At 36.5% G+C, this 113,190-nt stretch overlaps 1 protein-coding gene across 2 annotated transcripts; it reads right to left on the bottom strand.

The window, feature by feature from the left end:
* Positions 1 to 20,694: 20,694 nt before the first annotated feature.
* LOC140155178 (islet cell autoantigen 1-like) lies at positions 20,695 to 112,063 on the bottom strand. 2 transcript variants are annotated; one of them, XM_072177907.1, is made up of 12 exons: positions 112,012 to 112,063; positions 107,778 to 107,890; positions 99,296 to 99,488; positions 97,761 to 97,833; positions 96,352 to 96,475; positions 94,063 to 94,261; positions 64,798 to 65,022; positions 62,885 to 62,992; positions 39,698 to 39,825; positions 39,179 to 39,390; positions 28,423 to 28,686; positions 20,695 to 27,905 (listed from the first exon to the last, which is right to left on the bottom strand). In XM_072177907.1, exons 1-12 carry the CDS (start codon positions 112,054 to 112,056, stop codon positions 27,583 to 27,585), a joined length of 2,007 nt encoding a protein of 668 aa, XP_072034008.1. In that variant the 5' UTR covers positions 112,057 to 112,063; the 3' UTR covers positions 20,695 to 27,582. The 2 variants fall into 2 exon arrangements, with proteins under 2 accessions (XP_072034008.1, XP_072034009.1); XM_072177908.1 differs by lacking the exon at positions 62,885 to 62,992.
* Between the last annotated feature and the right edge of the window lie 1,127 nt (positions 112,064 to 113,190).

A 113,190-nucleotide genomic window follows, 5' to 3' on the forward strand; every position in this document is an offset into this window, starting at 1 on the left:
TCAAGCTAACTCAATTTTTCCACGAGAGCATTTTAGGCACCACCAGGGTTCGAACTCGCAACCTCTCGCACCATAGTCGAACGCCTTATCGATTGAGCTTAGTTAGGTCTGAATCAATTTAAAAGTACTTTAAATTTTTTCGTGGACATGCCTATTAAAAGGAATAACTTATTTATAAAGTATGAGTACCACTTCATTTTACTTTCAATTTTACTTTCAATTACAAGTAAGCCAAAAAATTAAGGTACCAGTTACGTTCACCCCCTGTATATCCTAAACAAAGGCAGAATAGCTGCATCTTTTAGCTCGAATTTAAGACCTCATTTGTTGACATTGTTCAAGAAATAAAACACAACGATCCAAAAACCCAAGGAAGATGCAAATTTAAAAGTTGCAGTTTGCCACATTGCATGCCCTATTGATTTGTACACAAAGCGTTCGCGAACAAGATAACTAGCGCTGTGCTTTCATTGATTCGCACGAAAAACTAGCCTTGATTAGAACACAAAAGTGCAACTTTTTATTTCATATCTTCATCCGGTTTCTTTAATTTCTCAACCAATATCAACAAATAAGGTCTTAAATTAGAGCTAAAGAGTACAGGCATCGGCTGGTTGTTTTAATTTTGACAAATTTGCCTTTATTTAGGATACAGGGGTGAACACAACTGCTACCTTAATTCTTTTGCTTACTGTATACTCTACCAAGAAATATCCGTTGCTTGGGTTATCATGGTAATAAGCATATTTTTAATAGAATTCGATTTAATAGGGCCTAGAATGGAAGTCCCGTTCTCGGGTTGAGTACAAGAAGTTTTGAAGGTTTTTTTTATAGATTTGAGGACGCTAGAGGGCGTTTTTCAAAATGGCCGCCAAAATCCCTTAAAATCACCATATCTTGGTCAGAGAAGCACCCGGCAGCACGATTCTGATGTCTATACCCATGTTTTCAGGATCAAGGAATCCAATAAAGTCATTTACAACAGCCAAGGACGTATCATTCCAAGATGGCTGCCAAAATGTGGACCCAGATAGTGCCAAATGTTGAGCCTTTACTATTAAATATTTGATACACGTCTTTTATCAAATGACACCAACAGGTGTTTAGACATATTTTTATGAATGTTTTTTGCCAATTTCTTTTTTTTTTAAATCGGTTTATGTTCTTGTTTCAAATAAGCAAATTAAAAACAGGGAAAATATGACACAACATCCAATGGGGGAGTAACACAAAACAAATAAACAAAGTTAAAAAAAACCAACGTTTCGAAAAGACAAAACTTTTCTTTTTCACGGGATAAAATAAGAGACCTGCTCTTAATATAGTGGGAGTTACTCTCCCCATTGGATGTTGTGTCATATTTTCCTGTTTTTTATTTTATCCATTACTAGCTTGACACTAATTGTACATGCAAATTTATGACGTCACCACTTGAATATGAAAATTTACGACGTCACTACATCAATATGCAAATTCATGACGTCATCTCATGAACATGAAACTATATGACGTCACTATATGATTATGTAAATTAATTAAGTCATCTTATGAAAATGCAAATTAATGACGCCATCTCATGAATATCCAAATTTATGACGTCATCTTATGAATATGCAAATTTATGACGTAAATCTCATGAATAAGCAAATTTATGACGTCCATCTCATGAATATGCAAATTACGTCATCTCATGAATATGCAAAGTAATAACGTCATTTCATGAATATGCAACTAAATGACCCCACTATATGAATATGCAAATTGATGACGTCATCTTATGAATATGGTAATTGATAACGTCATCTTTTGAATATGCAAATTATAACCAAATTTATGACGTCACTTTATGAATATGCAAATTGATGACGTTTCTTATGAATATGTAAATTTATAACGTCATCTCATGCATATGTAAATTGTGACGTCATCTCATGAATATGCAAATTTATGACTTGTGTCACTATCCTTCTGTACGGGTGCGAGTCATGGGTAATCACCAAGGACATGGAAAACAAGATCAATGCCTTTGCAACATCCTGCTATAGAGTCATGTTAAACATCAAGCGTGTGGATCGGATCCCAAATGAAACCATCTACAATCTGACCAACACCACTCCACTGGTTGCCAGAGTCAAGATTCATCAACTCAAATTTCTCGGCCATATACTGCGTCTTGAAGATGACGAGCCTGTGAAAGAATATGCCCTTTATATTCCACCACATGGGAAGAGGAAACCGGGACGGCCGCGGACACTGTACTTACAGTATGTACAGCACCTCCTGGGAGATACTGAAGGGATGCTGCAGCCAAACAAAATTGTTTCGCTTGCCCAAGATCGCAACAGTTGGAGAAAGCTTGTAGTCGCCTGCTCCGCAGCCGACTGATGATGATGATGATGATGAGGTGTTTCATTAGACAACAAAGCTGATGGGTACCATTCGTTTTGATACACCCTTTAAGGGTATTGACGAAGTAGCTATCTAATGCTGATATCGGTTTTGCAATGATAAAGTAGCTATCTTCTGCTGATAAAGGTTTTGAGGAAGTAGCTATCTTCTGCTGATATCACTTTTCTGCGCTTCATACGCACTGTCTATAAGATACTCAGTGGACTCAATGTCTGCTGTGATTGACAGAGTGTTTTATTACTCAGGGCTAACTGCACTTGTGGGCGCACAACACTATGTATTAGTATGGAGGCTAAATACATTACATCTCCCTTTCTTTGGAGATGACTGTTTTGCTTTATCAAAAGTGTCATTGTTCTCTGTCCAAATGTAACAGTCAACAAATAAGTGAAAAGTCACTAAAACTTCATAAAGTTAATCATCAACAGGTCAAGGCATTTCTTGAACTTTTGGAGTCATTTTGGATAAACTAAACTGAACAAGCACAAATTATGCTTTTCCTAATTTAATAAAATGGCAAACAAACTGATCCTTGCTGTTAACGACTTCTGCATGTTTTCTTTTAACTGCGAGAAACATTGCTCAGAACTCTCGGACATTCATATCCGGAACCGCACTAGTTCTGGCTGTAATAGTGCCATAATAATATGAACTGGTAAAGATAATGATAAATCTACAAAGTCTTTTGGAGTGTCCATACATGAAACTTTCAAGTGGCACTAGAAACAATTTGGCACATTTTGAAAACAAACCGGCTATTTTCAAATTCGCTTTCAGAATCATTTCAATCACATTATCAGCCGGGTGTGCTGTTACGTGCGTATTATTTTCTCAAACATGTTGCTATGTAATAGGAAATTGGGTAGACTTCCAACTTCCAATATTGATTCAGTTGCAAGCAGAGTACAGTCATGCTTGACTCTAAAGTTTAAGATGGAAATCATTTTCCTCTATCCTCTAAGCTTTGGATAGTTTTTGCTCATCATTTTTGGTTAATTTTTTTTTTTTTTTTTGATAAGATTTTTGATTCACTGATTTTTTTGCACAAACTTTGAAAACTAACAAACTCTAACAAACAACAAACACTGAACTTTCAAAAGTGTTTCAAAACTTTGAAAACTGTAAAACATTGTGGCTAAATGACAAACAACCTATTTTTGCCTATGCTAGGTTTGTCACTTACAAATCAAGCACTTTTGGTGGCTTGACATGACGACCACTTTTAGAGATATAAACATTGGTCTTGGCAGGGTTGGATTGTCCATTGTTCTGTTCATAGTTCTTTGCAGGTTTGACGCTGTACTTCTTCTCTTGTTGACGTTTTGGGCTTGGCTGCTGTCTTGCGCTCTTCTCAGGACTTTGTCTTGGTGTTGCTGGTTGCATTGAAGCGTGTTGTTTCTGCTGTTGACAAGGTGGGCGTTGTTCTGATGTTGCTGACTCTGCACTAGATGAACTTGCAGATTTCTTGGGGACTTTCACTGCCGATGGCTGTGGCAATGAAGCTGGTGGGGTAGCAAAACTGGCTTTATTTGCTAAGTGTGTTGAAAGTCTGAGATCGCGTCGGTTTCTGCGGTACTTGCGACCTTGGCATTCCACTACATACGACCTTGGTGACGTATGGTGCTTAAGTATAGTGGCTGGACGCCATTGGTTTGTTCCTGGCAGAGGCGACATACGAACAGGATCTCCAGGCTTCAGAACGGGAAGATCTTTTCCAGCTTTCTGGTTGTAGTACTTGGTTTGATTGTCTTTTTCTTTCTTGAAGTGTCTTTTAATTTCTTGTTGGTCATGTAGCTTTGGCTTCAGAAGACTTCTAGCTGCGGGGAGTTTGTTTCTGGGCCTACGACCAAACATCAGCTGTGCAGGGGACAGATTACAGCTCTTCAGCGGAGTAGTGCGATAATCTAAAAGCGCTAGCTGTTTATCTCTGCACTTTTTCCATAGGCGTTTGACTGTTTGTACCGCTCTCTCCGCTTCACCATTCGACTGTGGAAAATGAGGTGACGAGGTTGAATGGATTATCTGATAGTTGCTGCAGAACTGCCTGAACTCTTCTGAGGAGTATTGTGGACCGTTGTCAGTTCGTAGCGTTTCGGGAATACCATGTTGGCAGAACTGGGACTTTAGGACTGCAATGGTAGAACTGCTGCTCATGTCTTCAAGCTTGTCAACAGTGATATAGCGTGAATAATAATCAACTATCAACAGGTACTGGCTTCCTTTCCAGTCAAAGATGTCTGAAGCAACTTCAGTCCAAGGAAGATCAGGATGTGGAGTAGGATTCAGGGTCTCGCTGTGTTGCTTGTTCTGGAAAGTTTGGCAGATGTCACAGTCTTGAACTAAGTCCTCAATTTGCTGACTCATCCCGGGCCAAAATAAGACTTCTCTGGCGCGTTCTTTGCACTTGACAATTCCAAGATGAGATTCGTGGACTTGTTGCAGCATGGTAGGTCTCAGAGTTGGTGGCACGACAATTCTCATGCCCTTGTACACGATACCGTCGGATACCGATAACTCATCACGATGATTCCAGTATTCTCTGATGGAATGCGGTGTTTCAGATCTTGTATCTGGCCAACCTTTCAGTATCATACTGTGCAAGTCATTCAGCTCATTAGCTGTTCGCTGTTGAAGATCTTGGTAGCGAGTTGGGGTGACTGAGATGAACTGCATCATGTTGACCATTATAGGCTTTGTGACAGGTTCTGTATCTGATAAATTGGCTCTACTCAAAGTATCTCCAAGCGGAATGTCAGTTCCTGGTTTGTATTGGACATTCAGGTCATAAGGCTGGAGTCTGAGAAGCATTGTCTGAAGTCTCATTGGTGCTGCTAACAAGGGTTTCTTAAAGATGCTCTGGAGTGGCTTGTGATCGCTTTCCCCATTCACCGCTCTGCCGAAGATCGAGTGATGGAACTTCTTGCAACTGTGAACGATGGCAAGCATCTCCTTCTCTATTTGAGCATACCGTTGCTCTGTAGCAGTCATTGATCTGGATGTGTAGGCAATTGGTTGTCCTTCCTGGAGTAGAACTCCACCAACACCATAGCTACTGGCGTCACACTGGATTGTGAGTTCTTGCTCTGGGTTGTAGTACTTGAGAACTGGTTGGCGTGTGCAAAGTTCTTTGAGTTTGTCAAAGCTTTCTTGCTGAGGCTTTCCCCAGCAGAACAGTGTGTCTTTGTGGATCAGCTCTCGAAGCGGCGCATCTACCTCACTCAGGTTTGGAATGAATTTGGCAAGGTACTGAATGAATCCCAAGAAGCGTCGCACTCCTTCTTTGTCACACGGTGCAGGCATTTCAGCTACAGCTTTCAGCTTGTCTGGGTCTGCTTCCAGTCCACGAGCTGTTACCAGGTGGCCTACATACTTCACAGAGTCTTGTCTGATCTGGCATTTGTCGAAGTTGAGTTTGAGATTATACTCGGTGGCTCTGGTGATGACTTTCTTCATTATTTTGTCATGTTCTTTGATGTTTGCTCCTGCTATCAGGATATCATCCATTATGGCTCTTGCACCAGTGATGCCTTCCAACATATTGTCCATAATCTGCTGAAAAACTTCCGGCGCACACTTAATGCCAAATGGTAAGCGCAGCCATCGATACCTTCCTATCGGCGTGTTGAAGGTGGTGAGTAAGCTTGATTCATAGTCAATTGGAATCTGAAGAAATCCTGACTTGGCATCCAAAGTCGAGAAGACTTGTGCCTCTGATGGCAACGAAGCGACAACATCTTCTACGGTTGGTATATAGTAATGTTCCCTTCGCACCGCTTTGTTTAGATCCTTGGGATCTAAGCAAATTCGTACCTTGTCATCCTTTACCACTGTCACTGGTTGAGTTGACCCAGTCTGTGGGCTCGTGAACTCTTATAATGTGATGGGCCTGCTCCATTTCTTGGAGTTTCTTCTTGACACGTTCATGCAGTGCTTGCGGCAGCCTTCTGGGTGGATGGACTACAGGCGTGGTGGCAGGGTTTATCTTTATTGTGTAAGTACCTGGTAGAGTACCGGTCAGTGTTGTTAGGTGTGGATAATCTTCTTGGAGGGTGTGTACTCGTACTACAAGTCCAAGTTTTTGACACATTTCTCCTGACAACAGTGGTGGTTTATCTGACGTGGCTTCCACAACATAGAGCTTGGCATTGCATTCTATGTCTTTGTAGCTTAGCTGAACACTTATGGTTCCTTTAACATTCAATCGTTGACCGGAATAGCCTTCCAGCTTATGATTTGTTCTCTTCATACTTGGCTTTGGGTTTAGAGTCTGGTAGATGTTGTATGGGATAGTGCACTTTTTGGCTCCAGTGTCAAGCTGCATATTAACTGGATCACCATTGACATTGATATCTTCGTACCATTCATCATCACTTGCAGTGTTACTACCTCCACTTGCAACTCTATAGACTGAATGCAAGTACATATCATCTTCTTCATCATACTGGTCATTGTCCTCATACTCATTTTCTTCATCTATTTCATCATCATACTCATCTTCGTGCTCATCTTCTACTTGATGCATGTTTGATTTATTTTTCTTTCGGCACATAGAGGCGAAGTGATTTGGTTTATTACAAAAGTCACATTGCTTTCCTTTAGCAGGACAAGATTCATGCTTTCGGTGTGTGTTGTAGCCGCATTTGTTGCATTTCCGGTTTCTGGCTTCCGGGTTTCTGGCTTCTGGGTTTCGTCTACTTGTCGTTGATCGGCGATCGCTTGTCGCTGGTCGGTTATCACGATTACGGTAACTTGGTCGCTGGGCGCTTCTACGTCCTCTTGAAATGGCGTTGACACTTGCGTCTTCTCCGTGATTGATAACTCGCATGCTTTCTTGTGACGTCTCATGATTGCGTCCAATTGTTATTGCCATGTCGAGTGTTAACTCATCACCTTTGTCCAAGCAGTATTCTCTGACCTTGTCGTGGTGCGACCTAAGGACTATTGCGTCTCGTACCATTCTATCGGGATCAGCGTAAGCGCAATCTCTCACGAGCAACTTTAGATCAGTGACGAAATTGTCGAACTTTTCAGTTTGCGTCTGTTTCTTATTGTTGAATTTGACGGTAGCTCTAATGTTATTTGTCTGTGGCTCAACATGCGCTCCAAATTTATTTTGGACGCCTTGCAAGGTTTCGTTTTCGGCAGGATTTCCGCCTTCGGCTGGTGCCCAAGTTAGGCTGGAATATACTTCACGACCTTTGTCTCCCATCCATGTCATCATGTAATTGACTTTGACTTTCTCGGTTTTGCCAGCGAGGGGACCATCGAAAACAAACTGGCAGTGTTGCTTAAAACGTTTCCACTCTTTGACCTGGTCTAAGGCATTCCAGTTCATGCGGGTTTTTTCTACTGCCTCCATGACTTTCTAGTGTCTATAGGTTTAGTTTAACAGTTTAAATTTCGGTAAATGGCTTCACAATTGCTGTATTGTTGACAGTTGTAGCTTCTGTGCTTGTACATGTCATGGTTTCCAAATTCGGCAGGCTCAATTTTCTGGCTACTGCGGGCGAACTTTTGGCACCTTCTTTACAGTCTTATAGTACCACTTACGCACTGCAACTTGCTTCTATAGTGTCTATAGTCATTCTTTTCTTGATTGGTGTGCTTTATCTTCTTCAATCTTCAGTGGGAGTCGATAAAATCCCGTATTCTAGACACCATATAAGATACTCAGTGGTCTCAATGTCTGCTGTGATTGACAGAGTGTTTTATTACTCAGGGCTAACTGCACTTGTGGGCGCACAACACTATGTATTAGTATGGAGGCTAAATACATTACACTGGCCCTATAGCAAAATTCATCTTCATTTTGGGATAAGATCGGAACAAAATATGTTCAAGTTCAATTTTTCCGCCGCTACTGTCGATCTTATTTATCATGGCATGCTTACAGTAAACCAAAATTTGGCCACTTGAGTGCGTATGCCTCCCTCACGGTGAGTTTGGTAAGACCCGGTCAATATTTATATGGGTCCTTTTCATATCTCAAAATACCAAGAAGGTATGACACGTCGAAATAGACAGAATTAAGAATGTATTAAAATTATTTTTCCCACCAGGGGTGACATTCATCATAAGACCCGAGTCAATATTCCTATTTTGGATCCTTTTCAAATCTCACTGGTATCATAGTCTATACCAACTACATACATCCATATGTTATTTGCTTAGAATACAATGAGATAAATGAATATTCACAAAAAGTCAAAACTGATGTGTACGAAAAGACGATGTAACCGAAGTTCAAGCGATTTTTTACCATTTTTCATAGTAGGCGAGCAGAGGTAGGCAAGCAACGTCAAGAAAGTCGACTTATAATGGCCAATAAATGAGGTTGATGCAATAGGTTTAGCATTCAAAAGTCAAGTACCAATTTGGTCTGAATTGGAACTTACATCAATTACACCGTATGCAGTAATATATTTAATATAAATTACGCCGGATACATTTTATATCCATTAAGTCCTTCATTTATCTTCTGAAGCATTTGTAAAGTATGTTTGAAATTATTTGGGTAAAAATCTATGAATCCGAGAAAGAAAACATATATTTCACAATTGAAAAGATAAAAGGCATAATATCATTTAGAGGAGAATATTAATTAATATGTATGTCACTATCTGATTCCAAACAGTACTGGTGGTACTATGGTATAGGCCTACCTAATGGTATTTAATCCTATGACTTGAAAGAACAATACCACGAAAGCAAAAAGTCAAACTAGAAAACTAGAAAATTTCTTGTGAATGGCAAATTTGTCTTCCAATTCGAACCTTTTGCATGTTTTGTGAGAAACGAGTTGTCGCTAAGGCTAAGAAGTTACTTTTAAACTCTCTCAACTTCAAACGTAATCCACATTAAATTGCAATATCCTAATTTGAATCTATAGCTTACCCAAGGCATACGTAAATAATGTCCTTTATATATGCAATAATGCAACTGACCTTTACATAATCATTATTGGCATGAAATTTAAGTTCATTATGAAGATTGTTTTCCATGATATTTAGATACCAAACATTTAAAACTTAGGATGCAAACGGGATATCAGCAATCTAGTCATGGGCAATTAGGCATCATAACTTGAGCTATAGTGACGCAACGCAGCCATAATTAAAGAAATCTTTCCTGGTTCCCTCCCGTCTCTTCTCTCCATACAGCGCAAATAATAGCAATAAGTGGTTTTATGTGCATTCGTGATTTCAACATTCTAAGAACTTTTTTCAGTAATATAATCGCCGACAAACCCTTATTTCCACAATTTCACCGCTCTATAATACTATATGCCACTGTATTGCGATTAGCCTATTATCTGTTGACAGACTGAGGCAGAAAATACAAATTGGAGAATTTTTTATGTGTACATACGTAGTCCAAGATTGTGGATCTCTGCATATAATACACAAAAGGTGTCCGATTCTTCAAATGTACGTGACTAAATAATAAATAATAATGTACATGACTAAAATGTCAATAATAATGTACGCGACTAAAATGTCAATAATACCAAAAGCGCTTCGTTCAACAGAGTAAATAGGCCAATAGTATTAGCTCATATATCATAAAAAGGTTAACATTTCTCATAACAAGCTGATTTTTTCAGGATAGGTCCAGGAATATGTACAGAATCAAATTCCAAAAGTCCCTGAGAATCCCCCTTGTGCTTCCTTCAAAATCCAAGATGGCGTCCAAAATGGCCGCCATTTTCAGTTTTTATCATAATTTTGCCCCCAGACATGTTAAAATCACAAACAAAGCATCTAAATATATGTTTTGAGGTAAAAGGAATGTTTTAAAAACATTTGCAAGAGGTTTCAATGATCCTAAGTAGCCAAATTCCAATATGGCGGCCAAAATGGCTGCCATTTTAGTAAGTAAAATTAGTTTTCAACCAGACTTGTTCAATATATATACAAAATATCTCACATAGGTTTGAGGTGCAATGGATATATTCAAAATGTACTCGAAGGATTTCAATACCTAGATATAAAGCCAAAATACAAGATGGCGTCCAAAACGACCGCCTAAGAAGTGTTTAAGATGTGTTAATTGGCATTGGAGAAAGTTCGAAACTCATGATTTGTAAGCAGACTTATAATGCACAGCATCCAAATTCACTACCATTATTACCATCATTATTTTACAATATTGATTCAGTGCTTTTACCATGTGTACAATACAATAGTTACCATTATTTTCTATTTGCCTCCAAACTAGCTGAGCTCATGCCAAGATGACTTAAGCCTATGTTCACATCGGTATCCATGTGATGTAATGCAATCAAATGGTATACCTTAAACTTAATCAACTTGCACTGTGTCTTCTGCATTAATGTTCTGCAATGTTGGTTCGGTCTCCTCCTCATTGTCCCCAACTAGTACAGGTGCTGTGTTGCTGCAAGACTGACCACAGCATTTGCTGCACATCAATGTACAGAAGAGTCTCACGTTTCTTGCAGCTGCATGTCATGTTGTTGCATCTTGTTTGCATCCACATGATACCATGTTGAGCAATTAATGTGTCTGGTGCAACAGCAAGTTCTGTTTCTACTTGAACAAGAATTCCATCTTGTGATCTGAGCTGATCTCCATCCTCAGTCAGTTGGACTTATGTTGTTCCACATCCATTCTTGAACCGTGAGGAAAGTGCGGAATGAGTGCTGTTTTGCAGCAGCACAAGTTGGAGGTAAACTCGCAAGCTCAAATGAAGAGCTAAGGGAACTGCGACCAATTACCTGTTTGTATACAGTGTGGCGGTATTCATTCAATGAACCATTGCTAACCCCATACATCTTCAGGATGAAGCTCTCCCCTGCTCTCTGTACCTCATCATGCATGCTGCTGGCATTTGTAAAGGTATCTAACAAGTCATGTTTCTTGTTCAGGGTTTGCGCTTTCCTCGACGATAAATGGCTGAGACTGTGTCACAGCCTGTAATAGCGTGAAGAGACATCAAAGCAGGTGAAAGCAGAATTGGGAAGCTGTGGGTGCAATACATCAGACAGGTGGCCCTTATTCGGCATTTCATTAGAGCTCAAAGAACAGGGAATTGGAAGCTACAACTCTACTGCATAAGAGAGATGATGCCTCACTTTTACGCTGCAGGGCATCTCCACTATGCCAAATCTGCAAAGTTGTATTTACAACAGATGGAGTCTTTGGGGGAAAAACATGCCCGCAGATGAGTACCAACTGTTCACAGACAAGGGATATTTCACCATCCGACGTCTAGATTTTTTTTGGGGTGGAAACTTCTCTGACCAAACCATTGAGCAGTTTTTGTTGTGGACTTTGAAGACATCAGGGGGAATGACACATGGTCGCGGCATCACAGACAGTACATTAACCAAGTGGATCCACGCACTTTCTCGATGTGCCCCAGATTGTGATGCTTTAGAGCAGTTCACAGGTGTTCATACGGGAACATAAGGGATCGTAAAGTTTTTGTTGGTTGGTTGAAGGCACATCCCCCTTTGCTGGGTATGGACCGGATCGTCTGGTATCTGTGTCAACTGGAACTGTAGCAGATTCATCCGCTAACTGTGATAGAGCGGTGGAAGTTGGCACGAAGTCAGCAATAGAAATAACGGGTATGAAGTTTACAAACATTGCCTTACGCTGAAATGACAAGGTTACTATGATTGGAGCAAAGGACAAGATGGTGCGAGTTAGGGGTTAACAAGTAGAAGTGAATCCGACTCTATTATTTAATAGAATCACATCACAATCTTTACGTACGAACTAGGTCCTCAGCCACCTTCTCTCTTTGAAGATGACCTTATGCGTAAACCGCCGAAGAGTTCCCTGGGCCTTCCATTGAAATCGTTCACTGAGCATTCCAAGCTGCCAGAGAATTGTCTCTTTGTAGTAGATGGTGGTTACCTACTTCGACATGCCATTTGGCCACATCCCTCCACCTATGCAGGCATATGTCAGAATTACACATCACACATGCTAAAGCATTATGGAGCACACCCGATTGTTGTATTTGATGGATATGGCACTTTTCTCACGGTTCAAGAATGGATGGGGAACCACCTAAGTCCAACTGACTGGGGATGGAAATCACAAGATGCAATTCTTGTTTCAGTAGAAACAGAACTCGCTGTTGCACCAGACACATTAATTGCTCAACATGATATCATGTGGATGCAAACAAGATGGCTGCAACAACATGACATGCAGCTGCAAGAAACTTGAGACTCTTCTGTACATTGATGTGCAGCAAATGATGTGGTCAGCAACACAGCACCTGTACTAGTTGGGGACAATGGGGAGGAGACCGAACCAGCATTGAAGAACATTAATGCCGAAAACACAGTGCAAGTTGATCAAGTTTAAGGTGTACCATTTGATTGCATTACATCACGGGGATACCGATGTGAACATAGGCTTAAGCCATCTTGGCATGAGCTCAGCTCTTTTGGAGGCAAATAGAAAATAATGGTAACTATTGTATTGTACACATGATAAAAGCACTGAATCAATATTGTAAAATAATGATGGTAATAATGGTAGTGAATTTGGATGATGTGCATTATAAGTCTGCTTACAAATCATGAGTTTTGAACTTTCTCCAATGCCAATTAACACATCTTAAACACATGTCTGGTTGAAAACTAATTTTACTTACTAAAAAGGTGGCCATTTTGTCCACCATATTGGAATTTGGCTACTTAGGATCATTGAAACCTCATGCAAATGTTTTTAAAACATTCCTTGTACCTCAAAATGTATATTTAGATGCTTTGTTTGTGATTTTAACATGTCTGGGGGCAAAGTTATGATAAAAACTGAAAATGGCGGCCATTTTGGACGCCATCTTGGATTTTGAAGGCTTAGGATTATTGAAACCTCTTGCAAATGTTTTTAAAACATTTCTTGTACCTCAAAACATATATTTAGATGCTTTGTTTGTGATTTTAACATGTCTGGGGGCAAAGTTATGATAAAAACTGAAAATGGCGGCCATTTTGGACGCCATCTTGGATTTTGAAGGAAGCACAAGGGGAATTTTCGGGGACTTTTGGAATTTGATTCTACACATGTTCCTGGACCTATCCTGAAAAAATCAGCTTGTTATGAGAAATGTTAGGGTTATAGCTAATACTAAAAATAAAACAAGTAAGATGTTCACTATGTGCGTAACATTGATATCATATCATGGAGTGAATTTTGGCGCTATTTCCGGAAAAATAGCGCATCTCATAAATACGATATGTTACGAGGCATCAAATTCAATAGGTCAGGAGACAAAGTTAATTTCCAAAGGTATTATAACAAAAGTTGAATCCTATGATCCGTGAATTTAACAGTACTAAAACTATGCCAGAGGTTGTAAACATTCTGTCGGGGAAAAAATGTAACGAAAAGTCAATCAGCAATAAGGAAAAAGCGGGCAACTTTTATTTTGTATTCGTTGTAGATTTATAGGCTATTTGAAAGTGCGAACATATACCAGACCTATGTTTCACAAGGAATATAAGTTGGCTTTTTAATAAAAAAATAATAATAAAAAGATGTAGCTATGAAAAACAATATTTAAAAGGATGTAAAGATATAAAAAGAAATAGTCGTGTTTTTTTCTCTGAAATTGTACAATGTAATCAGAAGGTTACGCAGCGTGAGCTTACGGTAACCGATGTACGGCATTGCGAGAGTACCCAGAAAGCGGAAAAACGACATTACTGGCAAACTTGTTGAAGCACATCCGGACGAACACGTGTGATGAAATTTTAATGATCCGGCGATGAAATCAGCGCCAAAAAAGGCAAATAGCAAAATGCAATTATATTATTACTGTTGTCATTATTTAGAAGTGTTTTTTGTCCGCCTAAAATTGAAAACTTCTCATATTTCAAATAGTATAAAATAAAAACATAGTAAAGAAAGAATAGTTTCCCATATCAACGGTGTTTGTTACGGCCTGGTTGACAGTGCAAAAACGGTCAAAGCCCTTTGGACCCGGTGGCCTTTGACCATTTTGATGATATGTGAAAGTATGGAAACATAAGAGACCTGTGTAAAATAAGATACCTCCGCTGCTCTTTTAATTAAAAAAAAATATAAAATTTCACGACAACACAACAGAGGTACATAGCGTGAGTTTATGTAATGGTAGTTGCACCGAATTATATAGTAGTACCTGGTGCACAAAAGGCAAAAAACAGCAATGTTGGCAAACTTACTAAACCAGATCTGGACGAAGACGTTTGATGAAATGTTAAGTTCCGACGATAACATTTGTAAAACTTTTAATTCCTATATTCTAGCATGTTTTTAGAAGTGCATTTGATTAGCCCAACCCCAAGTAAACCTTTACTTTTGTGGCGTTGTATTAGTTGGATGTTTTTAAAGACATGAGCGTATTGAAATAAGCCAAACCATTGTCAAACAAGGAAACTTAGCTGCTCATTAGTCATATAATAATTTATACAAAATAATTTAATCCGCAATTCTATATAAGCATAATATAGTTATAAATAAACTTTCAAAACTTTCTAAAACGAATAATTCGTTATTTATTTCATCTAGCATTTTTGCTCTTACAAGGCGTCAAAGTTTATGATAACCCAACAGAGCTCCACAGCGTGAGTTTGCGGTACAAGACGTGTTCCCAGGAAACAGAAAAATAGCAATAGTAATAAACTGACTTAAACATATTTGGACGAACAATTTCTATTTCTACTGTTATTTGGTTTGGAAGTGGTTTTATTTTTTATTTAAAAATGTATTAATATATCCACGTACATTCGTTAACACATTTCATAAGCATAATAAGTGACTAAAAGAATTTTCAACACATCAGGTACAAATTAAAACCTATGTATGTAATCAAATTTCGTTGTAGTACGAAATATAATTAAGGTATGTTTAACATCTTTATACCGAAATACTTTTGTATTTGTATACAAGAACTTTTGAAAAATTATGAATTATGGACAATCCTGATGAATTTATTTACGAGTATCCAACGAACGCTCAAATTACATCTACATTTTATAGACGTTTGGGTTTCAATAATTTAATACTTATGATTTCAGATTCATATTGTAACGTCACTGGTCACACATTTTCCGAATGATAAATAGAATTATAGTAATTGTGGCACCTCAAGTTATTCAATAATTGATCTTATATGGTCCGCTGAGAGTTCTTACAAGCAATGCATACAGCTGCTACCGTTTAATTTCATCGGAAAGGTTGGATTTTTGAGTTCAGATGTGTCACACGATCTCAAATATAAATATCTAACCAACGGGACACAATATTTTATGTTTGTACATCAATTGAACATGTTGAATGACCTCTGATTAGCTCTGATTGTGTTGGGTACAAAAACCGGTAGCTGTAAAAGACAGAAAACATAAATGACAGAAAAGAAAAGTTTGGAGTTATGAATTAGAGAGTAGTTATTGATAGTAATGAATGCACTAAATGAGTGAGAATGAGTCGAAATGAATCCATACACTTTATGTGGTCCTCTATATTATGTAACACTGTCACAAAAGTCTGGACTGTGCCCGATGTTGGTTGACCATTATTGGCACCCGATGGTGGTCGCATCCACCAAGTTTGATGGCAATCCAAACTCCAAACTTTTCTGTTTTTTCTGTCATTTCTGTCATTTCTGTTTTCTGTCTTTTACAGCTACCGGTACAAAAACTTACACTCCACAGCTTTAATGACAAACTGTTGAGCTATGATTGCTTATAAACTGTAAGAAATATGTTAAATTTCTATTTACTAAGCATTTTGTAATATGTTTTAAGCCCTATTTGCATGAAATTGTTGTATCGGTCATCGCACCGAGTACCAGCACGAGAATCTCACAAGAGTCATTATATTTTCCTCTGTTTCACTTTTTGGGATAATTAATGTCATTTGTAACAACTGCTTTTTCATTTAAGACATTTTTGCAGAATAATGTTGTTTCCCTTGAATGAAGTCCTTTAAGTTCAAAGACCCCCATTTCCACCCAAGTTTAATGGCAAGTCTCATATTTTACCACAGGCAGACCAAGATTATTCGTGCCTTAAAATTATACGGTACATATTGATCATGTATACTTTTGCTGTTAAACACGTACCTTCACTGTTATTTAAAAGGCCCGCCTTTTTGCGTGATTCGGCAATGTCGGTACGGTAGTCAATTGATTTTATGCTAATGCTGTTACGTAATCAAGTATGTGGTATTATTGTGGTTTAAAAGACAACGGTACAGTCTTTATGTGAAATTCAAAATATTCAAAATAAGGGGTCAAAGGTCACCTTTTATAACATACTGACCGACCCTCCTATATCATTTTATCGCAGTGGCATGGCACAGGGTACATACCAAACAGATCAGATAACCGGTATCAATAGTTCTTTTTGACTGACACACCACATTGCAAACAATAGGCCTACATAAACCAAGACATCGCATGGGATGTCAGCATAGTAAATATCACGGTAAGACTGAATGCAACAAATGCTATCACTTTCGAATTCCATACATACACATTCAGACTAATGCTGGTTTATTTACCTTTATGGTAAACACGTAACTAATACATTGTTTGTTATCTATGAATATTTCTTATTACTTTCATCACTGATAGTCGAGGCACAGAAGTGTTCTTAAACAAGTTGCTTTTAATGTTTGTTTAGTCGACAAAACACGGTCAAATAAGATCCGTGCATTCTGCTGTTTGCTGTTACAATTGAATTTCGTAAAAGAAATATAACTCCAAAGTATGAGTACCACTTCATTATACTTTCCCTGTACTCTACCCAAGAAATAGCCGTTGCTTCTCCATCTAGGGTTATCATGGTTAAGCAATTTGTAATAATTGAATTAGATTATCATAGTGGGATGATAATCTGCGGCATACGTTTGCTGGGATTAAATTACCAAAACATTGCCATTCAAATTCATGTCGATTACTTTCGTTGCGCGGTACTTCGAACATAATAACTCTGGTAATTACAGAAACTGGCCTCAAAAATAGTTTAAGACAAGAAGCGCCTCCTAGAGGCTGTTTCCGTCATATTTCTAATCCCAATTTTTGCTGAAATTATACACTGGGTCATATAGGATATAAGTAGCAACAAAATTCATTACGTTTTCAACACCCATGGCATCCAAATCACACAATCGTGGCTTTTTGACCATTTTAGGCAGTTTGGCGGCCATTTTGAAAAGCGCCCTCTATCTGGAGTTTCCTACCATTTGACGAGGTTGTATACTTTTTAAATGATTCCCCATGCCACAAATTACAAGAAACTACTTTCAAATTTTATTCCCCGTGATTTTGCCACGGACTCACTATTTTCACCCCTGCTAAATAATGGCCGATAAATGAGGTTGGTGCGATGCAAGGTTTAGCATTCAAAAGTCAAGTACCAATCTGGTCTGAATTGGAACTTATATTAATTACACCGTATGCAGTAATATTTTAATATAAATTGCGCCGGATATTGCCCTAAATACATTTTATATCCATTAAGTCCTTCATTTATCTTCTGAAGCATTTGTAAAGTATGTTTCAAAGTATTTGGGTAAACATTAATCCGAGAAAGATAACTTAAATTATATTAATGACAAAAGGCATAATATCATTATTCTGATACTATCGCTATATTTGAAAGCTGTAGATATTTCCTGGACAGATAATGCAGCCGAAAAATGGCAGCAATGATGTGGGTTTTTTTTTGGGGGGGGGTCAACTTGAAAGGAGGAGTCCAACCTTTTGTGAGAAACTAATTGTCACCAAAATCTGCTTAGAAGTTACTTTTAAAGCTCTCTCAACTTCAAACAACTTCTGCAATATCCTAATTTGAATCTGTAGCTTACCCAAGGCATACGTAAATAATGTCCTGTATGATATGCAATAATGCAACTGACCTTTATATAATCATTATTGGCATGACATTTAAGTTCATTATGAAGATTGTATACTATGATATTTAGATACGAAACATTTAAAACTTCGGATGCAAAAGGGATATCAGCAATCTAGTCATGGGCAATTAGGCATCCTAACTTGAGTTATCGTGACGCAACGCAGCCATGATTAAAGAAATCTCTTTCTTTTCCTCCCTCCCACTTCTTCTCTCCAAACAACACATAAGTTATAACTAGTTTTTTTAATTTTAAGGTACATTTCGTGATTTCAACATTCTTTGATCTTTCTTTTTTTCAGTATGGATCTATATATCGAGACAAACCCTTATTTTCAGAATTCCAGTTGTTTCTGATTTTGCGTTTGCATAACACCGCTCTATATAAACTGAGCTCAAAAAGAACCTTATAATTTTTCACAAGGTCATATCTTGAAATCCTGTCAATCAAATTCTACTAAAATTACACACAGGTTTACTTCAATGCTCTACTCTTAACACATGTCAGTAACCAAACAGTTATCCAACTGACACAACAGCAAAATGCACTGACATGGAACAGCTTCCTGGACCACATTCACAGCCCAGCCCTATTTCATGAAAAAAGTGTATGAAAAACAGAAAGCAGCACCGTTTTATCATCAGAGCAAGAATCTTGTGTGCACTGCATTCTCACAGATTTTTTGTGCTGGGTGCCAAATGTTGGGCTGTGAAAGTGGAGGAAGTCCAGGAAGCTGTCTCATGACAGTGCATTTTGCTGTTGTGTCAGTTGGACCTTGGTTACTGACATGTGTTTTGAGTAGAGTATTAAAGTAATCCTTTGTGTAATTTTGGTTCATTTTGATTGACAGTATTTTAAGATATGTCCTTGTAAAAAATTATAAGTTTCTTTTTGAGCTCAGTTTATATTAAGGCCACTGTGTTGTGGTTACTAATTAGCCTATTGTCTGTCACAGCTCAACATTTGACAAATTGGAGAAATTCTCTGGCAAACGACCGAATCTGCAAGAAATGTTATGTGTCTATACAGGTTTCTGATGGTATACATTGGAGGTAAGTGGGGATGAGGTTGTGGAACACGAAATGCATTTGTAAATTGATTTAAAATTGACAATCAAAATAAACCCTTTTATACCATATATTCCTAAAATGGCTAAATGGAGTTTTAGCCATGTGAGGGGGAAACCGAGTTGAAAAGTACTGAATGTGTACATGTAGGTGAATGTGTAATGTATAATAACTTAATTATGCGAAACATTGATGTAAAATATCCGATGTAATTCGAATTTCGTGATGTCAGAAACCAGATGTAAGGAATTCATGCCGTTGTTTGGGATAGCAGGATTACATCAGTATTATTTTTTTTATTTTTTGTCCGATTTTTCATTTCATAGGACTGATTACATTCTTTTTTCGACTGATTTCACAGAATGTCGCGGTGTAATACATATTATTGGCAATTTGTAAGTTGACTTACAATAATTATTACAGACTTGGTAGTCGTCGTTAATTACAGTTGATTGTGGTTCTCTAAAATATTATACCCTGAGCCAAAAAAGAAACTTTTTTCACAAGGTCATTATCTTAAAATCCTATGCATCAAAATGAACCAAAATTACACACAGGTTTACTTCAATACTCTAAACACAAGTCAGTAACTAAGCAGTTGTCCAACTGACACAACAGCAAAATGCACTGACATTGAACAGCTTCCTGGACCACATTCCCAGCCCAATAAGTGGCACCCAGCACATGAAATCTGTGAGTAAGTAGAATAGTGTAGAACTAGACCTGTTTCTTGAAGAAAGGATATTATATGCATTCTCACAGATTTCTTGTGCCGGGTGCCAATTATTGGGCTGTGAATGTTGTCCAGAAAGCTGTTCAATGTCAGTGCATTTTGCTGTTGTAACAGTTGCAAAACTGCTTGGTTGAAAATCAAGAAAATTAAAATTTGACAGGGTAGTTTAGAAATGCCACACATTTTCAATATTTTTACACTTTTTTGTGAACGTAACCCCTGGGACGTAACCAGACCTAGTTAACAAGTGTAGCACAACCCCCAGAAATTTACTTCGGGAGTTTTTAAGTGAGTCTAGATATCCCATCATCGATGGTAAAAAGTGTTTCTCTTTCGCTCACAAATATGCGTCGTCCTGCAATTTTCTTGAAAACATATCTGAACCTAAATCTGAAATTTGGAGATATTTCTACCCTTGTTTTCGCCACGGTTTATGTGCCGAATTGAACAGTGTACAAAACGTATTAGCATGTCACTGCTTTTTTTTTTTTTGCATACCTATGTCGTAAAATTCTTGCTGTTTTCTTTTTAACATTGACAACAAACTTAACTTTCTCCTTATTTTCCAATACAGCAAAAGAAACACAAATGACAACATTAATTTCTTTTATCTTATTTTAATAGAATCTGGAATGTAGCGGGCAGGAGTGACTAAATAACATAATACATTGGTAGATTTCAAAATTATTAACCACATAGTCTGCAACAAACACTGTCAATAACCATATATCACCATTCACTATCACTTCATTGTAATTTAAATACTTAAATTGATCCATTTCAAAACGTATCTAGTTCAAAAGGATTTCAAGTAAAGCTAGAATCTGGGACAAGGTATAAAGAAACAAAATTGCGCTGATTTACAAAACCCCTTCGGAAAAACAAATGTGGAATACATTTTTTATCCTCCAAAAGCATAGACACAAATGTTTTATTTACAAAGTAGTGAGACAAGATTCTAAAGCTAGGGACAACTAAATGCTTGAAAACATTAAGCACACACTTCCTGACAAAGTGAGTTGCACTTTAGAAGGACAGTACACTGCCAAGAAAATATTGAAGGTTTAGTTCCACAAGGTAATATCTGCAATTGCTGCCCTATTGACAATTACCAATTTCTGCATTATATATTGTGTATATATAACACATGGCAGCTATTGCAGAAGGTGCCTTCTGCACTAAACCTTTGAAATATTGTAGGGAAATAACATTGACAAAGCTGGTAAAAGTGCAACCATTCATGCAGGAAAATGCGACTGAAGTGCATTTCTAAATAGGTACAAATGACAATACATGTAGCACTAGAAGGACTAAAGTGGGTTTGTAGAATATGCCATTACCAAGGTGTAAAAACAGAAGTAGAATAAAGAATACCAGCTTTGAAATCAGTGATAAATCTTCCTGAGCCAGGAAAAATGGTGATATCAAGATTATTGTTGTTGTAGCAGACCAAGTGTTTAATTCTTAGAATATCCAGTTACACACATAATTTAGCTAGAATACAAGACCACTACCATGCATATCTCAGGGAATAGTACTCAAATATGCATAAAAAACATAATAAATCAATGCTATATCAATTACTTGGGAACAAATAAATTAGAATCTCTTATCATGACAATATAATATCTTTCAACACCTGTGTTTTTTTAAGTAAAAACATCAAAGTTCATTGTATACAAATTAATTCATCATCCTGCTATTATTATTATGTACATTAAAATACACTGATGCACAAATCCCCAGCATACAAACACCTGTTGTTAGAAACATGAACTATATATTCAAGATCATTTGCTACATGTATAAGTCATGTCTTCAACCAACCAGCAGGGTCTTCCATACTCTAACACCCACACTGCAATACTATGACAATTAAATTATCTACTTTCTTGAAACTCAAAAATCAATTAACAAAAGTGAAGTAACAAGTTTCACTTGACAAGTAAAACTGTTATGTTTATCAGCTGTAACATGTCAGTTACAATGCAACCACCCTATGGGCTATTCCAATTGAAATCCACACTACCCCTGTGGAAGATTTTGGAAATAACTTCCACAGAGGGAGTATGTTTTTCAAATGTAATTGGTCAGTGTTAATCATTTTGAAACCAATACTCCCCCTGTATTATGGCTTTACCTATATCTTCCACAACTGGAGTTACCCACGTAAATTCTATTCAAAATTTATACTCCCCCTGTGGAAGACTTGTGCTAAATCTTCCACAGGGGTAGTGTGGATTTTAAACGAATAGCCCAATGAATACCCATAGTAGGTATCCTTGTTTCCTACTAAAGGCGAGTTCAACTTCCATATCCATACAATTTGTGTTTAGGGATGAAATCAAAACTCGACCGGCGGTTGACCACCGGTTCCGTCCAGTTCCTATTGTTCTAAACAATCAGAACCGGGCGGAACCGCCATACAACCGCCGGTCGAGTTTTGATTTCACCCTTAGCCGACTGTAGAAGACAGTGACTAGCACACATGAAGGTTTATGAAAAGATAGCTGACTAAACGCTGGCCCTTGTACATCTAACAATACTTTAAATTTCAGTCCCTTTTGATAAACACTCATGAAACATCCTTACAAAGCATAAGCATACAAATACTGTAAAATAAGTTAAAACGTAGCAGTACTGTCTTTTTTGTAATACCCTTTTGACTACAGACTAAGCAAGTTATGAATACAAAGCCAGACACACTTCAGTATGCTTGTAATGATAATGCAGTAATTGCTTTGACAATTTAAAATGGAGCTCGTCACCCATAGTACTTACACCTTTGCTTTAAGAGAAAAAAATACATGTTAAATGGTTGAAATATTCAGTGCTCGTTTGAGAATGATAATTTGCAAATTGCACACACATGGAAAGTTTTCCTCAAACTACAAATCCATTCCAATTAAATAAGGAATAAATAGGCCATCATGACAAATGGATTAATTTGTATGTATGGACCCATTTTAACTAAACTTCCATTTTCCCATTTTAACTCAACTTCCATTTTGCAGCAAGCATATTGACATGATCCCGGACATGATGTGCTGAATGATAACCACTAGGCAATTACTATCATTTGCTTTTGTAAAGCATAACCTAAATAATTTTGTCCTGATGACACAAGAGTACTTTCCTAATTGTTTACATTTGTAACACCTATAATAATTACATATTGCATACAACCCCAGATGCTGGCAAAAGTTCCCTTTTTATTTTTTGTATGCCAGCATAATACCCAGCAATACTCAATCCCCCCTGGCATACAGGGTGTATCAAAATGATTGGTACCCATCAATATCCGCTGAGTATCGACAAGACCGCCACATCAAAACGCAGCATAACATCCACCTGATTTGTAGATTTATGTAATAAAAGGTCATAAAACTATCAATTGTAGTCATTTCAAGAGGATTTAATGTTGAATTTGGAAGAAACATGCGATTCATTAGATGACAAAGATGATGGGTACCAATCATTTTGATACACCCTGTATGATATTACACATTAGACCGGAGCAACATTTTTTTTGTACACCCTGTAACTCTTTCCTTTTATCGGTATATATAAGCTTCAAATGACCATTCTATCTATATGACTAAAAATTGGCTATTAATGTCATAAATGACTTTTGAATCGGCAAGTCTATCAATTCTCTAGGCAACTGAAAATTTGAAATAAAATAAGGGCTTTTTTTTTGAATTACTAAATAAATAATGCTATTAAGCACAAATTAATCAAATGGCACCAATTAATCCATTGTTATCCACAGCAGGTGTCAAAATAGTATTTTTTCCCAATTTCGTTGAAAACCAGTCTGATAAATGATTGAATACACCAAAACCATTTCACCCGCCACTGGCAGTGCAAAACGGTTCTGCTTTAATTGCTGACCTAATAACACAGCAAAACTGAACATGAAATTGCCAATACACTAATGGATTATTATCATCACATACTTGGTGTATGATGAAGCAACATTAAAGAAACAAACCACCTGTTTTGACTACCATATCTCTCTAATTAAAAGTACGAGTTGTTTTCTATAGCTACACAGTGCCTGTGATCTTTCGGATCAAATAAATTAGGCAATGGGGTTACGCATCCTTTTATCTGGCGCCTACTTTAATTGTAACACTTTGGGGTTAACTATTCACACTCTCTTTTCTCTTGGATCATGTTAGATTTAGGACTTAGTACCACATAAACCATTTGACTACTTATCCAGGGCTGAATTTAAATAATGCAGTTCTACACTACACTACACCACCAACAATAGGCTAATCTATTTGAAATCCATACACCCCCCTATGGAAGTCATGACCTTAATCGACCACACAGGGGGTGTAGATTTCAAATGGAATCACCCATTCAGGTAACCCCCATTTAAAATTCATAGTCCCTGTGGGGAAGATTAAGGTCATGTCTTCTATCTATGGAATACAACTGGAAAAGCCCACTAATGCTCCAGATTTACTAAACATCCACAAGTAAGCCATAGTGCTAATATTGTACCATCTGCTTTTTGGGGCTTTTGAATGATTTGGGATGTAACTTCTGTTTTCAGATATGTCAAAGCCCCTGAAGCTTATTAATATGAAGATATCCAAGCTATTTATATTTAATGATTCTTGATGTAAATTTGAATAAGGCTTCTGTTAAGGGATCTAAAATGAGCGTTTATTGCGTTTCGATAGTATTTTTCATACCCCAGCCCTTAAGTTGTTAGTCTACCCTAAAATCAGCATCTGGGTTAGACACATTGTATTTTGTAAATTGCTTTAGAAACTCAGCATATATTGCTGCTCATATTTCAACAGTCATGGAATTTGTTCTCTTTATATTTTACATTTTGATCCACTTTCGTTATTTTCATTGATTTATTTACTTCCATTGATGCAGTATCATTTTTAGATGAATGAATGTGTCGGATGTTGAGATAAATGAAAATATAGTCTTGTATTATTATTACATTCTTCTGGCTGAGGGTACCATTATACTCAAGGATACAGCGAGCCTCGTATATCTATTGCCAAAAAACAGTAGCGTACCCAGGACCTTTTCAGAGGGGGAAGGCAAAAGGGGAAAAGCAATTTTCAAGGAGGAAATATTTGATGAAGTGTGTCAAAACAAATCATGGCAGCCAGTATCACACAGAGCAAGAGTTCTTCAGCAGCCCCCCCCCCTTTGCTACACCACTGTTCCAAAATTGTGTGATTTAAAAAGAAAATACTGACTGTTTGTCAAAATATGTTAAAAGCACTAGGATACATCACATGGTCACTCACAGTGAATAGAAAGTATCACGCTTCATTGCTAATATTGTAAATAAGGTATCCCTATAGACCAATCAACAGTACACATTTGAACAATTAACCCTCAGGGCAGAGAAGATAACTTACACTTCCCAGAATCCTTTGCAACATGATGCAGCACCTCATTACATCAAATGACACTCCAACTAATTTGTATTATACACGCAGGCTCTCTTTGTTTTCATGTTGGGAATAGACTGGCTAAACATAGGTCCATCCATAGTCAAGAAATAAACATATTTTGCGATATCTGAATGTGCTCTATTCATTGAGGTACTTTTTGTCACTATCAGCCCATTTTGCACTAGATAGCAAATCAGTACTAGAAAATTGAAATGGAAGAAATGCATTGTGGGAAGTGTAAGATATCTTCTCTGCCCTCAGGGTAATAGAATATAGGTTAATGGGTTAAAGACTCCTGGTGAAATTGGCAGCTTGGGCATGATTACATCCATTTAAAGTTAATTAATTTATGTGTTGCACACACACACCATTTTTGCACAATGCAGTCAAAAATTAAACTTTCTGGTGAAATTGGCAGTTTGGTTGGTGCACAGTGCAGTCTAAAAGTATACTCCTGGTGAAATTGGCAGTTTGGGCATGGATTACATCCATTTTAAAGTTAATTAATTATGTGTTGCACACACACACAACTTTTTGCACAATGCAGTCTGCAAGTTTCCTTTACTACATATGCTGTAAGTTGTGTATACCTGCCTTACATATTATAAATTCAAATCCTTGATTTGAATAAATAATTCTTTTTTTGACATTTAAAATCATATTTAAGATATATAAATAGGTCAGAAAATAAAAAAGAAAACTAAGAGCAAATTCTATGTACAAAATAAGATAAGAAACGGAATCTTGCTAAACTGAACGTACTTTGCAACATACATACACCCCACACACACGCCCCTACACACAAATAGTATTGTATTGAATGCATTGGAATATTTGAATGGTCCTTTCATTACTGTTTCCCAGTGAGACATTAAAATACATACATTTTGTTTTGTAACCTTGCTATTTGAAAAGTCTTGTTTGAAGGACACATGCTTCACAAATAAATAGCTTTCTCTCTGAACAGCTTTTAACTGTTTCTTCCAAACTCTATGTGACTTTATCAAAACCCATTAAAGACAATAGTGTCCCATTTCCATTTTTCTATGGTTACCTGTTAGCTAAACTGATGGTTCTGTAATGTCCAAGTTAACCCCTTGGGCACTACCTGCCGATCAAAAAAGAGATCCAACAAGGCTTACATGTCGTACACTGGAACAAAGAAACAGTCAAACATTACAAACTAGCGCCCAAGATCAAATTTAAGATGCTTTTGCAGTTTTGCAGTTAGGCATCCTGAGTGTTATGTTTCCATTGTAATTTCAAAAAATGTTAAAACATGCTAGTGTACAATGCATGGTTCTTCTTTCCCACGTTTACATTATTGATATATTAAGAATTTTGGTTAAGCATCATGAATTTGATCTCATGTGCTAGTTTGTAATGTTTGAGTGTTCCTATGTTCCAGTGTGCAATGCAGAAGCCTCTACCTTTGTTTGTTTTTAAATATCAATTATACAGATCTCAACAAAAATTGTCAAACAAAATAATAAAAGTAAGGAACGAAGATCACAATGTTTTCTTGGAAATAAACCCTTTTTGAACCCTGAACTACATCTAGTGTTTGCTTTACTAAATTCCACTTTCATCTTACAGCTAATCCATGAGTTACTATTTCTGGAATTTCAAGATATTATAAGGAAGAAATAACTCTTACATTGCTTTCCAATGTACAGAATAGTTGCCAGTAAATTGTATAGAGGTTCTTTTTACATTGATTTTACCCACTGTCACCACTTTTGAGCAGTGATACTTTCAAATCTGGAGAGACTGTCCATATTTTTACAAAAAATGTTGTCTGCTGTCCTTAACTGATATGAAGTGAAGAATAAATAAATAAATATATATAGCTAAAGATATTGGCTAAGTTTAAACAGGAAATAGCCACCACTTTTGAGTAAATAATTACTCACCTAACTGTCCAAGTAAGCTATTATATCAACTGCTGGAAATATGCCCAGCAAAAGAGTTTGGATTGGGTAAACTTGAGCTGTATAAAAAACCTAATGTATGCTTGCTTACGATCATTTGTATAAAGTCCAGTGCAGTCTTTAGCAGTTACGCTGTTCATTCTCTTGCCCAGCAGCCTCTTCCTTGCCAACTGCATCTGGATTGGCAAGAGGGTCCAAATCTGCAAATAGATTGAACCAAGCAGACATGTCCGATTTGCCACCTTTCTTAAAGGCCTGTGATTTACTAGAGTCTTGTTTATTATTGGTAGCCTGTGATGAGGCAGCAGCATCACTGGCTCCTCCTCCTACTTCTAATCCTCCTGCTACTCCTCCGATATCAGATGCTGCTGCTTGTTGCTCAGGTAACGATATATGAGCTGGTCCTAGGAGATTGGATGAGGCTGCCGATGGGTTGGATGGACCTAAAAGTCAGACAAGATACAAAACAGTATCAATCAAATGTAAAAACTAATTGGCACAACATGTGTAAGATACCGATATCATCGATTCTAGACGGCTCTTTCAATGTATACATACTGGTATCCCAAGAGGTCCTGATAAAGTATTGCTAACCAAGGCATCTGATAACACAATAAAGTGTACAATGGACACATAATTGATTAAAGGCATTTACAAATATTTGTGAGAATAAAATTTGGAAAAATAATCAAATAACTGACAAAATGAGTATCTTAAAGAGATGTATTTGACTTAAAAACAATAGCATTTTTAAGCATCTGCTGGCTCAGAGTTGTAATTGAAGCATAATTCAAGGAGTTAAAATCAAAGAATGCTTTAAAGAGTTATTATCAAAGTGTACACAATCATGTGTTGCTAAGATTAAATTACCTGCACTAAAACTATTAACTGACAATGAAAACAACAACCAAAAACGATTCAAACAAAATATAATATCAAATGAGCACAACTTTTTCATACCTGCTCCTGATATCAAATTCATATCACCCATCATGTTTTCAAGATCTAGGAGATCTGATGGCAGGAATCTGGCTGGCGCCTGGCCTTCACCCTCTTCACTTCTGTTAAGGATCTCATCCCCAAAGTCAAAGTATGAAGATCTATATTGTCCTATCGCTGAATCTTCGCCAGGTGCTGTTGATGGAGTGTTCAAGATTGCATTAAGGAGTTCCATCTCATCCCTCTGTTCTTGGGTGGGTGGCAAGTCTTCCGTCATAAGGTCAACTGCACAAAAAGAGATTCACACAAATTATGCAAATTAGGTATAATTATGCCATGATCTAAATCAAATAGCACTTTGTGTGTGTATGTACTATTAGGTACAAATTTATCAACCGTACGTGGAAAATCATTGAAAGGCTGTGAGTGAAGCACTGCATAATTGAATATTTTAAAACTCATACAGATCTATAATCTTAAAATCCAATTTAAAGGTATTTGCTTGCTTTGAAATGATTTTTACCAAGATTAAAAGGAGTATTGGAGCACCAAAATGCAGCTTCTCACCAATCCTACATACCAAATTTTAGTTGATTGGTGAAAATAGCAGCTGAAGTTAAAGCCATAATGTATGGTGTCGGTCACATTTTAATTTTGTTATTCTTTGCAAACAATTATTACATAAAATTAGTGACAACTGTCAGAGGTTTTCTGATCATTTTAAGCCCAAATAATGAGGTAAAATGAAAGGTATTCACTTTGCCACTAAACTGTGGAGCTCTATGGGGGAATTGGCGAATAAAACCGGGGATTCCCAGTTTTCATCAATAACTCTTTAAATTTGACTGTGATTAAAGCACTTCAGGCTTAGTCTTTCACAAAGTTTTAAGTTTAACATTGGGTATTACAATAATGCAAAAAGTACAAATTCCAAAAAATAGAGGGTGTCCTTGTCAGTTATCACACAGATAATGTCTGAATATGACATGTCAAAATTGCTCTGGTGACCTGACAAACAACAAATTTGACAGATTCCTGCGCGCCTTGCTGGCCGCTTCGAGGCTGTGCGCGTGATCAAGGAACTAGAACTAGTTCTAGTTGGGACATGTATAAACATTCCAAAAAATTAACCAATTTCATATTATACGATCATGCATTATGGCTTTCAGTGAGTCAATCTTTACACTGTTGTTGCCCATATTATTTAAATAATTCTGAAAAATGAAAATGAAATGCTTTTCATAAAACGTCTACTTTTATCTTGATTGTATTATTATTGTACACACATAATAAGCATTACACAAGAACACATTTGCATTCTCAAAACCATCTGTAAAGGTAAAAATATTTTTTAAACATTTATGTTCATGGGTAACCAACCCAATACAAATACAAGAAATCAATTTGCAATGGCAAATATGATCCCTACCAAATATTATACTCCGTTTTTAATCATCAGGATGTCACATATCTCAGAGCTTTTCAGACACCCCTCCCATAAATACTTTACACATAATCCGCTATTTATTGGTATTATTGAAAGGTCAGACTTAGGTGAGGCCTCATAGATTTGCAGAGATATTTGTTTGGTATAAGGAGGTTATACCAAATGACATTATCTGTTTAGAAATATTAGCAAAATACAGTAACTTTTTAAGCTGTTCTCAAACAAAATAACTGCTGTCCATCTTAACTCTCTTCACGCGGGTGTCGACTGCAGACAACATGGTTAAAAATTCGAACATTTCATAAATGTAAATTTTCATGACCATATTTGGAATCAGCATGAAAAATGCATTAAAATGAGTACAAACAAGCCTAGTATTGGTTCAGTAGTTCTTAAGATAGCTCTTGATATTTTGAGAAAATATTTCAAAACTTCAACTTTTTCCTTTGAAGCGCATGGCTAGCACGCAGAGCATTAAAATTAGATACCTCCAGGCTCCAACTTCTAATTAGATAATACACAGACACATTACTCCAAAAAGTCAATAACATAAAACAGTGGAGGGGCAAAACATCCAGTAATATGTTCATCATTAGCAAAAATCTTCATACTTTGTTTCTTATACAGCTTGCAATGTTTTAAAGTATCTCATAAGTTTTCCTAACAAACCAAACATGCTCCACACTACACTGATACTAATTGGAGGCTAAAAGTCTCAGCTTAGATGAACATCAGCAGTGTTCAATGTAACTTGATCTTCTTGTAATATTAATTCTACTATACATTGTAAATCAGTGGCAGCCAATACAACTGGCTTCTCCGTCCATTTATTTATAGTCTTTTCAATCTAGTTCTACTAGTACTTCTTATAAGCGTACTTATTTGTGTACCTATAATTTCACTAATTGCTAGTGATGAAGACTTTGATACATTGCGATACAACTATCATACCAATACTGAATTTGAGTGTTCTTAAGTGATGCTTCATAGTAACAGCCCTGTTGACAGCTTCTTGATATATAATTTTAAAACAGTATGGAGCCTATAAAATAGCTAAGTGCGTCTTAATGACTCCATTGAGGATTCCCAACATTGCTCTCGCAGTTCTGTACATCTTAAAGTATTTATGCTTTTCCCAGGATCTCTAGAACCACAACACCTATTGAGTTGCAGTGGCGTAGCATCAGCATCAGCACCCGTTTACCTTATGAATAAGTACCATGTGTTGCATTTCTTACTACTGTTGTGAATTTTGACAAAAGAAATCCCAAAACTTATCAAAACTTGGCAGTCAAGTTAGCTCAATCGATAAGGCGTTCGACTATTGTGCAAGAGGTTGCGGGTTCGAACCCTGGTGGTGCCTAGTATGCTCTCATGGAAAAAATTGAGTTAGCTTAAAATTCGACTGGACAAGGAACTTACTGCTAATTTGTCTCGTTGTAACCTGTACGAAACTCGGGGAGCTGATCCTGGTTGCGAAGGTTATTTGTGGAATGTCTAGGGTGTGCGCTCTTGAAGCAGCAAAGTCCCTGAATTGTTGTTTAATGGTTTATGGAATAATGTGGGGCTGTAGTGGTCAGCGACAACCTGTAAAGTGTGCTGAGGCTTGTGGATCAACGTCTAGGCGTTGTGCCTGTGCGTAGCGCACTATAAATCACTGCGCTTTTTTTTATCAACAGTCAAAGTCAGCAACAACGTAAATGAAAAATGTTTCAGCATAGAGCAGACAACCATTTATTACTTGGATCTCAAGTAATGTGAAATTGTAAATTTACAATTTGGTAGTCATTTTACTTGATCACATCACCAACAGGTGCTTAGACCAAGTATCAAAAACACTACCAACAGAAACCCTGAACATTTCTTTGAATAACTGGATATACCACCAAAGCACATGCACTGCAGTTCACTTTCATAAACATGTGATTCTATGATTCACTCAGTCACTTCCGAGATGGGTTGGAAGCAGTTGAGCCGATACCTAAAAGCCACTTATGCCAATCCTGTTAGTCCTCCACATCAATTTCACTACTTACGCTTGGTAAACTCCTCTACATAGCCTATTTTCCACTGCCACCACACAGCCAGCTGTATCATCATGGCAACTAAATATTGTCCAAATCTTATTTTTACCTTATACACATTGTTCATTTACCTTAGTTTTTACTGAATTAATAGAGCCAAACAAAAGTTATTAGGACAAAAAAGCTTTGTGCAGGCTACAAAAACTATTTAAGATTATCCAGGCCACATGCATATATATTAGCTGCACTTCAAGTAACAAAATTATAACTTCCAGTCTTCAAATTGAGAATTTGAAAGGGCAGCCAATCCAAGGCCATTTGAAAAGGGCACCTACAATCTCTGAAAAAACTTGTTTGAACATTTGCTCTAATTTGCATGTTCTTCTTATTACACTGTGCATACTATTTAAGTCAGAAACTAAGAATTGTGATAGTGTTGCCTCAATGATGTTCCTCTTCCACATATCCCCCCCCCCTCTCTCTCTCTCTTTTTCCCCAACAATCATTTTTTTCTGAGCTGAGATTGTGAGGCAATTACATGCTTTTGAATGACTTGAGAACAGACAGAAATGTTAAGGACGCCAAGGCATCACTATAGGGCACCGAAGACGTTATCTTCGGATATTTTGAGACCTGCTAATTTCTCAAATATTTTTAGACCTGATAATTTTTTAGACCTGCTAATTTCTCAAATATTTCCCTCTAGATACAGTATGGTACACAAAAGAGCCACATATGCAGAACAGGCTTATATCAAGCTTGAATGAAATGTTTAGTGGGTTTCACATAATGATACATGGTTAACCTTTTTACCTTTTTCCAAAATTGAAGAAAATTAATTTCAGATTGTCAAAATTTACAGTTCACTACTACTGCTACACATTTGTATACATTATAACTTTGCTACTTAAGCTACATAATATCACAAAATTAAAACATCAAAGGTTTTGCTAGTTGTGTTTTGAAAAGATTTGATGTAGTCTGCCATAAACACTGCTGTATTATTTTGCCCTGTGTGGAACAGCAGAGGGCATCCTGAATGTAAACATGTAACATCGTAGGTCAACTCAACTTACTTTACCAAATTATTGCTTTGGGTAGTTACCAAGGTCACTTCACTTCAATGGGGTTATTTATTATGTACCATGTTTTGAAAGTCAATCAAAATGGACATTTCTCATGGAAAACGATGTTGTTATTCTCAATACCAGAAGAAATAAACATCTCAAAAAAAGGAACTAACCCCCCTTCAATAATAGCTATTATTAAAAAACGGGCTATTGGATTACAAATCTGTAAAATGAGTTGGAAGCAGAATTTATTTGTGCGCATTTTGACACCTCATTTGATACAATAGCCCAGAAAACAATAAAACACCAGTCAATTTAATGTAGTGAGGTCCAGATTTGATTTCAAATCTTGGGTTACATTGATTTAAATGTATGTGTGACGTCAATATTTAGACAATTGCTACAAATGAGGTGTCAAAATGCGCAGAAATAAATTCTGCTTCCAACGCATTTTACAGATTTGTAATACAATCACCCGTTTTGAATAATAACCATTCTTTAAGGGGGTTAGTTACTTTTTTTTAGATGTTTATAACCAATGGAACAACATTGACACTCAATGTTCAGATGGTTCTCCTAGATGATTTAATAACCAATTGTACCCAACTGCATTTTGAAACCATGCTACAAGGGAGTGCTTAATTGGGATTCCAGGTAAAAACCACATGTGTCTGCTCACGGTCAAAAATTTTTTATTGCATGAGATGAAAGGGCTTTGGTAGTAGGTTATAAAAAGTCACATCAAAAATTCCTCCGGAGCTTGTTGCCATAGCAACGGCAGATTTTATGATTTTAGTGGTTTTTGCTTATTTTGGGGTGAAAATAAGAGAAAATATACACTTTTCTGAATTGCTCTTGACTTAAAATTTGAGGACACATCAATAAAGCACCCTTATCACCATAAAGTACCATCTTTGCACTTTTCCCAGGTGCAAAAAATATTTCAATAATATTTCCCCATGTGCAATTTTAGGGATGGGCAACATTGACAATTTAGCACTTTTGAAAAAATTACATTTTTACCCTATCTTTGAAGTCAAAAAACTAATTTTGCTTGAGCACTCAGAATTATTTTCTCTTTGGTGGTACTTGAGCAGACATTGCCCCTTCTAAATCTGGTGAAAAAACTCTGGGGCTATTTGTCCTGTAAAGCCAGTGTTGCCAGAAAGTTTGCCAATTTTCAAAAAATGCATTTTTCGAAATAATGCATTTTCTACATATTTACTCATATAACTTTTTATACGGCCAACTTAATTGAAATATTGACCCTTTGCGTACAAGATTTGACACACAACTGCTTCTGGAAGCAACACTGAAAGGCTGCAGAAGAGTAGTAATAAGAAAAAACCGGTATTGCCAGAAAATCTGACTTTTTAAATCTATATTTCCAATAAGCGCATACTACAGGCTCTAGGGGGAGTTTGTGTACATGACACTTTCAGAAATTTACCTTGCATTTTCATGTTATATATGCAAAGACCTTCAAAAAAAGTTTGGGTAAGAAGATCAGATCAAGTGCAATTAAAGATGGCGTCCAAAATGGCCGCCAAATAGGGTTTCCATTAAAACACACTATAGCAACATGCAAATGATCCAATGATGAAAAAATATCGATGCAATTGATGTTTCTAATCAACGAAATAAATATGTGCCCATTTTGTTTCATTCGGATTTTAAAATTCAAAATGGCGTCCAAAATGGCCGCCAGAATAGCATATTTCCATTGAAATACACTAGAGCAACATGAACTTGATACAATAATAAAGTATCTTGAATAGAATTAATTTGTATAACTAAAAGAAATAAATATGCACACAATTTGTTTCATTTGAATCTCTGCAATTCAAGATGGAATCCAAAATGGCCGCCAAATTAAGATATTTCCAGTTAACTGTCCTAGTAATAATTAAATACAAATAGAATTCATATTTCCGATTCGTGAGCCAAATGGAATAAGCAGTGTGATGCCATGATTACTTATTTGGAGAGTACAAAGCTGTAGCATAGTAGTTGTAGTCTAGTCAACGTTCCTATTATAGCTGTAGCCTAAAGTTATCTTAATATAGCTATGCGGCCCAGTTAACTTTTCTCAACATAGCTGTAGCCTATTCAACTTTCGTAACGTAGCTGGTATGTAGCAGAGTCAATTTTCCTAACTTCTGAGTGCTAGTACCTAAAATCTGTTTGCAAGGATCGATTCTGGCTAATAAAGCAATCCCACTTCATCGGGGCCTGAGATTGGAATTCCAGTTTCCTTTCTCACGAAGTAAGGGCTAAGAGTAAAATTGTACAATTGTGTTTGGGAGTGGCCTTCTCTCTTTTCTCTTTTTCCTAGCTATTTTCTTCCATTTCTTGCTTTGTTTATCAAAGCTATCTAGGCCAGCATGCATATATTAGCCTACACTGGCTATCCAGGCTTGTGCATTTGTATGAGCTTGGAACGGTCCATGGTTTTCCATGGATTAGCATGTGTTCCCCACGGACCAATCTGGGTAAACAAACAAACAAACTTCCCACGATGTTTCGCTTGATGAGATAAAGTGCCCCCCTACCGGGGTCGGTATGCTCCACTGGAATTTGGAGATGGTGGGTCTTTGGGAGCTGACGGCGAACCGGTAAAAGGGGGCCTTTCGGACCTGCAAACGGTTAGAATCAAGGGTCTTTCTTAACTTTCTGGTTGCAAATCGTCTGGAATAACCTACAATGCTGGCCATAAGTGTTGGGACGGTTTGATAGGGTAATGTAAATAAGCCCTCCACTCCCCCGATCAATGTTGAATTCGACTTTTTTGGTCACACGAGCCTTGTGGCACCCAACATTGATTTGTGGGGTAGGGGGAGGGTTGGGGTGTTAGGAAAGTGTTTAGGCTTGACACCAAAGAAACCTCCACTTTATCACGTTAATAATAACGGAAATAAGGTCATACTATAGTGTACGTTTTTCATAAGTGTCCCAACACATTTTGGCCATGGTTGTAGATAATGTAAGGAATGACCAATTTAGGGTCTTTTACAGCTGAAATTATCAAAATCAGGAGTCTTTCAGAACTCTACTTTCGTAAAATGCATGTGTTTTTCGGAGCTGCGCGGTCCACACCATAGACCCTAGATATGAGTTTATAGGGTCTATGTCCAAATCTAGGGTTTTTTGGGTAACTGGTGATAACACTAAGCACCAGCAATGGTACAAGTACCAGCAATGGTAAAAGAATGCGAGAGTCGGTGAAATACATATTGACCATGTTACCAAGAGACAATTAAACTGTTCTAGGCGGATGTCGGATAACTGGGTTTAATTTGTAACACCTATGTTGTTCTAGTGAGATGCTTTTTGGTCTTGAGTCTTAGGATTCCGTTTTGATATTATTTCTAGAATGAATTTCATAGTATACTTCTTATGACATTGATTAGTCACATGATAAATGTGTCTTCATCAACCAGCTTCTTGGTAACATGCATGGTCATGGCTTTATTAGTAGTACATAATCCATCCTTGCAAAACGATTGTAAGTACTACTAGTACTAATATGTTAGGAAAGTGGACTCGGCTACAGTTACGTTACAAAAGTTTAACAGGCTACAGCTATGTTGAAAAAAGTTAACTAGGCTATAGCTATAAAGTTAACTAGGGAAAGGCTATATAGGAACTTTGACTAGACTATACAGCTATGCTACGGAACTTGACTAGGCTACACCTCTGCACTCTCCATACTTTTCACTGACTGAAAAGACAAAAGAAAAAGTCAAATTAAATGTAAAAAAAAAAACTAGTTCTAAATGGCTTCAAATGGTTTTGATGGCTTTGTTATTTCAAAAGAAGTAACAAAATCAGTGATAGGTGACTGGTTGCTAGCTGTTCAAATGGATATATAAGGGTATTTGGGAGACAAATTGAAAGGGAAAATTAAGGGGTCTTTGGGTGACAGCAGTTTTTCATACTATCTGGCAACACCAAGCCCAAGTTTCAAAACCTGTATGAGATCGTGCTAGCATATGTAGATAAAATAACGGTAACAGTTAAAATAATTAAATACATTTATTTATGTAAAATGCACTTATTGGAAATATAGATTTAAAATGTCAGCTTTTCTGGCAATACCGGTTTTTGCAGAATACGACTCTTCTGCAGCCTTTAAGTGTTGCTTCCGGATGCAGTTGTGTGTCAAATCTTGTATGCAAAGGGTAAATATTCCAATTAAGTTGGTCGTGTAAAAAGTTATATGAGTAAATATGTAGAAAATGCATTATTTTGAAAATGCAGTTTAAAAATTGGGAAACTTTCTGGCAACACTGGAATTTGAGAGATACCAATGAAACAAATTGTGTGCATATTTATTTCCTTTGGTTATAAAAATTAATTCCACTGAGAATACTTTATTATTATATCAACTTCATGTTGCTCTAGTGTATTTCAATGGAAATAGGCTATTCCGCTGACCATTTTGGGCGCCATTTTGAATTTTAAAAATCCGAATGAAACAAAATGGGCATATATGTATTTCCGTTGATTAGAAACATATTGTATCAATATTTTTTCATCATTAGATCATTTGTATGTTGCTATAGTGTGTTTTAATGGAAAATCCCAATTTGGCGGCCATTTTGGACGCCATTTTTGATTGCACTTGATCTGATTTTCTTACTCAAAATTGTTAAAGGTCTTTGCATAATTTATATAACATGAAAATGCTCATGTAAAAGAGTCATGTACACGAACTCCTCCCTAGAGCCTGTAGTAAATGCGCTTATTGGAAATATCTATAGATTTAAAAAGTCGGATTTTCTGGCAATACCGGTTTTTGCAGGACACGACTCTTCTGCAGCCTCTAAGCAGCCGGAAGCAGTTGTGTGTCAAATCTTGTACACAAAGGGTCAATATTTCAATTAAGTTGGTCGTATAAAAAGTTATATGAGAAAATATGTAGAAAATGCATTATTTCGAAAAATGCATTTTTTTTAAAGTTGGCAAACTTTCTGGCAACACTGGCTTTACAGGACAAATAGCCCCAGAGTTTTTTTACCAGATTTCGAAGGGGCAATGTCTGCTTAAGTACCACCAAAGAGAAAATAATTCTGGGTGCTCAAGCAAAATTAGTTTTTTGACTTCAAAGATAGGGTAAAAATGTCATTTTTTCAAAAGTGCTAAAATGTCAATGTTGCCCATCCCTAAAATTGCACATGGGAAAATATTATTGAAATTTTTTTTACACCTGTGAAAAGTGCAAAGATGGTACTTTATGGTGATAAGGTTGCTTTTTAATTTGACCTCAAATTTTAAGTCAAGAGCAATTCAGAAAAGTGTATATTTTCTCTTATTTTCACCCAAAAATAAGCAAAAACCGCTAAAATCATAAAATCTGCCGTTGCTATGGCAACAAGCTCCGGAGGAATTTTTGATGTGACTTTTGTAACCTACTACCAAAGCCCCTTCGCCTCATGCAATAAAAAAATTTTGACCGTGAGCAGGCACATGTGGTTTTTACCTGGAATCCCAATTAAACACTTTAAAAAGACAATTACGGTATGGAAGCTAATAGGCCCTTTTCGCAATTCCAGATCAAAGGGTGTTGTGGGAAATGCTTGCAGATAAACACTGAAGACTCGCCACAGTATTTCAATGAGGGTGAAATTCGCACTTCGTAAGAAACACTTCTTATGTGTGTTTTGCATCTTTTTGGATCTTGATGTCTTCTGAGAACTTGCATAAGACTTGAATACCTTTCACTTTCAGGTGCAGTTCATCACATGCATCGTCAATGGAGGAGATCTCTCAAAAAGACCCAGATGTTGATTCTGTGCATGCGCAGTTCTGAAATTTCCAAAACTGTTTATAAGGTTCAATTGTAATGCACTTTTCATGTACAACTTACATTTCGTTATAACAGCTAAAACTTCCATTACGTTTTGTTACCTGGAGAGATTTGATCATGTCTCACCTCCTTTTTCAACCAAATCGATGGTAATAACTCTTGTAGTGAGGGATCAACATTTAACCACAAATTGCCTCAGGCAAAACTCACTTCCTGGGAACCAAAAACCACACAAGGTCATTTTTATGTAACTTATTGACCCATTTGTGTTATACATGTATACTGCCTCAAGCTATAATGACATCCTTGTGTTCTGGTCGACTCATTGACAGATACGAACCTCAGGAGGGAATTCAATTTTTGATCAATTCTCTCCAGGTATTGAAACGTAATGTGACATCTTTAAATTGCTGATATTACTACTCACCAGCCTGACCATTGCTCTGTTGCCCTAAAGTTTCTCCTCTATGTTCCATCAAATTAATAAATGCATTCTGTCTATCCTCGTCTTCATCTGCATTGCCATTACCCTGTGGTTCTTGGCCTTCTCCTGGTAGGTCCTGATTTAACACTGCTCCAAACATCTTCTCAAATTCATCGGGTTCCCTTGAACTGCCATCTTCACCAAATGATATTAATCTGTGGCAATAGAAAAGATGGTCAAAATGTTTGAGTGTGAATTTCACAAAATGACACTTATTTCAGGAAATGTATCATACATGTAGTTTATAAATTGGATATTCTGCATTTTCATACATCTGCATAAATTGGTGGTGAAAAAAGAATTATCAACTTATATACTTCTATATATTAAGTATTGAAGTAATCCTGTGTGCAATTTTGGTTCATTTTGATGGACAGGATTTTAAGATATGACCTTGTGAAAAATTATAAGTTTCTTTTTTGGCTTAGTGTAGTTTCTGTGAATATAAAAATTGAATGTTACCTTTGCCTAGCTGCTGTTTCGTCGTCATCATCCTGAATGTTTTCCCCGTCTGGACCTGTTAGCTGGGAGCCATCTTTACCCTTCTGACCCGTCTGGTCAGCAAGTTTCTTACTTGTTGCTCTTAAGTCCTAAAGGAAGAATAATAGATGAGAAAAGGACAGAACACACTTGTCAATTCTAGCAATGCTATGTTCATTTTGATTACTGATAGTGCATTGATGGTTTATGCCCAAATCTTACCACATTTATATACACTACTCAAAATATTTTAAGGATCAGAATCTGATAATCCTGCTTTTCAATATTTCTTGCCTGTTCTCATGTTGCCAACCTAAAGCGTTTTTTAGTGAAATGGGACTTAAGTACTTGTAATACAAGTGTTCGGCTGCCTGAACATTTCTGAATGAAACAACATTCAGCAGATTTTACAACGTTAATCCTGTTTTTGAAAAAGAAATAAAAACTAACAAATAAATCTGATCCTTCAAATTTTTTGAGTAGTTTATATGAATATATTATACTAGTGATGTCTTAGGCACAAGAAAAATATCCTTCTGCAAGATGCAGTCCAAAGAACATGACAGATGTACAATGGCAGAGCACCAGCAACCAGATTACATAAAGTTTTTCTTCAAGTCCACACATTCTTGAAGCTAATGAGTTAACACACACATGACTTTCAGTTCACACAAGCACCTGGCTTATATTTCTCTGTGCTCTGATGCTTTCACTTTTGCCATGTTTTGTGCTTTGTACAGGCTGTTTCACACTAATTGGTACCCATCAGTATTCCTCCAAAGTACGCAACATTGGATCTTCTTGAAATTACCAGAATATTAGTGGGTTTTTTTTTACTTTCTAAGAACTAGAAACTGTGTACGTGTTCGCCGACAAACGAGGACACACACAAGATTTTTCACCCTAAACTGTGGACCTACTTCCAACCGAGGACTGTCCTCGGTCTCAAACTGCTGCAAAAGACCTCAAATGCATGCTAGATGCTTTAAACGCTATTTGCCTGAAACTGAGGACCACACGTGTAAAAACTACCGTCCGCAGGGGTGATGGCTAAAATTCCGTTTCAGTATTATACACACAAAAATCCGCCATTTTAGTCCACGGTTAGGCGATGAAAACATCATACACACATCCTCGGTTAGATAGCAAAACACAATGTCCACGTTTGGAGGCAAACACAGACAGGGGTGTGTACCAATCATTTCTTGATATGGCCTGTAAACACAATCCTGATGAATCTCTTCAATGGCCTGTAAACACCCTGTATGGTTGACAAAATGGGCTACATTCTATTGGGCTTGAAATAACTTCTCTCTATGAAGTATGTTTACCAGTATGAAATGAGATTACTGATCTGTTCATGAGCTAGGAGTGTTATTAGGCAGGTAATATGTCTTCTTTAATTTATACAAATATCCACAATAGAGGAAATATAGGTATCAATTAAACCAGAACATAACTATTCAATAGCAAAAAAGCAAACATAACTATTCAATAGTAAAAAAGCAAATGTATCATGCAAATACCCACTACCTTTAATGCATAATAAAGTTTATTGTATCTATATACAATAAACAGATTTACCTCCTGTGGAATAGACTAGTCCAAAACCAGTGCCTGGACAAATCCAATTGATTGATTTATTGATTGGTTGCCTAGGAATGGCATTATCCAAGGGCCAGTGATGTTTAGGATCTATTGTTTGCGGTGGCCAATGGGAAGCGGTCAATGACATTCTTGCCCCGCCTAGTTTTCCTGGATAAGGCCATAAGGATATCTGTCTTGAAAGGAGTAAGATGTTTCTGGAATTTGGTAATGAAAAAATTTTTGGTCACTTAGAAATTTTCTGAGTTTTACTGTCGGCTGATATCGAGTACTTTACTTGATTTGAAGTTTGACTGTAGTGAGAATTCGTCTGAAGTATTATTACGGGAAAGAAGAGAATGGTTCGTCAAGAAGAAGCGATGGAAGCATGATCACAAAATATGTCGGCAACTAGTGTCTAGAAACACCGATGACATTAATGGCGGCTGTCATGAGAGACACCAAAACACCACATTGGTAATACCATGGAGGTAAGACAGGATGTAAGCTTCAGGTGTTACAATGACTGAGTGTAGAAAGCTATAGCACACGGAAAAGTGAAAGGAAGGGTAGATACTCAACTCAAGATGGAAATATATGTCAGCGAAATACGACCCTGGTGTATTGTGCCATATCATTGGTAGGCCTATAATATACTCTGAAGGGTGCAGAATTTTGAACCATTACAGGAATGCAAGGCATCGCTCATCAGTCAAAAAGCTGCAGCAGTCAAGGTGGTTATAAATTTAATACTGGATGCTGAATCTTTCGGCAGAAATGGAGTATATGGAAGTGTAAATGAAAACCTGGTCGAGCATCCATAGCAGCAAAAATCACAGCAACGAGTGGGATTTGTCACAGTCTGATGGCGAAATCTGCGTATTGGGAAAAGAGTATTGCAATTTGGGATGGCCAGCCGAGTAAAAACCGGCGGAACATCTGATTACGTACGTGGATACTTACTAGGACATGGACAACAATACAGGGTGAGCAAGTTTTAAGTAAGCTTACATTACAATAAAAAATAAACATCAACTAGAATTTTGAAACTTCACTACTTGCGGAATAAACTAGGTTCTACGATTGATCAAATTTCGAATTCATGAATGATTAATTAGTTGCAATCATGTGATCATAACATCTCCTTTTACCATGTTTAACGTTTGCAGGAGATATAAATTTATCACAAATGAAAAAAAATAAATAAATAAATACATTAATTACATGTAATTAGTATCATGAATAATTCAGATGGTTAGAATGGGAGAATTGTTCGGGTAATTAAACAATTTGGCTAGGGCGGGGCTTTGGAGAAATGGGCTTGGCAAATTGGGAAAGGATGGTGTCACTGCAGCTGTGATATTTGTGTATCACAATTTGTGAATATTTAATTAGTTGCAATCATGTGATCATGACATTGTTGTTTTTTGAAGAAAAAAATGAGATAACAAAATAAAATATTGGGCAAATTGTTATGTTAATTCATAATGTCAGGTAGGGATAGTTTGTGAGGCAGTCAAGTATTGGACATGGTATGTGCATGAGGTCACTCGGACCATATTAAGTAAGATTTTATATTGTTTGGTAATTTTAGCGGGGTTAACAGCTTCAGTTAATGGGGTGCCTTGGAGCCTGGGTTTTACAGAACTGGGCAAGGCAAAATGTAAAGGGGTGCCACCACCACGGTGATGATGTTTACCAAAAATTTGCGAATTTGTATGTAATTAGATGCAATCATGTGATCTACGGGACGCATGTGATCATGTTAACATCTTTTCAAGGGGAAATTTTATATTTTTACAAATCAACTCAAAATAAGCAAACATCGAAACAAGATAACGAGGGCAAGGTCAATGTGAGGTCATTTGGGGTCAAATGCCATAGTGTCGTTGGTTCATGAAGTTTGATGGAGGTGACCACAGAAATGGGACAAAAAATGTCAAAGTCAATTTCGAGTCATCCAGGTTCATCAAATTAGGTTGGGCGACCATCTTAAGGAGGAAACAAAATTTTCAAGGTCAATTCGGGGTCATTCAGGGCAAACCTCATGGATTGTGGGTTGCGTATCCAAAAGTGGGATCGTAATTAGGAAGTTATTGGTATCGGTCATCTAACTCTGGATTTCAAAAAAGATTGGAAACGGTGCGAGACTGGTTATAATTTACAAGATGTTTTTCAAGGGTAACTTTTTAGGTTGGGGTTTTCATCACTCCTCGTTATGTTTTTACGTTCAGTCAGGGTGAGGTGTAGTTTTTGCCACTTTCTTTGTTTCAATATTTATGGTTAATTTCAAGGTCTTATGGGTCCGTCCGGGCCTGGCAATCAAGGATGGATCGTTGGATAGAAAAGAAAAAAAAAGAAAAAAAGAACCCCCCCCCAAAAGAAAAAACAAAACAAAACAAAACAAACAACAACAAGAAAAAAAAAAACAAAAACAAAAACCAGAACAAAAAAAAAAAAAAAAAAAAAAAAAAAAAAAGTGGAAGTTTATAAGGTAAGAGTGGGATTTTCATGGATTTTTGGGGAATTGGAGGAGCAACCAAGTCAAAATTTCTCAGGGTCATATCTGGTTATCAGGTCACTCAAGTCAAATAGTGATCATGTTCAGATTGGTATGCAACTCAGTGTAATGGGATTCAACAGAGTCTAACATAAAGGGATACATATCATAGGTTTGTGGAGCTTGGTCAAAAGAGGTAGCATGAGAAGTTATAGATGTTTGAACTTTTAGCTTTCCTCAAGGTCATTTCGAGACCAGCATGTAAGCCAAGGAAATTGGGAAGTGATCGAGATAGGCGTGATTGGGAAAATATAAGTAATTGCAAGGATAGTCATTTGGGGGATTATTGGGAGATCATTCGCCCGGATCATTCGATGTTAGAAAATTCATGAGGCTTGGGTATGATCAGCATTGGATGGTAGCAAAAATTAATAAGATCAATTCCGGCACAAAATTCGGGAAGTCAGAAGCACACGTTGTATCGTCATCAAGTACCGTAATAAATAGATAGAAATAACATTCCTAATTTACGTGTGGTCAACTAAAGCAGCAACAACATTCCTGTTTATCTGGGGTGTATAAGGATTTTGTTTTATCAGTGATTTCTACAAGTCGTGAATGTGTAAATAGTAATGAAATAGGAATTTTGCGGAGTGATAGGCTTTGCTGTACTGTCGAGTTGCTTCCCTTTTTCTGTTTTCTTTTTCTGATTCATTTCAGGTTGAATAGACACATTGATGCTGGTAGTGATAAACGAAGGCCGGGCAGGTCCTGGACTACTAACACGTGGACTACTAGACGTGAGCGGTATAAATAATGAACACGCCTGGCGATTAAAAACTTGGGATAGAAAGATATATAATATGTTTGGAGCATTATTTCGACAATTTCTCCCACGTCAAACGAAATGATAGCAGAGAACTTATGGCATGCAGGTGGAGACAAAGTGGGATGCATGAATTAAATTTATATCATATATGATGACTCCAACCATTGGATTTTCACGAATCTGTTTTTAAATTGCATTTAAGGTTGAATCAACATGTTGATGCTGGCAGTTAGCAACTGGAGCCCTGGTGGGTTCGGGAACCTGTTGGACTAATAAGTCGTGGGTGATATAAACAATGAACATGTTTGGCGATTAAAAATATTGAATATAGACAGGGATAGAAGGAGCCTATATAATATATCTAATGATATATTCGCCCAGTACATTGTATATTCAAAGCAAGCCTATGGCAGGACAAGACAAAGTGGGTTGCACGCACTTTTATTTGTATGTGGTCAATATGGGTTAATTAACATTATGGTTTAATTGCCAATAATTTGTCTGACAACATCGTTCCTTGGGAACAAATGGTAGATATGTATGCAAGATGGGTCGGATTGACAACCAGAGCAAAGCCAGGTGGTGCCATATTGGTGTTGTAATTATCGAGTTAGGCACCGCAGGTAGCCTAACTTGCTATGTTTCTTGCCGTTTCTTTTCTTTTATTATATGACTATTATGCATGAATGCTCTACACAACGGTCACAGGGTTTTGGGGACATGAGTTAATTTACTTTTACCAAAGTTGCTTTAAATCCTGGGCAGTATTATATTTGTCCAGCTAAATTGTAGTCAGTCTGCTCACTTCAGAATTTTAGAATTAGTGGATAAAAATATATCCATTTGGAGCGAATTGGCGGTAAAGGCTTGTTACATCATTAGAAATGGGTTGTGTGGGGCTCTGATACATGGTCAAAGTGACAGTGGTCAATTCAGGTCGGTTTGCACTTCAGAGCAGACTAACCAATGCCGGGAACCAATTTAAACAGTTCAAATAAAAACATCAACTTGAGGAAAAGCTTTTGTGTCGGCTTTCAAGTTGCCTTCTATAAGGGTGTCGGTGGTCCAGGGCAGGGAACCGGGTGTCGCTTCCTAGTAGGAAGAATTCAATCACCAGGGTGCCATGGGGTAGTAAGCCAGGGGTCATCCTACGCTCTCAATTTTTCTCTTAAAAATAAATAATGATAATAAATAGAGGAGTTTTCGAGTTTTCGTAGCCCGCGGCTACCAGGATTGTTTTCTTTAGGCTCAAAGCCTTAACAATGTGAACAATTTGGTATACAAGAGTAAGTCTGAAATGCACAAGTATAGTACGGGGGAAGGGGGTCAGACACGTTCTTGGTCAGATGTAAATGACAAAACATTGGGGCTTAAGGTTGAGATAAATTATCTCAAATACTAGTATCCTTGTGTTGTGTCAATGACCCCCGCCCCCAATCAAGGGTGTGCATTATTTTTCTGTAAGGGCCTTTACAGACGTTAATAGGCCTGGGGTTTACAGGTGATCAAAGGAAAAGGGTGGTTCATATTAAGTCTCTTACTCAAAATTGGAAGGTAAAAACAAAACAAAAAAAGGGGGGGGGGGGTGGGCAAGTTTCTGTGCCATAAACTTGTTTGGCGGTAAAAAAGGGACATGGCCACAAAAATTTCATCTTAAAGCCAATTTAATTGAAAATAATTTGATCACCATAGGTAATTGCATAAGTGTTTACAAATAGTAATAATTTGTTACTAATATATTTGAGAAATAGTGCATGAGAAGTTGAACGAAATTATGTCAAATATCCAGATTACTTTCCTGAATGTTCCCGGCTTCAGGAAAGTAGGATTAATGTTATGCACTTTTCTAAGGTATTTATATTAAAGGATTGACTCAATAAATGTATGTAAATTTCTCTTGAGAAATTTTCTCTTGAGAAGTTAGGCTACGTTTGATGTATTGGAACGGACCCTTTTGGTCCGTATTTATTGGATAAGCTGAAGTTAAATCCAATTCTGGATTACAAATAAATGGAGATACTCCTGACGGATATGCCTAGCAAAACTTTTGAGTAAAATGTGCTTTATTTCATCTGGGGGTAATAAAGTTTATTGTATCTATATACAATAAACAGATTTAACTCCTGTGGAATAGACTAGTCCAAAACCAGTGCCTGGACAAATCCAATTGATTGATTTATTGATTGGTTGCCTAGGAATGGCATTATCCAAGGGCCAGTGATGTTTAGGATCTATTGTTTGCGGTGGCCAATGGGAAGCGGTCAATGACATTCTTGCCCCGCCTAGTTTTCCTGGATAAGGCCATAAGGATATCTGTCTTGAAAGGAGTAAGATGTTTCTGGAATTTGGTAATGAAAAAATTTTCCCACCCACCACACCCAAAATTTTATTTTTTTCATATTCCAGTATTCAATTTTATCAGGGAGCAGTAGTCGACTGGGAGGCTCCATATTGTATGGGATATTGAGGATCACATACCAAAAGTGTATTGAAATATGAGTTTTTAATGGTAGCCTCTAGGTAATGGCAAACTGCCAGGAAGAGAGGGTGTTAATGGACCAATGGGTTGGATTCAATAAGTTCACAAGTTATGAACTTCTTTTGGGAGGTAGTCCTCATTTGGGTACACAGATCTAGGGGTTCAGGAAATCCCTGAAAAAGGGCTTTGTTGTAACTTGCTGGTTAATACATTGCTGTTAACTTCTTTTTAAGAAGTTGGGCCACACTTTGAGCATGTTTGAAATTTCCTGGAGGTCCCGTTAGTTACAATAAATTAATTTGGGCTAACTTCTCTGTGAGAAAAGAGGTGGGACCACACTTGTGTGTGTGCAATAGGGCCGGGAAATTCCCTGGAGGGCCCCATATCTTACGAGGAATTAATTTGGGTTAACTTCTCTGCAAAAAGAGAAGTTGGTCCACACTTGTGTGTGTGCAAAAGGGTTGAGCAAATTTCCTGGGGGCCCCGTAGCTTACGAGGAATTAATTTGGGTTAACTTCTCTGCGAGCAGTTGGGCCACAAGTGTGTGTGCAAAAGGTCTCGCTTAAAGTCATGGTGTGCCCCATATTCATTCATTCATTCATTTTTATTTATTCATTCATGTAGTCATTTCTTTCATTCATTTATGTATCTTTCTAGGACTTAATTCGGGTTAACTTCTCTCTGAGAAGTTGGGCCACACTTGTGTATCGGCAAAAGGGGTTTGTGGGAAATTTCCTGGAGGGCACCATGGTCATGCATGTTTCATTCATTTGTTAATGCAATCATTCATTTCTTCATTTCATTCATTTATGTACCTTACAAGGATTTAATTTGGGTTAACTTCTCTGCGAGAGGGAAAATTAGGCCACACTTGTGTGTGTGCAAATTAAAGGGCTCGGGAAATTCCTGGAGGGCCCCAGTATCTCATAAGGAATTAATTTGGGTTAACTTCTCTGTGAGAAGTTGGGCCTTACCTTGTTGTTGAGAGACTCCGTACCTTACGGGTAAGTAATTTAAGCATGGGCTCAGGAAATTCCCGAGAGGGCTGTATCTTACGGGTGAGCAGGCACACTGTGTTTAGATGGTTAAAAAAGGTGGCGGTAAAAAAGGGACATGGCCACAAAAATTTCATCTTAAAGCCAATTTAATTGAAAATAATTTGATCACCATAGGTAATTGCATAAGTGTTTACAAATAGTAATAATTTGTTACTAATATATTTGAGAAATAGTGCATGAGAAGTTGAACGAAATTATGTCAAATATCAGATTACTTTCCTGAATGTTCCCGGCTTCAGGAAAGTAGGATTAATGTTATGCACTTTTCTAAGGTATTTATATTAAAGGATTGACTCAATAAATGTATGTAAATTTCTCTTGAGAAATTTTCTCTTGAGAAGTTAGGCTACGTTTGATGTATTGAACGGACCCTTTTGGTCCGTATTTATTGGATAAGCTGAAGTTAAATCCAATTCTGGATTACAAATAAATGGAGATACTCCTGACGGATATGCCTAGCAAAACTTTTGAGTAAAATGTGCTTTATTTCATCTGGGGGTAATTAGTAGAACTAACTAAAATTATCTATATGTATCTGTTATCTCCAATCCATCAGAAATCATCTGTATGCTGTGCATGGTTATCAGACATAAAGCAAGCCATGTCTCCTGACTCAAGCTTTAAGGACGTGACTTGACTCTATTAAAATTGTACAATGACTCAACTCAATTGACTCCATTCCTTGCAACTGACTCAGGCACAGATTGTGGCGGCCTGAGCTGATGCAAGACAATGTAATGCAAACACAGTTGTCCCAATGTATAGGATCGAGTGCAAACTATTTTGATGTCATGATGACTATAACGATCAGTGTTAATATAATTTCCACGTTAACATGCCACACGCTCTACCTACCACAAATCACTGTCAGATGTTCAATGTGTCTTAAGAAATACCAAAGCCTGACTGGGTGTTAATATATCATTTTAAAATTCCCTCAAACAACATTTATTTTAAACTAATGTAAATAGCAAGGCTTTTATTAACATCATACATGCTCTTACATTAAGAGTTCATTTGAAAGTCATAAATCTTAAGACATATATATGAGTGTATTAACATCCTAAGATGGATCTATTTGTTATGCAACAACCTGCTCCGTATTTCCTCACAAACTGACCACAAAGCCATTGACCTCATCAGTACCAAAAGCTTTCCACATGTACTGGTGTAATCTAGTGACCACAGAGAATCAGTGTAGTTTTTTCACGCATTATGTCAGCAAACCTCAACTACCAATCCATCATGGTCTAATTGGTAAAAGGGTCCGGAGTGTGTATGTCAATTTTAAGAATGACACATGCGACCAAAATGATGTTACATGCAACTAAAAGCCAATCTGCAAATTGACCATGCGTTCTACAATCCTCTCAAACAAAATTACACAAATCGCTCACAAATATTCTAGGAGAAAAAGAATTAGAACAACTGAAAGTGACCTGTGTAAATCAACCAAATGGTAAAGTTTATAGGAGCTATTAGTGGGTTTTTAGCGGAGCTATCAGTAGGCAAGGGGCGGTCTACAATTGTCTCATTCTTAGGTACTTTAAGTCCTGAAGAAGTCAGAGCTACTCCTGACGAAAGCTTGACAGTTCTAAACTTGTCCGCCGGCGAACCCGCTAAAAACCCACTAATTGTTATGAATTCCAGTCGTAAAAGCCTATCCCACAATTTTTATAGGAGCTGGTATTCATAAGAATCATATCACTTTGTTTCATGTAATGTATCGGTTTCTTTTTGCAAGTTCAGAAAAATATAATTTCCACTCTTCAAATCAGAAGATGTATCTTTTAAACAATACAAGTTTTGATATTACATGAACTATTGTTCTTTATAAAAGCACACTATGCCACACTCCCATATCCTTTCTAATGTTTTAACACATTCTAATATGATTAATTTCACCTGTTGAGATGAGTTTCCTTGAGGTATTGATTCCAGCAAACTCGTTAACTAATGATACCTGTAAGGCAAGGCTTACATTTACATCCGTCCCTTTACAAATCTATATCACATGGCAGCTCCGATTCCTTCTCACAACTTCAAAAGCGATATTATACCTAGGATTGTTATTTGATACGGAGTAAGCTTCAAATACAATAGTCTCCTCCCAGAGGGGGGTTATTTAGATGAGGATAGAAGAGAATAAATTGATTTGAAATGTGAATAAAGGACAGTTTATACATCTTTGCTACATCACAAAGCATGCTCAACATCATGGGACTCTGCGCGTAATGTTCATCACATATAGGCATACATAAATCCATAAAGTGTTTTTCTTCTGTTTTTGTTCTTGCTTTTTGATCCAAAAAGTGTGTACTAGTTATAAAATATTGGAAGTCATGTGCATTTTGAACTTTTGATGTTATTAAAGATCATAAGAAACCAGATGAAAACTAACTTGATATAAGAGGTGTTGGCTCACAAAAAAGTTTCTTGTAATGTAAATGAGATTTCAAGGCTTGCACTTTTGTTATACTCAAACCTTTCCCTATTTTATGTGGTCAAGGCAGTTTCTACACAGGTGAATGAGCACAAAAATAGTGTACTGCATGGCTGAAATGGGTGAACAAAATATCAGTGATCTACTCAGGGAATACTTTTGGAGTTGAGGTGCAATGTCATTTCAAAATAGGAGTATGAGGTGCCAAATTATACAATAACCCTTGTTGCAACAGGCAAAGTTTGGAGTGCAAATTGTGATGTGACATGGCTTAATTCGAGGTCTGATCAACTACAGTATGTAAGAATATAAATTACACATTAATATTTAATAATGATAATGATGATGATGATCAGGATAAGGGCATGGAGGGCGTCAATGAAGACAATAGCAATGAGCCAAGACAATGAAGATTCAAATGTGAATACCGACAGTTTGTCAAACCTCCATGTAATATTGTGTGATTGCTAAGAACTGGAATGGTTAATTTCCCATCGGCACTTGATCTTTACCGACTCAAAATTTATATACATCAAATTGCAATACAATGCTATGTATGAAAATTGACAAGTACTTTCTTAAATCACCCACTGGATGTGTATGACATAGTGGCCTCAAGCCTGTTTCATTTACAAATGCACTACATCTAACAACCATAAGGTGCTGGTAACACCCAGTTGAGCCAAAAATATGGGTCACTAAGTCAGCCAGTCACCCAGTTGTGCTAAAAATATGGGTCACTGAGTCAGCCAATCACCAGCGCTTATCTACCTTGAATTTTGGAGTGCTCAATAATAAAGTCCCTCTCCCTTCAAAAATGGAACTCATTTGGCAAATATGTACTGATTGTCATCTAAAAAATTGGATTTCTTATGCCAAATCTATATTCCAAATTGTGACATATGCAGTGATGCTGCTAGGGATGCAAAGAGTGTAGGCTGCAATGGCCTGGGAATTTCAAAGTAAAATCTTGCCCAGAAGGACAGCTTACCTGGGCTGGCCAGTTTCACCAACAGGGCAGAAATTGGACCAATATTGCAGTTTTCATCTTCAATTTGACCCATTTTACAGCAAAATTATGGGCCAAAATTGTGTAAAAATACAATTTCTTGCACACTCCACATGCAATTAATGCCTAGATATCAACTTCAAATTTGTGCATCCGTGCCATTTATACACCTAGACAGGCATCCATAACTATAAGCTTGTTACAAAATGCCCAAATCTAAATGTCAAAGAACTAAATGGAATGCTAAATACTGTAAAATCATTGAGTACTGCTTTAAGCCAAGTACCATTGAAAGCTTCCTAGCTAGCAGACTTGGGGTCTTGTTCGTTTCACCACTGAAATATAATGGAAAATTCTTCAAGATAAATAAATTCATATTAAAGGAATTTACCAACCTTTTTATTTTATTTGTTAAGATATATATCGGTAAAGATATGCTTACTTGTTACAAGTCAGCATGTACAATCCTTCAATCAGTCTTGCAATTGAGTGAAATGAATGAAAAATTAATTAATGTAATGGAGAAACTAATTAGTAAGAAGATGTGGCAACACCTAGACCAACATTCTGTTTAATATCCACCTTAAAGATTCTGCACACCATGGATTTCACAACTGTCCATGAATGGCAGTGCACCTTACATATAGCCATAACCTTCCATCAGTCAGAGAGACATTACGATTTTATATGCAACAAATAATCAGCTTTGGAAACAATAACATTGGAACCACCATTTCCAATTGAAAGCAAAGATCAAATAATGAAACTATTTACCGATGCTCTTGATACTGACAATTCCATTAAAGTTGTTGTTATTGATCATGTAACAAGCTGTTCAGGTATCAAATTGTTGTCTTTTACCCATTTTCTGTCTGTCCACATGATGTCCCTAAGATCAAATGCCATGCGCATCAACATCTTTTTACCCATTTTGTCTGGTCATTTTTATGTTTTGTTTGTGTTTTAGGCATCCCTTTAATTTAGTGGGCCCCTGAGCCACTATTTGGCTAAGATATGCTTACTTGTTACAAGTCAGCATGTACAATCCTTCAATCAGTCTTGCAACTGAGTGAAATGAATGAAAAATTAATTAATGTAATGGAGAAACTAATTAGTAAGAAGATGTGGCAACACCTAGACCAACATTCTGTTTAATATCCACCTTAAAGATTCTGCGCACCATGGATTTCACAACTGTCCATGAATGGCAGTGCACCTTACATATAGCCATAACCTTCCATCAGTCAGAGAGACATTACGATTTTATATGCAACAAATAATCAGCTTTGGAAACAATAACATTGGAACCACCATTTCCAATTGAAAGCAAAGATCAAATAATGAAACTATTTACCGATGCTCTTGATACTGACAATTCCATTAAAGTTGTTGTTATTGATCATGTAACAAGCTGTTCAGGTATCAAATTGTTGTCTTTTTACCCATTTTCTGTCTGTCCACATGATGTCCCTAAGATCAAATGCCATGCGCATCAACATCTTTTTACCCATTTTGTCTGGTCATTTTTATGTTTTGTTTGTGTTTTAGGCATCCCTTTAATTTAGTGGGCCCCTGAGCCACTATTTGGCTAAGATATGCTTACTTGTTACAAGTCAGCATGTACAATCCTTCAATCAGTCTTGCAACTGAGTGAAAAAAATGAAAAAATTAATTAATGTAATGGAGAAACTAATTAGTAAGAAGATGTGGCAACACCTAGACCAACATTCTGTTTAATATCAACCTTAAAGATCCTGCGCACCATGGATTTCACAACTGTCCATGAATGGCAGTGCACCTTACATATAGCCATAACCTTCCATCAGTCAGAGAGACATTACGATTTTATATGCAACAAATAATCAGCTTTGGAAACAATAACATTGGAACCACCATTTCCAATTGAAAGCAAAGATCAAATAATGAAACTATTTACCGATGCTCTTGATACTGACAATTCCATTAAAGTTGTTGTTATTGATCATGTAACAAGCTGTTCAGGTATCAAATTGTTGTCTTTTACCCATTTTCTGTCTGTCCACATGATGTCCCTAAGATCAAATGCCATGCGCATCAACATCTTTTTACCCATTTTGTCTGGTCATTTTTATGTTTTGTTTGTGTTTTAGGCATCTCTTTAATTTAGTGGGCCCCTGAGCCACTATTTGGCTAAGATATGCTTACTTGTTACAAGTCAGCATGTACAATCCTTCAATCAGTCTTGCAACTGAGTGAAATGAATGAAAAATTAATTAATGTAATGGAGAAACTAATTAGTAAGAAGATGTGGCAACACCTAGACCAACATTCTGTTTAATATCCACCTTAAAGATTCTACGCACCATGGATTTCACAACTGTCCATGAATGGCAGTGCACCTTACATATAGCCATAACCTTCCATCAGTCAGAGAGACATTACGATTTTATATGCAACAAATAATCAGCTTTGGAAACAATAACATTGGAACCACCATTTCCAATTGAAAGCAAAGATCAAATAATGAAACTATTTACCGATGCTCTTGATACTGACAATTCCATTAAAGTTGTTGTTATTGATCATGTAACAAGCTGTTCAGGTATCAAATTGTTGTCTTTTACCCATTTTCTGTCTGTCCACATGATGTCCCTAAGATCAAATGCCATGCGCATCAACATCTTTTTACCCATTTTGTCTGGTCATTTTTATGTTTTGTTTGTGTTTTAGGCATCCCTTTAATTTAGTGGGCCCCTGAGCCACTATTTGGCTAAGATATGCTTACTTGTTACAAGTCAGCATGTACAATCCTTCAATCAGTCTTGCAATTGAGTGAAATGAATGAAAAATTAATTAATGTAATGGAGAAACTAATTAGTAAGAAGATGTGGCAACACCTAGACCAACATTCTGTTTAATATCCACCTTAAAGATTCTGCACACCATGGATTTCACAACTGTCCATGAATGGCAGTGCACCTTACATATAGCCATAACCTTCCATCAGTCAGAGAGACATTACGATTTTATATGCAACAAATAATCAGCTTTGGAAACAATAACATTGGAACCACCATTTCCAATTGAAAGCAAAGATCAAATAATGAAACTATTTACCGATGCTCTTGATACTGACAATTCCATTAAAGTTGTTGTTATTGATCATGTAACAAGCTGTTCAGGTATCAAATTGTTGTCTTTTTACTCATTTTCTGTCTGTCCACATGATGTCCCTAAGATCAAATGCCATGCGCATCAACATCTTTTTACCCATTTTGTCTGGTCATTTTTATGTTTTGTTTGTGTTTTAGGCATCCCTTTAATTTAGTGGGCCCCTGAGCCACTATTTGGCTAAGATATGCTTACTTGTTACAAGTCAGCATGTACAATCCTTCAATCAGTCTTGCAACTGAGTGAAATGAATGAAAAATTAATTAATGTAATGGAGAAACTAATTAGTAAGAAGATGTGGCAACACCTAGACCAACATTCTGTTTAATATCCACCTTAAAGATTCTGCGCACCATGGATTTCACAACTGTCCATGAATGGCAGTGCACCTTACATATAGCCATAAGCTTCCATCAGTCAGAGAGACATTACGATTTTATATGCAACAAATAATCAGCTTTGGAAACAATAACATTGGAACCACCATTTCCAATTGAAAGCAAAGATCAAATAATGAAACTATTTACCGATGCTCTTGATACTGACAATTCCATTAAAGTTGTTGTTATTGATCATGTAACAAGCTGTTCAGGTATCAAATTGTTGTCTTTTTACCCATTTTCTGTCTGTCCACATGATGTCCCTAAGATCAAATGCCATGCGCATCAACATCTTTTTACCCATTTTGTCTGGTCATTTTTATGTTTTGTTTGTGTTTTAGGCATCCCTTTAATTTAGTGGGCCCCTGAGCCACTATTTGGCTAAGATATGCTTACTTGTTACAAGTCAGCATGTACAATCCTTCAATCAGTCTTGCAATTGAGTGAAATGAATGAAAAATTAATTAATGTAATGGAGAAACTAATTAGTAAGAAGATGTGGCAACACCTAGACCAACATTCTGTTTAATATCCACCTTAAAGATTCTGCACACCATGGATTTCACAACTGTCCATGAATGGCAGTGCACCTTACATATAGCCATAACCTTCCATCAGTCAGAGAGACATTACGATTTTATATGCAACAAATAATCAGCTTTGGAAACAATAACATTGGAACCACCATTTCCAATTGAAAGCAAAGATCAAATAATGAAACTATTTACCGATGCTCTTGATACTGACAATTCCATTAAAGTTGTTGTTATTGATCATGTAACAAGCTGTTCAGGTATCAAATTGTTGTCTTTTTACCCATTTTCTGTCTGTCCACATGATGTCCCTAAGATCAAATGCCATGCGCATCAACATCTTTTTACCCATTTTGTCTGGTCATTTTTATGTTTTGTTTGTGTTTTAGGCATCCCTTTAATTTAGTGGGCCCCTGAGCCACTATTTGGCTTTGCCTGGCTTCAGCCGAATGTTATAAATAAAAAATATTAAAAAAAATATTCATCAGGTGAGTGCTTTTGTCATTCAATTGGATGAACAGCTATAACACGCTGAGAAATGGTGCCTCCAATAGTCCCATTAAAATTTAATAAATATTTACTAAAAACAAGAATTAACAGAAGTTTATATATGGTAGGTTTTAACATTAACTAAACATATCTTAACATTCACCCAGTCCAATTGATAAATAATTGTTTGTACATAAGAATTGCATGAAAGTTTTGTTTCAACACCATCTGATTTACCATAATCTATCTTGCAACAGCACCTCAACAGCACCTCTTTCTTAATCAGCTACAGTTTATATCATATTTCCTAACCTGCTCATATTATAAGTTCCATCATTACCAATCTATCTATCTATACATATCACTTCAGTCTCAAACAGCTGGTCCCATGGAAAGAAAGAAACAATTAATAAATATCTCTTGTATTTGGTTAGCTCAGTACAAGCACAGATTACCATTTCTCTTTTTCTAGTTCATCCATGGTTACATTCAAGACTGAGCTGTATTCAGAATATTTTCCATATCACTCATTTTGTTAATGCTGATGTTTACAGAAATAATGTAGGTAGTCACTATAACTTTTAGTTGAAGCATTAACAATTTACAAATGGCCTATACAAAAACAGTTTTGTTCAGAAAAAAAGGCGAAATAAAACCTGTCCCTCACAAAAAGGTAACACAAAAGCAGATTCTATCTTTGCTGATTGTGAAAGCAAATTTGGTGCAGTTTGAAAATAATACTAGACAGACCTTAAAAGCTTTTTTTTTGTTCCTTGACCCTCTGCTAAATCAATCCTGAAAGATGATTACACTAATTAAGCTGATATTCATCCCTTAATCAATTAAACTCAATTAAGCTGAGTTGGTACTCATTAGCTTAATTAAGCTGATACTCATCCCTTAATTAGTTTTAATCATAATTTGGTATTACTTTGTCTAAATGAGTAAGAAAACTCCAATGTCAACCATAAATAAACATACAAATGCATCAATCATCAGAAGTTCACTTTCCCTTCCTGTCTCATTCCTTTCTAAACAATGGATCATTGGGGATGGCACGCATTGATGCAATGTTCTAGAAAAATCATTAGTGGGGTAAACTGTGTTTACACATAACCATTTGTACAAATAAAAAGACTGTGGATTAAGACTGGCACCACTTTATGCTTATCTATTGACGTTCATGTAGAAATGAAAACCTTTGTCATAACAAGAAATCTGAAAGTGTTTATGCAACCTACATGAAGGCTGTTGGACAGCCTCTTGTCTGTCCACTTTATGTCCCTAAGATCAAATGCCAAGCGCATCAACATATTATTTTAATCTTGTGCCATATTCTCATGGTCACATCAAGTTTTAAAAGTCCTACCTACACGTATGTGAATTGTAAATTATCATTGTAAATGTAAACTGTGTTCCACACAATCAATGTATTTGTTCATACTAATATACTCTCCCATCTAAGCAATAAGGGTGGACATAAATCTTCTTCCAATACATCATATTACCATTACCTACCAGTAGTCGTGTTCACATTGTCGGACGTACGCCCGGCGGAACTTGGTCGGCGCAAGTTGCTAGGAGTAGCGGTAGGCGCTGCCAGGAGTAGGTGCAGTGTGAACGATGGTCAGCGTAAGTTCCGCCAGGCGTACGTCCGACGATTTACTCCTGACAAAAGTCAGGAGTAGTGAGCTGGGTGTAACCTCCGCCAGGTGTAAGTTGCAATGTAAACGCAGATTACGCCAGGCACCCGGAGTAAGTTTGACCTTTAGTTGGTCGGAACTAAGAAATTACATATTGCGCGGTTGATAAAGGTCACAGAAACACCGGAAGTGATAGCCAATGTTTACGCCGACCAGAAGTGAATGCTTGTTGGAACTAGTCGGCGTAGTGCTAGGAGTAGGCTAGGTGTGGACACGCGTCAGGAGTAGGGAAAATATTTGTGGAATTTTGATCAATGTTAGGGTAAGTTTACGCCGGGTGTAACTCAACATGTGAACACGACTAGTGACCAAATGAGGATGGGATGCGTGGAATGCATAATTCATTTTGTAGATTCACTAATTCTATTCCATTTTCAAGGACTATTTGGTTACAGCGTCTCTTGAGTTCCCTCTTGACTTGTTGATATTGTATCCATTTATATAAAAGCCCTAATAACTTGTAACTTCTTACTATGCATCTTGTGCCTTCTTTTTCTTTCATGACTTTCACAATAAATACTGTCTTTGTGTTCAAGAAACTTGATCTAGAGAGTATACTAAAGAATGACCCAAATAAAAGAACATATAAAAAAACTAAAATATTTATATTGTTTGAAAAAGGTCATCTATGACAACCAGTTTACAGTCCTGAAGAAAAGGGGATATCGGTACAAAAGACCAGACCAACTTACACATGCCTATTGGTATGTGCTTAAAGGTGAACTGACTGAAACGGCAACCAAGCTTTGTATTGCCAATACTGTGCAACACTGCTGTGAGGGACTTGCTGGCTTCATATTTTTTGTTTCCTTATTTGTTTTTTAATGTTTTAATCATTTAGTTAAAATTTAATTCTCAGTAATTGCTTCTAAGATTTGTGAAATAGCTTAAAATGCTTGCATTTACCTATGTTTTCACTATCCATTAATATTTAAAAAGCATCTGATATGAATGTGTCCCTCCAGTGCAGTTCTCCTTTAAAATGTGCAACAGTAATATTGCACATGTGTTATCCAAAAGCCAAAAGATGACACCACACAAGTGCAACAATAAGAAACAGTATTTATTACAACCATTGTGTATGTTCAAAAGTCAATTTCCCTTTACATGAAGTTGGTCATATTAACAAGAACATGTAATTCATTAAAATCAACGAGCAGGTGCATTTGTGCTATCTATAAAGCGCAAATAATTGTAAATACAATTCTTGACAAGCGAATTCATTGGTCAGATTATACGTTATCTATGTTGCAGGAAGTGGCTGTAATGATGGACTTATTGTGGACCTATTGTGAAGAGGGGTCTTTCAAATGAACAATTTCCCAAACACCATTTGTCGACTTTGAAAACTGCAGTTGATCTATAAATCTCAATGACACAGTAGCATAAAGCGCACTAGCATAGCCATGGTGCCCAGAATCTTTAAACCAAGTTATTTGTATTTTTCTCAGTTTGCTATAAATGTAGACTAGATAATTCAATTTTACGTGGGAGGGCAGTGTTGCTGCTGTGGCTCTCATTTGCCTAAAATGCTCAAATGTTTCAAACCAGGCACATTATACATTGAATGAAATGACAATATGGAAGAGTAACTAAGTTTCTTGGTATCTTTTGTATTTACATCAATATGAGAAAGGCCAACTCTTATCATTTATTTTTGGTTTGTAATGTCATTTTATATTTCAAAATTTGTAGATAAGATATAAAATACCTAGATTCATGGAACTGCCACAGAGAGTAATGATCAATAACTGCATATGCGTGTGAAATTAGCATTATTGAGTTGACAACGGGCAAACAGGGCCCCTATAGGCTACAACAAAGGCTTGGAAGATTGCACCTGTTTTATTAAAACACCCCACAGAGAAAAGAACCCATTTTGGATTCAAAGATGTTCCATTCCAATAAATAAACGTGATGCGATTAGAGGTTCAAGTCACTGAGTGTTAAAATCGTATTAATCAAAACCATCACGAACATAAAGAAACACTGAAGTTAAAAAGTATCAAGCCCTTTGTGTCTACGTCTAATACTGTCTATAACCATGTTTTCAATCATCTCTTCTGGGTAGCTCCTAAATCAATTTTCTCGTTAATGTATCTTAATTGAATGAAATAAGGATAAAGATAGTAACAATATTTCTGGAAATGAAAGAGAAGCTGACAAAAGAAAGCCATGTGGGCAGAAAGGTATTATGCCCATCTTGATGTGCTACACACACGATGTACTTAACAAGTACCACACCATGCAAAATGAATAGTTAGAATACCTCCTCTAGAATACCTCCTCTAGATGAAAAGACCTGAACACCCAACAATTGTTCGAAAGGTTTAGCTTCATACATAATACAATGTGAATATATTTCAGTGACAAACTTTGAAAGATATCTTATCGGTAAACCATAGTGCCAACCTAATCAGCAAGACACAGGGGAAGGAGGAAGATATTTTTATGCATCAAGTCACCATGATATTGCACATGACTACAGAGCATAGCAAAAGGAACTGGAAGCTAATCAGCTATATGAGAGATCAATTTAATCTTTTCTGGAAACAGTGATGTCCAGTTTGATGCATCTCAAATAGATGTAATTAATGAAGCAAAACTGAATGCACCATAGAAAAACATCAGCATGGCTAAATACAAAGATGACCATCTACATCAGCAAAGGAGCACTACATGTACAAATGGATCATTGACCAATGACCATTAGCATTAAAGACAGACGATAATGCATGAGAGTATTTTTCTTAACCTTCACCATATATGTCCATTTAGTAGTCTCTGCAATAAAGTGGCTGATTGTAACAGAACAAGTCATAGTCTATCATAATTGCAAAGTTGTCAAATTTATATTCAATGCTACATACAGCTTGCACTTGTTACATACTTGTTCATTCATAAACCAATCTTTGATATTTGAGAGGAACTCAAATGCTGTCCATCTAAATGGTCAATGTACGATATAATTGTACACCCTCCAAGAAAATATGGGGCCCTGTTTATTTTACATCCTGTGTTTTGCTTACTAAACAAGGCTATCATCATGATCATGATGTACTTTTGCATTTGTACTACAACTCTCCAGTTTAAAATTCTACAGAAATTCATGGAGAGCTGGTTTGCTCGGCTTATAATATCAAAATGAGACTCATAACTTATGCTAGCTGCGCGTTGCGTAATGCATGATTGCTTGCTTATGTGAATTTACGCACATGTAAGATGGGACTTTATCGACACACACAGTTACAAAAAACAAATAAATGTCACCAATTATAAGCTGAACATACTATAAGCAGTACGTGCCATCCTATTCAACTTCTGCACCCAGGCCATCCATTGGGCTATTCCATTTAAAATCCACACTACCCCTGTGGAAGATTTAGCTAAAGTCTTCCACAGAGGGAGTATGAGTTTCAAATAGAATAGACAATTGGGTAACTTGCATTTGAAATACTCACTCTAGTTGTGGAAGTCAAAGTAAAGCAGAGGATATGGGTTTCTGAATGATTAACTGTGACCAATTACATTGAAAAACATACTTCCCTGTAGAAGATATTTCCAAAATCTTCCACAGGGGGAATGTGGATTTCAACTGGAATTGCCCATTCCAAGTGTAAATTTTGAACGTGCGTTGTGTAATAAATGTGCGATATTTCTAAAAATATCTGGATCCTGGCTAACCTAACAAACTGTGTGTGGACTTTGATGATGTCATGCAGTCCATAGTAAACATGAGCTAATTGTCAAGAGTGGTTCGAGTAGGGACACTACCCCACTCCTGTTGATTGCCGGAAACACAGAGAGTCATTCAAACTTCCTTCCCTACAGTCTGCATCAAGATCCTTGTTCATGCATATATTCTTATATCAAGGGTCTGGTTTGGAATATGCCTTGACTATGCATTATTGAATGCATGTATCAAGAATTGAGTTCATCGATCTGTCACTCATTTCACACTTTTATATCTGATGCACCTAAGACAAATATTGATATCATCCTTTCGTAATGAAACTCACATTAGGGTGTGACTTTATCAATTTCATGCAGTGTTAAGCAGTTTTTGCCATGGTCACTACACATGCTTAGTGAATTGCCTTAAGGCACATCAGGGGCAATACAATATTAGCAAGCTCATTCAGAAATCACAATGGGTCACAATCTGGCTAATTCACATGACTTTTCACCTTACTGCAGTGAAATTCCCATTAACTAGATGACTTGGAGAACACCACTCCCCACCTGCAATTGTTTCTACTGTTCATGCAGACAGATATGCCACAATTAATATAACAAAGAAATTCAAAATATTTTAACAGTTAATCTACCTCCAGAAAATGAGAGCAAACACCTACAGCCACACATACTAAACCACAGAGTAGCATGCACCACAAAAGTTCAATTTCATACACTTTTTGATCAAATTATTTCCTATGCAAAGAATAAATAAAACAATACAAAAAGGACAAATAAGAAAATAAATAAATTGGTTACTAAGCAGTGAGCACTCCAGATAAAAAAAAACCTCATCTCATGTCACAAAATTGCTTATTTTGCTTCTGAGGGATCTTACATTAAATGATCTACTCTAAAAAAACCATTGATCTCTTTGTACAGGTTAGCCACATCTTGAGCCATCTCACTGACAATAAACTTTGTGATTATAAATTAGTGAAGAAAATAATAAAAAACCAAGCAACATGCTAACTATTCCAATATCAAATTTAAATGTGTTAGTCTTGATTTCTGTCATATTAATCAAAATACCCCTAAATCCCCCAAAACTTGATGCCACATAGATTTTGGTCATCTCTTATCATTAGCAGTTAGTGAATAGTTAAATTCCATTACCTGCATGCAATGAAATGAATATAAATATACAGCTGTATTAATGCAAAGTTTTAAAGTGTATAAAGTGATAATTTCCCAGCTTGATGAATAATGATAAGTGTTTGGCAAAATGATAAAAGTGAGAAAATGAGAATTAGATAAATTTGGCAATAAAAATTTACATGATTTGATCTCCTGTCCTCCTCTTCCTCCTCCGCGTCATCCCAATTTGGAATAACATCCTTAGCACCGGTCAGTTCAGCAAGTTGTTTACTTGTCTCTGATAATTCCTGAATTGGCAGATGTACCAAACCAATTGACAGAAGGCACAAACGGTGCAAAACCATACGGAAACATAAAAACAAAAGGTTACGCAAATTATGTGATGGGATCAAATAAAAAGAGTTCATTATCAGGCTCTAGTTATATCACTAAACTGCAAAAACATTGGGCGATTATAACCAACATTGGGCGCTTATAACCAACATTGGGTCACACATCGAAAAGTATTAAATTATTAGGCAAAACACTAACCCGACAATTATCTTTCCCCAATGTTGAGCAAATTGTAACTGAAAAGTATTCAATTTTTCCCAATATTTTAGACAGTTGATCGTTGACATACCATTGGGCAAAACTGGTTTTGCAACATAGCTCCCTACATAATCCTACAATTTTACAAGGTCATCAAAGTTCCTTTGTTGTTTTGAACATTGCTTACCACAAAATCATGATTTTTGTTTCACTTCCCTTAAAAGCAATGTTAGAAAATCAATACCAGCAATTACAATTTTTCTGAGGTTTTCAAGAAAAGGGGGCTTTTGAAATTGCCAGGGATAACGTAACAGGCACGTGTCCAACATGCCCAAAATAAAATATGCCTCACTCACTTTATTTATTTGATCACATGACATACAAACAAAAGCATATATACTGACATGCAAGGAAAATTATCAGATCACAATTAACAAATATTTAAAACATGATAAAAACAATCAAACTTCTGTATTGTTTAGCTGTGCATGAAAATGGAATTACATGTGATACAGTACACTAAACTTAAGGGGGTGCTACACCCCTGGCCTATTTTTGCATTTTTCTCAAAAATTATAGCACATTGGTGACAAGTAAGATATGTATATTATAGGGGCAAGGACTACAACTACTGTACTTAAAATTCAGCAACTCAAAGCAATTAGTTATTGAGTTATTGATCAAATATTGGGTTTCCCTCATTTTTTACTGTAACTCCACAACTGTTGTCTGTGCTGAAATAAAATTTCCAGTGCATTAGTTGTAGTCCTTGCCCCTATAATATACATATCTTACTTGTGTTAAATGCGATATAATTTTTGAGAAAAATGCAAAAATAGGCACAAAATTGGACAGGGGTGTAGTACCCCCTGAAGTAGTTTGTATTTTTTTTAAAGCATTTTCCCAGTGTCAATGGATGTTAAACAGTCATTCAGTACACGATGATTCAAAAACACAACTGAATCCAAATCAAAATACAGAAGCTTAATCTTATTAAATTTTCCTATAAACTAATATTACAAACTATATATAAAATAAAAAATCATGTTTTCATTTATGAAATTAGAAATAAGCAAACACTACTTGTTTAATGTATTTAAAGAGCTATATAAGAACTACCACATGTAAACGATTGTCGCCAGCAACTGAACTTGAATGTATCTAATCAACAAAATAATTTCACATGCACTGTTAACCCCATGAGAACTACCTGCCGATTGGCCAAAATGAAAATTGTGTCCGATTTTGAACCAATCAATGAGGGCATTATTACGATCATCTGCAATTGCAAGTTTGACCATAGATAGTGTAAAGCCTAGTCATAATTGGCAATTGAAATGAGCATTTCAAGTTATCAACCAATCAGAAATGTTGTTACATGACCAGTAGTGTTCAGGGGGTTAACAAATAGCTATCTTATTACATACATGTGTCAGTATTAACAGAACTAATGTAAGTCCTAAACATGATTACAATAATAGCAACATGCTTACATACGATTCAGATCCGAGGCAGTGGCTGTGTTTAATTTTGAGATGTACAAATTTAATCCTGTCCTCACCTTGAGCATATTGAATTCATAATGCTGATATCCTCGGAAGCCTTCTTGTACTGCTGACATTGTCCTGGATGTTTTCTCCCAGTAGTGTAAAAGTGTGTTCTGATATGCTGCCAAGGTATGTGAAAACAAGTTGCACCGGCTGGCACCCAGTAGGTCAATTTTCTGGCACACATCGTTTTTTAGTTTGTCAAATTTGGCTTTGGTTGCCCGTACCTGTGTTTGTACCTACATAAAAACAAAGAAACAAAAACCCTTGTAAGTTTATTATTGATGGATTCTGCTTAATTAAAGGGGGTGAAGTGAATGGTAAGAAAGAAATATTCACGCCATTTCAATAACATACTTTATTACACCTTTGGATAAGGTTTGATTAAGGATTTCTCAAGCTTTCACTTTACAAGGTCAACTCATCACCCCATTCAGATCAAATGATTCCATGGCTATTTGATACAACAGTATTCTGTTCACAAATGATGGAAAATTAATCCAAATAGCTCATTGCTGTTAACAGAAACCAACAAGTATTTAAAAGTGAGGAGGGAAGTAATATTGCAACTCATTCCCCATATGGGTCATATGCTGCCCTTGGCTATATTACAAATGAAGCATCTGGTTGAAGAGTAACCAATAGGATTTGTAATGGACCAAAGGGAAAGTTATCTTTATATGTAACTTATATCCCATTTGGGTCATATGATGTCGCAGGCTACATGACACACTAGGCATCTGATTACCTCAGAGACAGATAAAAAAATCCCAATACAACTGTCAAGAGCAACCAGCAGATAATGACAGGGCAAGGTGGATGACCATCTTATGTAACTCATTCCCCACCTGGACAATGTACTACCCCTGGCTAAAAGACTTGTGGTTACCTCTGAACCCTCAATGCAACTCTCTGCTGTCAAAAAAAAGCAGATGGTATTAAAGGAGAGGAGGGATGGTCTTCTTAGGTAAACTGCCCCTGGCTAGCTGAAAAATGTGTCATCTGCTTATCAGTTACAAATAAATGATCCCAGAAAATATCTTAAAACACTACTAAAGGCAATGCTGAGTATACCACACTGAAGTGTACATTAAAGATGGTCCTGCAAAGGTCGTTTGCTCAACAGCATAAACAATCTGTTCAAAATGTAGGTCAGACTAATGGATCCTGTCATACCTTACAATGACTTTATAGATGGCTACTTCATTAGAAGAGACAATCTATTTCTTAAAATAATATTCTCTTCAGGTTGCACTCTAATCATTGATTGTATCTAATAAGCAAATTCACATGCAGGCATGGAAAGAAACATCTTAATAGTTTATCGCTTTCTATTCCATCACTCAAGTGATTTAACCCCGAATAAAACATGATGTCTAGAATTGCATTTAAATTGCAGTTGTGGAAATGCTCTGGGGCATGTTCAGATCTATATTACGCACCACCCTTTTCACACAGAACATTGATATCCCAATTCCGATTGATCCAGACCCATGTGACAATACCAATGACACATAACACACTTCTAAAAGCACTTTGATGTAGATTACCTAGGTTCATGTGAGATTTGCGGAAATCCACAGGAGATACATACGTTGACAACAAATGAGACCAGCGTAGTATATGATACTTAACAGGTGTCCGACAATAAAAAGTGTTTTTATATTTCCTCTTGGCAGTGACATAATGCATTTTCTACCGATTATGCTGTCATTGTGGTATTAACCAGTGAACATTTGGTCATAGCAATGATGGCTTACTTTGTACACCTGCCTATCAGGTGCATCAAGGTTTTGACATCACCTGCTTAAGGAGAGGAAACGATGCAAATCACATAAATGGTCTGATGGGCAATAACACTGATTTCGGTTACATGAAGTTCTGAGCCGGTCTTGTTGAACATAGCATTTTGTGCTGGTAGAACATTCAAAATATGTGGTAAGTTTTGGAGGATACAATGTAGTTTTAACAAGCCGGCAGTGGTTGTGGAAAATGAGGTGATATGAATTAAAAGGCTACTCCAGGTTAAGGCACAAGAACTGTGTCCAAGAAACATACATGCCATACGGCATACATGTACCAAGCAAGATGGTCCAAGAAATTGACCTTACATATGTACAAAGCAAGATCGTCCAAGTATTCTGAGGAAATGGGCCTTTTTCTTCAGATTTAACCTTGGAGCATCAAACGATATCTTTACAGGATCAGTGGCAATTTACTGTAATAAGACTCTCTTTAGATTATGTCAAGCCGTATTGCAGCAAAACCAAGATATTTGTGATGCGATCAAACAAAATGAGTCTGATGTCGATCAAAATCAAAATTCAGTTTTCAATCTAATAATATGGGCCATTCTCAAAGTGCTATTTTGGTGAAATCCCCATCATAATTAGACTTATGGTTTCAGAGATATGGCCATTTTTGTGTTGCTCAAAACAATAAAATGCAAAGGAAGTTGAATACTATTATTGATTACATCTTAAAATTAATATTCCCGACATTCGACTCATTTTGCTTGATCGCATCACATATGGACCATGCATGAGACTTTCCTATCTTAACTTTGATCCAAATATTCACTTCTAAAAAGCTGTTAAATATGATATACATGTAGCAAAGATCCTGCAGAATCTCAAATACTTTCGAGATACCAATACCTAATACCATAATGGTATCATGCTGTAATATCAAACAGAACTTTCCTATCTGGAAACTGCCAAATGTAACACTGTCCATCCCAGTTTGCTTGATTACTTCAGACACCCATTTTGACCCACTTTTGAATTAGTGCTAAGTACCTATTCTGCTTGAAACCTTGCTTTTTAAGTTGTGTTCACATTGTCGGACATATGCCGGTGGAACTTGGTGGGCGCAATTTGCTAGGAGAAGCGGTAGGTGCAGCTCAGAGTAGTAACAGTTTGAATGATTTAATCCTGACAAAAGTCAGGAGTAGCGAGCTAGGTGTAATCTCTGCCAGGTGTATTTTGCAATGTGAACGCTGCTATGCCTGGTAGCTGGTGTAAGTTTGACTTTTTTATTCGGAAGCTATGAAATTACATTTCACACGGTTGAAAAAGGTCACAGAAACAACGTAAGTGGTAGCCATTGTTTTCGCCGACCAGAAGTGAATGCTTGGTGGAACTGGTCGGCGCAGTACTAGGACTAGGCTAGGTGTGGACATGCAGTATAAGGGCTCATATTGAAATAACCTACCACGTTTTCACACAGAAAGAAGGCAGGATTCCCCTCGCTAAGCGCACACCTCAGGAAAGCTCGGTCATAAAACGGATGGATTATATGCATCAGTGATACACCCTGCCCAGGATTTTAACAAAAGAAGGCTAGCACAGGAAAGCTGCAGGATGGCACACACCTTCCTGTGTAAGGGAATTTCAATATGAGCCCTAAGTATTGAATATATTTGTGGAATTGTTATTGCTGTTACAGTAAGTTCACATCGGGTATAACTCAAAATGTGAACACGACTATATAAAATGTAAGAAATAACTACAGGCGAAATGATGATATAGCATTTTGAACCTTTATTTCCCATTTGCACTTTCACAGCTGTTTTTCATCCCACATATATACAGGTGAAAGCAATCAGATCATTTCTGTATTCCCTACAGCATCATAGAGCAAAGTACAGAAGTTATCTCCTAATGTTTAATCTCATGGCATTTCATGACCCATATCACACCCAGGTTCATTTTCAACTCATCATTTTAATCTCTAATGATATGCTCTTTGGCAATTTGTCCAATTATCCAGTTTTCTTTACCACAAGGCACAGCTTGCTCACAGCTACTTATAAACTTTAACTTTGCACAATACAACAGCATAGTATGTTATTTTGTTGACCGTATTTTTTTAGCAATAGCTTTTTCACCAGATAGTATACAAATATTGAATGCCTACGCATGCAATGGTAAAAAATATAGCATGTTACATTTTGACCTTTCCATTTCATAAGGCAAAGCAGAGTTAAATGGAATAGTGTACATTTAGCAAGAGTGTTGTAAGGGAGTAAACATTTCCTGACCATTAAAGTTAAATAATTCAAGTTTAAGTATGATGCTGACTCAAATCAATGCAGCATCTGCATTGCTAACCACATGCTATCTACTGAAGATAGCAACAGTTTGATGTGATAATTAGGCAGGGCCTAATTCTTTGCATCTCAATCTTTTAGATGTTTTTAATTGAGTCACAGGACGCATGTAAAAGTTGAAACAAATGTTAATATACCCAGATCAATTTTCAAGTAGGCAGCACCATAATTAGTCATACTCATGGACACCAGCATCCATTTTTAAAGGCCTTTTTGTTCAGGGTTTTCTTGGTTAATCTTGTTTGTGGTGTTGTGCTTACAAATAAATATAAAATTATCTGGACAACTTAAAGAATTTATGGATCAGATATATAAAACAAATAATGAACAGTTTTCATTCATGCAATGGAAAGAATATTTTCATTTGGTGAAAAAAGAAATGTCCCATTCAACTCAGCTTTCCACCTCCTTCATAATTTGTAAAATATATATCTGTAGAGTTACTTAAGAATCTTTAAAATGACACAGATTTGTATTTTGAACATTTCCTACAATCTGGAAATTCGCATAAATTTATGCAATTGTAAGTATTAAAGCAATGAACTCTTCCATTACATAACACTGAATGGGAATATCTTGGTGCAGATTATTCATTCAGTAGTTTAAACCATTTTTGAAAGTAAATCTAATACTGGAACTAAAATTTTGCAACTCGGTTTGCTATGTTGCATCCGAAATCATCGGATTTCATCAGGCTGCAAAATAACCCTACCAGTTGCCTTGATGCCCTATTAATTGCTGCTATTCTTTAACATGTAACTGCCTGTAAAATAGATGTGCCCTTTCAAAATTGCCTTGAAATGGGTGCCCTTCAGAATCCTTATTTTGCAGCCTGTGATGGTGTGATGTCAGACAGCAAGGAATGTCTCATAATACCAGGTCCCATGCATGTTACAATTGGAAACAGAGTCCCACTTTCTTCTTAATGGTGGGCTCCTCCACTCTCTCCCATATGGATTCCCCGACTCCTATCTCGAACCACTTCTCCTCTTTGATTGAAAAAGTGTTCAGTGTTCTCATTGCAGTGGGAGTCTTGAAGTTTGCCATTCCTCGCCGTCTAACATCACACCATCATCAATCAGCCACAGATGAAGTCAGATGGTTTCGGACGCAACGTAGCAAAGCGAGTTGCAAAATCTTAGTTCCAGTATTAGATTTAATTTCAAAATAATAACTGAATGGGAATAAATAAAAGTCATTCAGGCAATTATTGATTAGCAACTCTTCTCCTTCAAGAACTTTGTTCTTTGACAATTTTTGACAGCCTGTATCTTTTAACGCCTCTTGTCTCAAAATAAGGTCTGCGGTCATGTTGCGTGTTTTGTGGGAACTTGTCATATTTTGTAGTAGACTATCTGTCCTATTTGTGTCACTCACAGAGACAATGTTCTACAGATCCTAAATTTACAATCAATATTAAACACTCAAGATTATATGAGATTCCACTTTTCTGTTTCAATCATGTGAATCTTTAGGGAACGCATTCAATCTACAAAAAGAAAACAAATACTTATTTCTACAAAAAAGGTTTCCAGATCAGGTCGAATTAACATTAAATATAAAAATATTTTCATTTTTGGACTACCTTTTATGACCCTGCTTTCTTTTTTGAGCCAAAATTTCTGCCCATATAGGTATGCACACTCCAGCAAAAGTACATTGTTTAAATTTGTAAGTAAAATGTTGAGCAATATATAGAAATTGAGGCTTGCCTGTCATTTATATTACAAGTATGTTGCCCATCCTAAATTTGAACTTAAGTTTCCGGTTTCAGTGAGTTCCAATATGTATTGCTACGTACATGCCCTTCACTAATTAATTTCATATAGACCTTTTTCTCAGACTTCACAAATCAATCGATATTGGGTCCAGCATTTGAGTTATCAGCACCCGAACGCAAATAGCGCGCCGGCACGCGCGATCAACTTTGCGCCACGCTAGGCGTCATGCGCGGGATTGCCAGCTTGCAGTACTCGTTTAGTTCGTCACAGTGAAAAAAGTAAACAAAAATGTGAAACAAAACAAAGATTGATTTTCAAATAGCATCACGTTTTTTCCGTATGTTTTGTATTTTGTAGTATCAAAACAAGCTGAAACAAAGGTAACAAGTATACAGTTCCTGTTTAAACAATTATTTTATGGAAGCTAAAGTGAAAGATGACAAAACAGAGGAGACAATATGCAGTATTTGGTGTTTTCACACCGTGGGAAACGCATGTGTTGTTTGTTTACATCTGAGACCCCAATATCGAAACTGATAGAGCACAATCCAATGATGCAGCATCATCATTATCATCCTTAGGCTGCAGAGCAAGCGACCACAAGATTGACAAGATACACAGCATCCTTTGGCACATGCTGTTTTATGTTCTGCTTGAATCATACCTTCACCATACCCCAGCAGATGGATGTAGGTTAAATGGGAGGTACGCTTGCATCCAGGTCTCCTTTTGCCACAAGTTGGTACGTAGAGGGCATTATCTTCTAACAGGCTCTGGCAGACAAAGGATGTGCTTTCAGATTCGCAACTGGGGATTCCTAACACAGTGAATAAGAGGCTGCAGCATTGAAACATAATGCACTGATAGGCAATCTTCTAAGCAAGTTTTTCACAGAACTACCATCAAAATGCAACAACTCCCTAATCAGTTGCAACACTCTGATAAAACATGGCATTATATTAGCAGCCAAATCAAATCAACAAATTCATTTCTTGGTAATTAAGTTTACAACCATTTGAGATATTTCAATTGACAATGCAACATGAATTTGACTGTCTTGTTTAATGGGTATTCTGCCCCAGACCTACATAGAGCGTCCTACTTGTTTTACACTACAAGTCATCCTCTAGCTAATGCTAGCTTTCTGTCTTGACAGCTGATATTTACTTTCAAGGTTTTTATCATGCTATCAAATTTGCTGAGAATCAACAGTTTCCATGTTTGGAACTTGAATACCTGTTTTCACAAATGATGCTCTTGGCTGAAAAATTAGGTTGGAATTCCTCATCTGTACAATGTTAAAACATTGTAAATGGAAGTGATCAAAACGTCCTGATGGAACACCATGAAATGGACACACAATCTGCAATGTCTACGTCTATAAATGCCCAGTTTTACATACCAAGGCTTAATATATGAAAGGTATGAAATTTCAAAGTTCTCAATGCATTAATATGTTTGTTTTCTACAAAATCGCTGCTGCCAAAAAAAGGAAATTACTTACACTGTGCTAAGTTAACCACCAAATATTTGAAAATGATATAGCCGGAACATTTATTGGTCATTCTTAAACACTTGAGAAAGTTCTTGCAATCTTATTGGTTCTTAGCCATGTTATATGACACAATATAACAAGGTATAACACAGTTAAGCATGTGGGCGTCAACGCAATACATGTGTATTTGAACCAATTGGAGACGCATAACTGAAGACTGGAAACAATTCTAAGCCCTCAGCAATTCCTTGTAAAATGTACAATTTAATTGATTCAAATTTGGTACATACTTATGATTAATGTTTTTATTTGAAATAAAGTGGTAAAGAATGAGAATAAAGTAAAGGTTTTAGCCGCTGTCGTGCATCTATCTTCACATATAACATGGGCGCCACCATCATTTTTGGTGTAAAACAACTATGTCACCCGTGTTATATGTGACGGTACATGCACAACAGCGGCTAAAAACAATACCTTTAAGCAAGTAAGTTCTGTGATCATGTTCCAAGCTTACACAAACAAGTAAGTCAGCAAGAAAGCAAGCAAGCAAGTAACCCCTCAAGTTTTCCACTTGCCAGAATTTGGTCAAAATTGCCTAAATATTCATCACTTTTTTTAGTTAGAGGGGGAGCCCCCTTCCCCGGATCTGCCCTTAGCTGTTCCGCAACAATATTATCAATTGAATATACAGACTGGAAGACACTTGTAACTTAACCCTATACACTTTAGCTTTTAATCCACAAGAAAACTTATCAGGCCACACTATACCAATCATACCAGTAATGACGCATTTGGATAAAGCATATAATACTGGAGCACTACTAATTGCACTTATGTTAAGCCATCTTCTTGCCAACGTTGAAAGACAAACTTGCCTATGGGACTCATTCATGCTTCCCAATGCAGAATGATAGTTAATAAAAGACAGAGACATACACACATAATGATGTCTCCATTCTTGGTAACTTGGAAGGGCAATGCCTCTTTTTTATCATAAGTGCATGTTTTCTGTCATAAACAGTCGTATATTTAGCACAGAACCAGGTCAAAATCTGGCATACCATAGACCATTATGATTATACACAATTTCTGCTGCATGTGTCGAGACAATTATAGCAGCACTGTTCTTGATTATGTCTCTACTATCTCCATGTCTCCCGCCATGAAGTGAAAGGGCCCAGTCCAGTCATCAAAAGATTGAAAATGTCCTTAAAGCTAAAGTTTTAAGCTTAAAGCAGCATGGTTGTAGGTCATGACAGTACAAAAAGTACACAAATCTAATCCATTGCAATTTCACTGCTATGTTGAACATATTGCTGAGAGAGCACCCTACCAAATCTCCTCAGTTTTTCTTACTGAAGATGTCTGATCCTAAGCATACAATCTTATAATAATATCAAGCAGACATTTCCTGTGTAAAACATCTCTCATCCACAAACAATCAATCAAGTCCTGAGACTGCCCCTTCAATCTGACCATAAAATATTTAACTGTGATCACCATCCATCATAGAGCTGGATAGCTCAGATGGTACCTGTAGAGCACTGGTCTCGCAAACCAGAGGTGGCCAGTACAAATCCCGCTCCAGCCCAATTTTCTTTGCTCTCCTTCACAAAATATTTAGCGACCATGCACAAACCATTTGATCACTTAAAAGTTCTGAGACTGCCCTTCCCCTCTGACTGCAAAATATTCAGTGACAGCTGCCACATTCACTGGCCTGTTTATCCACCTCACAGAAGGTATTATGTCATGGTTTAAAGACAACTACTACTGCTACTGATCTTGGTTGAGAAGCTTATTGGTGCTATACAGCGAGCCATTTCATGTGAATGTGGAAGAAATGCTAAGAAAGGTAGCAGATACTGAATGAAGCACTATGATGTAAAGAAGAATGGCAGGTCCATCAGAGATGCCAGTGGCCTCAAGTGGCTTTGCAAGAAAAGCCTGAAAAAGTGTGCAAATTTGGGCTATAAAAAGCCTTATCTGCCATAGGAAGCGCTCAAACATGACAAATTTCAGGGGGGGGGGGGTGCCCCAGGATTAATGTTGTTGAAGTTTTTACACCCCCTGTTGTTCATACACCCAAAACTATCATTCTCCCAAAAGGGTTTACCTAGTTGGGATATGCCTGGCAACTGACGGTTCAGGTATTCTGCACATCTCATGACAAAGACAGCGCAAACAGGAAGCAAACTGATCTGTATACTACTATGCAGTGGGATTTCTTAAAATATCCTCCACAATAAAGTGAAACTTAAGCTGGCAGGAAAGAGCTTGGCAAGTTTTGACATGTACTAAACCCATCTACTCGAGGCTGTTTGGTATATTATTTACCCAATCCAAAAAAGGGAGACAACACTCTATCTTCAATACCTGTTCTTCATGGGCATTTCAAATTACATGAAAACAAATGAGACGCACATGATGATGACAAACTGAGCAGGTAATATGTATCAACAAATTGCCCAGGGCTCCATTCATGAAAACACATTTCACTGATGTGAAATAATTCCCTTAACTTGAGACACTCCCTTTCACTAAGAGAGCTTACATTGGAGTTATCACACCTCTTACTTAAAGACTGCACATAAACTTTCCAGCAGCATTTTCTTGATTACTTTGCTTGATAACAAGAAAAAAATCAAAATAATATCAAGATCAAAAGGATCTAGTCACTTTGAGTTCTATTCTTAGAAATTACTACATCTTTGAAACTTCCCTTTCACTTGATCAGAACAAATAACATGTACTGCCAACTTTTGGTTTTGGTATGTTATTTTACATCCTCAAAATTCTCATCACCTCCCTAACATACAATCTGCAGGGATGTAAGTGGGCAACAAATCCATTTCCAGAAAATCGATCCGGCAGTGGCCGAGTGCTAGCATGTGGCATTGACCATTTACGTGGGCTGGTCTGGAGAATAGGATATGACAGGGGTTAAAGGAGTATCACCCCCTTTTTTCAAATTGTTTGCTTTAGATAATGTCATCATCCAACTCCGGAAATGTAAAAGAAATGTTTCTTTTATGGGCCCATTTTCGGGAATTATATGTTGGTCTTGAACCTGGTATTATAGAAACTTTTGGGTCTCCTAATGACTAAATTATTGGTCTAAAATATATAAAGTGTACATATTAATGGCAAATCCATCTGTAACATCAAATGTTGGTAAAAAAAAAAGCTCAGTTTTTGGAGAAAATCTCCCCCCCCCCACTTAAATCCCAGAATCTATTGCCCAAAATTGTATGAAACCATTACCAACATAATGAACTAGTTGTACTTGCACAACAAGAAATTTGCAATAAGTTGATAACATGGTCACCTTATCCATGAATTTAAGGAGAAAAGCCTCAGGAACACATGAATATTTATTTCCCTACACACTGACTCCTACCACTTCCTTTTCTATTTCACTGACATCTGCCAAATTTCCCACACAAACCTGCCACTCCTTTCTTACAGGATAAAATATTAATGAAGGACAAGACAAAAATGACTTGCCAAAAATCAATCTTCAATCCTGCAATGTGAAACTGGATACATTTATTTCCACGAAATCATTCATTGCTTTGCATATTCATGTAGGTGGAGTTGATGTTTGACAGCATATAGATTGGATTTCTGGTCCCCATTACTCTACCATCACATGATAGTGATTTCCTTTCCAAATTTTAGTAATTATCTCTTTTTTAAAAGCTAAAACTTAGAACTTAAAAGTAAAAGTTAAAACTTCTTACAAAAGCCAGTTTCATATAAATATACACTTTATATAATATTATGTTCTTTTTTATGCTCTCAAAAAAACAGTGACATTACAGAATTCATTTGCAATAAAACCTGCACATTTCACTATGATTTCACCACTACACATCAATGCAAACATAACCTGTTGACACTTTTCAAGCTACTGGCAGAGTCTTGTAAATCAAGCTTTGCTGTCCAAGTAGTAGGTCAATAGACACTCCTTTAGATGTAGAGCAGAAAATATGTAAATACTGCTATTTCTAAATAAACTTCACTTTTCCCTCATATCTATTAGCATTAGTACAGTGAAGAAACAAATCATTACAACAGGTTCAAAATTTAAAGATAACTTGAAGGGATTTTAACTTGGAATAACTGAAACTATATCTCATGAAACAACAAAACATTATACAATAGCAAAATATTCATGTCCAAAAGGCTCAACAATTTGTGCAGACGAGTAACTTCTTTTTGCAGAAAATCACGATCCAATTCCTCAGATGCCTTTTGTTAGGAGGTCTAGATCCCAAAGGGCAATTCAATTTATGAAGCATCTCAAAACATAGTGGTCTGGATCAATTCCCAATGTTCTCATTCAGATAGGAGTACAAGCTGCATATCCCTTGGCCACAACATATTCAAGAATATGAATTCCTTGTATGAGGGTACAATAAAGCAGGGCGTCCTTCCTTTCAAACAGTCTTCATAAACTTTCGAGTACTATTATGTACATGTATTTTTGCCACTGAAATAATGCTATCTACTGATGATAGCAATAAACTATAATGTTAAGTGGGCATGCAGGATCACTCAAAGTAGGACATTTTAGTATTGTATCTTTAAAAGCAATTATGATAAGTACACATTTTCAGAAAAGAAATGAATACAAGGAATCCAACTAGCAGGGCAGATTTCTGCAATAATGAGCAATTTTTGAGAAAAGCGCCACATTAGATTTTAAGTGTCAATTTTTTTTTCGTCCACCATAAAAACTTGCCCACAAAAATCCTTCCTTTCAAATAGTTTTTATAAATCTGTTGGAACTTTTGAGTACTACATGTACATGTATTTTCATGGCTGAAATAATGCTATCTACTGATGATAGCAATTAATAACTATAATGTTAAGATGCATGCAGGATCACTCAAGTGGGAAATTTTTGTATTGTATTGTATCTTTAAAAGTAATGAAGTTCAGAAAGGAAATGAATACAAGGAATCTAACTAGAAGGGCAGGTTTTTCCAAAAATTAGCCGTTTTTGAGAAAAAGCGCCACAATTGATTTTCCGAGCTGATTTTTTCATCCACCATAACAATTTACCCTAAATTTCAAATCAATGAAAATTGCATATATATTAAGGTTCTAAAGACAAAACTAAAATTGCTTTTCTCAAATTTTGGAATTAGGACCTTATAAATACTGTTTTTTACCTTAAAATATTCCAAATTTTGGTAAGAATTGGAAAAAGACAAATTTTGATAGTTTTGACTCATATTTCTAAAACAAAGAAAAACTTCTAAAATTTGAGAAAAACTCTAGATTTGTGTCTTTAGAACATATATATAGGCAGTTTTCTGCAATTTGGAAATTTAAGGCAAGTTTTTATGGTGGATGAAAAAAAAATTGGAATGGAAAATTAAATTTGGTACTTTTCTCAAAAACTGGGTTTTTTTTAATCTGCTATGTTGATTGTATTCCTTGCATCATTTCTTTTCTGAAAGTGTATATCATCCTTACTTTTAAAGATACAAAACAATGCCTAAAGTTTCCAAACAAAAAGATCCAGCGTGCTCCCTTAAAGGTTAGGCCAATTATCAGCCTCTGTGATAACAGAATTAAGAAGCTATTAGAAAAACAAATAGTAAGAAATAACAAGTCATCGTGATGTGGCTTCCTTAAATTGTTCTAAGCAATCGACAGTTCAGTTCATGACCTGAATACCCATATTAAAAGTCCCATTTACTGTCTAGGTTTGTATTATTTATTTTAAAAAAATATATGGGTTTAAAAAAAGTCCTGAAAGATTAGAAAATATTCCTTTTGGAAATGTTTTCTTCATGTCGACTTTTACTCAACTGGTTGAATTTTGTTGTTGAGTAAATGGTGTCCCCGGGACGGTGGATGCAAGTGGTACCAAATTTCTTAATGACCAGATTATGCATCTGTGATTTGTTATACATTTATGAATGAGCATGCCCACTGAAAACGGAAATGGAATGAATTGATATTTCTGATAAAAATTATTTCAAGTACTGTACTTGAAGTAATGTTCGCATGAATTCTTAAAATAAGTAAAAATAAAAGAGATGCGCACATTACATATCAGTTCTTATTACATATCAAGAGCATCTGGCACAGTTGTCTCATAAAATAGTCTGTATAATATATTACAAGATAGAGAGTACTTTCAACTCACTTTGCCAACCAATTGGAACCTATTAATGGTCAAGCAGACTGCCATTATAAGTACACTCAATCAAAAACAAGGTAATAATGGGATGAAGTAAGTGGATATGACAGGCTTATTGATAATCAAGTCTATAATTAAAACATGATACATGTATACCTACTTGAAAACAACATGTCACATTATTTTGCCTTATGCTCCGTTTTATGGTTCCATAATCGATATGGCACAGGCCGGTCCACTTATGCCAGAGGAAGCAATTTTGAATATCACCATCACCAACTTGCCTAGCATTAAGCATCATTGCTGAAATCCTTATGGTACCTGACTTGGCTGCCAAGTTGTAAGCTTAGCTTTTATAATGACAATTTTTCATGTACTTTCTTGTTCTTTGCTCCCTATTATTGCCTCTATTTTACAATTGCAATTTGCATAACATATGCTAAAAAAAGTCCACTTTTCAGGGTAAAAATGTGAAAAAAGGGACAACATTTTTGCATTCAAGCCATTTTTTGGGGAGTCCACATTTTGGAGAGTCTTATTTGCAGAACGAAGACTGGGGCAAGAAGGACTGCAAAAGTCAAGAAGTTCATGCATGGGGGAGCAATTCCATTGACAACACGGTAAGCGAGCAGCATAAGTTTGAATTTTAAGCCGGAAGTTAACAGGAAACCAGTGTAAATCAAACAAAACTAGAAAGATCTGTTCAGAAGGTTTTGTGCGGGTGACCAGTCTAGCAGCGGTATTTTGTTTAAGTTGCAGTCTGTGAATCTGATCCTTTGGAAGTCCAAACAGAATGGCATTACCTATGTTCAAGCGAGTTGATACAAGAGTGTGGACCAATTGTTCTGTGGCTTGTGAGCTTAGGTATCTTCGAGTCTTGCCAAGATTTCTGAGTTGAAAAGAGGCAGATTTGATAACAGATGAGATACGTATGTGGAACCAGAGTCATTGTACTGTCCATAAGAACACCAAGATTGTGAACTTGCATAGTCAGTCTATTACTTGGACTTTTTTATTATAGCAATTGCCAGAGACACAAATACAATATGCAAATTAAAAATATTGAATCACAATACCACTTATCTTATCATATTTTTCAAATAGACTGTCATATACTACTTGTTAAGCCTCTGAGGGCCACAGGCTGTGGTTAGTACAGAAAAATCCATACAAAAGGCATGTAGAAAACCACCAAATAAACAGAGGCAAAGAGGAATTGGATCAATCCTGAGCTGAGATGGACAGCGACTGAAAACAAGGACTGCTGAATGCTGATAGAAACATTCAAGTGGCAACATTTGAGAACAATACTTGTAGAGCAATTAATACATACTGCGTGTTTCTACTGAGGGTAAAATTCCGGGCCATGCCGTGCCGTGCCGTGCCGGGTAACGAGCCCAGTAGAAACGACTTGGGGTAATCGGTTGCCGTGTCATGCCGGGTCATGTGCTCGCCTTTCGGGATCCACCTCTTGAGGTGGATCATGCCGGGTCAAAGCGTGTAATCTGCGCAGTAGAAACGAGCCGTGTCATCGGTTGCCGGGTCGAGGTCATGCGTGTTGCAAAAATAACGCGATTTATATTCTACTTGTATAGTCTAGCTTAATAGGCCTATGATGTAGTAGGTTCCTTCTTTCCGATATTATATACACTGGACACATGAACAATGTGTCGAGGTCATGCGTGTTGCAAAAATAACGCGATTTATATTCTACTTGTATAGTCTAGCTTAATAGGCCTATGATGTAGTAGGTTCCTTCTTTCCGATATTATATACACTGGACACATGTGTGACTCGCATGAACTTGATGAAGTAAAATGGATATGACTTTACTTAGTCTAGGCAGAGAAGATGTAATGTAACTTCATTACATCTTCTCTGGTCTAGGCCTACTTCTTTATAGTTAATGAGTTGGTTATATCTTTATAATTAATGAGTTGGTTATATATGAGCTGTAAATTAATTATCATAATAGCCAATTACTAGATCCACTGGTAAATTAATGCAATTTGGATTTTACGAAAATACTAAATTGTGATTGTAGGCCTAGGTCATATGCCATGAGCTGCCATCCGTAGACATTTAAATTTAGGATATAATTAACCGTCAAATCTGTTTTCCGTACTTCGGTTTACAGGAAAAAATGCGTGCATCGTGCGAGACACGGCTTTCTGGTCTCAGTAGAAACAAGCTGGGTAACGGTGGCCGGATTATGATCGGTATTTTGTGCCCGGAAAATAGCGGGTCAAAAAGCCGTACGCTCAGTATAAACACGCTGATAGAGAGTAAGCTCTTGGGAAACAAGTTGCTGAAAAACAAGGCAGGAAATACACAAATCTGTGTCAAAACTCCTCTCAAATATCTGAAAAAATCAAATGTTCCATTTTAACACCCAGAAAATAAGGAAAAAATCATTTTAACTAGACATCAATGAACGCAACATTACATCAACCACTTTAATACCTGACTTGAATAGTGGCGGCGCCAGGAATTTTTTTGGGGGGGGGGGGGCATTGGAGGAAAAGTGAATTATAAGGGCAAAATCAACAAATTTAAGCAAAATTTCTCAATGTTGGGTTTTTACTGGGGGGCAACAGGGGACAAGTGTTCTGACTGGGGAATTACCCCCCACCCGTGGCGCCAACACTGGACTTTAAAACAACAATGTTTTTAAGAAAATCAAATGAAATATTTCCGAAGAAATTGATACATCCTCAAAAGTTGCAGACAGAGTCAATTGATACAAGTCATTACCCATGCATGTCTGAATGAATATTGTACAGATAGTTCCTTGATGCCTAAGGGAAACTTGTGCAATTTGGTCACACTGTGACATGCTAACACAAGATATCACTTTTAATTTGCAGCTTTGACTCATAACACCAATTTCGTATTCAAAATCTTAAATTATGCATACATTGTTTTTCTATGTATGACTTTTTACATTAGAGGTAACAATAAGCAGAAAGTTGCATGATTTGGGCTAAAATTGGGATTGGTCATGATTTATAGCACTGTTCAATCCTGCATGTGTACTATACCACAGATAAAGAGATAAAGTAATTTCTAATGAATTTAAACATAACACCCCTTTTCTTCTGTTTTCTGTCAAGCATGATTTTTCACAGATTCCAATGCATCATCAACTTTGGGGTCCAGTAATGGCAAATAATGATGGTCAAGCTATTTGTTATTTTTCCTAGTAGAAGAGATTTTAGTATAAGGGCTAATTTCAACCATCATAGTTGTCGCTAAAAACGGAGTCACACCTGAGAAGAAAAAATAAAAACTTTTATAGTGATTTTTGTGCGTATCTCCTTGGGACTGGCATTCGGTAGTGTGATACCTGATGCACGGCAGTTTCAAACGTAATATAAGTAGTTCCTTTGGTATCACAGTCTAGCCTGGGATTAGAATTTCATCCTGTACACAACATACCAATTTGTTTATGGGTTTACAACATCTTTGCCTAAGGCTAAAAAAAAATGTTTGGTTGCCCTCAACCGACCGACACAAAAAATTTGAAATTTTGGGTCGGTTTTTTTTATTTCAATCACTTTTTTAGAAGAAACCTTAAATTTGGACAGAATCAAGGACTTTTATATTGGTTATTCACTCATTTTATTTATTACATGCATATTTGATTGAAAACAAGAAGTATTTCCATTTAAATCCAGTCCAAAAACACACAATTTTTTACCATAAAATGATCAAGCATTTGTCAATACTAGCCTTTTCAAAATGGAGGAAAAATTCGAGGAAGAGTCCATGAAAAAACAAAAGGATCGACCTACCGACCCTCCAAATTTTTGTCTTGGAAGGGCAACAAAACAATTAATTTTTTTGGCCTAACCTTGCAACAAAAGTAGACAGTGAGTTTTAATGTAATTACAAAGAAATACAGCTCATTCCAAGTGCAAGATACATCCCAAGTCTCCCATTCCTTTTTACCCGTGTCGAAATCAAGACATAAAAAATATTAAAATGCACCGGAAATTCTCTCCAAAATCTCCCTCAAGTATCCCTCAAGTACGCATTTACAAAATTGATTGCATACATCTCCAGCGCAACTGAAGGGTTTGTGGGCTCTTTTCTCGAATGTCCTTCACAGGCCTGACCTATCATAACACCATGTAGTATTCCCACTAGAGATGCTAACATAACATCCAAACTGGGCAACGGCACTTGCTTCACACATTTATGTGAGCACTGACCATGATGTGATACTAAAATAAGAGAATTAAGTATAGGAATGGGACGAAGTAAATGTAGTTATATTTCACAATCATGTTAATCAAATTTACATGGAACAGCAAATCTCTTTGAAATTTTTTAGAGATTGTGTATAACAAAATTAACATGCAGCAGCTTTTTCTTTTCCACTGGAATGTTAACCCCGTGAGAACTACCTGCCTATTGGTCAAAAAGGAGTTTTCATTATCAATTGGACCAATCAGCAACATTGTTAGAATAAATTTCACCACGCAAAAAAATGGGGTGAATTATTTGCAAAACTCCATTCTGATTGGTGATTAAAATGAAGATATCATGTAACTGACCAATCAGAGGCAATGTTAGATTGGCAGGTAGTGCTCAGGATGTTAACAGGTGTGTATTATGTTGAGTTCACAGGTAAATGTCCAGGACATTAAACCCTCTCAAGTTTAACACCAGCAATCAATACCAGATGAGTACTGTTATAGAGTATGGCATCAGATATCTCAAATAAACTTGAACTACTAGATTTGAATCGATAGCCAAGTTCAGAACTGAAATAACAACTCAGGTTGAACGTGACTGTCATATTCAAAATATGCACAAATATGATGACCAGCCAGCCGGGTTACTATTCATCCTTGCCTCACTTGTAGCCAACTGTTACATTATTTATCTGACCATGTGTCAGGTTTTACACATCACCCATACTTTTAAAATGTAATCATCAACTTGTAAGATGAGCCTTAATGATGATGAATCTTGGGTCTCTGATAAGCTGTTGCTCTTTGTCACTAAGCCGGAGACACCTGCCGCCACCCTAAAACATCCGGATTACAACTAGGTTTAAGAGTTGCAGTAAACTAATTAATGACCCTTCTAATAAATGCCATACCCATTTTATATCTACCAAGCTGTTAAAAAAATATTGAAATTTCCATGTTATCTCAATCTCATGTAAGCAAGCTTACCATGATCCACAAACAACCGGTAATGGCTGAGAGTGACATCGCGAAACCAGAACTGGAAGTCATTGATCTTCTAAAGTTCATGGTTCTTCCGGCATGCATGATTTTAAAGCTTACCTAACAGTTTCTTCAGAAATTATCGTTGTAATAAAGACTTCTAATAAATGCCCCCTCCCCATTTTGAAAATGTACACCCCCAGGGATGTTAATAAGAAAGAATTTGGTAGGATTAAAGCTTTCCACGATCCACAAACAACCGGTAATTGCTGAGAGTGACATCGCGAAACCAGATATGAACTGGAAGTCAATGATCTTTTAAAGTTCATGGTTCTTCCGGCATGCATGATTTTGAAGCTTACCTAACAGTTTCTTCAGAAATTATTGTTGTAATAAAGACTTCTAATAAATACCACCTCCTCCTTTTGAAAATTTACACCCCCTCCCCCCCCGGGATGTTAATAAGAGAGAATTTGGTAGGATTAGATTTAGGATTAGGATTTTGGTAAAGGATAATGATCATGATTAGGTTCAGGTTCAGGTTAGGATTATGATCTAGAGATTAAGGTAAAAGTCAAGATTATGGCTGGGTGGGAACCAAGGCAATAACATGCTACATAGAATGTGTCCAAAGTTTTGTAGGCACCAATCCAAAGGCATGGGGCACCCAAGGTAATTGCAATGGATGCCTCTTGTATTTTTTCCCTGAATTCACTTTTACTTTTTTCTATTTCGGGCATATCCGTTATCGATTAAATTATTCCAAGTAATTTACAACCAAATTGTGAGGAGATGAGGAAACTGCTTTGATTCAAAGTGGTCCCCTAGCCCTACGTCCATGTCATTCATATTGTCATTACATAGTATAATAGCAGTGATCCATTACCACCACCCCTAGGGATATCCCTGCTCAAAGTCTAATATACTACTGGTCATTTACATCCATTATACATGTAATTGTACTCTTCTTTCCATAATGCACTTACAATATGGATGAAGAAAAAAAGATGGTTCAATACCATCTGAAATTTGTGTACCATGCACATAAATGAACTGCAGCACAACTTCCTTTTATTTCTGACAGCTAGTTCTCTATCAATGAAGTAGGAACTAAAATAGAAACTCCCTTGAAGTTCACTATACCAAATTGACCAATGATGCAGAGTAAAACACAAGAGTAATATGCCATCACTTTCATTTCCATCACTTGCAATTTCTATATTACCTGACAGTAATGAATATGTACATAAAATGCAACTTGTCACTGTAATTTACATGATGAGGATCCACATAGAGACAACCAACCCATCTATAAATTTTCTTGATGCTTTGTATTAATATCTGTATGCATTGTACTGATTTGGTGCATGCAGTTTCCTTCTTCAACCCCGGACATGAATGAGACACATTTGCCTGTAATCAGGGATACACAGTCAAAATGGGATATCCCTGGTTTCACTTAGTGCATTAAAGCTTTATGCAACTGGGTCTGTAAGTTAAAACACTGTAAACAGGGACTGCCTTTTGATGAGAGTGAGAGCAATTGCTCTCTACTGCTCTCCTTACATGTAAATCTGACATAGGAGGGCAATTTTTAGCTCTCTTTAGTTGACCATTCTCTCCTTACATTCAATTGTAAATGCTCTAAATATCTCTCCTTGATGGCTCCAGAAGAGCTATTTAATGCTCTCCTGCATATTCCAAAAGACAGTCCCTGATGATGAGTAAATAATCAATTCAATTAACAATTCATTTCCAACTGAGGAAAGCCCTGGTAGGGTAAATGAGGGTATGTTTGTTTGTTTGTTGGTGTGGCTGTGGGGTGGGGTGGTAAAAGGGATATTGGGGTGTGTATGTATACATGTGTACAGCGTGTAACAATAAAATTTGTACAATTTTGAAAATAAGATGAAACAAGTATGCCGCTTATTTTTTGGTTTGATATTTATATTTTTATGAAGATAATTTCTTTAGCCACCAGATAAACTTTGTTCCAATAAAATCGATGGTATAAAAGTGAAGATATGGCCAATTATGTAACCTAGTCTTAAAACCGCCTGGGCCACTTTTGTCTAAGTGTTACAAAAGTGACTGAGTGATAGAGTTGAACCATGGACCAGTTGGACGATGCTCTTATGATTGGTAGTTTTAAACAATAGTCGAAATGGTTACATAATAGAATATCTCCTTGAGTTTTTGAAAGTCACAACTAAGCACTGACATAACAACCTCATCTACTAGAAATCGGGGCTGCAGCCCGGGGCTGCAGCTCAACAACTTCAACCCCAATTCACATTGGAAGAGCGTATTTTTATGGTTGTGACATTCTGTAGCACATGGGGTTAAGCAGAAACCATACAATTGTTTATAGCTCATTTTCCAACTCCAACAAGGCATACAATTACATATAACTATGAGAAGTATCTAGAATTTGTTAAATGCTGGCAATAGTGATCGCCCCAGAACAGAGAAGCCCAGCTGAACTTAATTTCAAAATTTTATTGTTTTGTAGTTATGGATGCAAAAACTATTCTCAGTTTTACCAATGATATCTAAGGGATATGAGAAATTACTTTATTTATCAGATAATTTGAAAGAAATTTCATGACTTCATTTATAGATTTTAAAGAAATATATTATTATGTTAATTATATGCAGAAACACAACTTCTTCCGTGTCCGTTCTTTGATGTTTAATGCACGATTAGCATATCTACGCGGTTCAAACTTGATATGCGCAATCATGGCAAAAGTGGCCCAACACGTTTTCTGGTCGATTTAATTAATCGCACGTAACTTTTAAACCCAAGCTAGTAAAGAAACCAACTAAACGTCTTCTTCTAGCCAAGATATTACCGATTGTATTGCATATAACATTTGTGCCATAACTCTTTTAGTTGTTTCCTGAGAAGTCAAAATGCAATTGTATAAATTTTATTGTTACACCCTGTACATACATTTTACATATGTGTGTAGGAGGTGGGTGTAGATGTTAATTTCATTTCAGTCAGCAAAATCATGACCAAATTATACAACATATATATCAACTTAATATAATACATTAAATTTCCTACTAAGTGCTAGGTTGTCAGTGCGACATTAAAAACACTACTCCCTATTCACTTGCTACAAGACATGATTGACAAAGTGCACAGTAATCTCCATTTGTTTGTCAAATTTTGTCAATTTTAGCCTGCAGTGACAATACAATGTATCAAATCAGTTAGACAGTCTCCTATGTGAAATGAGGTGCGTAGACCGGCGAGGTTGACTAATTGGGTTGTAATACCCCTCCTATGAATACAAGCTCTTTAGAAATGATCTCATTAATCACAGCTAAATGTGATGCTAATGCACGCTGATCTTCAGTAAATTCCAATTAGACCTACATGCAATAATGCTAATGGGTATTTAATGCTCTCACAATACAAGGACCTATTCGTATTTATCTTCAGGCATGTGTAAAAATCTATGGCAAGATGACAATTAGGCAGACAATTTGTAAAGCGGTGAAACAAACAAATTATCTTCAACCGGTGTAAATATTATCTCTTTTATTCAAGAACAATTTAAAATAAATTTGTTTTCACTTTAGTTTTAAAAATGTGTATGTAATCGACATTTACAACCTCTCATCACCCTGTTGAAGTGAGCCAGTATTTGAGAAGTGCCTGTTAATTTATTCAGACAAGGGGATGATTTTCAAGCCTGGGAAAATCCATCAGACTAATAATAATGTACATCCATTTCACAAAGGAGCTCTACAAGTAAAGATGTTTAAAAACAGCAACTTAATGATTCCTATCTTTTATGTATATGAATATAACTGGAGGCAGATATCTCTCTCCCACCCCACCCCTCAAAAGAACCAAAGGCCCAAAAAGTCCAATTTGTGAGCATAGCAAGCCAAAAAATAGAGGTTTTTTATGTTTTTTGTCAAAACATTTTGAAAAAAATGTCCACTTTTTCAAAATCCACCCCTAAGTCCACTTTGTTAAAAGCAGCCACCCCGTGGTTATGAGCCTGTCACCAACTTCATAATTTAAAGTGGAAAGTTTCCCTTGTCCATAGACAATAATATAGGGAACAGCATTTTGTTATCTAAGCAGTCATTACTATGTCAGAGAAAACATTCAGGATTGATGTCCTCATTTTGACCTGGCTGTAGCACATTACCAAAACAGGTTTTGAAGACATGAATGAAACATCTATGTGGAATTGAGGATGCAAAGTCAATTTATGTGAAATGAAACAAAGTCAGAAATGGAAATTGAACAATTTAATTACTTATTTTTCTCTCAGTTGATATAAAGTGAATGCATTTTCCTCATCAAATACAATTCCACTGCCAACTATAAAACTTGGTAGTTCTCTTAGTTATTTGATTTTTCCCTTTCCTTTCTTTCTGTTGCTAAAAAGGTTACTAGAGACAATTATTCTGTCACTGTGGATGCAGCCACAGAAGATATCATACCCTTCCCAAAATCCTTTGCAATGCATTACACCATTTCATGTAATCAAATGAAACTCATATTTCTTTGTACATGCTTCATGTAAAACATGCCCTTTGTGTTCAGAATAGACTTCAGAATAGCCTGGCTAAACATGGGTTGTTAACTTGTTTGTCAATAAATTAATAATAACCAGATTATTTACCATAATTTACCAGATTAGGATGTGCTCTGTTCACTGAGGTACTTTTTGTTACCAAAGCTCTGTGTTGGCCTACAGAGCCTACAAAGCACAGACAACTGACTGAAAAAATGCATTATGGTTAGTATAATATATCTTCTCTGGGATGCAGCTGTAACATCCAAAAACATCAGCAGAAAATGATTATTTGCTTTGCATCGATTTCACAGACTTCTCAAATCTAATCTTGTAAACTTAAAATTAAATGAAGGCATTTATGGCACCATTATGCTTTACAAAAGAGCATGCCTTAAAAATGACCTACATACCCAGGGCTGACAAATTATTGCTTGGACAACTTGAGGGAATAAATAAAACTGCCAACAAAAACACATGCAAGTCTTAATGGTACTTGTGACTGTTTGAGTAAGCAGCATGGTACAATTTTACTTGCCGTTCCAGGATCCGTAAATCTGTTTGTGTATGTAGGCTATTATGGCTTCAGAGGCGATCTAGAGGCGATCTAGAGGCGATCCATTGTACATGCAACCTCCTTTAACTCATTTGCATAATTTTGGATACCAAGATCGTATTCTGATTCTGATTACTGAATTTTTGTATGTATTTGCTATGGATCAAGCAGATAGACTGCAAAGTATGATGGGATACTCCCTTCATTGCTGTGGCTTTAGACCATTCTATAGTTGGTGTTTCATAAATGAACAGCTTACACTCACAAATTCAATTAAATGAACCCGCACTGTGGATATCTGTGACACTATGTGGACAATGATCATCCAGGGCAGATTTGTTATTATGCAGCCTTTCACATCACTATCCATTCTAATTTTTTACAAACTTGATAATGATAAAGAAAGAAAGTTTCTTTCAGCACACACCGTTTTTTCCACAAATATTCTCTAGGTACGATTTTTAGGAACTCTAGAACCCCAGATAAGTCAGCCTTAGTTCTAAAAGATATCAATATTATTAAAAATCTACTGCACTATGTGGCTAATGATTATGAACAAGCAGTGATGAGCCTCATCACTACACTCAATGCAAAAAACAGTTCTGTATGTACAGTATACAGATGAGGGCTCCCTTCCATAATTTGCAGATACATCACTGCCAGAGGAGGCTGGATAAAGATTTCCATTATTGCAAAGTCCAACACCTTGATTTCTCACACTTGCAATGCATGCATAAGGCACACAAACAAACCATTTGCCCTAGCCCTGATCCTATACATGTAATCATGACCATAACTTTTTTAAGAATAAAGTAAAAGGTCACCAAAGTCCAATGCTCATCCTGTCCTGTCTACATGTAAAGCCATCTCAAAAGAGAACTTATAAGTACAGGAAAAACAGTGAATCTGGCACAACAACACATTTCAAACTATACATGATGACACATCTGTGTTTATTTTACCACATTTCATCTAAAAGGATTGGATCAGCTAAATTATGGAATCTTTGCTGGGATGTGATATGGTCAATTATAAACTGCTTCAGGACTTACTGTCAGTCAAAAAACATGTTCTGTTTATATTTGCACATTATTTTAAAAGGATCAATACTAGTGTGGGATAACATGTTGCTTGACAACCACTTGAGGTCTTTAATTGTGAAGATGAGATCTTGTTAGTTTGATTTTGAAGACTCATGACAATAGTGTTTGTATACATGATTTGTACCCATGAGCTCCTCATTCATGTGCTTGATATGATTGACCTCTATAGATTGACTGACTGTTCTATACCCAATTCACCTGTTAATTGTTCATGCCCTGAAACTTTGAGCAGAGTTTAATAGTACCTACAAGATGGTCACTGTGACGTCACACTGACGGCTATGGCAAGCTAAAAGGCCCATTACGTATTGCCACAACGCGTTGCTTTCGAAAGTAACGCGTTGCTAAGCCAGCCAATAGATATAGAGCTTTTAGCAACATGTTGCTTTCCCCAAAGCAACGCGTTGCTTTCGCCTTCTTCTCTCAACGCGTTGCTTGCGCAAACAACACGTTGCTGTCATTCTTTACGTCTTGTGGCAACAACCAATCACAGCGACTCTTACAGGATACACACAAGCATGCAAGAAACTCTTGATATTGCTTATATATTGTTCTCATAATATCTGTGAAATTTTACGCCTGAAATGGATTTCGTTTTATGATATGAACAAATTAATATTGTTGCTCAAGGAATTTCTCAGACTGAGTATTTAGGTCTACAATTGAGTGTACAATAGTGTGATACACGCAAAACACAAAACATGTAACAGCTAGTACCACTAAGGCGGGATGGACATAACCAACAGCTCTTCAAAGCGCCGATATGATGGCTAATCAAAAAACTCGGCGTGGGCGCCCCTGAATTGAGTATGTAAGCAATGCGTTGCTTTGGGAAAGCAACGCGTTGCTAAAAGCTCTATTTCTATTGGCTGGCTTAGCAACGTTGCTTTGAAAGCAACGCGTTGCTTTGCGAACAGCAACGTTGTCGCAATACGTAATGGGGCTTTTGGCTTGCCATAGACGGCCTCTATTAAGGGCTCATATTGAAATACCCTACCACGTTTTCACACAGAAAGAAGGCAGGATTCCCCTCGCTAAGCGCGCGCCTCAGGAAAGCTCGGTCATAAAACAGATGGATTATATGCATCAGTGATACACCCTGCCCAGGATTTTAACAAAAGAAGGCTAGCACAGGAAAGCTGCTGGATGGCGCACACCTTCCTGTGTAAGGGAATTTCAATATGAGCCCTAAGAGGGGTGACATGATAATAAAATGCTTTCCTCTAAAAGGTAACAAAACTTCCAACATATTTCTTCAAGTATTCAAGCAAACTGACAACATATATCAAATTGTTACATTCTGCTTGTCAAAACCACTGATTTTACTTTCTTTGATGGATATTTTGTTCATCTCATTGCAGGACTTCATCAGAAATAATCAGCTGATCCACTTTCCCAGGAATCTAGATTTCGATTGTGGTTAGACTGCTTTCCAAGCATCAAATATGGATCACATGCCCGGCAAACATACTCCCTTTGTCAAAGATCATAGACAGAAAGGCAGACACTTATTTGTTGCGTCTTGTATATGATCACACATTGGCATTGCTTAGCATGTCTCCATACTAACTGAATACCTGGTGTTTACAATCTTGACAAACAAGTTGACAACCAGATAACTTTCCTGCAGGCTGTTTTCATTCATACATTGTAAGCAGTGTTGATGCTTTTTGAAACATATGTATGGAACATCAAATTCATTATTATTCCTTCAAATTACGTATATAGAAAACGTGACTGACTGGTATTATCCTACTGTGTACGATGTTTACAGGTAAATACCTTTTCACAAATTGTGGCAATAAATCACAATGCTCCCATTGATCACAATGTGATTGTGGCAGTGAATCTACGTTTTGTACAATCAAAGAAGATGTCTGGTGCAATGCTCCTCAACTGTAAACTATTCATTTATTAGGCTAAAATATTTTGCATGCATTCCAGAGAATTGAGCTATTCCATTTAAAATCTGTGATACCCCTGAGCAAGTTTTAAGTAGTCTTCCACACCTGGAGTGAGTGTTTCAAATGGAAGCTAGCAATAATTGTTTATTCAATTTGAAACCCACACTCCCTTTGTGGAAGACTTCAGCTAAATCTTCCATAAGGATATAGCAGAATGAAATAGCTCATTGAAACAGCATTTTTATTTTATTTTGTTTGTAGCATGTGTCACATCCATAAATCACAATAATATTGCTAATTTGTGAGTATTACTTTGAAGATAGCATTTCCTGGAATGATGGCTCTCCACATGGTCAGCCATGCCAGATTATAGCCCTGTGCATATAAGAGATTTGATAATAGAGTACCAGCTAGGCTTTGAGTTTTTAAAAATTGAGGAGTGTGATAAATAGCACTCCTCAAACTTGGAGGAGTGCTATTTTGTGAAAGAGGAGTGTGATTATGCTTAAATAAACTTACAGATTAAGGAGTTTGATAAATTTAAGGAGTGAGATGGAGTGTGATCGCACTCGCACTCCTCAAAACTCAAAGCCTGGAGCACATAATTTGGGTAGATTCAGATGAGGGATTATGAGCTATATTCTGTGATTTTTTTTGTTCATCGACTTACACTAAGGATACATCAGCATTTTGGATCTGGATTACAGTTACATCAATGAAAATAATAGTACATAAAGTACATAAATGTGTACATGTTTGTAAAGTGACAAAATTTAGGCTATTTAATTGCACGTTGCATTCATTAATAATTGCTCATCTCAAAATGCTGAACAGCAAATCTCAAAACATCTACTGTTTGGCCTTGTGTATATAAATTCAGTCATGCCTACATTATCTTACTCAATTCCATACAGATGTCATATGTAACAGTAGAAAATCAATGAAATGTTTACACTGTTTATTTGCACAGATATGTGCATTAAGGTTATCGACACACTATTCATGGCAACACATTTTATGATGATCACTTTAAAAGTTCTGCTGCAACCCTCATATCTTCTTTATTTCTCTTATTTTTTTTACATGTCCAGGCATATCTAGACATCAACCGCAAGGAAAAAACATCCTGAAGAAGCTGCTGACAAGTGATACCTAGATGATTAACCTCCCTGCTGAAGCGAGACCGTGGTCTGATACAAGCCTTAAACTATTTTATAAATTTTGGGAGCCACTTTTGAGGATTTAGAAGGCTAAATACCCTAAATCACCATTTACTTTGAACCACAAAGCCTCAAAATCGTTTCCTTTCAGGGGTTACTTTCTATTAAATCGCCTCGTAATTTAATTTTTGAGATAATGATATAAGTAAAGTAACTAGAATTATAAGCGGTTTGCAATTAAGATGGCCCCCACACAAAGGTGTGTAAATAACAAAGGTTTAGTAAAAATTAAATCAGGATTCAGTTCATCAAAAACTGGGAAAATCTGAACATTCAAAGAAGACATAATTATGGCAAATTGAAGTGACCATAAAATATGAGTTTGTTTTCTTGCATTTATTCATGGTGAATGGCCATACTTTACTTTACTTAAAAGGTAAGCTTAATGGTGGCTGAGCACAGTGGCTGAGCGGAACGGGCTCCAACTAATAATCGGACGGTTGCAGGTTCGAACCCCAGTGATGCCATCATGTTGTACTCTTGAGTAAGGCCACTTTATCATGATTACTCCTCTCCACCCAGGTGTATAAATGGATACTGGCATTCTTAAATGTTGGGAAAGTAACAGACTCACCATGGATGTGTGGCGATCCCCCACAGCAACATTTCAAGGTGACGTTTGGCCTAATTGCTATGGAAAGAGAGATGGGCACTCTGTCCTGTGAAAGTTTGACTCCTTAAGCTTAACAGAATTAATTCAGTGGCTGCTTAATAATTTTTGTTTTGCTAGACTGTAATGAAAGTGATTTCAACTCTAACAGGGGTGAATAATCTCTCTCATGACTTGCATTGCATTGTATGTGCCCAGACCCATAACAAACTAATGGATATGAAGAATTGTGATGGGTTTAACACACCTATCATGCATCCAAGTCTTGTATATCCAATACAACAATGGAGGACTAGATATCATCACAACAGATAATAATATCAGCATATCATCATAAGAATGCAGAAAGTAACTAGTATGTGATGATGAATTATAACAACATTTTAACATTCTGCAAATGATATGGCCCCAAATAGCATGCACACAAGAAATTCACCAAATTATATTGCAGCATATGGGGACACAACAAAATAGAGTACCTCTGGCATCTTAAGCTAAAATTGAATGATTATTGTTTGTGTTTATGCATGAATTAACGTTTGTGCATGGAGTGCTTCAGAGCACATTATCGACAGAATTGCATTACACAAAGATTGCAATGGTACACAATTTCCAAAGATGCCAATTGCAACATCGTGGGTATACTTTCTGCACTTTTCTCACGATACCTACCTTTCTGAATTTTTCAAGTTGCTTATATGTGTCTGGATCAAGCTCTTTAGAAATGTCCTTCATCCATAATAAAGCTGCTCGGTATTCCGTTCTTGCACCCTCCATACGATTAATTGTCATTAACGTATCTGATATGGCACGATATCGGAATGTTTCTATTTCTTGATATAGTCTCACTAGTGGGGCTCGAAGTGCTAGTCTGTAGGAGAACATATTAAGAAAAGCAAGTATGCAGATCAATTTTCAGTAACACTAAACATATAGATTTTATCAATGCCAGATGGCTAGAGCAATGACTCTGTGGAACACCTGAAGTGGTACTACTGTTTGGGGTGTCATCAGGGACATTGCCACCTGTTTCACTGCCTAAATGAGCTGCAAATTTACAAAAACCTAGATATAATTAAAGACCAAATTAAAAAGACTCGTTTACGTAATAACATCCTGTCAACTAGACCGAAAATACCGTACTGCACAGGTTAGTAACCGATCACACCGCGCTTTTGCTCTGACGTCAGACGCAAACTAGTCTTTTTAATTCGGTCTTTGATTATAGCACAGCCAGATCAAATACTTTCTGCTTCCCACTCAGTTATAAACAATCTGGTAGCACTTTTATACCATATTTCTATAAAGTGTCCCTGTATACCTGTGAATGTACCTTACGCATGCCATCAAACGTTGACAGTGACAAAAACAGCTTTGCAATGCGAATTAATTATACGTACCACCCTCATGCGTCAGCATGATACAAAGGTACAGATTATATTTATCTGAGAGGTGTCACCTTAAAAACAATGATATGGGTTTATCCATAATCAATAGAAGCTTAATTTATCTCAAATGGATTCTTTAAAATAATACCATTACTTATTTAATATGGCAAAATGGAATGGATGCTGTTTTCTAGATTGGGAATCTAATTTAATATGAACCACAACTTATATGAACTACAGATATCTTGTTTTAAATTCCACATTCTGAAGATTGTTTACTGCTAAATGTATACTGGAGATAGTCAATGTGCTAATTACAGTTGATTTTTTATTTCTTCTGTGGTCTTGGCTTTGTGTCTCACATACATGAGCCTAAACACACAGTCGATAAACAATCACGCTGATTGGACGCTCAACGGCCTTGATAACAAGACGGTTGATCCATTGATCGTCGGCGCGTAGAAGGGGAGGTCTGGAGACCTGGCCAATTCTATGCAATCGCTGATCACCAGCATGTACCTTGACCACGGAAGAAATAAAAAATTAACTTTATGTTAGATATAAATGTAGGTCAGTTCACTCTCTACACATGTTTTATTTGGTACTCTTGTCTAGCCTAGTTAAAATGATTCAAGTTCAAACACCTCACCTTTAAAACACAACAATGTTGTACAATGCCCATACAAATTTGACTCAAACGGTTTGTGACACTTGTGACACAAATATCAGGCAAAATGTTCTATACCACTTGCCAAAAAAAAAATCCCTCCTTGCTATAATTCGGTTCACATCAAGTCCGGTAGTAACGTATGTGCATATTTCGCTCGCCGCAGTGTCGAATCACAAACATTAAGTTAAATGCACTGAGTGTACATGCATGCTGCATGCATACAGGTGCGATTTGTCGGCACACTTGCGATGCAACCACGAAAAAGCACTGACTTCACTACCAAACTTTAGATGAACCAAATTACACCTCTTGCATGATGTTATGTACTACATAAACTAGCTTATCTCTAATTTACAGCAAAGAATTTTTCTGCAACTCGCACCAAGAAAGAAGGACTTTCTTCAGTTTAAAGACACATTCTCAGATTTCATGGGGAGTGGTCGACTGAATTTTTTAGAATGTCCAGATGTTGACTTCGTGATGTGGTATACATTCATAATTTAACATGAAATACAACATGAAAGTTGAGGCAACATTTTTATTTTTACAAAAAAAAAAAAAATAATGAAAATTATCAAATTTGAGAATTTTTCACCTGCTTTTACACACTAATCAAATCTGTAGGTACTGGTATTTTGTTCAGTGTTAGGGTATGCTATTATGTTGGAACATTTTGTTGTTGGAAGCTTATACTGATGCTAGATTAAATTTGGGGGCCAAAAATTGAAAAACCAAAATCTGTGAAATGTCCCTTTAATTTCACTACATTTCATTGACATTCTGATATTATTTATTTAAACTTTCAGCAGAAAATGAGACAGGAGGAGTATGTAACCTGTGCATAGTGATTGATGTGACAATGTTACCATAGTGTAAAGCCATGGTCTAATTCATTTTACTAACCTTTGCTCTGAAGAGAATGTCTGTGCTTTGCCTACTGCTGCCATCATTTTACCTGCCCTTGTCTTATCATGATTGCTTTGGCTCTTCAAAAACCGACCCATAGCATTTTCTTCTTGAGATAAAGCTAGCAAAAAAAACAAGAAACAAGAGTTATCAGTCAATACTGCGTGGGTGGACAAGTGGCCAAAATAACCTCTTTGCAGGATACATTCATGATAAGAGGATTGCCTTGCTCAAACCTAAAGAAAAATCCATTACAAACCTCCTTTTGGCCTAGTGATGCTACTTCCCTTTCAAGTATATACTTGTTAGTGGAAAAAAACATTCGCATGGCAGTAAGATACTTTAATGAATCGAGGCAATCAAGAGATTTGTACTTTCAATGTAAAAGATATAATTGGTTGGGGTGTTTTAGTATCAAGGTGGATACCCAGTGGTTCACTCCCATACAAAAGTGCTAACCATGATTGTCCAAACATCTCAGAATCGTGCCCGAACTGGTGTATTCTGTTGCAGCAAATTTGGTCCCTTAAGGTGGTACTACACCCCTTGATAAATTTGTGACTATTTTTGCATTTTTCTCAAAAAATAATAACACACTGGTACATGTAACAAAAGTTATGTGTATTATCGGGGCAAGGAATCCAGTTACTACACTGGAATTTCAGTGATTCAAGACAAGCGGTATGTTATTTATGATAAGAAAAGAGGTACCGCTAGAATGTACCTCATTTCTTTTAACATATATAATGAACCACTTGTCTTGAATTACTGAAATTTCAGTGAAGTAATTGGATTCCTTGGCCCGATAATATACATAACTTTTGTTACCAGTGTGTGGTTATTTTTTGAGAAAAATGCAAAGTTAGTCCCAAAATTTATCAGAGGGTGTAGTACCACCTTAATGGGAAATTAAATTGCAAATTTGTACCAGTTAATTCTGTAACCATAATGTAAATTCGATCTCTAACTGGAATAACATAATATAATACATGCCAAGCACACTCATAAATCTTTATGATATAATGCTAATTATAATTATAAAGCGATATAAAAAAGACACTAAACATTGAAGGTTGATCACAAAATGTACCATACCTCTATTTGCCAAAAATGTTGATGCCACCTTATTATAAATTTCAACCCATATGCCAATTTCTTGGATGTGGATGGGTAGACAGTCATACGACAGGTGACCTACTAATGGCCCGGGTGGATACATGGATGTCTGGCTGAGAATGATGGTATTTCTCTCATTTCTCCCTTGCCCCCCCCCCCCCCCATGGAATGGTGGCCGCCCGATATTTAAGATTTTTAGGCATTTTTTGTACTTTTTTCCCCCTTAAAATTTGTCTTGCCCACCCTCTGTATTTATAATAACATAGTCATGCTGCCGATATACTACTTACAACATAAATGATCCTGATATCTTTCTATAATTCGTAGTAAATCCATGCATGTTTTCTGTATCGAACGAAATACCTATAGGAAAAAAAACAAAACAAAGATGACAAAATATACATTAATAAATAATAAATAATAAATAATAATAATAATAATAAATAAATTTTGGATTTATAAAGCGCCTTTCTCCAGATCTTAGAGGACTCAAAGTGCTGTAATTTTGCTGCAATGCATGAATCATCACAATCAGATCGCATCAACTAGGTGCACACCTATCCGCATTTAGATTGTAACATCCACCAATTATCTGGGCAGCTCCCCAAATTCCATTGGGTGAAGGAAGTTTTTAGATAACCAAACAACTAAATAATCAAAAACAGCCATAGAATATAGACTCCTGTAACTTAAATATAAGGTGGGTATATGCAAGTCGGGCTATGAGACAATAGATACATAACAGAGGCTTAAGGTGGAACTACCGTTACTATACCCCCTGATAAATTTTGTGACTAATTTTGCATTTATCTCAAAAAATAACTATACACTGGTAACAAAAGTTACGTATATATTATAGGGGCAAGGAATCCAATTACTTCTCTGAAATCTCAGTGTTTCAACACAAGTGGTTCATTATAATGTTAAGTAATGAGGTACATTCTAGTGGTACCTCTTTTCTTATCATAAATAACATACCGCTTGTCTTGAGTCACTGAAATTCCAGTATAAGAACTTGTTTCCTTGCCCCTATAATATACATAACTTTTGTTATTACCAGTGTCTTATTATTTTGTGAGAAAAATGCAAAAATAGTCACAAATTTATCAAGGGGTGTAGTACCACCTTAATTAAAGCAATACCTTTACTTTTATCTTTTAACATTTTTAGTCAAACACAATGTTACATCAAGACCATCGTGGTCCATGCTGAGGGGGGTGAGCGGCGAAGCCGGGATCCTTGCCGAGTGGGGTTAGAGGTACGACAGTCGACAGAGCTACAACCGAGCATGAATAAAAAAGAGGGCGCTACTATCCCAGGGGCACCAGGCCAAGCCTTGTGGAAAGGCAATATGGAAGTACCACAACTTATAATCAGTCCTGATGTCACAAGCAGCGTGTAGTAACAATTGCCTTGTTGTCAGCATTGGCCATAGCCGGTATCGCGGAGCAAAATGCTATTCAATTTTGATCACTTTGATACACAATTTTGGAAATGTGTCTAGTGAAAGCTGATAATGTTACACATAAAAAATGCATATTTCAGCCATGGCATATGGTCTAACACTGAAGGAAAACAACAAATATGCATCAAGTTTCTTGATTTTTAAGAATGCTATAGATTTATATCTCCCGCTCTTCTCCAACATGCCTCTTTAGCCCAGTTGGTAAGAGCGTCGTACTGGTAATACGAAGGTCGCCGGTTCGGATCCGGCGACCTGCACTGCTTTTTTTCAACGTTTATGTGCACTGGCCTACTCTGGGGAAAGATTAAAATTTGTTCAATGTATCTTTTTGTATAATTTTGTATGGCAAACTTCACTCACTTCTAATTTTGCATCTAACTCCTGGTCACCAGCCACTACATATTCATCTTCTTTCCTTCCAAACTTTTTGATGACTGCTTGTTTGGTCACCCAGTACTGTTGCTGTACTCTGTTCTTGACAGATTTCTGCTTGCGGTCCTCATGTTCCTGAACATAGCGATCAAAGGCCGATGAAGAGTAGCCACCCTCCAAACTGTAACAAAAAGAGAAGGTAAAACCTGTTTATACATATATGAATGTAATTATACAAGTGCATGTTTACATGTAGGTAGTTTGTTTTTCACTTATTTTTAGTCTAATATTAGCGGAGCAAGAGAGCAACAGAATAGTTAACTTCCAAAGTATATCAATAAAGAGAATTACAAACAACCAAACTGAACTTACTGTTTACTGTTTATAAGCATCATCACCACTTTCTTTACATTCTAAAAGCCTAAATGTGCTATTCAATTTAAAATCCACACTCCCCCTGTGGAAGATTTTGGAAATATCTTTCAGAGGGGGAGTATGATTTTCAAATGGAATGAACACATTAGCAACTCCATTTGAAACTCACCCTCCCTCTGTTGAAGATTCAGGTTGAATCTTTCTAAGAGGGTGTATGAAATTCAACTGGAGTTGCCTAATGTGTTCATTCCATTTGAAATCCATACTCTCCCTGTGCAAGATATTTCCAAAATCTTCCACAGGGGTAGTGTGGATTTTAAATGGAATAGCCCTAATTTGCTGATGAAAGTCTTAAATCATAATAAAACTTAGCGTGCTGACAATGATGATACCTTGCTGGTGAAAATTACACAATACAAAGTACAAACAGCATAGTTTTTAAGACACAATCAAAATTTCCAGGATACATTTTGCTTGTCAAATAAGATGAGTAGAACTATTGTTGGCTTTCAAAATGATCACTGACACTTTTGCATATTAAACAATTGCAATATCAATACAATTTACATATATACTTCATCAGTTAGTAGTTATGTAGTTTTGTACATATAAATCAAACATTTTATTTTGGTACACTAATATAGTGTCTGTGCAGGACTGTTTCAAAAATCAAATGTAGAGGGGCTCCTGGCATTGAAGGGTCTTTATAACTTTACAAACTATTCTTTATAATTACCCGGGTAATTGCCTGAAATAGAAATAATGCATTCGAAAATATAGACTTGCTTATTAAATTTACAATTCTAGAGGACCCCTTGATTTTAGGTGATAATTTTTGGATGATATCAGCATTATGTTATATAGACTGCATAAAATATGCAGAATAAAACAGTTATTTTTATTGTGACATTATGTAAAAATGCTTCAGGCAATTTTTAAGCTCTGTGTATTCATAAAACAGAACAACATCACACGTGGGGACAAATATCAGTGAAAAAGATATTTCTATTGCTCATATTCATACAACACGTATTGTATATTCAATATGCATATTATGTCACATGCCACCCAACACACCACCTGTGTACAATTAAGGCATTATGGGCTTATTTTAATAATATTATTTATTTGAGTGGTTATCATTGTGTTGATGGTTAACACAATGATAGCTGATGCTATATTTTTGTCAGAATTATACATGTATTAAAAATTATATGAATTTGTGTTGGGGTGTGTTGGGTGAATGTATGTATGTGCTTTTGTAAATGACATCAATCAGGGACACACAAATGCCTTGCAACAGTGGACACGCATGAACCGTAGCCGTCTGCACTTGCTAAACTGTGTTGATAGATATGTAAATAGCATAAAAATGAATAAACAATGTCCGTAGTATTCTACCCTCCATGGTAAAACTTACAGTCCACATGTTTTACACAATCTTACAAATAAACCTGAAATATGTGTATCCACAGTAGCCCTACTATAAGGCCTTTTAAACACACTACATGTATACCTGAGAACCACTAAGAACCAGTGACCATTCCACCCGAGGGTTTAGCAGTTCTCTGGATAAAGCCAGAGTATTATAGCATTTATAGCATGGTTTTGGAGCGCCACAGTCTAAAGGCCATATAGTAGGGCTAGTCCACAGCTGGAGAGTAAAAAATGAAAATGGTGTACCCAGTTGCCAGTGTTTACACATGTCTGATCAGTGTATTTTGGTTGAAACACCGTCAAACCGAGGTGCTTCACTTGTGTACACACCAACAAAGTGAAGATTTTTGGCAAAGCGAGGTCCAAGCGAGGATAGTGTAAACCTGCAAAGCGAGGTTGTCTATTACAGACCTCACTCTGTATGGGGTGTATGAAGAACTTACTTACAAGCTTTCCTCGCCTAGTGTGAATGTCTTGGTGTGAATGTACATATAACTCACACACAAGTGTGGGGTGCCCTCACTTTATATGTGGTGCCACGTAGAGGGAAGTGTGGGGTGTGTGTGATAACACTGTACTGTATGTTGTGTATGTACCACAGAATTAGAGAAGGAGAACCAGGACTCCCTATACCACCACATACAATCGCCCCGTCAGCTATGGAGAGAAAATTGGGGGTATTCGGGTCCATGCCGATGGTGTGCGGAGACGAACGAAAAGAATTCTGCGTCTCATCTGAAGCGTCTTGGTACTCGCGTGCAGGTCGGATCAAGTGCGTCTCTCAAATGCGTCCTTCATCTATGTCGCGCTTGCATGACAACGAATGCATTCCCAGGGAAACCGAATACCCCCAAGTTTTGCTCCATGCCTGTATCAAGATGGCGGTCGAGTCCCGATTCTCTGTCTCTAATTCTGTGGTGTGTACATATCACATGGGTGTGTTGTGCATCTGTGAGGTCCAGAGAGTGATTGCTGCAGTCATATTGAAAAATGAAATTTGACATTTGCATGGTGTAAAGTTGATACAATTAAGAGGTATAAAGAATTTAAAGATTTGGTTCCCACATCCTTTATGCAGCTATTGCAAATTAGCATCTATAATTAGGTAATAAAGCATGGGTTATTTGGATGCAATAAATAAAGTCAAAAATAAATTACTTACTCCTTCTCACTTTTGAAAGTGATATTAGAAACAAAAGGTAGAGAATACTTCAAATATATTTATAAGTCACAATCGATAAGAAGGAAAGGCTATTTATTTAGCACACTTCTAACTTTATCTGTGTCATTTACTCGCTTTCTCTTTTCTCCAGTATTGATTCAATCCACCTCTATCACTTCACCCAACACCTGATTGAATGGGCAAAAGTGAAGAGGAAGATCTCTGTTTTCAAATAATTACCAAATCAAACAGATATATTTGTAGGAATAAGCCCTGTTGCAGTCTCAGAATCAAAGTGCATTGTGGGTAATATGCACGACTAGCTCAGAAGATGACCATTGAGGACTGGCCACAGCATTTTAATGAGGGTAAACTGTACAAATTGTAAGAAACACTACCTACATGTATGTACATATTTTTTTGGTTTTAATGTCTTCTGCACACTTGAATAAAGGAAAGTATTGATGAGATACATGTAGAGCTAGAAACTGTTAATGTAAAAGTAAAATCATGGGGAATCCTTTGCAGGCGCAGTTCATCACATGCATTGGAGATTGGGTTGTTTGTCTACCTCAAACAGACCCAGATTTTGATGTACATGTACAGATGATGCACACTCCAAGATTTCCAAAATTGCGACAGGGCTTATAGCAGGATTTAAAAAAAAACCAAGTACACACATATGCCAAACTATTGTTTTTACTTACTGCTGCAAATTTAGTGACTTGCTTTCACACAAAAATATTAATGCCCTCACACACGTCACAAACCGTACAATTCCAAAAATGACATTGCTTCCATTGAATTATCCTTCAAACATGTTCTTGTGCAGGATGCGTATCCCCATTACCTACTTCACCTTCAAACATGCCTATATTGATCACAGCACAAAGCCCCTTGTCCAGCCCAGTCATGCTGTATAGAACTCTCCTTCACAGGTGGTGAGAGCAGTGAAGGAATACACCTATAGCGGCATTTGTCATTTTTTAAATCTTGTCTTTATTAATATAAATTAACATCTTGTTTGAATCAAGTCGTAATGAATGTTGAGGGTTTGCACATAACAAATTCCCAAAATGTTACCAAGTGTTAATTTAGGGTATCAACACTTTTAATGCAGTTCATACTATTCCTTTCATTTTCTGCTTGTTAATCGGTAGTAAACCACAGGTCCATTTCACTAAACTTTTAATCCTTCGTAACTCAAGTAACCGTTCCTAAAATTACAAATACCCAATACTAGACGTAACTATAAGGGTCTTTGTAGCAAGTAAGTTTATTGAAATGGAACTTACGACTCGTCGTAAGTTACGAACAATTTTGAGACTTATGAAGCTTCGTAAAGTTTAGTGAAATTGCCCTCACATGACACATCAACTCACAGCAATCAATATATATAGTCACAAACCAATCTAATCCTAAAGCGCTCCACAGACTCCGAGTATTGTACGTACAATATTGTATGCAACATATCTACGTTATTTTATCTATTGCCATTCTATTTCCAGTAATGTTTAAGTTCTAACGAATGTTTGATGACGAAAAATCGATAATATGTTACATGCAATATCTAGTAGAAACATTACTGGAAATAGAATGGCAATAGACACTGTAAACTAAAAACGTCCTAACAAGGAAAAATCAACCTAAGATTAACTCACTTCTACAATGGGGAATTATCTCTTCACTCCTTTGTGCCTCAATTCAACTTAGGTGAAGTTAGGGCACTAAAGAATTGAATTTAGGGCACTTCTTAGGACACCACTTCACTTAACAAAGGTAATCACTTGACTTTTAGGACAGTCACTTCACTTCAAGTGGGTTTCCTGGGAGTGAAGTGGTTTCATTATTATATTGAAGTGGGTGTCCTAAAAAGTTTTCTAACTTCAATTCTTTAGTGCCCTAATTTCACCTAAGTTGAACTGAGGCACAAAGGAGTGAAGAGATAATTCCCCATTGTAGTAGTGAGTTAATCTTAGGTTGATTTTTCCTTGTTAGGACGTTTTTAGTTTACAGTGAGATTAAACAACGTAGATATGTTGCATACAATATTGTACGTACAATAAAAAGTCTGAATACTGCTTAACAGATTTCAATGCAGATTCCAATAAAACCAAAGCTAGGGTATTAAAGGAATTTTGGGGTTGTTAATTATTGTTATTGTTACAATCAGAATTAGCAACATAAATTACTACACTTCAATGACTTGCCTTTCTATGAATGGTTCGTTGTCTTTACTAAATAATGATAAATAAAATAATAATACAATAAATAAATATCTGTCCACATGATATGTTTTGTTACCTAAACAAGGCAGCAGAGAGGATTATGGGTTGTTACAAATTATGTTGACGAACGTAAAATAAAATTAAAAAAATAGTGTGTCACTGTGTAACAAAGCTTGTTTTCACACATACATGTACTATTAAAAAATTGAAAATGATAAATGTTTTTGAAGGAAATGGTGTCCTGATTTTACAGAGGAAAAACATAAAATAATGTATAAAGATGTACAAGGGTTGATTGGTAAGTTTGTGGCCTGAAAGTACAATGTAGAGGGGAGATGCTCAATGTATACAGTTTTGACTAATATTCTGTGCAATTTGACTCATTGAATGATTACTCAGAAATTATCTTTTCTTTTATTTATACCTTGACACTCAGCGATTCCTGAGAATTTTTATTTATTTATTTATTTATCAATTTTCAAGGTTTTTAATTCTCAGAAACATGCAGCTGACTGTCAAGATTTATTTCTCACACAGAAAAACAAGAAAAGACAATTACTTCAAACTTTCTGTGTAATCATTCAGTAAGTTGAACTGTTAGTCAAAACTGTTTCATACACTCTTAGATTGCAAGAACCAATCAGATCAAACGTTAGAAAAATGTGACCCATACATTAATTGTGTATAATGCATGGGCACGCATTCTGTGTTCGTGTACAACACACAGTGGTTTCGGACGTGTTCATTTTTCTTGCATATTGATGCATTTACATTTGCTTGTATTTTTCAACAATTTTAGTGACAAGGCTACAAACTTATCAATCATCCCTCATATACACCCATGCTGGCAGACATACATTAATTGTATACTCTTCCCCAACCCAACCCAACTTCAGAATCCGATTTGAGAAATGGTCCCCAGTATTGTAAATACTGGCAACATTTTGTAAGTAGTGAGCTGCTTTCAAAAACCATTGTACAATGCAACAAAAAAAAATCAAAAACTTCTGAACATTAAAACAATCAAAGTAAAGATAACTAGTCTAGATCAATCATAGAGCTTTGCGAAAGGTTGGGACAGTGTCCATTACCTAAAATAAGAGACAGAATTTTGCTTCAACAATTTGACATCTAGTGCTTTAATTGTGGTGATATTAATTTTTAGCACAATTGTTTTAGCATAATTCAATTTCAATTCTCTAAACTAAGTCAGAATTTAAAGTGGTTCCAAAGACACAAAGATTTTGTGATAAGACTGACATCAGATAGAGTATATGAACATTTTAGCGAAATCATTTGAATATAGACTCCCAAAGAACCCAAGATAGGGTATAATAAAAAGGTTGAATTGATCAGCGGGGAACTTTTGGAATAACCAGATATAACAACATAATAAGCACTTGCCTTTCTATGAATGGTTCAGTGTCACTTCTAAACAATAATACACAAACAACAATAAAATAAAGACATCTCTTAAGTTTGAACTAAATATACATAATTAAAAGAAAAAAACAAACAACTAATAAATGTCATACCCAGAGATTGCTGGAAGATTATAATGGTAATGCATTGTGAATGTAAACACAATTTTCAAATTGCTACTTGAAATATTATGCATTCATCAGATTATTATTATTATTGAATTTGTTATTATCACATTTTATTATTTGTTATTTATATTCAGTGAACAAGAGAGGAAAATATATAATGATTATAGTACCGGTAGTACATTTGCATTTATCATTTGAATTTGTGTAATGGAACAAGAAATAATTCTACTCATTGTTTCACCTGATAAATGCTAAATTACTTGTTACCAAGGCTGGAACCAGAGAAATATTGCAAAAAATGTTTAAGGTTTTTTTTTGGAAGCTAGATAAATTTGTACATTTCAAATAAACACAGCCAAATTAAAAAGTCGCCACTAGTTCCATCCCCATTTAATCAGAGTCTGATGAGTTTATGGCAAAATAATTTCCAAACAATGGTTTCTATGCTCACAATGATTAAACTTTTGATATCAAATTTGGTATCAACCTTCGAAGGAAAGTGTATAGAAAATTATTATATAAATTATTTTGCCATAAACTCATCAGACTCTGATTAAATGAGGAGGAAACTAGTGGTGACTTTTTAATTTGGCTGTGTTTACTTTTGCTTCTATTGACCAGCTAGCAATGCATGCTAATTCAATATGTACCTGACAACTTTGTCCAGCTTTGAAAAAAACAACTTAGGAATTTTTCACTTTTTAAAAATCTTTTTTAAGAGCAGTATAATTCTCCAATTCCAACCTTGCATAACAAGTAATTTTTAAAAAAATTGCGGTTGCCAATACTGCTATAGCGTTTTCCTTCGGCGCTTACTTTAAGGCAACTGCTTAGTAATTATGTGTCACTTTATACTTCCCAGTGCCATCTGCCGGTGTTTGCGTGAAAGGCATCAAATTTCTGAAATCAACTAATTTAATGTGCAATGACACTACTTTGCCAGTATATAAACCACACAAGTTCCAGAAAACACACTTTCCAATTTTTCATTGAATAAATATCATAAAACATTCAAAAAGCTGGAAATTGTGTTGTATGGTATGTCCAATCTCCACATCTCCCTTCAAGAGTAAAACAGATAATATATTACATTTTTTTCCTTTTATTCCGTAAAGATTCGCCTACTATGGTGCACATGGGATCCTTTGCCTTACAGTAAATTTCCTGTACAAATAGAGAGCTCTCTCCTCTGAAAATCTCAACCAGAATAAAGAGAATGTGCCTAGATTTCCAGACCTGCTAACCTACCGAAGTCAGAAAGAGGGATATTGAGACAAACCCTTGTACATGTAAACAAACCAGGTATCGACAAATTGAGGTGTGCAATACTTTCAGAATTCAGAGAAGGTTTTGCAGGTCTGAATTTATCACAACAGACTAAAGAGAATGCTATAGCAAAATTTTAAGGTGAAATTTGTATCGTTTTCTGCTTTTCTTTCTTTCAAATTTACCATCACTGAAAATTTCAGAAAGCAGGACTGTTCCTCTTTTTCACTTTGGTAATCCCCAAATGAGGGACAGTCCCTCAAAATGAGGGACTTTTGGCAGGTCTGGATTTCTGCTCTGAAATCTCAACAAGAATAAAGAGCATATATGCCTATATTTGCTGGTGGGATTGTTATAGGAGGGCACTTTGAACTGCATTGAATTCCAGGGAGTCCACATGCACCATTAGAATAAAATTGTAACATTATTACCATTCTGCCCTGCATACTCACCCGTCTGACCTATCCATGTTTCGCCTCTGATTTGGTTTATCCTCTTCTGATCCAATATCTGATAAGAATTGAAGAAGATCTGCACCTGCTATATAAGGAATTCCTGGAAATATCTGAAAGACAACATCATTTTATTCAGTGGGTGTGGCTTTTAAAGATTGTCATTGGGTAGGAAAAACATCCTATGTTCTCATGGCCCTTGAACACTTTTAAAACAAAACTGCTGAGAGGTTACATAGGAGGTACTTCTACACCCCTTGATAAATTTGTGACTATTTTTGCATTTTTCTCAAAAAATAGTAACACACTGGTACCGTAGCAAAAGTTATAATAAAACCATGCTTATAAAGCACATACACAATTAAGTCTCAAAGCGTTATGTATATAATGGGGGCAAGAAATCCAGTTACTACACTGGAATTTCAGTGACTCAAGACAAGTGGTAATGTTATTTACAGTATGATAAGAAAAGAGGTACCGCTAGAATATACATCATTTCTTAACATAATGAACCACTTGTATCGAATCACTGGTATTTCAGTTAAGTAATTGGATTCATTGCCCCTATAACTTTTGTTACCAGTGTGCAGTTATTTTTGGAAAAAAATGCAAAATTAGTCACAAAATTTATCAGGGGGTGTAGTACCACCTTAAACATGTGCAGGGGCCAATGAGACATAGGTTTTTCCTGCCCAACGATGACATGTAAATTAATCGGTTTTCCTGTGTATAGTATGAGACGATATTAGATATTGATTACTAGACAGCATGTGTGTCGTCACAAAACATTCTTGTTGAGATTCCATCATAGCAATTTGTAGGCATCAAAGTGTGTATAGACGCACAGTCGCACACAGTACGAGCAAAAATTGAAAACAAGTTCATAATGGTAAAACATGTATACCGTAAACCCTGGTCTACAAGAATATAAAGTGTTTTTGATGAAAGCTAAATTAACACTAAACAGACGTAAATATACCAATTCAATAGATTGGTCTTACAATACATGTAGTACTTGATATTTTTCGAGAAATTCATATACATTTTTGTAGCCTGCATTGTTTAGGGCCAATGAAAGTCGATCATGAGTTTCCCGTCACCAGCCCTCACTTCATTTTCTGACCCTCACTTGAATTCATTATTGTGATTTTCCAAAAATAACAATAAAAACTGGTAATATTTGCAAAAAAAACTATGAATATCTGTGCATTTTTAATGGAAAAATCAAAATCAAAACATCCATTTTGCTACCAAACTTGCAGCCTCACTTCATTTTCTGACCCTCACTTGAATTCATTATTGTGATTTTCCAAAAATAACAATAAAAACTGGTAATATTTGCAAAAAAAACTATGAATATCTGTGCATTTTTAATGGAAAAATCAAAATCAAAACATCCATTTTGCTACCAAACTTGCAGCCCATCTTTGAGGGCAGGAGCAGTAAGTAACAATGCATTTTACACTTGCATTTGGTCATATGAAAGTCACAAAAATAGTGAATAATGAAAAAGTTACCTCACTTGTTTTTAGTAATTATGTGACGGGAAACTCAAGATTGATTGCAAGGGGCCTAACACTCTAAGTACCGGGTACCGGTAGTTCTAAATGTGACAACATTGTGACTGAATGGTATTTGGCTTACACTCTCCAATAACCAATTCCAAAATGTTGGATCTGACAGGACAAGTGCGAACAGTGCTTGTGAATCAACACCCGAAAATTGTGCATCTACAAATTGTGCAATGGTGATTAGGCCAACAATCTGAAATACATTATTCCTTTGGTATTAATATCAGCATGCCCAGAAACTATGCAAAACATGGCTAGTTTTGTGTACCGACCAATGATAATATTTCTAATAAAAATGGGTGGGGTAATGACAGGTTCCAGTATACATGTAAATGGTGCCTTGATAAAGAGTGTGGATCATAATTAAAAAAAACATAAGAAAAAGTTTCATAATTCTGGGGTTAAGACAAAGATGTTTTACTTTAGTAAAACCTAGATACGCTTTTAAATGCGTATACTGATGCATGGCCCTGAACGTAACCGTCCTGGCTGAAATCCAGAAATGACGTCATTTGTTCTGGTGCTGTCACTTCCGGGTAACGCAGGAGGAAGAACATGCCTTTTGCAAACAAAATGGCCGACAAGTCCCGGCCCCAGCGAAAATACAGCTTATTTAGCCAATGTGAACATGGGGTCATCGCCAGAAATATTTTCCTATCATATTGGACTAACACATCCATCAGGTATATGGTATTTCACAACAAACAAGAATGGAAAGAAAAGTGGAAATGTTTGTTTGTCGGATCTTTGACGAAACAACCATTTCTAATGACGTCACTATGTAAACAACGTAGCGGTATTAATAATTAATTAGGTAATACCAAATATGGAGGTATCTAAAAGTATGCTAATTAGAAGGTTCAAAGAATCAGAATGTATACGATCCTGGTATCCAAAACTATGCAAATGAGTTGAAGAAGGTTACGTGAACATGTAAAGTATTTCTTCCCTTGTTTATAGTGGCCCTCTGTGGGTTAATTCCAACTGTAATGGGCCTGTTAAAAGCAAATAAAAGGGGCCCATTAGGGTATGTTTTCTTTACTTTATGTGACCAATAAGGCAGAGCAGTGGCCCTCATCAGGCTGTATTTTTCAGTTAAATTATTACTAAAAAAATAGAGACTATAGAGTTGATTTCTGTAAAGTAATGCCCCTAAAATTTATACTTACTGGAAACCTCTGGCTGTAAATGATGTACAAAAAACTTCTTGCAGATTAATTTATATCATCAAATTTGAATTATATACCAGAACGTTATTCAACATAGTGGCCCATGGAGCGGTGTAATACGCTGGCGAAGTTACGTAATAATTGGATTAACTGCCATAACAAGCAAAGAAGCCAAAGCAACTGAAGTAACAAGCAAAGAAGAAACCAAAGCAACTGAAGTAACCAAGACAAGCAAAGAAACCAAAGCAACTGAAGTAACAAGCAAAGAAGAAACCAAAGCAACTGAAGTAACCAAGACAAGCAAAGAAACCAAAGCAATTGAAGTAACAAGCAAAGAAGAAACCAAAGCAACTGAAGTAACCAAGACAAACCAAACTGAAACCAAAGCAACCAAGAAAAGTGAAGACTCCGAAAACAGAACAAACATCTAGTAAGAATCGTGTATCTCTGACAGTCCAATTCCTCTGAAACCTTTGCAAAGTTGGCGAACATACAGCAATTAGTCTGAGTATGCCGACTCAACCGAAGAAGAAGAAGAAGAATAGGTGAAAACAATTTTTGAATATACCGCGCTGCACCGATACGTTCATGAGGTACCTCTGCATTGAACCATATCATACTGATCATTTGCACCTGTAAGATTTAATAGTACCTATCTTTGAAAAGACCAGTATTATATTCAATCTATGATTGCAGACATACACAGGTGATGAGTGTAACCTGCTTGTAGTGCAGCGCGATATGTTCAAAATTGTTTTCACCTATTGCTGTGGTAATTAATCTGATTAATTACGTAACTTCGCCAGCGTATGCATGATACTGATAGGCCTATAATATCATAATGCATGTAAATGAATAATAAAATGATGTATTAATGTATAAACTTGCAAACGCAAAATCAGAATGAGAATCAACTGAAATTTTGAGAATATTAAGCTTTTTCATTGATATCTACTGAAAAAATTTCATAAAAAGGGATGCTAGGATAACAAAATACTCCTTTAAAATCCCACAAGATATAGTCAATTACAAATGCAAGCAATGCATGTCATGAATGCATATGAATCGACAATTCATGAATTTGTTTTTAATTGCTATCTACTGAAGACAAGCCTCCAACAGCAAAAATGTCCTACCAAAATAAAAACTACTTTTGAGTTCATTCACATGATTTCTTCTTCCCAACCTATGCTACTGATAGATGTATTTTCCCATACAATCTTATAGGGTCATATTACAATTTACATATACATCAAAGAAGAGATGTCATGTCATCAGATGAGTTGTAAAATGTAAACATCTTACAGGTCACAGGTGGCACATACGCATCCATCATTTGCACATTAACAGGGGTCGTACACGGTAAATGAACGTGTTCATACTGACGTTGCCATACCTATTAAATCAATATTTCATTTTCTTTTGTTTTTTATGCAAATAAACGTATTTAAGAATAATTTTACGTGTACAATATGTGTGAATTTATTGCCTTACCAGCGATGTTGGCAGTCTAGCCATTCGCCATCTTCCCAATAACATTGGGTTGCCGTTTTATTTTGGACTGAAGATACCAAAATCATCGAGTGCAAAATCACAGGCCTGCAAAATCAGACAAACTCAATTTAATAGCACAACATTTTGGGCATCCAAAATAATTCATTAATATTATTCATATTTTTTTTTATTTCCATAAAAATCATCACAACAAAAGACATAAAAATATACAAACATGCATGATATGGAGGAAAAGGCTGAAAGACCAAAAAGGCCTGAAAGTTAGCTTTCCCCTAAAATCAAATGAAATTAATACCAAAACAAAGTAACTTAAATTTAATACAATAATATGGAATACAATAATTCGATACCAACATTTCTTGACTAAAAATAGCATTATAGGAAAATACATGTAGGCCTATGTAAATCATAAAATTTATTTTAGTTTTTTCTGGGTCTACAAACAACAGTAATTATAAGTATAATTTTAAAGTGAATGAAAACAAGAAGTTCTACAAGAGTTATGTGATGACTGATTCAAAACTTATTTCAAATTTGAAGATCATCCTTGAAGATATGTTGTCACATCCAAAAGGCTAGGATTTTGTTTGTATGATACTATTATGGCTGTGGGCTACTCAATGTAAAAAAAATAATGACACTGGACTGCTCTCTATTAAATGCTTTTGCCAAGATATTTTGCCACTATTTTGTTGTTGTTGTTTGGTTGTTTTTTGTTTTTCATAAATCAAGAAAAAAAGAACAAAAAATTTTTTACAGACTTTTTACTCATACATCATTATAATGTTTACAGCATATTTGAAATCACTAAATAGAAAATCAATTCTATATCAATTCTAAAATTGTAAATTTTCACATTTCAGTACCTCCAGGGGACCGTTCACAAACACTTTTGGGGGGGTGGGGCTGATACAAAATGGGGCCCTTAAAAGTTTGACCCTCCTAAGGGGGCTATGAAAAAATTGACCACAATTTTTCCCGAGAAATTTTTGAGATCTGAAAAGGAGAGGGGGGGGGGATTTTTGCGATAAAATTATTTTGCATCAGCCCCCCCCAACAACTTAACAAGTGTTTGTGAACGGTCATGGGGACACTTGGGAACTCAGTACCCTCCTCATCTTGCCAAACTTGAAAATCCCCCAAAAAAAAAAAAAAAAC

Source organism: Amphiura filiformis, chromosome 6 (assembly GCF_039555335.1).
Source record: "Amphiura filiformis chromosome 6, Afil_fr2py, whole genome shotgun sequence".
Lineage (NCBI taxonomy): Eukaryota > Metazoa > Echinodermata > Ophiuroidea > Amphilepidida > Amphiuridae > Amphiura > Amphiura filiformis.

What these genes read in the sequence shown, in the direction of transcription:
- LOC140155178 (XM_072177907.1), bottom strand. Translation starts at nt 112,056, where the DNA reads ATGTTATTGGGAAGATGGCGAATGGCTAGACTGCCAACATCGCTG. An exon ending in AACATGGATAGGTCAGACGG is followed by an intron (nt 99,489 to 107,777) that starts GTGAGTATGCAG and finishes TTTTTGTTACAG; the next exon opens with TTTGGAGGGTGGCTACTCTT. An exon ending in AACTTGAAAAATTCAGAAAG is followed by an intron (nt 65,023 to 94,062) that starts GTAGGTATCGTG and finishes GTTTTTATGTAG; the next exon opens with GTACAAACACAGGTACGGGC.